Here is a 144,179-nt window from a genome sequence, read left to right as displayed (position 1 = left end):
GAAGTCACGCACATTTTATCTCAGCTATCTCTCTGCCTTCTGGATGGAAAACACGGTATAAATGTATGTAATTATAATCAAATACAACCAGAAAAGAAACAAAACCCCCACAAGATCTACAAATGCATGTTTTGACTGTACTAAAAAAGTAGAGCATTTATAGAATTGTAAATAAATGACCTAGGGAAGTCAGGATCTTTGTTAAGCCAGACATTAGGAAATCATTGCAACACAGGTTATAGCCCTCACAGCGAGTAACAGCCCATGTGGAATGGTTATGGCAGAGCATTCAGTTACACATTAGGGATGTTTTTATTATAACACATGTTTACAGGCTTCATGATCTGTCTTGTAAATACATATTAAGGAAATGTAAGCAGTCAGCTTTGAGTGCTGGGCCTTAAATATTTGCCAGTTTTACCTCAGATAAACAGGGACAGTCTCACAGGATGGAGAGCTTTGTTTGTAGTTGCCACATTAGGAAACACCCAGAAAGGACAGCAGGTATTGAAGCAAGCAGCAAGCTTAAAGGAACCAACTGTCTTAACATTTAGGAGACAGAACTTACAAAAAGACGGATGGTGCAGTGATGATGCCTACTCCATTCTTTGAAATATATTTATACAGACATGGGCATTTTGGTGGGCTGGTGGTCAGGTGCCTGAACCTCCAAGGATTCTTATGTAACACCAGGATACTATTTCTGCTCAGTTTTCCACCCAGGTCTCATGCACGATCTACTGCTGAACCATAGCAAGCATTAATAATTATTACACAGGCAAACAGATGCACACTGCGTGAAGTGCCTTGGCCACAATTTCACTAATGTGCAAGAATACATTCACTGAGAAGAACAAATTCTTTTCCAGATTACAATCTGTATGTGCTGAATATTCCATATGCATTCACCAGCCTAGCAAGCTCCACATGTGTATATTTAAACACAAAACGTACAGATGTTCACTGTAATTAGCCTTGCTGAACATCACGTCTATTTAATCCATTTTGAAGGTCAAATATATTTTAATATTTTGGCAAATGCCTTTGGAACCAACTTAATTAACCACCACAGTTAAATTGGGCAGTAAGTTTTCCTCAAAAATGCTTACAGAAACTAGCCTGAACAATTAGCTGGAGGCTTAGACTGATGCAGCTGGAGAGCTGGAGCTGGGGTGACTGTGCTCTGCCAGACCTGCGCTGGCTGAGCAAGATCAGCATGGGTGCCTGCGCTGCACTCCTGGCAGTGCGCTACACAACCGGTGACAAGGAGCAACAGCAGAAGACCCTGAGGCAAAGCATGGCAAAAGAAGTAAACGCTGGACAATTTAAAAAGTGAATTAGCAAGGAAGCTCAGCAATGCTCTAAACCTAAGGGCAGGTCATCTACAAAATGTCTGAGAAACACTCTCAAGAGCATCACAAAAGTGCTAAGGTGAGTGAACTATTAGTGCTCCCTGGAAAGGAGCCAAGAGCTGGGACTGGTACTCAGTTGTTCTTAGAAGATCCCACCTTCTTGTGAAGTATATACACACAAAAATATATGCTCATCTCATGGTATACATATCTAACAGTGCAGACACGCTGCTTTGCTACATGAGTGCTCAAGCAAGACACCTTTTGCATGTCAGCAGGAGTTTATGCAGGGTCTTCACATGAAATGTACATCTTATTTTCACACGTCAGCTCAACAGCGTGCACGAACACCAGATTGCAGGCACATGTGCACATGCATGTGTTCTTGTGAAATACTCTGGCAAGGACGCAAGCTTTAGGAAAATGTTCTGTCAGACATTATGTTGACAGATGTAGATGCAGTGCCTCTTCCAACTTACAGAAACCAGTCCAGACATCATCATCTTTCCATACACAAGGCCAGAACTGGAGTGTTAAAAATTCAGCATTGACATCGCATCCAATATTTTAATTATTATCACTTGACCCTTTGGTCCATGCTTGTTCGAGGAAGCTTCTTTTTGATTAATATCTCAGCACACTGTGTGACACAACTTGAGTGTGTCCTAATTTAATTTTAATTAGTGCCAACTTTTGCTTTCCTCACTAATGAAACAGTGCTCATTACGCAGTGTAATTGAAGACCCCTAGAGGGAGGGGCGCCTGGAGACCTCATTGTGTTGGTACCCGGCATCCTGCCCAATAAAATTCCCTTCTGAACGAAAGCAGTTTTATCATTAATTCATACTGCAGGGGGGCTAACTAGCTGCCAGCCGCTGAGTTCATACTGCTCTTAGGAAGAGCCCAAAGCCTGTTTGTTTTCTCCAAAGAAACAATTCCAATTTTCTAATGACTAAAATACTTACATCGTAAATCCTTCACTCTCGTTGTTAAAAGAATCTTTGAACATCGGCTGTTATGAAAGTATGCCTCTTCATTAGAAGCAGACTATTCATGAACTTTTTTGTGTGTGTTTAATTGAGCTCAAATGATACAAATATTGAGTTGTGGTTAACTCAAAAAAAAAGAAAAAAAAAAAAAAAAGAGAGAGAAGGAAACTTGCTCTGTTTACAAGCACTCTAAGGTGACCCGGGCAACCGCAGTAAGAAACAAATAAACTCAGAAGAGCAGGCGAGGCAGGTGGTTAAGTGACCATCTTTGGATGTGCACAGGGACTGCCACAAGGCAAGAGGTCTGTATGCCCAGAGCACCCCCAGACTCTCAGTTTCTTTGCTCTATAGGTGTGTAATCATGGTAACTGCAGAGAAAAATTCTTCAGATAACTGCATGTACATTGTTTACGGCAGACTCAGCGCTTTTTGTAATTTTGGCTTCAGAAGTTTCCCCTCAGTTACTGGACAGAACATAGAACTGCCATTGCAGTCTGAGTAATGATAGAGTATTTACAGGCATTTATTCAGAAACAGTTACTGCATTTTAGATTCACCTTCTGCTTCATTCCAAGCCAAGGCTGGAGCATGTCAAGCCTCTAACAACAGGACAGGACAGAGCAAACTGGGACCTCTAAGTTTATCAGAGCTATCATATCACACACTGGAAATGATAGAGTTGTTCTGGCACCAATGAGGGTCTTGAATCTGGGCAGCTGGCACCATGTCTTGCAAGAGCTGAGGGTGCGCATGGCAACACACACACACAAATCTGTCCAAGAAGGGGATACAGATTTACATACAAAACTGATCTAAATTTGCACTAAAACTTTCACTTCACCAGGTTTTAGCTATCATGCACTGGGATTAGAGACACTTATCTAGTGTTAACCCAAGTAGTATTTGTGTGAAAAAGGCACCTCCTGCAAACAGGGTATCTGAAAAATGCACAGCCTTGTTGCCAACACAGATCGTAAGAAACTGCTGATTGTGATTCTCCCCCAAACCAGCAGCAAAAATGCATACATCTTACCTAGAGCAGTGGGGACTCAAAGATCTTTTCCCTCCCTGGTTGTAAACACCACCGCAGCTTGTATTTTAATAAATATCTGAAATGACAGTAAAATTACCTCTTTGGTTTCTAACTCTACAATGCTTCTCAGAGCAAAAGTCTCGTGGTCAAGTCTGGTTACATGCATGCTCATTTCTAACACTCCCTGCCATCCCATTCCAGGGCAACAATTGCCAACAAAGGTGACTGTTTTCCAAATTTGTGCTGCCCGAGTTGTATGCACAAGCATTCTCTAGGCCGAGACACAGCTTAGTGTCACTGAGAACCTGGTCAGAGTATATAGTGTACTCAAAACACGAAAGAAAATGGCATGTTTACACAAATTCAGTCCATCTCCCTAGCCTCAAATGAATGACCCTTCATTAACTTTCCTGAGATGACCCCATATAAAGCAGCAACAGAATAAAAGATCCATGGACAATCGTGCATTCAGATGACTCCATTTCCAGTGTAGTTTGGAAGCTGAACCACAATTTAATTGCATCTCATAACAGAAAAATCTTTGTGTTCATGTGTCCATTATAAGCTTGGGCTTTGGTGATAAGAAAGTTGGGGGGAGACCCAGGGAAGGGATTTTGCCTACTGACTCACAGCACCCATCACCAGCAAAATACCATTAGCGAAACTCGGTCCCTTTAATAATGAAGTGTCTGATAGACACCACTGCTGTGGTTCTGCTATTAATCTTGTCCTGACGCTGTTACATTAGGGGATGTAAACTATCTTTTCTCTCTACTCATTATGGAAACTGTGCAATTCACATCCTCCCAGGAGTGCTCCAATTAGCCAAGCCCGCATCACACTCAGCTTTCCATCAACTTGCTGCGTTATGCTGCACTAGAAAAGCTAACCTCCTACCACAGGCATGCACAGAAACAGCCTCCGGTAGCATATCGCTGCTGACTCTTCAGATACATTCTCTCTAAAGCTGCAGGTTTTGGTCTCATCAGCAATTCCTGAATCTTTATACAAGAAGACCAAATCCAACAATAAAATATTTTTAAGTAGCTGAGACACACATGATTCTTGATCATAGCAGAACTAGGGGGGAAGCAAAGGCTGGGGGTGACCTTAACTAGGCTACTTTCAACTATCAAGCAAGATTTTGTACTCTCTAGCACTACTACTGAAAGACACACTCTACAGTCTGAGTAATCCCCTCTTCCTTTCATGCCACAGTCAATTAGCAAATAGTTAATTCAGTGTTTCGTGCCTCTATGTATTTTGGCAGGTTTTTAGCTCACCCCTTGGGCTTTCCTAACTTGCACTTCAAAACTGGTGTTTTACATGAACAAGTGGGTTCTAAGAAGAGATTAGACTTGCTTTTGCTTTGTTTTGCTTCTTGCAGTTTAAAAGCAAACAATTTCTGCAATGTTTCCATAGTTAATTTCAGTTTGGATAGCAAGCACAAAATTATTGTGGCTGTCTTACGTGAGATCAAGTAGAGGTTACAGATTTGGCTTCACAAGTGAACTATCCTCTCTGTGGGAACTAAAGCCTGCTTCACCAGAGGATGGTTACAATGGCTAGAAATGTCTCTGCTAGTCTCTGGTCACACCTCTTGTTCTGCACACAGCAGCCAAATGATGATGGTAACTCCCTAGCCCAAGCTCTGCCACTGCCCTTCTGATCTGCTAGCATAACTACATTTGCAGTTGCTCCCTAACTCAGTGCTGCTTGTTGAGGAGCTGGCCTGGGGAGGGCAGAGGATTATTGCTGCTTCCTGTGGCTCAACTACAGCTACAGCAGGATATGCAGATCTAACCCACAGCTCCTGGTTGCTCTCGGTTGTTGCCATTGCTTTAGGCCATTTGGGGGACAGCAGAAGGAAGTATACACAGTATTTAAGATTTCAACCTTCAGAAGTTCGTTTCAAGCTCTCCTGAAGGTAGGAAGAAACAACTACTCATGCAAAGTGATGCAGAGCTGTTGATTACAGAGTCTGCACCCTCTAGGCACTGAGGATCCCAGTCTCTTCAATGCACGCTGACTGTGGAGCTGGGTCAGTGTCGGCCACACACCCCGTTTCACCAGCGCACACTATGGCACAGCCAGGGAAGCAGAAAGGATGCTCCAAAGGATGCTGCACAGACTGAGCAGCCCACAGACGTTATTGAACATGCATCCACTGGTGTGTGTACTCCAGAAAGAGAACAAGAAGGTTTTTATTTTTTTTTTTTAAATTTTCTTTTTTAAACAGCCTCTCTGCAACATGTAACTTTTTAACCAAGTTCTACCTATCTATCCTGATACCACTTCCTATATCCCAGCCATGCAGCCTTCCCAAATGGCTGGTGACAGAGCCCAGGTCTGAGATATTTTTTGTAGGGAATAGCTATTACTAGCATTTTCTAAGCCCGCAGCTCTCCTTAGTTTGAAATGCAAAGTATGCATATGTGCATTAGCAAAATGCCACATTCCACTTCGTGGGAGTGAACCACTCTGGAGGTGACATTGGGTAGGGGTTAGATGTGTATGGAGCAGCCAGCTGATGTGTGAATCCATTACTGTTATCAGCAATGCATTCAAATGACCTACTTTTTAACACTGTCACAACTGCCCGACAGAAGAATTCAGTAAACTGCTGGCATGCAATTCTCTATCTAGAGTGATAGAATAATAACCCACGCAGATACATAGCAGGCTAATCCTCTTCAGGTATAGCTACATTTTTCTATGCAAAGCTATCAAAGAAAGGTAGAAGAAGCCAAGAAAGACCTTTTTAATCCCCTAAGAGCTCTTTTCCAGCAGGGAGTCACCAGGTCACCATACAAGATGGTGCTGTAAATGGCAAGTGCCAGAGATCCCAGGTTCTCACACAAGCAGCACCTAAGTGGCACAGACAGTTTATCACTGTTCCCCTCCTTTGCTATTCATTGTGCCTTTACATTTCTATGAATGAACTTTCTGCATAAACAACAACTGTCTTGTTCTCAAGTCAGCACAGCCTGCTGAAAATCATACTACAGAGCTCCATTCTTACAAGGAGACATTATTGTTTGTCCTTATATTCTTTACATGTTCCTATTTGGGACTGAAAGAATGAAGTTGCATTTCACCTGCAGAAATGTATAAATGCAGCCACGTGCTTTTAAGCATATCTTGACATAATGCGTATAATGCAACTCTCCCATTTTAATTAATTTAAAAATATTAAATCATATTTTTTTGTTATCTTAAGAGTAGAACAATTGTACTGGATATAGAAGGATGATAATAAAACAGTAGTTCTATTACAAGTGTCTTGCCAATGCATTAAGAATATGCTGAAAAGACTATAAATCTTCAGCATTTGCCAGAGACAGGTTTAAGTAACGAAGTAACTCAAATGAAACAATCCCATCAACTTCAACAGGGCCAAGTTTGCAATCCAGGTCTTACTGAGATCGGGTCCTGAACACATCACACACAGCTGAGCCAGAGCTACAGACAATCCTGATCATCTTCCAGCCACATCTGAAGAAATATGACTCCTGCCTTCTGTTCTAAAGGTACGAGAAGACAGGCACTTGGGAGACTGTCGCTGAGAGGGGCTGATCCAAGCCACCCTTGGGTTACCAAGGAACTGAGTGCCTTGCAGATAGAGCACCTCTGGACTAAAGTAAAAAAGGGTATGAAAATACAAGAGAAGGAGCTGCCTCAAAAATCTGCTTTTCCTAAGTAATACTGTGCTGGGAAGTATCTCCTCTCCTCTGCTCCCAGCATTTTGAGGAACAGGAGGCTTTTGGAAATCAAAATCAGTCCGTCCACTACTCATTTGGGAGCTGGGGCAGGGACACAGACTGCAGCACTCCGGCTGCAACAATGGTAAAACAACGATTCATCTGCCTCTCCACTCTCCTGAATGCTTCTGCTATGAATAAGACAGATTACAGCCACAGAGGGCTGAGACACCTTTGGCCAATAAGCACTAATCAGAGGGGGAAAAAAACCCCCAACATTTCTTCTTTAGAGAAAAAAAAAAAAAAAAGACGACTGAAACAAGCATTTCATACATAGGATACTGAAAAGTCCTATGTCCACATAGGTCCCTTGAAGGCTGTAGGCACATAAAGGTATCTATGTACTACTTACATCAACAAGCATGTCTAATGTCATGAAGCATGCACAAAAAGCAAGGAGAAAACAAATGTTTAGCTGCAGCATAATAAAGACAAATATTCAAACAGACGTAATGAAGAACTTCAAGCACGTTTGTGCACACATTCATCTTCACTGCCACACACACCCCCCCCCACCCCTCCCGTTAATAGAAAACCCTCTCTTCTCCATTTGTCCTTTTCTTGCTCTTGTTCTTCTTGGGATTGCTAACATGTCTTAGCAAATGGCCATTTCAGGCCTGAGCAACCCCCTACGGTGTGATGTTTTACTCCTTAAAGGTGTTAAAATGTAACACATGCAAGAAGGGGTTCAGCTCACATGGGAACACCGCATTGACACTTGCAAACACTGGTGAAGGAGGAAAAGGGGCTTTCCAGTCCTGCATACCCCTTCAGTTACAAGCAAGAGGCTGGTAGTGTGGGAAAGCTTGTCACTCTCTGTAATTATGCACAGAATATGTTATGTACTGCCAGTATAAGAGCACCAACTTGCTTTTAGTTGGTTATCTGAGTGAAAGACCCCGTTGCTACAACTGCAGTAGAAAAGCAAACCAGCAGAAGTCAGATTACAGATTACTCCAGGTGCAGAAACAGCCCTCCAGATTCTCCATCTATCAGCCATAAGAGCAGCCTTCTTCTATAACCAGAGCATACAAAGCTCTGAACCCTGCAAACCACTTGCACCACATGAAAACTTTGTACACAGCCTGCTGAACACCTCCTCAACGCAGTGAATTTATCAGACTGTAGTGTCCACCATGGGTTTTTTCTGATCTGCACCAGGAGCAGGGATTGCAGGGATTTCCGTGCCTGTTGGTGCTCAGGGTGGGCCAGCCCAGCCCCTGCAGCTGCCAGCCAGAGCCCAGACACCGGCCACTCCTCGCACTGGCTCATGCCAGACCAGAAGCTGCTACTGCAGGAAAACGTGGCAGAGATGCTACGTTACTGACACTGGTGCTTTTGAAGCATGCTGTACTCGATCCCCTGCATATAAAGGGTCTGTTTTGCAAGCTGTTTATCTGCTCCTCCAGACAGCTGTCCATGAACCAAAGTTTGGGAGTCTGTCTTCACTGTGCTGATCGGATCTGAATTAGCAACCTAAGGTTGCGAGGCCAATTACAAAGGGATTTTTCCACAGGATTTCTTAAAATTAAATCACAAGCAAAAAATGCAGCTTAGTTCTTCAAAAGCTGCAATTTGCTAAGGCCCCGAGGGCATTCTGGCAAACTCTGCACAACTTCGCTCAAATATTATGTACCTTTCTGTGCTGCTGAATTTCAAGATAAACCTCTGTCCCACAGATCCCTTAATGTCAGTATGAGCCTGATAGCAAGACTGCAGTCTGCACGCCTAAGTGTGTGAACCAGGTCACACAGCTCAGTTCTTCCCGCCAAGGCCACTGGAACTGCTCAGGTCAGGGGTGGGAAGAAGAGAGGGACTTCTCATGATTTGATGAAGGCTGCAGTGCCGGGGTAAGTAGGTGCCCAGAGTCCAGTGTTCAAATGACATAAAGCTTGCTTGCCTCTCCAAGCTCTGCCATTTCACCATACAGTTCTTGTCCTTGACACTCAGTAATGTTAGTTCCAAATTAAAGAGAACTTATTTGTATTCTGCTTAATGAGGACCTGCCTTTATCAAAAGAGAGATATGCCCTTATGCTTTCACTTAAAACGTTTTCCATACAACCCCATTATTCCTGTGATTTCAGGACTTGTTTTATAGCAGGAACTTTGGTGCTTCCTACACACCTGTCACCCTTCTGGGATCCTGGAAATGCTAAGACCTCAGGAAACTCTGGAAACATAATTCTTTACCGTATAATTCTCATCTTTCACAATATATGTTTTCCCTAAACTTTCTCTTCCCAGAAGCATCACACACTTTCCAGTTCCATGCTACTCTTCCTTAAATTCTATTGTGTAACCTCTAATTTTTGTATGACAGCCTAAGTGAATCAGGATTAGCACAAAATTCATTAACACTTTCACTATTATAAATAGCTGTCATCCAAAGTGGTTTTCTTTTCCTTTCCAAATATAACTCTCATTTCAAAATGGGTCATTTAAATTCAATTTCTGTAAGTTGCATTCCTAACTCTTCATGCCTCTAGTATTATTATCATCTAATGAACCTGCACTGGTTTTGCACCAAATCCAGATAGGAGTATGTTAATAAGCTTCACGTACAAGCATTTCAGTTCTCAAATTCCTCTTTGTGTTCCCTTTTGCTTTTATAGTGACTATAATCACTCCTCATGAAAAACAGAATCACAGAATCATACAATCATTTAGGTTGGAAAAGACCTTTAAGATCATCCAGTCCAACCATAAACCTAACACTACCAAGTCCACCACTAAACTAATTAAGGGTAGAGTGGTAATTTCATGTTTCCTGGCTTGGTGGCTGGATTATTTTTTAATGAAAGTAAAAACTAGGAATCATTAAGGTTGGAAAGGACCTCTAAGATCAACAGACCAAAAGAGACTGAAGTGGCCAGTTCACACAATGGGACTTGCTCTGACATGAGCCAGCTTTGGAGATGATATGAGCACAGACCAAGAGACAGCTTTGAAGAGGACGTAGAACAGTAAGGCTGTATTAGAAGTAGCTGTATCTTCTTATTGGTAAATCCCACTCCTTTTTTCTTGATAAATCACGGCTTCTTCCTTCTATGAAATCAACACTGCACAACAAAACAGTGGCGTAACAGCTATGAAGTTTCCTCTGGTTATGCCCTCTAACTTGTCTAAATGTCTCTTTTAAAGCAAGGAGGGAGGAGATAAACATATCCAGACCTTTATGCATTCCCTAAACATGTGTGTAATGTGCAACCCCAAGACATACACAGGCACCCACCTAGTAGAGCAACATTCAGAGAACGTGTGTTTATTCTCTCCACAACCTATTTTCCAAATGATGGAAGATTTAAAGTTTCTAATTTTTTCCTTTCCCTTGATGAAGGATTTTCACTTTCTCAACCCCCCGGGGAGGCAGAGTTGCAGAAACAGCAGCAGGGCACTGTAAATCTTTGAAACTAATAATTATTAAACACATAAATCTATTTAATGCATAGAGCCCCCAAACATGCTGACTGGATAATATGAGAGAGAGAGAGATCTGCACACAGCAAAAGGGCCTTGCCAGCTTTCCAAACTCGAGGCTGGAACTGTATTTCAGTGACAAGGCTTCATTTGCCAGAACAGTTACCAGGCAGGAGCTTTGGGAAACCCTGGGCTTCCAGCTTTTCATTCTACGCTACTGGCGGCTCAGCTGGAGTCCCTAGCAGGGAGCTGTAAGCAGAAGCTGGGAACCAGACACCCTGAGTTGTTTGAGTGACCACAGCTCTCCATCCATGCCAAGCCCTTAGCAATTTTGGGCCCCTGAATGGGAAACAAGGGAACTGCCATGCCCAAGGCAATAGCAGAGACACCCGACTTGGGGCTCTACACAGACTCCCTGCTGCTAGCTTGGATCAGATGATGCCAATGCCAGTCTCGTGCACAGGTACTCAGAGAGTGCTGGCTGAAGGAAGTCTCCTCCTCCCTCAGCTTCACAGCACCTGGTTCCCTCTCCATCCTTCAGTACCTAAGACAAAGCTGTGCTAACCTGTGCCCCTTCCTAAGGCTTGATTTTCTACCAGGCCAAAGTGGGTACTTCCCTCTCACAAAAAAATGGCCTAGGTGCCAAGTGTGAGATTTAGGACAGGTGGGTTTGAGATATAGAGTTTGCCTCCACCGATACTCTGGGAAAATGGAGAACAAGTGCCACATCCTCTGTCAGGAAGCAGCTTCTGTGCTAGGCACTAAATAATGCTCTGGTAATGCGGCCAAAGAACAAGCACCCAGCAGCAGCCATGGAAGAATTAAAATCTCATTCACTGCTAAACTGAGGCTAGAAGGAAGGGTAACGGACCTTTATGGGTTGCATGTTCCCATTGTGGTTCCTGTTTTCAGTCCCCAAGCCCACTGCTTCTGCACATTTAACTACAGTAGTCTTTTGCCAGGGAATGCAGTTGTTGCGTTTCTAACTTACCTGTCTTCACTAGCATTTATTTGGCCTCCAGCAGGCAGCAACAGATTTCAGCAAGCACCTTTCCCTTGCAGTAGTCAAAATGGTGTCTGGTGTGATGCAGCAACTGTTTTCTATGCCAGAAAGGTTGGAAGTAAGCACCTCTGCAGATCTCCTCTTCCCCCACCCCCCAAAACAAAGGAAAATGCAAAAGCCTGCTTTCAGTAACAACCTTCCTATTAACTTTGCTAGGACATAAATAGATCTGCAAGACTCCAGATGGAGACAGAGAAGAGGTAAGAAAAAGTCTCACATGAGCCAATTCAGTACCTGAACACTGGGGGCATATCCTTCCTGTGACTCATATATTTTGCCGTAAAAAAAAAAAAAAAAAAAAGTATTGAAGTGCGATCAACCTGTGCCTATTCTCAGTTATGAGTAAGGTGCTGCCAGGTTCTCATCGGGTCTGTGACCACCACACTTGCAAAACAACAAATCTCATTACAGACTTTGCTTTTCTCTCCATACATCAGTCCACATCCACCCCATTCATGTTGCGAGGTACACAAGTTCAGAGCAGGGCTGCTGTTAAAAAGACTTTCCTAAAAACCAAATGTCTTTGCTTCATAAGGAAGTTCGGTGTCTACTTGAAATAAGAACTTTGGATTCTGGTTTTACAGTAGGAATTACTGGTGAATTTACAAATATATTTTACGATTTGGCTCACAAAGAAAAATTAAGATTGGGGTGCATTAAGAAATGTGATACCTGTTCTCTGTCATCAGCATGTTCCAAATTACCCTAGTTAAAAAAACCAAAAAAATTCTAATGTGTAAAATCTAGTGTGCCTTAATATCTGTTTAACTTTGACCACAAGCACTATGGCATCTCTATCATAATAACAAATCTGTATCTCTACAAGGTAGAGTTAGGTGGTTTCGGATGGTTTTCCATTCCTTCCTTTATTTAGATTACTTTAAAGTTTTATCTCAATTCTGAATTCCCTGGGCACGTAATGCACACTTCTGGAATGATACATATAACATATCCTTGCAATGTTTTACTCTTAAGGTACTGATAATTTAATCTCAACTTCAGCTCCATTTTAGTACAGACTTTTCCTGCGATTATGATTCTGAATGTAGATCCAAATTTTGCATCTGAGGACTGTCTCTTGCTATTTGCAATGAAGAGAAATATCAAGAAGATAAGATGCTTTAAGCAGAACTGTCAAGAAAGCTACCCATGGGACTTTGGTAAATCTTAAAAAAAAAGTGTAGGAATGTGACAGTGAGGTCTTGGATTTCAAAATCCAAATATGTTTGATGAGGAATTTGAGCAGAAGATTGTACAAGATGACCTTCAGTGGTCTCTTCTAACTCAAAGTATTCTATGATTTATGAGAATACCTTCTGGTTTGGCCATTAGAGAATTTGTTTCCATCTATTTATTTATTTCTCTGCCTATCATTTTTCTCATCTCAGCAGATGGAAACCAGTAAAATGTTCCATGCTGCTCTGAATCCCACCACTGGAGAAGTTCTAGATGGTCTGGACCAGGCACCCCTCCCGTCTGCAATGGAAACGTGCTGACTGCAACTGACTGCACTTTGAACAGGCAGATCAAACGCTGTGAGTGACAGGTTGAGCAAATGAAACAATCATCTCCATATTTTGCAGTAGGATTTTTTTCCAAGAAAATATGAAAGTGAAATGTGGTGGACAGGTCCAAGGAGACTGAATTTAATCTGCTTTTGAAGTTGTTTGTGGATGGCAAGAAAAAATGTGAAAAGGATTTTTGGACAGATCTCCTTCTATTTTGCAAGCTAATGGAATTTGCTGAAACAAGACCACCAGCTGCTTTGCTTATAATAGTTTGCACTAGATTTCAATACCTTCGTTTCATTCTAATAGGTGCCGACTTTATTCCATACTGAAGATAGGCTTCATCCAGTGCTCCAGATGCAAACATTCCTTTACCCTAATGGTACTCAAAATTGGAGGTTACATTTTTCAATATGGAGAGTTTGATGAATCAAACAAACCCCTCAAATCAATGACCTCTACCTTCTGAGTGTGTGCAATGAGATCTTGATTAGAATTCTGTGACCTGGAATCCCAAAAAATAAATCATTAATTTCCTGTGTAGGACTTGGCAAGATAAGAAAGATATTTGATACATTTTTTTCAAAAGCATTTCTAAAGTCTATTTTTAAGCAAACATTTCTTGGAAGTTTGAAAATGTTCAGATCTGTGTTTCCAAACCATCCATTACTTATCGTCTGATTTCCTGAGAAAAAAAGTCTTACACAATCCTGCTCTATGTGTAAGCACATGTTTGTGCAACTCTCTCCAATAATAATTGTGTGATTTATTAATATTTATTATGCTACTATACACTACATATTGTTTATTAGTTATAACTCATTGGCCAATGTCAACTAAATTTGATAGATATAGAGATCTCAAAGATACTCAAATCTGGTTATAGCAAAAACTGTTTTTGCTAATTTTGCATGTAATTACCCTGCTTTTTATACAAATGCCTCTTTTCTGATTCAAGTCAAGACTGTCATGAAAATACCTAGAACTGATGGGACTGTCAGTGTACTACTCTCTGTTGAGCCAGGGAGGCTAGATAAGTTCTTATGCAAACGTAGCTTAACTAACGAAAATTTTGATGCCCATCCTTCTCTACTAATGAGCCCAAAAGAGAGCAGCAGGAAGGATGAGAGCTTAAGCAAACCTGTTTTACAAGCAAAAATTACAGGAACTGAGGTTGTTCAGTTTAGACTCTTGAGGAATAAGAAAACCCTATGGAAAAATATGATAGAAGTACTCAAACACAGAAAAGGATGTGGCAATGGGAGCAGGCAATCTGTTCTTCAAGTCCATGGTGGATGTAATAAAAATGGATGTAAAACAAACCAAGGACAGTCCAGCTAAGACACCAAGAAGCCATTTCTTATGGTAAGGAATAATGAAGTAATAGCACTGGATTGTCTGGGAGGCTGCAGAAGCTCTATCCCTGGAGAGCTCTAAGAACAGGCTGGACATCTCCCAGGAGTGGCACTGGGAAAGCGGAGCCTGCCCTGAGTCAGAAGAATAACTTTCTCTTTTGAGATCCCTTCCAGCTCAATTTGCCTATGCTTCTGTAAGGAGCAGAGTGGGGTGGGAAAAGGAAAGAAAGGGCAGAAAGAAAAAAGTAAAACAGTAAAGGCATTTAGAAAAGGAGAAGCAGGCAGAAGACTAGAAAATGAGATACATTAAATGAGCCTAAGCATCATTTGTTCACTGCTGGAGAGACAACTAAACAAGAGTATTCCCTCATGCCACATGCAGCCACAGTTGCGGGCTGGGAAGCCTGGCCTATCCAGTCGGGGACGTGGAGCACAGAGCAAGTGCACGGCCAGTTCAGAAAACTATCCATCATCCTCTTCGTTGCCCTCCAGCTTTATGTCAAAAGGTTCCAAGGTTCATCTGCCTGTACAGTACAGGAATACCCTGAGAGCCTCTGTCATCCTTCATCTGACGCCTGTCCCTGTGTCCCAACGTCACCCTTCCCAGGCTCAGAGCTCTCCCCGCAAGCTGTGAGCAAACCCCCCGGAGAACATGATCGGAGCCTCCAGCTGTAACACAGGGCGAAAATAAAGACACAGGTTGGGACCTACAGAAACTGAGTTTAGGTTTCAGTTCTGCCACACCTCACTTGCAGCACTGTGCCGTAACTCTGCACTTCGGACCCCCATCGGGAACCTGGGCACGGTACTTCTTGGTGCGAGCAGGTGATGTGAGTCCGAACCCACCAACCTCTGGGAGATGCCTTTAGGACGCCTGGAGCGAAAGGGCTCTCTACATGCTCCAGGAGCACGTTTTGCGCATCAAGATGCTGCCACCTAACGGCAAGAGAGGACGGGCAGCACCTGGGTAAATCGTCGACTGCCATTTGTAAGGCTTGCAGAGGCCTGGGTTTTCTTTGCAGACGTAGAGATGCCTTGAATTTAGCCTAACTCTGCCGGAAACCCCATTCACTCTCCCCCCATTGCTGCAGCTTCTAGTGGGCACACGGATCCCTGAATAGCGCCCTCCCCACACTGTTATTTACTAGTCACACAGTAAGTCATTGTTATTGCCTCCAACTCTGTCCCTTCCACGCATCCTAGCCAGTAAAACTTCCCCTGCCGTGTCACATCCACATTAAATATCCATCCCTGTGATCCACGCATGATCGATCTCCCCATCCCACATTACAGTCATGATTAACCTTCTCCCACTACGTCACATATTCAATACACCTCCTTTGCCTCCTTCACTCAGACAAAATGAATCTCCTTAGTATTGTCAATAATAATTTTCTTTATATCCTGCATAACAACATGAGGCAACCTGACAGAGCACTCAGGCAATAATTCAATCTTAGCTTCCCACCAACGTTCATTAAACTGAATATAACTTCAGCAGAGCTGCCACTGAATTATACCCTCATATCCTTGTGGGAATTGTATATTATTCCCTGGGGAATAGCAGCAATGCAGCTGAAGATGAAATAGGTCGTTTTAAAAACCCCAGGATTGTATCTGATAGCACATTATTTCTTCATCTCATTACTCATTTTGCACATTAGTAATTAGCAGAGGTTATTTCCTCCATTCCCCCCACCTTTTTGTTTCATTTCATGTCTGATAACATTAATCCGTGGGAGATAAGATGCTGCAAGATTTTAATACAGCTGAAATGACTGAGATCTTCACTAGAGGCAGGCAAACCCTAGGAAATTCAAATTCGTTTTGGCAAAACCCAAAAATCACTCCTCACCACTCCTTGCTGTATTTTGGCATCTGTCCCTTCCCCTAGAGAACGAGCCTCCCCTGGCCCTACTGTGCAGCTGGATGGTGCAAGGCTCAGGTGGTCTCTGTGCTGACACTGTGGTGCTGCTCCTACTGCTGCATCTCCAGCCTGAATTTCTCTTGCTCGCTTTTGAAGAGAGTCTTATGATTCACTCAACCCTAACAATAAGCACAAGATTTTTCCCAGTCCAGAGCAGTTTTCTTGTGAGGGCTTTGGAAGCTATTCTGTGACGCTGCTGTGCCAGGAATGGGGAGAATTTGCTATGTGCCACAGGGGCTGCACCTGTACACAATGAAGAGAAATCAAAGAAATGCAACTCGTCTTCCGGCCTTGTGCCACTTCCTCCAGTCTCCCTGGCCTTTGGGGAGTTTCCTTTAGCCAGCACATATGCCCCTACTTCCTACAACGGGACTATGTTGCCTTCACCAAGATGGCCACTGGTGACAATGCAACTGAGAACAACTCTCTAACATGCCGGCATCAGCCCTGATCACAGAACTGTTTCCCAGTCTTCACCAAAGCAAATGGGGCTAAAGAGCCCGTCGACGGCTCTGCTGGGCCGTGAGCAGCAACCGCCAGGCTCTTAGGTTTTTTTTTTTCCATAGTCAGTCTGTTCCTGTGGTGTTCGGGGACAGAACCCAAACATTCCCCCCCATGTCACTCTCCTGCTCCTGCACACATTGCCTGCTGTTAAACCTTATCCTACTGAATACCATGTGTTTGATATTAATTACATGTCCAAGCCCCATGAAAGTCATTGAAATTTAATGAGATGCAGGGATGGAACCACTGAGCCAATGGCATTCATTAAGGGTTGCCATGGAGATCAGTTTGCCAGGCTTGACCCACATTAAGTGCCACTGGTCACCTCCCAAACAGACAAAAACATGAAATTAAAAAAAAAATTTGAGCTAATTCCTGAGGGGTCTGAGCGCTATGAGCTCTGATGGCCTTCAGTCAGTGCAGCTGGGGCTCAGCCGAGTTCAGCGCTTGGCCCGTGGCTCTGTCAGGGAATGGGGCTCTAACAGAAATCAGGAGGTGCTCCTGAGTGGCATCTGCAGAAAGGAGAAAAAAACCCACCAACTCACTGACACAAAGAAGCCAGTGAGCTCTTTGCTCTTCCCTTCCACCCCTTACAAGTGGTGCAGCTGAACAGGGCTGTCACTTGAAACACATTTTGTGTTCTGCTTCCAAAATTATGCTGTTCCTAGCAGATATTGGTATTGTGGCTCTGAGTCCAGAGAGATGGGGTGAGAGAGTGAGAGACCTGGGGGAGGGGAAGAAAAGAGGTTGTAACTCAGCATGGAAATACTAAGATGGACAACTTCTAAAAAGAGAAAGCTTTGGTGGGAACCAAGGATGCCCTGTGATACAGGCCCTGCACAGGGGTTGGGGAAAGCTGACTTGACTTCCTGGCTCAGCCAGAGTCTCTGCGCAGCCTTGGCGAAATCCCTTACTCCCAAACTCCCCCATTCCCCCTCTGCAAAATCAGGGTCCTTCTTCCCTATCCTTGTCCACTGAGACAGAAACCAAATCAAAGCAGAAAGTGCCCTGCCCATGTGCTTTTCTAGTGCCTAGTGAAAGGGGCAGCCTGACCTCACACAGCTCTTCGTAGTGTCTCAGTATGAATAATAGTAATAAAACAATTAATTAACCAGCTCACCAATCCATCTACTTTCCAGCCCACCAGTAATCCGTAAGAATCAGACTAAGATGCAGCTGCAGGAGTGGCTAGGTGGTGGTACACACACAGCTCTGACACCCAAGCAGTGTCTTTATCTCTCAAGTAAATCCAGTGCCACTACAGAGCAACCCTTAGACAGAGCTTGCTGCAGGTGATACAGTACAGCAGCAGCAGAGTTGCCTCTGATTCCCGAACATCTTTCAACATTTTATTTTTCAAACTTAGTCCAAGTGCTTACATACCAGTGACCACACACAACTGTCACATCCCAGGTTCTAGAACGGAACATGCAAGAACATGATCGTTTAAGCCAGGTCTCAATGAAATGAAAAATGCCCTGATCACAAAGGCAAAAATATAAGTTACAATTTATATGGCAACTAACCCCTAAGCGCAGAGGCCATCCTTTGAAGCACAACCCAAAAACCAGAGAGAAATTGCAACAAACTTATCTGAGTACATCTGGTTCACCTAACCCATCTGCAGCCCTGGGAAAGAACCCCATTGCCAAAAATGGCTGAAACCTTATCCTTACAGCCTACGGGGGTTCGGATAATTATATCCGACATGAAAACTTGTAGCACACACAAAAAAACTGGAGGGGGAAGAAAAGGTCAACTGTATAAAGATGCAATCACTGTGGAAGGGGCCAAGTTACAGCATGGTGAGCTCTTTAAACAGCCAAGATAAATAAAATACAATTAGGGTTACATTGGCTCACCCTTTTGAGATCCCATATGTGGGTGTATGAACCTTAAAAAAAAGGGCCAAGTTATCAGGACTTGCTGCTTATTTAACTTGGCCCATTCCAAGGCTCAGCCTGTTTAACTTCATCCCATTTTTGCAGCAAACATCCCATTTCCAATATTTTCGTACTTGTCAAGTGCTTTCTGATCACATCTCTCTTCTTTTTATTGTTTTCATTAGAAAGAGAAAAGTGCTGAGAAAGGGAAGAGAATCTGAACTCAGGGCCTCCTACACTAAAGTCAGCAAACCTTATCCCTTTGTGCCAGCCAGCCTAGGGTCTCTGGTCAAAAATGAAAGCACAAGAATTTCCAGAGTGTTTAATTACCAACCACAGGGTGCCTGGTACAGCCCCACAAATGGAACAACAACATATTGAAACTGGCAAAGGAAAATCAACTGAAAATATTTTGTGGAAGGGCCACAGAGTTGCAGCCCACTTCTGGAAGGATGCAGAATTTCATGGGAAGACGGTGTCGGCATTCAAAGCCTGGCTCCTGCAGAGCTCTTCACACTCACGCCTTGGGATCAGCATTCCCCAGCCTCTGCAGAGGTTCAGAGACAAATCTAGTATTTTTACATAGCTACCACACTGAAAGGGACTTGTGTGCAGTAGTAAGGTTAACACTTCTTATAGCTCTGCCCTCTTCAATGTACTTTACAAACAGTTAGAAACTCTAGTTATATATTTACATAGTTGTTACCAAATGTGGTATTTGAGATGCTTCCAGCTATCTTAGTGTTACCAGCACCACCACTGAAACAGACAGGAGGCTGACTCCATCGCCTACTTTAGCCCCTATATGCCGCTCCACCAATACATTAGGAACCATTTCTGCAAATCTTTGAAGTGTCGTCTTCATTCACGTGTGAAAGAGTACCTGGTTACGCGATGGTGGGAGGACCATGGTGACAACCATTTGGGGCACAGATCACAGAGCAGGAGGGAGGCCATAGTGATACAATGCAAATGTGTGAGCTATACCCTAGCCGCAGGGAGCAGAGGAAAGAATCAGTGGTGCAAATCTTTTGCTCAGCATCTCAGATTTAACAAGTCTGTTAATGTCATGCACATAGCAATGGGAGGAGATTTCCTTGCTACACGCACACAGTTAAGTCTGCCATGAGCAGCCCCACAACTTTAGCAACATGCTACTGCGGAGCCTAGGATAGCTCTCCAACGCTTTCATACACAACAGGACAGACAAACTCACTGGAAAATGTATGCAAGAGTGGTTCATCTTACCGCGGCACAGAGAGCTATGGGACCTGAACCCAGACAACCTCACAGTGTGGCTGGTGGTGAATAAAGCAGCACCGTCAGCTCACCTGTAGTTTTGCAGGGTGGCTATCTAGAACAGGCCAAGAAGGATGCTAAGGGGGGGGGGGTAAAAAAAAAGCCATTAATTCTGCAGAAAAGACATACTGTAAAGGCAGGTTGATCTGTATGGAGCACTGTATGCAGAATCACGCCATAAATGTGCTGGCCCTGTCACTGTCACAGCAGTGCTCTGCAGGACAGCACGGCCCCTCTGCTGGCTGTCAGTTTGGTAACTGCCTGCAAATATTACTGCCAGAATCAGAGCCCCAGAACAACAGCGTTGCTGGATTTTCTGTGCAGGGCTCCAAATCATTAAAACTGGGTGAAAGTACTGCTAAATGCACATTTTGTTCATTGCACACTGTCTTTCAGCAGGGTTCATTAATTTATAAAGATAGCTATGTTTTATGTAAGAGCCAGTCTGCCTCTTTCTTTAGCATTCACTGTCACCTTTTCTGCTCTGTGGAGTCTTGCTCCTTTATCAGGTTTGTGTCTCTGCACCTGATTTCAAGCAGCTGCCTGGTGACTGGGTAAGCACTTTGCGCTGTCTGTAAAAATGTGTTGTTTTAACACACACTGGCTTTCCTTCTGGGTGAAGGGCAAAATTGTCATCCCCTGTGCACCAATGTAACCCCACAGAAGACAAGTGGGAGTTTGTTCTCAGTAAAGCACAGACAGTAAAGACAGGCAAGCTGGGAAAGGATTATGAAGCTCTTTGGAAGAAAAGCGTGACCAAGGCACTAGCTGTCATACTCTCTGTGCTAAGCTCTAAGAGGCCTCAGCCTGGGACTAGAGTTAGATATGCACATCTGTTGAACTCCTCTGTACCCAGCATGTCTTCCTGGACCGCAGGCACACTCAGACAGGCTGTCCTGCAGCACAGGGCCAAACGCTCTCCACTTCCCCTTGCCTTGGGGAGTGGAGCGAACCTGCTCACCCAGTTCACCCCACAGCTCAGCAGGATGAAAATGCCCATGAGTTAATGGCAGTGCCAGGTTCAAGTGGCCCCTGTTACACAAGATATTGGCCATTGAGCTGGGAGGAGAAAAGCAGAGCTAAAAGAGCTGAAAAGGTCCGAGCCAGAGAGCGGCATACAATGAGCCACCCCAGGCTGCTGGAGGCCCTTCAGAGCCATCTGGCCCTAACAGCAGCACCAACCTTCCCCTCCCTCCCGCCACACACTCCCCGCTCCTTCTCTGGCAAAAAAGCTGGCTCCTTCCAGTTGTGGGGAGGGGCAATTGCCATATGGGCTTGTGGCTGGGAGACTGGAGGGACACCCAATACAGCAGACAGATGAAGGCAGAGATAAAGCCAAGCATGCCAGGGAAAAGCATATACCACCTCCGCACCTCCTTGCCTCCTCTGCCAGATATTTCGGAACCAACATCTCTGCCCTGTTTCATTATCAGAGAAGACCTGCCCTATTGACAGCTGTCCCTGCCCCATGCCAGAGAGGCATTTTTGTTGTTATGCTCCCCCCTCCTGCCCAGCACTCCCCAGAGCTGCTGGCACAGGGATGCAGCTCAGACCAACCAGAACAGACGCACCCAGAGGAGGAACCCAGCCATGCAGCCCCTCTTCCCCTCTCCATTCATCACTGTCAAGCTGCAATAATTGAACATTTGCATCCCTGATTTCACACAGCCATCCCCCCAGCTCCCCGCAAATTAGCAGTCCACCTATATTTACAGACCAACATGTCTGCTCGATATCTGTTTGTGGTGAAGGCTGCAGAGGGAGGGGGGAGCAGAAGAGTGTGGTGTTTCTATCCTGCTAGTGCCTGACAAAAAGTTCAGGCCCTGGGGCTGCCAGCAATACTGGGCTTCGTGCTTTATGTTCCCCCATTCCATCCCACAGGGTAATGCAACGCATCCAAGTGGTGCTACTGCTGTTGTTGGGAGTTTGTTCTGTTTGCGTCATTTACACTGCTATCTCCTTCCTCTGTGAGTCCTCATGTAGGTGTCTCCATTTAGTATGCAGGCCTGGTTGGCCAGTTGCCATAGCAATCCATTGCAGTCCTCATAATATTGCAGGAAACAAGATCAAAAAAGCAGGACTGTAATAAAGGCAAAAAAAAAAAAAAAAGAGAGGGAAAGAAGAAGGAGGAAAGGCATCTCTCCCACTGCTTGCCTGCCCCACCACACACACAGGCGCTTTGCAAGAGCACATCGTTTTAGGACTGCAGTGAAAGATGAACACACTTTTGACAGCCACACTGCCAAAAAGCCAGATACCCAGAGGGAAGAAAACAGGCATCACTCATATAGAAGCGCAGCTGCATTCTTGGCGTGCACGCAGCCTCCATTCCCTGGAACTCTTTATACCCCATTTCTTCTCCCTCTGCTAAATTATATACTATTTGCCTAGATACAAGGCTTTACCTAGCACCCCCTTATCCACACAGAGACACAGGTCCTTTGCTCTAAGGACTGCCTAAGCAGTACGTTTATCCATATTGTCCACCTCTGCTCAAGAGGGAGCAGCTCACAAGCTAGAGTTTGCAAAGGCTGATGTCAGCCCTCAGTGACTAGAGGCCAAGTGAAACAATCTTTTCCATTTATTTCACTACAGCAATCTCATTTACTGTTTTTCCTGGATGTGCTTGGGATGCCCATTTGAATCAAGTCTATACTGTTGTACAAATAAGAACTAACCCATCCCTTTACACAGTGGCCTCCGAAGTGGTCCACAGATAAATCAGTCAAATGACTACCACGTACAGCTAAGTCCCAGACAAACAAGCCTTTGCTATGACGGGGTTCAGCAGAGGAATGCAACAAACACACACCAACATCCGATTTGACAACAATTCCAAAACAAAGATTAGCGTGCCTGGCCTTGGGGACGCTGCAGCTGATGCTTATGTCAGCCCAAAAGCTGTGTCAGTGCTGCTTGGTGTCTGCTCCAACATGTGCTGCTAACCACATGCATACTGTGCATTTGTGAGGTTATGAGGTACCTAAATGAAAGGAGAATACAGCCAGTGCTACCTGAAAAACAGACCTGAGCTCATCACCAAGACCAGGCTCTCAGCCCTGCCTCCCCTGAGCCCAAAGCCTTCATCCATGTCTTCCTTCACCTGTCCTTCTCCTCCATTTTTAACATTTTGATTTACCTGCAAAAATATTAAAAGGAGATTTTTTTTTTTTTTTTAATTTCACATTGTATGAGCAGCTTTAGGAAGCAAGTGGATGAAGACTCCATTCCCAGTGGAGAGCACGTGGCTAACGGGTAGATTTAATTTATATGAAGCACACTGCTCTCTTGTAAGCCCTGCTTGGCATATTAAACTGGTGTCTTACATCTCCTTCCAGTGCCAGAAATATTCATTTCCCACATCATAAAGACCCATCCATGAATAATAATATTAATAATTAAGTGCCTGACTCTAGGGCTATACTTTGAGCATCATAACACTCTAATCATTTGCTTATCCCATGATAATTACACTCCTCCATCCTATTTCTATGCTCTGCCTTATTGGTTAACCATTTATTTGCTAGGGTGTTTCTTAAGACTCCACCCAAGTTTTCAGACCCCAAATCTCACCTTCCTAGCAAACTGATGAGGTATGTGCTCCAGATTCAAAATGCCTTCTTTTAAAAATTAAACCTCTTTGTGCCACCAAGAAAAGCAAGGAGAAAGAAGTCTAATTACCTACTACTTTTTAACCGCAGCATAGAAACAGCACTTTGTACTCCTTTCTTAGAGTCTAAGAAGCAGCATTCCCGAAGACAGAAGTCCCAAGGTTCTGCTGACAACCATCATTCTCACCAGGCTCACAATGAGGGGTGGATCAGCAATACAGGGCACTACAGATGTCCCAGCAACCTGTGTTAGTACAGAAAGAGCCACACTCATTTCAGCTCCTTCCCGAACTCAGAAGTAACCAAGGCAGTGGGAGGGAGAAGGATGAATCTCTGCCACACAAAGCCAGGCAGATAATTCCAGCCAAGCTTGCTCAGCACTAGTGAGGAACTAGAAGCAATACAGCTGTGTTAATATGGCATTCTGCCTGGACTAATTAGGTTTTCTGAGAAGCATGGTCTATCTTGCACAGGCTCACCTGAAAAGGCCATTTGTACAGGGGTTGCTCAGTTCAGTGTTGCTTTTTTCCAAGCCCATTCCTGTAAAAATTATGGTCCCAGCTCTGCCATCTTTCCCATGCCATGTATAAGTACACTATCTACTGCACTTATTTCAACTAAAAATACAGTTACATGCAACTCAGGACAAGAAAAGGCTTACTTACTGCTTTCACACATACTCCTTTGCTGTGGTACTTACCTTCCACGTTTTCTCCTCTAAAGCCTGCAACTGCAGCACAGAAATCAAAGATTCTCAACCATCTCCTTATCCATGGCATTCCTGCAAAGCCCAGCCACAAATCTGCCCCATGGAAAAAGTAATGCCTGAACAGGCAAGGATTCCTCATTACATGTAATCTCACAGCATATAAAGCATAATTTCTGAAGGAGCTTCAGAAAGAGAGAAGGTTCATTAAAAGCAAGTGGGCAGCAGTCTGCAAGGCCATCAATAAGAAGAAAACAACAGCAGAGAAGCCAGAACAAAATGGGCAATAAGTACTAGTACTTCAAAAGCAGAATATATCAAAAAGTTTAGCGTCAGCAAAGAGGGCTTAAGAAAATAACATGAAAGCAGCAACCACAAAAACGAAGGTCTGATAAGACAAAAAGGCTGGTGTGCCAGGAAAGATCTCTAATGTTGGAAAAAAATACTTTCGTAATTGTTTCTGACTCCACACAAACACACACAAACACTGACTCCTATGGCTGAATAAAATCAGAGATTGGTGGTATAGCTTGTTTCTTCTCTGTTAAATAAAGTACCAAAAGAAACCTGCTTCTCGCTGATGTTCTCCCAAAACCAGGGAGTAAGAAAACTTACTCCAAAGATGATGGGATTCTACATGCTTACTTGGGTAGAACTTTAATTTATCAAAGAGTTACTAGTTACATATGGATGAAGACAAGTCAGATCCTGCAAACTTCAGTGATATAAATAACCTCTTCTGCAAAGTCTGTTGAAATCAGGAACAGCTGAAAAGACTGGATGCCAATATAGGGTGATGCATTTGAAGAGACCATGTTTTGGCCAGTAATGAAACAAAGGGAGAAAGGGAAGAAAAATTGATTTTCAAGAAGAGATGAAAATAAGAGAGGCCAGTTTTATGAAACTGACCTATCAGACTCCAGCACTGACACTAACAGACAAGTATCAGAGCAACTTCTCACCAGATTTTAGTACCTTGAAGTACCAACATACACAGAGCTACCTCCCAGAAATGATTAACCCTGTTCATTGGTGTCACGTAGAGCACATCAGGTTTTATGAAGGAAGCAAAAGCCTGTACAGCTTGTGGTTCCCCGCATCTCTAAAAGCAAGTCACACAATGCCAAACAGGAACACAATTGCTCCTGTTTGGAGCTTTCCCTGGGGCTCGGCCTGCACTAGAAAGCTGCACCGCTTTGTTATACCAAGATACCTACAAAACTCCCCAGCCAGGCAGACCTTGTCTTAAAGGCATTCTACGCAGATTTCGCTATTCCTATATGGAAAATGGGACAGTCACCTCTCGTAGCGCTGCCCAGAGTGCAGTGATATGCAGAGGCATGTTACCCTTCTTTTTTCCTCCTTTGCAACACCACCATGCTGCCCCTCCCCTCTTCTTTTTAGCCAAACAGCTGCACGCTAAATGCTTGGAAGGATCTCGCATGCTGTTTCACACAGAAGCAAAACACCACCCATCAGCTGCAGGAAGTCGGAGCCCAGGGGCAGGAGCTAAGCGCAGCTGCTCACTGGAAGCAGCGGATGGCTGAATCTTGCCTCCCGGCGAGGCAATCCCTCCTGGCTCCTCCTGAGCTCTGACAGTGTCCTCACCTCCTCCTGCCTGGCTTGGAATATGGCCTACTAATAACCTATATATCACCATACCTGCCTTTGTACTATGACTTTTTACCACTGCAACCATACCAGCAAAAAGTCATATTGCCTAACCACAATTAGCTATTAAAATTTCAAGCCAAGCCTTAGTCAAACTATTTAAAAAAAAAACAAAAACAAAAACAAAACCCAAAAAAACCACCGAACCAGGAGTAGATACTTCCAATCACTGTTTTAACAGTGTAGCACAGCCTTATCTGATGGTTTATGCAAACATACTATACACCAGAATACTTGTAATACTCCCTGGAATACCTTACTTATCTGGAATATTTGCTAACAACTTGCCACAACTGTTGACTTTGAATGTTCTTTGTTGGAGTTTATTATCTGTCCAGTGTGATTAATTGTCTAGATCATGTTTCTGGATTTGCTGCTTGACTAGATACCTCCCAGAATCAAAATCAGCCTTCATAGTAGCTATTGACTATTTCAATGTGAATACTTGCATATGTCCGTAGTTAATGTATCTACAAAAGTCTCCTTTTCCCAACATCTCTATGAACTAAACTACGTTGGTCAGAATACCCAGGCGAAGCCAACAGAATAAGTCACAGATATCATGAAGATGATATTTTGATAACTCATACCAGATTCTGCAATGAAACTGAGACGGGGCAATGAAAACCATTAACTATCCATCAGTGGCTTTTGTCAGCAGCCATTCAGCTCTACCTGGCACAGCACAGTCCCAACAGTTATCTCAGGCTTCTTGTCTCATTCAAGCTATGCACTAAAACAATGTTTTGCATTCTTTAAACACAAAACAAAGTATACACACTTGCATAAATGATACACAAGCAAGGCTGCCCCATTGCATCCAGAAGGCAAACTTGAATGTAACCACAAGAACAGCACCTGACAGCCATGAAGACCTGAGGCTAAAACCCAACTGTTGCTTTATACTTTTAATTGTCTGGTAATACGCGTTCATTGCATCAGTCTGCTGTCTCTCGTTGTGTACTCAAGACTGCAAGAGCTTCAGGGCAGAGGCCATCATCTTTTGTATGTTTACACAGTGTCTACAACAAGAATACAATAGCAACTGGAAATCAAATAATTAAATTTTTATAGTAATAATGACAGAGCTGAGAAGCAGTGATTCTGGCTGCGTCAAAGCTGCATAAATCCATTCAACACTCACACAGATCTTCTAACCTCCCTAGCCTACTGCAGAGTCTAGCTCTTGAGGGCAGAAATTTGTGAGATAAACTAATGCACCGAGGGCTAGCAGTCCTAGTAGGTCAGTACACAGCTTCTAGTCAGGGTGATATGATGGGACAGTCAAGTAAGCAAATGAGTCTGACCGCTTCAAAATTCTTACTCTGAATGCCGTGGGTTAAATCCCTTTAACACACAGAGAGTAGAACCGAGTACAACAAAGATGAATGAGATTTTCTTTTTGTGAATGGGGGAACTGGTAACACAAACTTCTCAGACCTGTAAGCTAACTCAGCCTTAGCACACTCATCACTGCCACTGCACAACAAAACAGCTGCCTCTCAATGAAGTTACAGCCTCCACACTTCCTTCAGAAGATGCTTCTACTCAGACAGCTAATTAAAATCAACAGCACAGGGCTCCATACATTCCAGAAACTGGAATGTAAATGCAGTTTTCAGACCAAAAGGATGAAAAGTCATTGAGGCACATTCAGCCACATGTTCAACTCTGACTCTTTACTACCGGTGCATCAACTCCATTAATAAAAGATCCTTCAGTCTCACTTACCACCACACCGTGACCTCATCGCTTTCAGTGGGACACAGGCCAGAGAGGACAGATCCTGTAATCTATCTATTCATAATTTTTAAGCAGAGCACAGTCCAGATTCATAGATAATGCACAGATGGCTCAACAGGGCCAAGTGCCGGGTCCTGCACTTCGGTCACAACAACCCCATGCAACGCTACAGGCTTTGGGAAGAGTGGCTGGAAAGCTGCCTGGCTGAAAAGGACCTGGGGGTGCTGGTTGACAGCCAGCTGAACATGAGCCAGCAGTGTGACCAGGTAGCCAAGAAGGCCAACAGCATCCTGGCTTGTATCAGGAAGAGTCTGGCCAGCAGGAGCAGGGAAATGATTGTCCCCCTGTACTCGGCGCTGGTGAGGCCGCACCTGGAATACTGTGTCCAGTTTTGGGCCTCTCAGTACAAGAAGGACACTGAGGTGCTGAAGTGTGTCCAGAGAAGGGCAACAAAGCTGGTAAAAGGTCTAGAGCACAAGTCTTAGGAGGAGCGGCTGAGGGAACTGGGATTGTTTAGCCTGGAGAAGAGGAGGCTGAGGGGGGACCTTATCGCTCTCTACAACTACCTGAAAGGAGGTTGTAGTGAGGTGGGTGCTGGTCTCTTCCCCCAAGTAGTTAGTGATAGGACGAGAGGAAATGGCCTCAAGCTGCACCAGGGGAGGTTTAGATTGCATATTAGGAAAAATTTCTTCACAGAAAGGGTAGTCAAGCATTGGACCAGGCTGCCCAGAGAGGTGGTGGAGTCACCATCCCTGGAAGTATTCAAAAAACGGGTAGATGTGGCACTTTGGGACATGGTTTAGTGGGCATGGTGGTGTTGGGTTGATGGTTGGACTGATGATCTTAGAGGTCCTTTCCAACCTTAATGCTTCCTAGTTTTTATTTTCATTAAAAAATAATCCAGCCACCAAGCCAGGAAACATGAGATTATTACTCTACCCTTAATTGGTTTAGTGGTGGACTTGGTAGTCTTATGTTAAGGGTTGGACTGGATGATCTTAAAGGTCTTTTTCAACCTAAACGATTCTATGATTCTATGAGAAGAAAGAGTAAAAGCTTGTTTTTGTTTTTTCTATTAGCTAATGTTTTCTACTACAAAAGTAGTAATGTGTTGTGTATTATGGTAGAAATTCTATGAACATTTATGCCTACTTTTATTTAAGAAACAACTGCTCTGAACTGATTATACTCTCAGTTAATGACAGGCACAACAGGTGGGTGGAACAGAAGAAGGAGACAGAAAAGGAGACATGGCAATGAATAAAATAAGAACATTTTGCATTCTAAGCATTTACCACATTTCTCTACACCCCAAGAGTGAAGGGACCCTTTCTGCAGTGTTCATTCATGGGACCTGTTCATTGTTTGTACGACAATACCTACAGCTACGTTAGAGAACCACCTGCTGCAACACTTGGCACTGCCAGAGATTTGGACTCATACCCAGACAGGCTACGGTGTTTTATAACAAACCAGACCACCAAACACCGATCACATTTGCACCTGGCTTAAAAACTCCAGCCAAAGACTAAAGTCCTGCCTACCTCATTAGATGTCACTCTAACATGCTACAGTCCTTGGCTCTGAAATCTTAAAATTTCACCAGACGGGTGGGGAACAAGGCTGAGGAGGTAAAGGCAACAGAACAGACCAGAAACAGGGCTGGGAGACAGCTTGAGCCTGTTGTGCACTAGCTCAGAGTTTCACCAAGACACCACACTGGCACTGCCTTATCCACGTTTTGTCTTGCAGAGAACAAGGGTAAGACCATACCGTCACTACTTGCCTGCACTCTTTTCCCCCGTGTTTTGTCAATGAGTGCCTCTAGCAAATAGGAAAAGAGGGCAAGTCCTCTCCTGTATGAAGCACCAGGAAAAAATAAGTATCAATTATCAGGTCTGTGACCGTCATTTCGATAGCTGGTCACCTATGCTCTTTCCTCTGTGAGCCCCAGCCTCCCATGCAGTCACCCACACTGCCAGGGATGGCACCCACTTCCAAGGCCAAGAAAGGCACTAGTCCCTGGCTCCTTCCACTTAGGGGGACAAAACAAGGAGCAGAGCTGCAGGGGAACAGTGGGCAAAGGTTGCTTCCCCTTGCACTGGCAGGAGAAATCTGTCTGTCCTGCACCCCTGCCATGAGCCTCCCTGCAACATTTGCCCAGTAAGGGAACCACAAGGTCGGGGGGAGGTGTGAGAACAAAACTGCCGTTCTTCCTTGGAGGAATAAGCATCAAAATCCTGCAGCCTGCCAGGGTGGCTGCAGGTGAAGCTGGCTCACCCCTGCCACTCAGAGCTGTTTTAGCAGCTGTGAACTTAATGAGAGTAGTATTAAAATAACTATGCTTATTTATAAAAGCAGGGAGGCTAAGTGACATTTCTGTTACACAGAGCACACAACACCGGGAGATTCCCTGATGTGGCAGCAAACCAATATAATCTGCATTACGATGCACTACTCTGCAGCACGCATGAGACAGTTGTGCTGTACTGGTGTAACAGCAGGGTTTGATTCTCCCCTCCCTAGAGCTGGGGGAAATTCTGTTACAGGCTTTGATGGTAATGAGATCAAGTGCTAAATCCATGAGTAACCACTAACGTTACTTGCATTCACTTGCCTGTTCATCTTGTATAATCAGCATTATACCTCTTGCGCATCATGCTGTCTCTGCAACATCCAGCAGCACACTCGCTGTTCTTCCTCAGTCTGAAATGAGGGCATTCTCTTTGGAGGACGTTGCATAAAACTGCATTATAACATCATTTCCATTTTACACTGTACAGCTGAGATTTTCAGACACTTAAACATGGGACCACTGAAGTTAATGAAAGGCTCATGTTACAGTTATTTAGACTCCTTCAAAAATCTCAGCAACATATCGGAATCTCTTCTATCGATTCCTCTCCTACCCATTACAAAGACTGCTGCTGTACAGTATTGTATATATTAACAAACATAACAAAACAACGAGGTCAGATGCCCTTAATCACACCAGTTTAAATCCAGAGTTACTCTGATAAAATCAATTGGATTATTGATATTTACAAGGGTATACAGGGGAGCAGAATTTGACCCCTAATCTCTATCACATGGGTTGCTGCCCTGCAGCAAACCGCAGGTCCTAGTAACCTGTTCGGATGCCATCAGTGTAATCTTCAACAACTGTTCTGCATCTAGCAAATTAGTATAAAGATCAAACACTGAGCAGTAAAAGCAATTAATGCTTATATCCAAGGCATGCACTGTCCTCTATAGCAATAAAACATGCACAGAACCTCTGCAGTACATTGCAGAAACTAGCTATCCATGTCAGCAGAAGCATCAAACTCAAGATACCCTCCCTGCAATACACCACCAGCTTTATTCTGCCTGACTCTCAACATTCATTGGGCCAGATTCTGCCCTTTTCATCTCAGGTATGAGCATGATGGTATGCTCGCTTCTTCTCCCTAGCTGAACAATCAGGGTTGTTCCAGATTAAACTGGTACCCATGGCTGCTGAATCAGATCTGCTAATATGAATGGGAGTTGTCGAATGCATTCTTCTACCTTTTGTGCCCCTTCCAGTAATGTTATGTCCTAAGCTTTCTGAAACATTCCTTGAAAGTACATAGGTCTCATATGAACCAAAACACTTTTTTTTTTTTAACAGTGACTATAGATTGTGAAAGATAATGCTTTCTTCCATTTTTCCACAAAAATCAAATTTATCAAAAATTCTAGTCTTTTTTTTTCACTGACTCTGAGGGAAAATTGTAAATCCAAGCCATAAAGAAAAAAAAAAGTACATTCTAATAAAGACACTGAGCTCTACTCTAGATATCTGTGGATTCCGACTGTGCCCATACCAGTACAAAGATGGCAGCAGCGTGCGTTCAGTCAGAACATACTTTAAAGCTATTCTATGCCACGGTCAAAAGGCATGTATGGTGTAAATCATAATCCCAAAGACTGACACTAAAATTGCCTTAAATGTCTCACAACTGGATATAGCTTAGCTTTTACATATTAATTTGGCTTAAAAAGCCCTGCTTTTCTAGTGTTCAAACTGCAAGCAAGATGCAGGGGGATGACTTTTATGCAGGTAGGTGGGCTCTTTCTCCATCCTGGACCACTGCTGAGTTAAAGGTTTATAAACCACAGCAAGCTTGCCTCTACCGCTGTTAGAAAATGATGCCATCTTAAAATAGCACAAAGGCAGGTCTCAAAGTAAATAGCATGGTTTCCTTCCATATACTCACTCACCTGTGTATGTGCCATTCTCATGTTACACAGACGGACAGAACAATACTATTATAGCATCACTGTTTATCTACAGATACAAATGCTGTACCTAAATGCTGATACTACTTGGCTACAGTGCCTCCATTGTAACTGTCTCCTTTTTAGCCTTTGCTCATCATGAATTAATCACTTCCTAAATAAGAATATGTTCATTTAGCTCATATGCGAGAGGCCTGTGCTTTGAAAGAAATCCTGGCTGCTCTGGGCCAGTGCAGATTTGTTGCACTGACTATTGGAGAAGAAAAGCTTCCAGATACTCAAGTATTTATCACAAAACATGACAAATTAACATCAACATTCAAACAAGTTCAGAAAAATAATTTCCCCTTCAAGCACGCTCAGCTTTCCTTCCCATTCCAAATTCAACACAGGCGCGTGCCAGGTGGGATGGCTGCAGACAGGCAGCCAGCACAGCACAGCTCCACCCACATGAACAGCAATGCCTTTGCCCCGCTTCAGAGTGATGGAAATTCTGCTCAACGGCTCAGGATTTCATGCATTCAGGGATTTCAGTGCTTCATAAACTGGAATTTTTTTGCTTGTTTTCCGTTCCGTTAAACTATTCCTTGCAAGGATGTAAATGCGGGGAGCTTCACAGCAGGCAGATTACAGAACAATCTGCCCAGAGGGAAAGCTCCTTCCTAGCGGGCACAAGACAGAGGTTTATGCCTTAACATACGGTGTTCTTGTAACTTTACCGTTTTATTTTACTTTATCCTTTTAAATTCAGCTGTTGAGGAGGGGGTCTCAAGATCATGAATGTACGTTCAGCATTCAGTTAATTTCCACAGGTACTTCGACGCCCAGCTTGTTTTGTCTGCCTTGGAAAATACTCCTCTTCAGTTCTTTGGATCCTGCTGAACTCCTGGCCCACTCCTACCTTTTGGCAATATGTTCTGCAGCATGTGACAGAACATTTTTTTTAGCCGTTTTAAAGATGTTGCCTTTCAAAGTTATCCAACTTCTCCTTCCTCTTCTACTGTAAAATGCAGAAAGGGGAGTTTCCTTACTATCATCGTACTAGTCCTCATTTCACATGCTTCCTAACTCTCCATTATTACCCCCCCTCCAATCTAAATAACATCTCTTTTTGTGTGGAAGTTGCCTCATATTTCTAAGAATAATCACTTCTCCCTGAACACTCTCTATTTTTAGAATGCTTTTTTGAACACAGAATGACTGAGAATGAACCCAGAACCCCAGGTAAAGGCTGGAGAGGAAATGTCCAGATCTTAACCAGGAGCAGCTCTGGCTGCTGAGACTGCTGACAGTCTAAATCAACAGTTATCAACCTTTTTCAGGTTGCAGATCCTAGAAGTTTCCCAGTGGCCGTTCTAGGCTTTGTATAGCAAATCTAAGTACACTGACAACAGGCTCACTTTCCTTTGGCGCTCTCAGAAGAGCCTCCGGGAGCCTCCAGACCGCAGATTATAAATCACTAAATCAATTGCCTTAAAAAGAGGTGCAAGTTTCTCATTCAGCTCAACAAGGTGTTAACACTACAGTGCGGCAACAGCAACGCACGTGTCAGCACTCCTAACCAGCCTGACAGAATGATGACCAACAGAAACATCAGACAATTTAGCAATTGTGAGAGGATTTGGGGAATACAGCTGGTGTCAACATCTGTATTTTTCAGCCCAACCTCTGACACTGGAGTCCTAATTCAGAACGACAAGTTTAGTGAAATTCTGTTTCTCTTCCTCAGGCCTATGGCCCTGATTAGCATTAATACATGTAAATTTTTATGCAAATCCATGACATTTAAAGGTAAAAACTCCAATCTATATAATAATTACACACACTTTTTAAAAAAGGGTTTTTAAAGACCTGTAATTATGAGATAAAAGAGAGAGCATATAACTATTACAGTTAATGTCCTACATAAGTTAAAATGGGTATTGTAGCTAAGATAAGAAAAGGTTTGTCTTTTAAAGTTCTGATTCAGCAAGATGCTTACCCGTGTAAGTTATTTTAAACATATAAAGCTGGCTGAGAAATACCAGTTGCTTTTCTAAAGAAAATTCTGGGGGAGTTATTAATTTCCATTAAAATATTTTATTTCACTAACCATAAACCAGATCTTTAAAAAAGTATTTTCAAAACTAAATAAGTTTATTCCCAGAAAACTAAATTTCTATTTCCATTCTTCCCTTCAAAAGGGAAGAGACAGAGCAGAAAGTTTCAGTGAATAAAAATTCAGTGCAAAAATCCATATTTCCATTTTTTCCCTGCAAGCTCTTCCGTGAGCCTGAAGTTTAACTATGCTTAAATGCTCCGCTGAAACAAAGGCTAGATAGGGTTTACTCAGATAGGCATGTTAGGGCTGGTCCCAGTAGTCTCTGCTCCTGACACTGTAGGCTGGCTACCCGTCTGCAGCGCAGCATCCCCAAGGCACGGGATGATTGCTGAATGCTGCAGCCCAGCCCCTGCACTGGGTCCCAGCTGCTGTTCACCTCCAATTCATTTGTGCCTGACCTAACCCATGCTGCGGCGCGGGGGCTTGCTCTCTGCACTGGTGAGTGCCGTGAGCTAATATCCCATGTTAGATGTCACACAGATGAATAGGAGGCAGACAAGGAGAGCATGCTAGGCCCCAGCCCAGCCGTGAATAATGTACATTTGCCTAGAAGAATGGGTAAACCCATGGGCAAATCATCAAGTAATATCTTAACAAGAAGAGAACGATGATGAGATGTCCTAAAGGAAACGGACTGAGTGACCGGCCTTGCTCCCATTGGCCCTGATGAGCCTCTCTCTTTACCAGGGTACCACAACCGGGGCACCAGGCATTCAGAGCCATCAGACTGAAGCAGCTTCAGCCACGTCGCTCGTCTTCCCTTCCTGGATTCACACCTACCAGGTTGCCTGGCTTTGCTTTGAACTCGAACAGAGAATTAGGCAATCCCCTCCCTCAAGAAGCAGCTAGGGCAGGAATATGAAAAACCCTACACAAAATTAATCCAGGCCAGTGACAACCTGAGGATGGAGGGGGAGGGAGGAGGATTTATTCATTTTCATGACAATAGCCACAGAGAAAAGAAATGCTCTCCTGCCTCTCCCCAGGGACCTGAATTGAATTCCCAGGGCTGCCAATCAGATCAAGAATTTAGCAGCATTTATTCTGTGGGGAGGCTGTCTGGAGCCAGCGCATCAGCATCTGGATGTTGCCCTGAGCTTGCACAAGCAGAGCAGCCAGAATCATGAATCTGCCTGGCTTGCCATGCACTGAGAGATCCTGAAAATATGCACAGAGAAGCAGTTTCTCTCTCATTTATGGCAACATAAACCTGGAGAGTCAGGGAAGCCTGTATTATTTCACTAAAATGGTAGGACACAAGCTTCAGACCAGAAATCATTCCCATCTGGACACACGGTGCTGCTGTAGACTCCACTCCCACAAACCAGGATCTTGACTCAGACTCTATGAGTGGCAACCAGCTGGTTTAAGTGGTTCCCATTTGTAACAGTGTTTTTGCACCAATGGAGGCAGAGACAGAGACCCAGCATGTTATGAGGCTGGCTCTTCTTCTGGGATGGTTTGCAAAGAGTTAAATTGCAGCTTATGGGACTTTTAGCCCACTGCTTGCAAAATTAATTCATGTTTCAGGCTGTAGAGAATGTGAACCATTCAGAGTGCCAGGGGGATGATAAGCTCTTAGGGTCAATTACTGCACAGATGTGTCCCAGTTCAGTTGCCACTGATTTTAGTAATAATTCCACATACGTATTTCTACATATTTAGCCTATACAGGGTAGTTGCAGAGAAGTCTGTCATCTACAGTAGTTTACTCCTAAATATCCCTGAGTTTGTATATTTATTACTACAAAGTTTGCATGGCTCTTTCTACAGAAACAAACAGGACCATACGGGTATTTCTCTCACTAGCAGTTCAATCTTTCCCTCGCTGCAGTTTCATTTCTTCCACTGTTGTTAAATGCTCAACAAGAAAAATCACAGCACAAAGAATGCCAAGTCCCCCTCTGTTCTTTCCTGGAGCATTTCTAGCAGTGGCATTTCAGATGTTGCTTAAAGCATGGCACAGCCAACGCAAGAAACCACATTCTACTGAAAATCCTAGAAAGGTTTCCTGCCAGTGAGAGACTGTTCCCAATTTCCTCAGAAACTGGAGAGCCAAAGGAAAGGATCTCCCACTACAGACACGAGAACTAGTCTCAGACTGCAAAACATTCCAGTAGGATTTCAGGAGACAATTAGCTATCAAGAACTGGCAAGTACAGCATGCAGTGAATTACACAGAGGTATCAGGAAGGTATCATTGGCATTGCCCCATCTTTCCAGTACACCATCACTGAAGCAGAATATAAGAAGACTCCATATTCCATCTGATGCAGGAAAATTTTCAGCTAGTACCAAGGACTCCAATGCAGTAGTACTAGTGATGACAATGGATGCCATAACTTATTATGTTGCATATTTCCCTATTTTAAGCTCAAATTATTTTGGTAACATCTATAAATGGGTGCATGCCATCCACTGGAAATTCCTCATCTTTCTTTTTTAGGGAAAGAATGTTTCTGTATAGAAATGAAGAGTTGGGGGGGCAAGGTTTCATAGAGAGCACCATGGAAAAGGTAATGCAAAAAACTGCCAGAAAGGCGTCTGTATTTTAGTGCAACTTACAGACTGATCCAAACTGAGAACTCTGTATTATTGTTATTCACCCATTTAAGGTCCTGTTTTCACTTCAGTTTCCATAGAAACCTGTTGTCCTAAATCTGCAGCACTTATAGCCTTTTAGTGTCATGGGTTCTTTCTTTACAGCTCTAATTACACCATCATCCACAAGGGGAAATGGCTGGGATGCTTTTCCCACCACAGAAACATTCAGGAAGTGCTGCTCTGTAGACAGAGGGAATATAAAACCTAATCACAAACCTTCAGACATTGTCCTTTTTGGACAATTCCCCTATGTCACAGCTGTATGTTTTATTGTTCAGGTTTTGAACGTGGGCCATGGCAGAAATAAGGATGGAATTTGCAGAGGAGAAAAGAATTTTAAGGTTTGGGTTAGCTTTTGCCTTTCCTCTGTCTTTTCTGGTCTATGGTAAAGAATAATTAAATATGACTGAAGAAACTGGAAAAATACTTGTAAATTAACTACTCTGGTGTCACATGGAACAAGGCTGTCAAGGCATATGGTCCAGAAAGACCTCCCACCGCCAAAGGAATGAAGCTCATGTGCCCTTTTATTCATTTCATTCAGCTCTCAGGTCTGCATACAATTTTCTTCTCAGCATAAGAGGGGTTAAGGTTCCCACCTATGCATTCCAGATATGCTCAATAAGACTTTTTCAGTGTGCTAATACAAAACACACAGAGACCTTTGTCTTCCTACATGCTGGTAAAATGCCCGTTGTGCTATGCAGATTATTATTGTTATTCTTATTTCTGGCACTGTCACTTCTAGCTATGGTGCTTCAAAGCAATGATATTAAAAACATAAAGGCAGGCAGCCCTTTGGAAATGAGGAATTGCAACAGCAACGTCAAGAACTTTTTACAGCATCCCTTATTGAAACATCTGGAGGAAGTATCATCTAATGGTTAGTGAAGATAGCTAAAAAGCCAGGAGTCCTATGTTCTGTTTCTAGGTCTGTCACTACCACTGACTTCACATAACCTTGGGCAGGCACCTTAAAAATTATATAAAAGTGGTACCTACCCTAGTTTGCTTCTTTATGACAGGTAAAGAAGTCATCTAAGATTTGCTGAAACTTTCCTCTGTAAGCAATTACAGAAGGTGTGTCTACATGCAGACAGTTTTCTGCTATCACTCCAGTGGTACAAAGGTGTTTAAGGACAAGGCCAGTCGTCATCACACAGAACCAGTGCTTACCTCACCCAGCTGCTCGCTTACTCCTTCCACCTCTTCTGTCCTCCTTACAGAGGTTGTGTTTCCACCCATTTGCCAAAGGAGCACCTCTTGTGAGCACACCCTAATTTTCCTCAGGGAGAGCCAACACGTTCGCTGTGGCCAACAATTGGAACTGCTTAAGACAGACACTCAGCTTTGCCTGGGGCTCTTCCGGTGATCAGCATAGAGAGTAACATCAGCTGGAGATGGTACCGTCTTTTACTAGCACAGCTGAATCTGGAAGACAGTGTTTGCCTCTAGTCTAACTGTGATGCAAGTGTTTTCTTTAGGGGAAGAGAATAATGTTAATCAATTAACAACTGCATTTGTTAATATGCCCTCATATCTGCATAATTTTATATAGCCTAGAGGCTGTCCCAGTGCTTTTGACAAAGAACCCTACTCCTTACCAATATAATTTATGCAGATACTAAAGTGGCGTACAGACCAAGTTTTGAAGCCAGGTATTCCCCTGTGTTGCTGGTAGACACATGCCTCCTTGCTCCACTCCCAAGAACGCTCAGAGGTCAATTGGACATCCCAGAGACAAGCCTTCTCATGGATTAGTCCATGATGATGGATACAGTGAGTCACAAAGTGGTTACTTAAAGTATTACCAGGTACCTATAGTAAACTTAAAGGCGATGGTGGGGAAGAGGAAGAGTATTTGCCATTTTCTTAGGTAGTCTTAAATCAGATACGAAACTAGAAGAAAATACTTAAACTAAGTTCTCGCCTTTAACTAAGCTTAAAAACCCAAGCCCTCTCCCCCTCTTTGCAAACCCTGAAAAGTCTTCTTGGAAAACCCTGACTCAGTAATAGTGTCTCCAACTCATAGGTTACTGTGCAGATATAGAACCTGTGCCATGGTCTTTCGAACAAGGTCTTTTGACATTATTTACTCTGCATAAAGTGCATCTGATAAAATTGAGAGGCCCATAAAACCAGAGTCTCTTTAGTGGACATCTTTGGCAGAGCAGTCCAAACTGCGGCTAGCGAACAGCACCACACAGGTCCAGAGGACACCATGAGCCATAGCTGCAGCACTGAAGCGCTGCTTTCTTTTTTTGTATTTAGGAGGTGCTCCATGCTCTGAGTGTGCCTGCTTCACGTGAGAAGTGTGCCTTATTAGGAAAGGAGAAAAAAGATGACCTGTGGGTTTCCTGACATCAAAAATAATAGCATGATGTACGGGGCAACTGCAGTGTTGGTCCACAATGATCAGAACAATACCCTGATCTCCAAATCTACTTCATCTGGCATTTCAATTAAAATGATAAAGAAATAATAAATTAAATTGTTGTTGAGACAATGGTAATCCTGGGGTGGTAGGTGGAGAGGACACTGAACACACACACACTGTCTTTTTGCTATATTCACAACACGGTGTGATCCTCACTTAGAGTCTCCCTATCACCACACAGATCTCAAGCCAAAACAGCAGGAACATAAAAACCACAACATCCTGACCATACACACACTTCTCAGAGCAAATGTAGCAAAAGAAACATCATGAATATTTATTTGGATATGGGAATCACTCTTTGTCATTGCTGTGCTCTTGCCATAATTTCTGTGAATAATGAAGCTTCAAAGATGCTTTCCATGATTGTCTGCACCAGGAGAAAGCTACTTGCCTAAGTCTTTACAGAAGCAGAACTACAAAACTAATCCCAGCAAAATCTCCACCATAACTATTTTCAAGGTTAGGTAATGTAAAACATTAGTCATTTAACCACAAACAGTGACCACAGTTACCAAATGCAGGCAGCTGTTTAAAAGGTAGCCTATGACAACCCAAAAAGCCCATTCCCCACCCTCCAAAATGGCACAGAAATACAACAACTTTTGAATAACGAGCAAATTCAGGAAGAAAATTCCATAAAGACTAGGGCTACATTTGTCAGGTAAATTATCTTTTTGTTTGGTATCCTACATCCTGACACTCTCCAGAAGCAAGGAGCTGCTGTGATTTACCAACATTTCCTGAGTACAATGTGCTTCCAAGCCAAACCAGAGGTCGTGCTAACCCCACCAGCTAAGGCTTTTTATCCCCAAGAGCCATGTGCAGTCCAATACAACTTTGCCCTCATCAAACTGTTACCTGTTCCAAGTGTTTGCAGATGTTTTCCAACTGTGTCAGAGGCTGCCATTATGACTTTGTTGTTATCGACACTTGAAAGGTTTCCTTTAAAAATAGTTCAGGCCCACTTAAGTTACAAGCATTGGGGGTGAGGTAGAATGCAGGCTCAGCGTTCACAGCCTGCTCTGCCAGTTGTCACCATGCAAAACAAGAGCAGCTCTCACATATGATGAGCAGGATGTGGGAACCAAATCACTGCTTGAGCACTGGCAGCCCTTGCAAAGCTATTTCCAAACTATGCCTCAGGAGAAAAAGAGGTCACCAAATTGCTTTTTTCCAACTAGCATATGCTTCAACATTCAAGCAGCCTGTGCCATGGGGTACATGCGGGTACATTACACAGGGACATGGCACTGGCTGGAAACTACTCAGGAACAAAAGGAGAAAACATGCATGTTCTCAGTGTTGGGAAAAGCTGGAATGCGGCCGTAACCGTTCATGCAGGAGAGGTTATACACAAACCAGCCACTACAGACACAGGCTTTAGCTCATCCTACAGGGAAAGGAAGATGGGGGGAATCCCTTGTTTCTTGTTGCTGGGGTGACCAGTAACAACACCACTGCCCTCCTCGGGCCAATAAGCCCCTTTTTCACCCATGCTGGGTAGGGAGGTTAATTCCAGAATTAGCATAAGCACGGGAGACTCCTCTCTGCTTCCTCAGTCAACACCTCATCAGATTGAGCCTGTGCTCTGCACTGGCAGGAACGCTCAGCCTCACAGATCTTTGTACTGCATTCATTGCCTATGTCCACAAAGGTTCACTCATCCTTTTATTTGGTCCCATTTCCCAGTATGACACACTGTGGAGAATGCAACTGTGGATGGGTGTTAGGGCATACGGGAGGGGCTGTGCTGTGCGTTAGGAGTGCATGTGAAAACATTTGAGCCCACAAGAAAAACTCAGCAGCTCCAAGATGGAGTTTTTCCTTCAGCGTTCTAGTTAATTATGGCTTACCTCACTTCTCCCCATCAGAAATCCCCTTTGTCCTTTCCACTACCATGCTATTAAGTGTATCGCACTCAGCACTGACAGGTGACAAATGACGCGTAAGTTGGTTCACCACACTGACCCTTCTTGGCAGGGTTTACCGGGCTGGGCCTGACCTTTGCTTGCAGGCTAAGCAAATTTCCCTTCTCTGATACTCTGCTCACGGGGTGCTGCTTTGTGGCGAAGCACCAGAGTAGAAGCTTCTCACTTCCCACTGTGGGGTTAGAAGGAGTCCTCTCCTGGCACCTCAGTCAAAATCATCAGGAAAGAACAGATACAGCAGAACATGAGGAATACTCTTTTGATAAGTGAACTATAACGATAAGATTTTTTTCTAGACACAGGAGAAAGGGGCTGAGGGGAAATCAGAGCATCGCTGCAATCCCACCCTGCAATACCACCCATCCCCTCCAAGCGAAGGCACTGTCCCTTTCATGAAATAGTGAATTTTCTGTACAGCTTTCAGCAAACGCAAATTTTCCAAAAGGGCTGGTCAGCAATAGCCTGCTTTCACGACAACTTGCAAAGAAGGGAGCAGGAGGGGCGATTCCTGCCTAGTACAAAAACAAACCACAAGGACATCCCATGTAGCAGACACACACAAAGCTGAGCTCTGCATATCAGAATGCTCCCCAGAGGAGGAGTCAAAGAATCAAAGCAAAGGAGCAGTGATACAAATAGCCTGACTTTTCAAACACATCAAAGGCCAGAAAACAAGTCCCTCTCAACCCCAGGGACCAAGATAGAAAAGATCTAATAAAGAATTCAAATGCCATAATCACATAATCCAATAAGCTACAGTTAAACCAAAACACCTCTTTAGCAAACATCCGTGAGCGGGAGAGGAAACCGCTCCAAAGTGCTAGGCATGGATGGCTCCCTTCACTTCTCCTGTTAACACATCACCTCCTGCTGGTGGGACAGATCCGAAGGTTTGTTCTTGATATCAAATTCCCACATGGGAAAGTGGAAAAGGGAGAAGAGCATCTCAACAATAAGAAACAGCACAGATCGACTAGTCACTGAGAGCTGAGCAGTACAGAATGCATGCTGATTTGCTATGGGGGAAGCAGGTTAAGATATCTATGTGGGGAAAGGGAGAAAGGATAGAGGTTGGGAACAAAAAAGGGAAGAGAAGAAAAACATCCTCTCCAGAATGCTGCCAAGGTAAGTCTCTGCCTGTATCCTCCCACAGTACTCCATCGCTTATTTTCATTTTATTCTGAATACCTTCCTTCCTCTCTTTCAGTCCCATATGATCTCTTCTCCCTCGTCATCTCTGAACTTCTCCCTCTTGCACTATCTGGGTCTCCCTCAGTCATTCTGCCCAAGTACCTGCTCCCCCAGGTGCGTCTCTTCCATCATCTCCCTGCCAAGTCTGCCAAACGGGGAAATGACCTTTACTTTGCCATTGTACAGCAGTGGCAGCTGCACCAAGTATCACAAGTCTGAGGCAGGATGACCCCAAAGCTCATGTACAGGTATCTGCTTGGTTATACATGCCACAGAAGGAAGATCTCCCTCCGACATTGGTATTGGTATCAGCGAGGAACACTGCCTCTCCTTTGACACGCTAGGTAGGACTATCCCATCCTCCTCCTTCCAAGCTCAGACATATGGACAGGAGCAGACTTAGGGGGAAATTCTGACCTTGCCCGAGGAAGACAGATCCAGACTTACAATATTTCCTTTGACAGAAAGCCCATCCCTGGCTTAACTTGAGGAATCAGGGAGAACAAGTTTTGCTGACATATGCATCCCTTAGGTATTTGCTTTTACACCAGCTCCCGAGTACAGTCAGTGAGCAGAGAGCAGTAAATCTCTCTGAAACACAGCAGGGGATGGCAGCACCAGAAAGGGTCATTTCCTCTTGCAGAGACTAGAGCAGGGAAGTACCGTTCAATGGGTACAAGGCAAAGGAAGAGGGGCCCTCAGCTCCTCTGATACGTTTGTATATCCAGATGCTTCTGCAGGATCCTAATATTGTCCAGTGAATCTGTACATAAGTAGTAGAATTAACATTCGTAAATACATCAACCTTGTGCTGGCAGAATCCCACCCTTATGACTTTCCTTCCCTGTGCAGTGTCCTGTTGCTAGCCCCTCTTCTACTGTACTATGTGCTAATCCTCATTTTCTCTGAGAGTACGATACTCCCATGAGATACCTTATAAAGTGCTTTGCTGAAATCTAGCTAGATGACGTCTGCTGATGATCCAAGACAGTTAAGTTTTCTTATTAAAGAAATACATTAAATTAGATGTAGACACAAGGACAGTATAGAACTGGTTGACTCAAATGTTGCTGCAGAGCCTTAGAACGTGACATGTATGCTCACGCCAGCAGCAGTTTCAGACCTGATGCCTCAGTTTTTACAGCAAGTGAAAGGTAAAGGCACCTGCACAAAATGCTGGCAAGGCGTGAGGAGGAATGATGGAGTCCAGTGAAAAAGCACTTTTTCTTTTCTGTAAGTAATCATTACGGAGGGGAGCACAGCTCAATGCAGCCATTACAATTCTAAGAGGGGGAATTAACTTATTGGAAAAGGTTGGGCAGTAACCTAGACACATGACCCCCATCTGGAATAAAGCCAGAAAGGGTCATCAACTCTTTTAAACTCCTTGCTTTATGCAATATGAAATCACTTACTGTTGATGCAAAACATGACAGTACTTGCATAGGTTATTCAAGAAAAATCCATTACCTTGATGTGCCACATACATATCTCTGCAACAGAGCAGTGTGCGTGAGCACATTCACACCAATTGTACAGTGAATTTCAGAGAGAGGGATATAGCAGAAATGGGAAGGAAATGGTGAATTGTTGTATATGATCTTTTACATGGTGAGTTATCAGTTGATTTACGCAGCAAGAGTCCCACAGAGTTAGTTCATGACAAATTCATGAGGCATTTGCTTTTGATCACACAGTGCTCTTCTCATGTCTTGCCATTTCCAGCTCCTCTTTATCCACCTTCTGGAGACAGTGTTCTACCTCACATGGTAAATTCACAGACAATAAGGACTAGTCCACATTGGTTGCCTCTTCTGACATGCCACATTCTGGAAGGGAAGAGATGCCTTAAGAAGTCAGAAGTCTGGGAGATAGCAGAGCAAGCAGGCTGACTGGAGGGACTGTCTCTCCTAAAATACTCAAGCACGTGTAGCTATATGTGAAAGAAAAGGCTGACAGGGACCAGTTCTCAATCAGTTGGCCTAAGACAAAGATGCTCTGTACTGTACGTGCGCAACTAAAGCACTCCCAGGTTCACAAGTTGCTTAGTGGACAGATGTCTTTCCCTGCTAAATTGGGTGAGATGAAAACTCTTTCAGGGAAAAGACAGTACGAGAGAAACAGTCTATAGATTCAAAAGGTGCATCAATCCCTGCTTTAGGCCTCAGATGTCATAAATTCTGCAGTCTGAACTAATCCCCAGTTTTTAGCTATACTGCATGAGCATGGCTACACCTAAGGAGTAACTGGAGACATTGCAACCAGCATGGAGCCCAGCACAGGTTAACCACCAGATACCTAACCAGCCTTCTGGAAAGGTTGTGCAGCCCACACACTGGTACTATATTGCTTTGAACAGGCACCTTTCAGATCAGCATTAAGGATGACTTGGAGCACATTGTGGCATTCCCCAGTTCTCAGCCTCAGTTCTGCTCTCACTGGAGCCAGCAGTAGTCTTGGTGAGCATGGTGTGTGAGCTTGTGGAAGCAGGGAAAATAACCTTTGTCAACCCTCATACTGCTTTACAGTTTGCAACTGCTCAGTACCCAGAAACAATGTTCCAAAGCTAGTTTTAGGGCACAAAGGCATCCCTAGGTTATCTTTACTGGGAGACCTACATAGTAGGAAGAGCCAGGATGGCATTACTACAGTGGCATGACAGTAACAAATGATCACATGACAAAGTGATGCAACTTAGATAGCAGCCCAAACTGGCATATCTACAAGCAGAATCTGCTTCTGCACCTTGGCACATAGTGACCTATGGGAAGATTGCTGCTTTTCAGCACAGACAGAGCATGACGGGAAGAACAGTCTTGGGAAGATCTTCGGCATTTCAACCAACTGCCAAAGTCTGAGGGCATGCTCCAGAGTCACAAGGCTGTGTCCACCACAGGGTAGGGAGCACTGGCTTGGAGAAAGCAACCATACTGGAGCATGCATGCTCTAGAGAGAGAGTAACCAGACCAGATGTATCACAGAATGATCTATGTCTCATTTTCCCCATCTGTAAGACTTTATAGCTGAGACACGCACAGACAAGAGAGGACCTGCATGAGCTAAGGGCTGTGTGCTAAGCTTGGACATTCTTGCTGGTAGGGATATGCCAACAAGGAGACATTTCCTTACATCAAACACACAGTGCACCACCATTTGATAAAGAGAGGTCCTTTGGTGTCCAGATACTCAGCTCTGATTTAGTGTGTGATACAAGAACCGCTGTCCTTTTAAACATCCTCAGTAACTGTGGCACTTTGGGAGACACAATAATTAGCATAATTGCCAATTCAGCCTCTAATAATGTACAATGCGCTCATTAACCCAATTAACCCCACACAGCACAACAACCATCACAAACAACGCAACTGATGTGGTGGAGAGGAATGGCCGCTTGACAGCTCTGCCACATCCCAGCATGCTGACATGACACTTGCAAGCGCTGAAGGCAACTCCCAGCGGCAGGACCCCCACTCAGCTTGGAGATGGGGCACGATGCTACCTGAGCTGATGTGTTAGCCATGTGCTCATCTTTCTTCAGCCCTGTCTCAGGGCAATAGAGGAGTTTCTCCTCCCACAAGGTTTTGCCTGGAATAGGCTGGTACATTTAATTAAGCACTATGTATCAACACCCCCCCCACGCACGCCCCACTTCTCCACCCCCCTCTCCCTGGAACAGTCTCAGGTGGGATTCACTCGCTTGCTTTCGCTGCTGCTTAATTCAGTCAGGCTGGTAAATAATTCAGCAGGCACTCAGCCAACAAACAAACAGGCAGGCAGCACAAATGGCCAGACAGGGAGATGGAAGAATGAAAGAGAGAAAGAAAAACCAAATGGGAGAGTGACAGCCTTTGCTGGAGCTCCTTTTCTACAGGCAGGACTTCAAGCAAGAAGCGTGCCTACTTCTTCATTTCCTCCAGTTACGCTCTCATCCCCTAAAGAAGCAGGGTGTCTGTCTGTCTGACACTGCCATGACCTACTGACAACTCACTGGTTGGCTCCCCAGCCTTTTGCTTCACTTTTAGGGAGAGCTTCAGTGCCCTGTTTAAGCTCTTCATCTTTGAAATCTCTCTATGATGGGCACCAGCAGCTCTTGGGCTAGAGCTGGGCACGTGGGATTCTGCATCATTGACTCAAGTCTGTTTAGGCCTCTGTTTTCCCAGCTGTAAAAGAGAAGATGAAAATCCTTCCCCACTGAGATCTCAGCAGGCCCAACAAACATGAGCAATGCTAGGAGCCCGACAGATCTTCTGATGAAATGCCAAGCCTTGTGCTTCCAGTCCAGGGGTCACAGCAATTTCAACATGAGGCTCTTCACATCACCCTGTGTTACAGACAGGCAAACAGACCCAGGCTGTTTTGCTGACCTTCCCAACATAATGCAGGCCATCAAGTGACACGGCTGAGAAGAGCTGCTCATTTTGGCAGCTCTGTGCACCACTCACACCATTTAGGTTATCTGCATGAGCAACCTGTGGGACTCTCGCATCCATGTGGGAAGCTAACTTTGCAGAAGCTGGTTGGAGAGCGGATGCAGTATGGTATTAAAACAGCACCAGTGAAATGTGGCTAACAAAGATGACACTAACTCCTGATTTTAGCTGGAGGACCCAGCGCAAGGCCAAGCTGTTACCCACTTTGCTGTCCTGCATGTAGATGTGGGAACAAATGATCAAGCACAGGCAGCAGAACAGAAGGACCATCACGTTGATTCTCACAAGTGTCTCCCCTCTTCTCCAAACTACAACAGTTCTCTGACTCTCCATCAGGTTCCTGGGTTGCTTCTCTACCACATCAGCATGCAGAACGTGAGCAGACAGCAAGCACTAACTTGCAGTGCATCATTTCTCAGGCAAGAGATTCCCTACCCCCAGCCAAACAGAAAGCTACAGGCATTATAGGAATCTGCACCAAAGAGGCTTGCTGCAGTGACATTTTATCCTGTTAAACAGTCCCATTCTGCCTCCCAGATATTCTGCAGGAGAGTCAGCTTTTCAGAAGGTGTTCAGGCTCCTAAGTAAAAGTCAGTCACAGAATAAATCAGAAATCCACATTTACAAGCACTGATGATGTTTCAGTAACATTGCTGTTTCCTGCAAGGCATAAGGTTCTTCACAGGTCAAGGTGTACACTGCTCCCAGCATAGAGGTTTGGAGTTTCCTCACTCCAGTGTCTGTGCTGGAGGCTGTCAATCCTCGACCACTGGGGAAAGCTACCTTGAATACTGTTAAGTCTAGCAGATCAGGGGTGGGGGCCTAAGAGATAGAGGAATTATTCTTTTGCCTGTCCATACTCTGCATGTGGCAGCGGAGGAAGAAAGGTTAAGGGTTAGAAGGAACACCTACAGAATGGTCTCAACATTCACAGAGACCACGGCCCATTAATTCTGGAGCAGTCAGAGCTGCACAGAGCCCTGGAGGGTGCTTGCGGCAGCTCCACTCAGCTCCCTCACACATCTGCTCCAGAGGTACTTTGCAGGTAAAGGAAAGAACTTGTGCCTGTAGTATATTGGCCCTTTGGAACAACAGAAGCTCACACAGGACTTCAGGAAAACATTAAGAGTAGCATAAGTTTAGAAAACATAGTGCTGAGTGCTGGATATAGCTGTATCTTATGTCTTTGGACACAGCAAGAAATCTCTGCAGTACAACATGCTGCTCGGAAAGTAGTAATTTTCTTTAAGTGATAAAGGCTTTCAATGCAAAAAAATTTTGCAATGAATTTTGGAAGGCTTATCGGGGATGAAAGTTACCAGACACTGCCAGAAGTATCACATGAGGCTGACTGAGCTCCTACTTTCTTTTGCTTGTGATAATGCAGAGAACATACCCAAATACCACTCCTGCTGTTCCAGATTTGGACAGGAACAAGCTGATACAGACAACATATCCATGCTACAACTGGCATTCTAGGCCACAAGTACCCATTTGTTTTACTTCTATTACCTACCCATATCTGTTGCCTCCCCTGATCTGTCCCGGTGCCAGTTTCACACAACACTTGTGGGGGAGTATGTTGGGCTGAACTACCACAGTTTGCCTCTTATTTCTCCTGCCTAGAGTCTTGCCCCTCCCACCAAACAATGCCTAATCATGTGAAGGGTCATAAGAATGAAGTGTCTAAACTGTGAATAAGAACAGGCAGTGTCTCATTAAAATCAGCTACAGTGTTGCAGCCTTGCAAGGTAACAAGTGTACCTCTATTTCAAAAAGTCCCTCAGGGTTTTCTGGAGAGTTATAGACTCAAATACTGTATGCTAGTAAATCAATTTAGATGTTAATTAAAAATAGGAATAGTGATACTGCTGTTCCATCATGGGCTATGAACAGATTTTTTGTAAAACTAATACTTTAGAATTCTCTGACTGCATCAGTGAATATGGCAAAAGACATAGTATCGTCAAGCACTAGAAATATAAATTCCAGCCTTAAATAAAAGCTGACTTCCACAAAAACATATTCCAACCAGAGCAAAGCTTTGGGATCATTCAAGGTAAACTCTCCACTATTTTGTCTACAAAACCAAAGAATAAACTAAAACATTTGTAGTGGTTTTTTTTGTGATGCAATAGTAATGAAGCTTTTATGAATGTTATTTTGAAAGAGTTTCCTACACACATAACAACAAATTAGCATAAGATAACCATATTAATACAGCTAGTTTGTTTCAGCTAGCCATCTGAGCATCCTATGAAAATATCAGTATATGAAGTTACTAACTCGGGAAACTCCCATGTACTACAAGTTTACCAAAATAAAATCCAAATCTCCAAGCACTATTGGGAGTCATAGTGTTACCAGAAAGACCTGTCTCTCAAACTGCTGTAATTCCTCTAGGCCATGACTAGTGTGGGACACAAGTACAGCAGGTGTCTGGGGGTAGCATACACAGAATGTGCTCATTAGGTGAATGTCCTTGCTCTGTGCTGACTCCTTGCTACAAGACATTTAACCAGTTTGCATGTGCTGAGATGGTAGTGGAAAGACACGAATTTCAAAGGAGGTGACAGAGCGTTGTACAAACATCTCTTAGATTATCAATTCCCTGAATCTATCCTTGGAGCCACATAATTACATGATAGTTGCCAAACTTTGGGATGCAGAAATACCCTTTGCAAAAGTCAAAGACATGCAGGTTGGTTTATTAACATGCTTCACGTGAGCATCTTCTGAGTCTCATTGAAAGGTACAAAAAAAGCAATGGAAGGGTGACTTGAGTAGGTGTACATACACAGTAATTACAGGAGAAAGAAACTGTTCCAGGCCAGGGAATAACTAAGGATTTCCCCAGACAAAAAAGAGAAAGAAGTAGCAAGCAACAGCCACTGCTTGATGAACAGTTGCAGAGCTGTACCTGCTAGACCCTGTGCAATTTAAAGAGCGAGAGCCCAGAAAGACACTCCAGGAGAAACAGATACCTTCTGCTGGTGGGTAACACGTCAGTCAGTTGATCAGAAAGCAAAGTGCTCCTGGAGATGAGGCTGCCCCTGTAGTGGCTCAGCCACCATCACACTATGGTGAGCTGTTAAGCCAGGTGTGGTGGCAGCCTGGCAAGGTGAGCTCGCTCACTCCCTGTCAAGTGTTTAGTTACCTACCACCCACAGTGACCATGGGTTAAAAGGGAAGCAGGGCTACCACTGACCACATCTGGATACTGCTTTTGGTTTTGTGCCTGGACGCACCTCAGGTGAGCAATGAAGTCACGTGAAACCTTCCTACAGCAGGTCACAGCAGGGTCGTGCAAACCCCTTCTGGTTTTGGCTCAGACAGGCTCATATTCCCTGAACCTCGGCCTGAGATTTTGTTTCAAATACACACAGGCCCTCCAAGCGTAACCACAGCCAAGATCAGCCTGGTTGCAAGTCAAACGTTCAGATGGTTTCCACCCCAAATCGTAAATCCCACCCTGTCACCTGGAACTGAGCCCATTTTGTTCAAACCTCAGCCTGCATTTGGGGGAAACTTGACCCCAGTTCACTGAAAGGTTTTCAAATCCAGCCCGTGTTCTGGGTTTGTAACAAACCCTCCAAGACAGGCAAAATGCCCTTGGCTTTAGGGTTCATCTGGACCTTGTCAGAGTCATGGTGTCATCTAGCGGCGACCGCTTGCACGGGCATACACGCGGTACACACCTCCACTTCCCAAACATCCCCTCAGAGTGTAGCGCAATTGCAGGTCCAATGAATAACTCTGTCCCAAAGCACAACGTTTTGAGAGGCAGAACAGCCCCACCATTTCGGCAAAAGCCATTCACACCATGAGGAGAGCTTTTTGCAAAGGCTCCCTAGCAAAGTGAAGGGCAAGCTTTGCTTTTCCTATGACTTCTAACAATTAGTAGATGCAATCTCCTGGGAAGAGGGCAAACCACAATAACTTTAAGGGATAGCAATCAGCAGCAGGCTCAGTTGTAAAAAAGTTTTAAATTTGATAGTCATTCTCAGAGTAAAAGTTGCATCTGCTGAAACGTCACTTTTACCTACACTGTTACCAATACTACTCAAAAATCCTAGTAATAGATACTAGAGGAAAAAGGACTCCTATTTCAATTTGTACTTTGAGAGCTCCCTTGCACAGGCACACAGATGTGCTCACTTCTCAAAAAGTGGCAGCTGATTTTTGGATTCCCAATTTACATCCTATGGGGTTCAAGCTCTCTAAGAATTGAGCCACCAAAGCAGCTCCCAAATTCAGAGCATATCTTTTGCAAGAAATCAAGCTCCCTACGTCTCATTTCAAGCATTTCTAAAGGGATTTGGCCCACCATATATCCCATGTGACAGCGTTATGGCAACATGAATTACTGCTCCTTGGTGAAGCTGGGAACTAGTGTACCTGCTCTTAAGCCTGCTCTGATTTTAAAGAACCTTCAGTGAGATTTAAGCTTAGGAGTTTTACCTTTCAGCTGAGACAAAGCAGGAACACAAACATGATTGGTTTTCCAGACCCCGCTGATGGGTAAGAACTCAGTTATCATCAGCCCTGTTCTCATAGCCTCAGGCACTGCTCTGAGTCACTTGTCCCACAAGCTGATAAGAGCTACATCTCAAAGGAAAGAAAACTCTCTTCAAATTGGAAGAAGGATCACAGTGTCAGCAGGGAGGTAGGGAAAAAAAATAATTTCAGCACTGTCCTGGAAACCAACTGGGTTTTCAGGTTCCTGAGGTTTCATCACAGATCCAGCTCAGGTGTTTCCTTGGCAGGTTTGTCATCTTACCTACAGCTTAATCCCTCCCTCTGATCTAGTCAGCCTGTCTGCACGCTAATGAGCTTGAAATTACTGTATATTTGTTTGCCCCTCTGTTTGAGCTCTGATCTGTGATACAACCACAGCTGTAGCTGGACTTGCTTCTTTCTTTATTGTCTGGGGTTGCAGCCTAAAGGCCAGGCTTGATACTGAAAACGTTGAAATTCAAATCCCAGTTTACACATGGGGTAAGAGAGAAAGCACTTTTCAGAGCCCAGGTTTCTGTTGGGATCCATCCCTAGACAGTGCTTTTTAAGCCTGGTAACAGCACAGACCAGGGCTATCTTCATGGCAGAGGATTCCAAACACCTGATCCCACCTTTGTCACAGAGAGCATGGGGAAGACTATTAACTACTAGTTGCCTGGACTCAAAATGACCACAGGAATTATTCATGATCAGTGAGCTCTTTATAGCTGCACCGATTCAAAGTGTTTTCTTCTCTTGGACCTGTTTTTTTCCCCCATCCTATGTTCTGCAGAACCCTGTGTTCTGCTTATTCTGTGAGGCTTAAAGACTTCACAGTACCATCTACCCACTATGTGTGCTGTGAAGCCCAAGGTGAATTGCTCAAAGGTAAGAGAGAATGTTAAACTACCGTTATGTGGGGAGGTTTATTATTTTTTAGTAAGGACTCATGAACCTTAAAATAATGGACAACTTACATCTGAGCCTGCATATAGAGTACCCTTCATCCCAAAGAAGCTTTCAAAAAATGTACATGTGCAGAACCATAGAAATGTAGCCACCTCTGGAGCTGAACACAGCTGCTGCTCATCCAACACAGCAGGATAATAACAAGCAGAACTCCTGCACTGTCCACGACAAACCTCTGGGTTTTTTTGGTAAATGCACTATGGATTTCTGCATGCTTGCTATACCAGAGGAGACTCATATATTTAAAGGCTTCACCTGACACAACAATGCAGAGTCAGCAAAACACATTTCCTTTATGTCCCTTGGAAGGTCAAACACCTCCCCAGCAGAACATACAGGAATACAAACTGCCAGGCTCTTGAGCAATTTCATATCTGATATTCAGGTACTCGCTAGCTCTACCACTCAGTGCCTGCCGTGACAGATATGTCACAACTAAAGGTCACGGCAAGGTTTTCCCTGCCAGACTTGCTCGCCTTACAGGAAAGGCAGATTTGTTTCTCCTCAATTGCTCGGTCCGTGCGTCCCAGGCACCATCGCTTGTTTCGGAGTGCCCTCTGCCGCCCAGCCCGCAGAGCTGCGAGGCTGCAGTTAATGAGGCCGAGACAATTAGAGGAACGTCGGTTAAGGACAGACAGCACCATGCAGCCTCACATGCAGCTTAGAGGCCCCGTGCTGGAAGCGAGACTTGAGCTCAGGGTCTGGCTCTACCAGAGCTCTAAAGGTTTGGAATGCACTGCCACCTACCAGGGCTGCACAGACAAACTGATTTTTCAGGTCTGTTCTCTGGGGTAACTACCTCAGCTCACCTCCCACATCTCATAAAGCTCTTGCCCAGTTCTTCTCATCTGGGATCCAGGGCACAAAAGGCAGCAGATGCCCCTTGCACTGGCACTGCTGGGATCCCTCCCTTTGCAACCTTTTACCCTTCATTTCCACCCAGCCCAAGTCATCTGAGTGAAGAGCAACTTCTCTCTCCAAAGAAATAGGAAAGCTGACTTTCATCCTGCCCTAGCCCGAGACATGGAGCCAGGAATCCCTTTGGGGCTCAGGAGGCCTCTGAAAACAGCATAGAAACAGTTTCTATCTAGGTGGTAAGAGATCAGATATTCTAGAAGGTTCTACTAACTTACAACCTCTAATATTTGGCAAAATTGTTCAGTCAGTTGGTTATCCTCACAGCTCCAAGAACCCTTACCCTACCCTTACCAATAATCTTTCTGTTCAAGCTGGTGCGGGCAGCCAGGCCTGACACTAGGATTCAAGTTTCTGACTCGCAATGCCAGAACATAATGTGTTACTGCAATTTGTTAATTACTTAAGTTAATAAAGTTCTTTTAAGCACAACACCCATAAGTAGCTTTATTAGATCACTCGTGTACAATCAGCTACCACACAGGCGCAGCACTGTCCTGCACAAGAAACAACTTTGCAATACATACAGGATTCTCTGTGCAACGAGGTCGGGTACTGCAAAGCTCCTAGATCTGCACTCCAAAGAGTAATGTGAAGTTCTCAGCAAGAAAATGGTTTGCATGTGTGCATGCAAAGATGCACACGTACCATCTTCATCTGTATGCTAACAGCAAACACCTTAAGAAAGCTTAGATGCGGCAGTCAAAATACAGCTCACCAAGACTTGCACTGGGGAAGAGAACTACATGATAGCAATACATGGTTTTACCTCTCATCTTTTTGTTATCCAGAGGCATGTTCCTCTCTATGAGGTATCACTCCTATACCTCTACAAGGATGGAATTCCATGACTTCCCCCTTCTTAAATCGTGATCAAAGTTACTACTCCACATGTTCCTAATCAATACATGCAGCTGGGACTGTCTCCTAGATTTGCTACAGTTCAGACATTTTTTCCCCTCCCACAGCAAAACACAATTTGTTTTGCCAGGCTTATCACTGCAAAGCTGAAACAACTTGCTTAGGAAGAGACCAAGACACATTCCTAGCTCTGTATCGGTCACCAAAGAGGGGCTTTTAATTCCCAAATGTGTGTGTGTATGTGGGGGGGGTGTTGTCAGGGCGTATAACATAGTCTTCGTGTGGGGACTTACACCCACACTCCCAACAATCACTCCCAGTTCCCTTCCGCTTCTGGCTGCCGGGCTTCCCTTGGGAAGAGATACCTGAATGCAGTCAGGTAGGTAACTTCTCCCTTCAGTGAACTGCCAGCCATTGTTGTCTGCCCGTGTGATTACTGCGATTGCTTATCTACGTCACTGTGTCATCCTCCCTGTTCTGCTCTCCCCTGGCAGGCAGCAGAGCCACACATAATGTTCATAAGCCTTAACACAAACATGTTTGCAGTTTGTTGCTGCTACAGTAAGCACTGAGGCTAACCATGGCCATGGTGATCCTGGAGGGGGACGTGTTAGAATAACAAGACTCACAGAAACACTATCACTGCTATTAGGCAACTGACATTGTACCAGAAATAAGCACAAAGGCATCACCTAGAACTGCAAAGCTCTAGTAACAGGGCTGCTGCAGTTGCAATGGCCCATCGGAAAAACAGTCCTTTTGGGGAAGTTGTGCTATTTAATAAGCCAGCTGATGCCAGGACTGTGCGTTATCAGAGTTCATCTGCTTTTGCCAGCTAAGTAGCTTATCTAACAAATACACTACGTCACCTTACAAATCTTGCTCCTTCAGGATTGTAACTCCTGTGACCTCCCAAATGCAGAATCCTTACAAAAGCAGATGGGGCACAAAAAATGTCAAACCAGCCAACCCACTACTGACACATTGTAGGCAACAGCCTAGGGTAGGCATCCTTGGCACCGGGCCTGGAAACTACGACAGCACCTCCAAACATTTCAACGTGCCTTCAGTAACAAGGTTCTGTCAGAAAGCCTTTATCTAGAAATAACCCCTGTGTGTGCTGTCTTTCAGTGTGCCACATGCTTCCCAGCACATTTTAGTCCTTCTTAAATGGGACAAGCAAAAATGCCATGTCTTAACACCAAACAGCACAGGCACAATATTTTTCATAAGGTCAAACAATTACTAATCATGCTTTTAAGCTGTATCTACACTCAGGACAAATTCTTTTGTTTACTGCTCTTTTTTTGACAGCATTCATGTGGAAGCAAGGGGAAAGGATGGACACATTTATGGTGAAAAGGAAAGAAAAAAGCCTAATCTAAACTGTTCTGTTGGCCACAATCCTTTTCCCCCTCTCCAGCATTTTCCAAAGAGGACTCAAGCTCTTCTTCCCATGTTTGCTCATTTCATTGGCTCCTCCACCAAGTTCCCATTGCCTGTACCAACCCTGACACTATGCAGCATGTGCTGGGTGTCCGCAGGGGGTACCATGACCCTGCGCACCAGCCAGAACATCACACAGGCACATTGCGCTAATGGAGGTGGATTGCTGCGCTTCAGTCTCTAACACACATAATGAGATTAGCATTTGAATAGTGCTGATCAAGTTACCAGTAGCACTGAACCCTGGGTCCATCAGATGCAAATGAATCACTATAAATTTTGCTCCTTTCTTAGGGGCTCTTTATATGCACACCAACACAGACAGAACTGCAGTGGGGACAGCCAGGGAAATCTATCTCTCACTGAGATGGGATTTCTGAGAGTGGAGAAACCATGGGAGCATCTTTGCTTAGATAATTTTTTTTTTTTTAAAGAGCATTTTTCTCCCCTCTTTTTGATGCCTCTTTTCTCCCAGGGCTGCGGAGGCATCAGGACACATTCTGGCATAAGGTTCAGGGACAAAAACCTGCAGAATATCTTCATGTAGGTCTTAATTCTATCTGTTCTTAATTACCTGAGTGACTTCTGAAAGCCCTGCCAGCCTCCTTGCATAAATGACGTATCCTTCCCTGGTGGGAGGATGAAGGTGAAATAAGTCTATGCTGCGTTGATTCAGTATCTCCAAAGTGCTTGCAAAATACTGGAGCATCTTCGTGTTCTCACCTCCTCAGTGTCCCTGGAGAAAGATACAGAACACATCCCATTTAGGAAGAATCTGCTTTAGAGTACTGCTTTGCATGATTAAATGTAAACTACCTAATCCCCTCTGTATCTCAATGGATGTTCAGTTATAGGGGATTTTTCTCCCACCTCTGAGCTGTGGGCAGGAACCCTGAGGGGAGGGGAAGGAGGCACAGTCAACGTGTGAAAATGAAATCTGCAGCTGTCAGCAGGTGAGCTTTGGCACAGAAACCACAGCGAGAAAAGAAGTTGCAAGAGCTCGTCTTTCCTACTAACATGGAGTTTAACACATTCACAACATTTCTGCAAGCTTCGCAGCAGAAAAAATTATAACAACCAAGAGACCTCAGCTGCAATCATCTTAGAGTTTTTAAGAGCATACCACAAACCAGCTTGCCCTTGTGATAACTCCAGTTGACCTCTACATGCAATTGGCTCCAGCTGCTTTCATTTCTCTGGACAAACTTGACAGAAGAAACTAAGATCATGTCAGCTCTCCAGGCAGCCTGACTGAAGTACATAAAATAAGCGAGCACTGTGAAGAACACTAAAACTCACTCATTTTCTGGTACAAAACCCTGGACAGCTTTAATTGCATTCTAGCAAATTCTATGCATCCTATGCTAGAACACACAGAAATTGCTACATGGGTTGATATTTGCAGCTGGGAGTGACTTTCTGAAGTCCAGCATTAGCAGAGCTCCATTTATTATTCCTAATATTATTATTCACCAGCTGATAGTCACTTCTAGCCCCAGATATTTCTAACAATACTCCTACAAGCTTTTGTTAGGAAGTTTACACCTATTAGCATTCATTTATCCTGTACTCATTCAAGAGAGCAACTTCTCATGCCATCTCCATTTATACTAGCTCTTAATTGATCTTCTTATCATAAGGCTGCTTGAGACACTCATTTAGGTTTTCATTTTAGACAGTGCATTTATTTTGAGGTGCAGGAAAATAAAAGACATGCACATAAGCATTAACTGGTATTAGCGAAATATCAGAATTCCTCACGACCTCCCCTGAGAAGAGAAGCAGTCTTCGCATCTCATCACTCCACCCACTCCCCGTTACAGAAAAGGTGTAAGTATATCACATTTGTAGTGTCAATCAGCTCCTTTTCTTATGGAGCCTGACTAGGTACTAGCCACAGGCACAGAGCACAAAAATTACTCCATGTCCCAGTTGCTTGTATAATAAAGCTGAAATAAATCAGTAATTACAGCCGTTCTCACATACTACTTCTCCCCAGTGAACCTCCAAGCGTTTTTAGAAAGCCAGCGGCACATCCCCATTTTGCTGATGAGAAAAGGGGCTCAGAGCCCACCTTGCTACGAGCCACCCACCGCACAGGCAACAGACATTGGCACAAGACCCATTTCAACAGCTGTAGCAAAAGCCCGAGCCATTTTTGAATGAAACGGGCAGGCTGCAGCCCCTCTGTACTGGGAAAGGACCTGTCCCTCCATCTCACAGGCAGAGCGCATCTCCCTGCCACTGCCTCAGCTGCCTTCTCTGGCAGGGCCTTCTCGGCCAGCCCGGCTTCGGGCCCGCTGCCCCCCTAAGCAGCTTCAGCTGCCCCGGGCCAAGCGGACACGCTGGGAGCTGCCTCAGCAAAGCAGAAGCTCACCCAGGGAGATTCAGGTGCCGACTGGCAGGTGCTCAGCAGGGCACAGCGCTAAGGGGAAGACGTGTGTGCGGCCACGCCACCGGCCCTGCAGGGCAGGCACCCAACCGCCCCCTCGCACACAGAGGCCTCCCGGCACCCTGCGAGGCTCGGCCGGCTGCCACCGCCCAGCCGCCGGGCAGGCCTAGAGCCCGGGCTGGGCATCTCCCGGGGCCGGGGCCGGGGCTGGGCCGTCGTGTGACCGACGGCAACCCGCTATTCCGGGCGAGCGCCTCCCACGACACGCACACCCCTTCAGGGCGGAACCCACCTGACGGCGCAGCCCCGCCTCAGGGCTGGGTCTCCCTCACGACACCTGCGCTCCTCAGCGCTGAGCCCGCCTCAGGGCGCGACTTCTCCTCAGAGCCGGACCCCGGCTTTATCGCGGCCCCGCCGCGGGGCTGGGCCCCCCTGCGCTGCGCCACTGCGGGCGGGCCCGCTCCGGTGCTGCCGAGGGCCTCGTCAGCCGCGGCGGGCCCGGGCGGCCCTGCCCCGCCGCTCCCCGCCGCCCCGGGCAGGCCGCGGGGGAGGCAGGCGGCGCCGCGCCCGGGGGAGCCCCGCAAGGCCCCTGTGCCCGGGCGCCAGCCCCGCCGGCCCGGCCCAGCTCCCGGCAGCCCCTGCCCACAGCGGGCATGGACTGGACATTAGGGAAAAAAACCCCAAAACTAAAGATGGGCCTGTCTAAATTTTCAAGAGCACGTTCCAGAATGACAAGCCTGTAGAAAGGGACAAACGGTTTCCCGAGGACTTGTGTCCCAGCCCAGGGTGGGGCTACTTTGTAAGCAGCACGGGGGGAGCTTTAGCTTGGGCCTGCGTTTCAGCTCTATATGAGAGTCGTGCGCAAAACATTTATGAATAAAAAATTTCATTTAAGATGGATGAGAAGCTGAAGAAGAAATCTTATTTCTCCAGTAGAAAGGTCACAATATAACGAACAGTATGCAAACACGCAGAATGATGTAGTATATACTAAAACTCGGCACGTGGCAAAAGATTTGCAACAGACACAAAGTCTAAGGTCTTTTATTACGTTTTATAGATTAAATATATCTTCAGTAGAGTCTCTTTTTTAAAACACACAAGAGGAAAAAAATACATTCTTCATGTACATATGAAATACTGACCACATAGCAGGGACCATGTACAGTGCAAAGTATGAACACACCTACACAGACATCACCACCTTGGATGATTATCAGGCTTTTTCTACGGTAAACGCAAGTCCAAAGAGAAATCCATACCCTTCCCTTCCATGGCATTTTGTGGGATTGTGCAGGAAAGCGCTATTTTTTTTTCTTTTTTTGTTTTTTGTTTTTTTACTTTTTAAAGGCATTATAAAATCCTTGCATTGCATGAAAAATTATCAAACTCCACAAGCTTGACCTCTTTCACACATTCATAATCATTGTACAATTTTTACTGTGATTGCAGCCCAACTCCAAAAATCCAGGGAAAACCAGAAATATATATAACCTGGTAAAGAGAAAGGAATGAATCTGATTGTTGCGATGTCCAGGAAACATGTACCCACATGTACACACACATGCACAAAAGATAGAAGATAGGAAGGTGTGATTGAGCATCTCCTATTTATTACAAGTTTGGAGTGAGGGCACGGGGTTGCATGTTTCACTTCGGCAGTAAATCTCCAGTGTCTCTCAGTATGGGATGTCATTCTGGTAGTACTGGATCATGTCATATGTCCTGCTCCTAGAGAAGGAAAGCAAAAGCCAGCAGTAAGTAAAGTTTAAAAAAACACTGCACCCATTGTCACAGAAACAAACATCAAGATCTCACAGAAACAAAACATGGGTGAAGGAAATTAGCTGCTAATCTAAACTAGCCCTACATGCTTTGAAGGCATTGTGAAGGCCCAGTTACTGTTATGAACAGCACAAAACATCCTGCTCTTGTTTAAACTAGGTGAAGAAAGTATTTCCATACTTCTCAGTGTGGCAACAGCAACAGCAGCTTGGATCCTGTGTTTGGATAAGCCAGAAGCACCTCACATTGCATTGGCAGTTTGTTTTAGGAGAAGGAAATACATAATGAATGAAGCAAGATCATCAGGGCTGCACAGAGACAGGATTATGTGGAAATAAAAGTAATCTTAATTAAGGAGAATGCCAATAATGAAAATAAAACTGCAGGGGAAATAACAGCATTAATAGCAGCATCTCTGATGAGTGACTGAACAAATAAATCTAAGCCTTGTTACAGATAACTCAATTATCCGTGGGCAGAGCTTATTCAGGTCACAGACTAACCATGCCACAGGCAGAGAAGCTCAAGCTTGTCAGAACTAAGCTGGCTCTGGGCATTCACACAGTAGTGTGACTGCCTTCATAACCCCCAATATTAATCTAAGATTCTGAGCAGATGCACCAGCAGGCACTAGAAAATCCAATTCAGTTCTAGCAGGGCTGTATCTCAGCCAGTAAGCCCTACTGGTCTCAAGCTGACCCTATATGGAACTACACAAGAGCTTGTATTAGACTCTCCAATATATCCCACAAAGTCTGTATTATCTGGGATAATAATAAAACATGCACTTAAGATGTTTAAGTATTAAATGTATTGTATTTAAAGTATTGAATGTATTGAAGTTATATTTTACATGTCATTTCCTTTCAACAGTTTTGCACAAGATACCAAACTATTTGTATACCTGAAGGGAAAAAACCTACAGTTGATTGGCTAGCTGGTGATTAAGTTGATTTTTAAATGCTAAGAACTGATTATTCCATTCAGCATACCGAATAGCAGATGACAAATAAACATGGCCAAGCTACAAAGACATTCAAAAACCACATTGCCAGTTTTCTCTACCTGAGGCATTTTCCCTAGCCAATATTATACAGTAAGTAACATATGGCCTAGCAAAATGATTAGTATGTTAATGTAAAATCAAGTCATAAAGAAAAAATTAGTAGAAAGATTAGAACTCATTTCTAGAGAAGAGTCAAACACACTTTTGCACAGAATAGCAGCTTTGACTTTCAGGAGGATATTCAGGCAACTTAATGCCTACAAGCAATTATAAAAAAGATTTTGACAAGTCACTGTAGTCCTGCTTCAGCTTCATTCTTACTCAGACCAATGGACCATGCATATTGTTTTCTAAGAAGCCTTCTCCTTACAAAATAGAAGGGAACAAGCTTCAAGATCAATCTCTCTTCATTCTGACCAGAAGGCATGCTATTCCTGTTGCTGTTCAATACCATTCTTTACTATTTATCCCTTTATTCGTAGAGGTGACCCTACCCTATATAAAAGGGATATCACAACTAGACATATAACCCTAATAGTACAGTTGGGCATACCCTAACGTAGGAGCCAAAATGCTTAACTTTCGGGCCAAAGATTACTCTGGCAGAAAATCTTCTATTCTTTAGACTAGCCAGCCTTGCTCTTTGACCAGCCTGGGCTTAAGCCTTCCTTCCCAGCATAAAAGGGAGAAGATGCAGCATGTTCAGAAGGAAAGCTGCTATCCTGCACTAGCTAAATATCAACAACTCAAAAATGTTTGGTATCTGACTGATAAAACTCTACTTTTTAGTTCTGCTCAAATCTTGATGACCTTCCTTTAGCCATAGGGAGAAGACATGCATAGATGCCAAACCTGTTGCTGAGGAAACAATTCTGGATGATCTTGATGATGAAAGTTGCAGCTTCCCGTTCGGTCATGTTCGGGCTGAACCTGTGTCTATATGCAGAAAATCACAAAAAGCAAGAGTAAAATTAGTGAGGTTTCCTTTGAGCATGATAGAAATGTGTCTTTGTACAAGCTCAGCTGGGTGCTAATTTCACTTGCTGCAAGTACCTACTTCTTGTGAGACTACCTCATACAAATTAGGTAATGTTTTAATAAGCACTGGCTGTTAGTCTTACGGTGGAGACCGAGGCTGTGAACTTTTCATCAGTCTAGTGGTAACTCTAGGAACAGCAGATCCCTCTTTCTAGGCAGCTGCTGCTTTTAAAATATCTTTGTACCTGGTGGGGCCCTTGAGCTCCAGCCCATCATACTTTACGAATCTGTGCTTATCTTCAGGAAATCGTGGGAAGTTATATGCAGGAAATGCTGAGCTAACTCTGCTCACTCTGGAGCTAACTCTGGAGGCATAAGCCTGAAGGGCTGTTTAAAGTGTTACATTAGAATTTGTATTTGCCTAAGCTGTTGGATGTTACAACATAGTCCCTTTCAGCTTGCATTATCTGTAGAACAAATTTCAAAATGCTGTTCTTCAGAGTCCCTTTCAGAGGGCATCAGACTCTGCAACACATTACCTCTCAATTAAAGCAGATCTTTCCTCTAGAGAGTCTCATTTTGCTAGTCCTATGAACTTAAAAGATAATCCACGTACTTGCACAGTCATTGAACAGCTTGAACTTAATTCTATGAAAAGGCCTCTGGAATTCCTACTTTCTGAGATATTCTATAAACAAAAGTTACCATTTTTACAATGTTAAGACATTTAAGATATTTGAGAAGCATGACACCTATACTCACTGCACAAGTTGTGACAGTGAGTGATACATTCTGTGAAGAACATACGAATATTTTCCAGTTCACACATATGCTGACTTACTTCAACAGCTTGATTGTCTGCCCTCGGAAACAGGGCAGCCCTGTATCCAACATTAATGTAACCAGTGAGACGACAGCATCCATGTAAGGCCTAGAGAAAAAGAGGACAAAAAGGTTACAGTGCTCAAACTTCTGCAGCCTTAGTAGGTAAAGCAGGCAAGCTGAGAAGTTCAACAAGCTGGATCACACCTTTTTCTGTAATTAAATCAACACATGTAATCCTCTTACATTTGCTGGTGGAGCTACACTACTGCTTGCAATCTGTCACTTTAAATAAATTTCACCCCTTTATGTTGGACTACCAGATACTCAGAATGCTGCAAGATGAACAGTCTCAAGGAGGATTATACAATGCAATGCTTTAGTAAACAACATTTCTTTGTCATCAGAAAGGTGAATCAGTGCATCAAAACAGTACAAAAGGCTGAAACCAGCACTACCACAGTAACAGATTATCTTCTAATTCCTAATTACTCTGTGTAATTCTTTGCTACATCAGTCCAGCTTCCCTTCTCCTTCCTCTCCTCCCACTCAGAACATTTATTACCTACCAAGCTGTTACTCTACTACTTGGGTCACATTTTTGCCTTGACACAAAACTTTCTCCAGACTGCTCCCCCTCCAAGGAACCAAACCGATCTTGACTCCAAGACAGCCCCTTCTGGGGCTACTAGCTGAAGAAACTTTGATTCTGTAAGATAACATCAATAATACTTTATACTTGTGATTGAATGAGCTTTTATCTGGACTCTACTGTACTGTCCTCCTCCTACCCACATGCAACATCCTCTTCATATAGATTTATTAGTGCTCCTGCATGTTAAAGCAAACCCTGTTTGCTTCGTGTGGAGCAAGGTAAAGTTGCAAATCTTTACTGTGACAGGCTGGCAATCACAGCTGAAGAGCTGAGCTACCAAAACCCTGCGTATTTTACATCAGAAAATTGTAGCACTTTTCACTTCTCCTACTTAATTAACTCTAGCTGAAATAGTGATCAATGTGATTGTCCTATTTGCAAAAACAAGAATGATTTTGATTCTCCTGTAGTTTCTTACTGGAAAGTTTTAACAGCATACTAAATCGTGTGTGGAAATGTGTGTAACATCACATTTATAAATTGAGTATAATATATAAAATTATCAAATATAACATAAGAACAGGAAAAACCCTACAAAGTTAGGCTGTAAAATTGCAGGATTATTAAGTTGCTTCAAAGTTTGCAAGATGTACCAGAACAGTCTGACAGACTCAGACCCCCTAGAGACAAATGTGTATTATTATTTATCTTCTCATCTGGTTTTAGGCATGCAAGCACTTCCACTTTTGAGCAGTTAAGAACACCTTACCTGACTGCCAGATAGCCTCTGACACACATCTCCATAAACCATTTGAATGGAGTTGCCTCCATTTTTCCTCCCATTATCATCACCATCTCATCAGTCAGCTTAATGTCAGGCTCCCAGCCCAGATTTCCACCAGGTGAGCTTTCAAACATGAATCCAAAATCTGTGCACAAAAGATAAGCTCCCTCATAAACTTTGTTGGTTAATTGTGTGCTGCCAAAGCTGACAGAAGAAAGGAGAGGTGGATTTAATGAATTAATACCTGCATTTTCTACCAACATTTCAACTCCAACTGGAAAAAACCTTTGGTGAAGTATAAGAACAGCAACAAAAGAATCATCACCATGACATTAGACTAGACGTAAGAATGATGACATCAGATAAACTCCTTGCTGAAACAGCTGTGCAGTTCCGGAAAAGCAAAGCTAAAGCAGAGGTTACAGCCTCGCACAATTATATAAATTTACTTGTAAAATTTAATTCATACCCATACAGTGATGAAAGGAACCTGAAGATACATTTATATATTTATACATATATATACACACACATATATGTCTGTATGAATGCATTAGTACATATACATGCATAATCCATACATATGTGTGTACATACTTTCCTGAAGCTGGTAAAACTTTGCAAAGCTAAATTTACACAGAAGCAGCCAACACAAATATACATACAATACTGAACAGGCATGAAAAAATCCCAGGTATATTTACAAACTATGAAATCAGTATATAGATTGATCTCAAAAGGGAAATGGCTTACTGTCTTCTATGAGCAATACTTTACAGCAGAAGAAAAAGGTTAATTACTGAAATTCGAATGTGGATATGACTGACCAATATGAATGATGTGCCCCTTTTTGTCCAGCATGATGTTGCCGTTATGCCTGTCTTTAATCTGGAGCAGAAACAGGAGAAGACTATACGCAGCCATACTGCGGATGAAATTGTAACGAGCCTGTACAAACAAGAAGTTAAAACAAATCAGAAGAACACAGATAATTTAATAACTCTCCATCCCAAGAGCAGATACAGATGAACAAAGTTGTTTTCTTTTTTTCCATTCATGATTAGTTTGAAGCAATGTTCAATGATATTCTCCATACATCTACAGCTGCAGTAACTTCTTTAGCTAACTCACTCATAGCTAAAAATGGATTATCAGCATCAGAAACCAGATACAGCACTATGGTAGTCATTATCCAATTATTTATCATTATTTCTTATAGCTAGAACGTTTCTCAGTTGAGATTTTGCTGTGCTTGCCAACTGATATTTTACCTTCTGGAATGCAAGGGTAGACTCATCTCCATATTGCCTTGTAAAGTAATCATACATCCCGAAGTCTGTCTGCCTGCCCAGCTGGTCACGGGATGTGCAGTCAGGAATGCATTCAATAACACCGCACTGAAGGGGAAGAAGAGAAACAGGTCTGTAAAGCACGCTCCCAACATATATTTTGTTCATGGCTCTTGGCAGTCATACAGGTCCCCTGGGAAATGTGGGGAAGCCTACAGATCACTGAATACAGAATTTCTAGTTTATTCATTTAAAAAAAAAAGTATATAAATTTTTTTTAGGATTTCCATGCCACATAAGACAAGCTCTGTGACTTTCCACTGACTTGCACAATGCAGTCCGAAAAATCAAACAACAAACATGAATAACCACAGAGAGCAAAATTTCAGAGCCAAAAGCTTTAGAAAAGCAGGAAACAGGAGAGGAAAGACTCTTTTTGTTGCTGGTACGCCAAATATTTGGCATAAGTGATGTGGGCAGCATTTCCTTGCAGTATGAAATTTTTATGTGTGCTGGAAGAGAAAGTCTTTTTAAATTAGGAACTACGTTCTACAGCGGTACAGTTAATTGCCCGCTTACCCCAGGAGCTGTGGCCACCACTCTGTATGGAAACACGAAGAGGTCCAGGCCTACCAGCTGAAATATGTTCTTGAAGAGATCGATGATTTGTAAAGCTAACATGTCCTGTTATACAAGAAAAAAATTGCACAAGCATTACAGGGGTTACGGATCATAAGTTAGATTGCAAAAATGCTCTGAAGAACTCCGAAGTGAACATTAAGCTACCCCAGCAGGTCTGCAGATGTGTGCTTGTGCATGCACTGTGGCTCTGGGTGAAATCAAAAAGGGACAGGATAAATGCTGCTTAAGTGGGTAGCAAGCAACACTGAAGATTTAACTGCTGACCTATGAAGAACAAACTTTTCCATTGCTCTTTGGTAAGAAGGCAACTGATAACTCCAGGGATAATAGCTAGCATTCCCTCTTAATCAAAACCAATCAAACTTCAATGTACAAGAGATCACATTGGAAACTACTCCTATGTTACCAATAGTTCAATTGAAAAATAAACTCTGAAAATGTTAAGTCATGGTAAAGTGTCTTGAAAGAATGGCCTTTGTTTCCAAACCAGAATTTCTCTACTGGCACAGCACAGTTCTCTCCCTCAGTCCATAAGTAGTGGAGATTCTCAAAATCCCAAAGAAAAATATTTCTATACTAGAATTATTTTGTTCTTACATACTGTCACCTACAAATCTGTCTTCTGTAACTGCAAAGCCTGATAGCTTTGTACCTGTCTGCAGTCGTCGCCCACTTTAAAGATAGCTGCCTGCCAACAGATTTTCTTACTGTCCACCCCTTCTTCTGCACTTTCATCTATGGAATCAGAACGACAACGCAGACCTGCCAGAAGAGGACAAAGCAAAACCCAGACATGGACTTTAATTAGTAACTTTCTATCATGACAAGCCCTCTGCACTCAAAAATACAATGTTTCACAGCAGATGCACTACAGGTATTTCTGCCTTGCAAGGTGAATGCCGTAAGATAGTTCCCTTTGTCTACTGGAACATATCAAAATAGTGTTCATGATTTACCTAATAAATGCCTGAATTCCATTAAGCTAGTCAGGTAGAGCATCCCACAAAACTTATTATGAGAAAAAACTGCCAAAACCTGGAGTTTGCTACAGTCTAAAAACCAGGGAAAGGCAATCAATTTATATGTTAGTCTAAAGTAACGGTTAACATTTCTTCAAGATACCTATGTGGCTTGCTTCCTGGGACTTAAAAAAAAAAAGAAAAAAGCAAGCAAAAAATGGATTTAAGTTTCCAAAATTTTATTTTCTATTCCTTTGATCCAGTTTCATTTCCAAGTTAAACCACTGCAGAGTTCAACATGGAAATAATTTTACTGCAGCAGTACAGGTCACTAAAACCAGGTGATTTTAAAGGAATTGCTGACTCTTAATTAGTAGCGTCAGTGATGAATATGCAGTTACTAACCTTCTTTCTCAAGCTCACTAACTCCACATCGTTTCACTTTAAATTTGGCCAGGTAGGGCGCTTTTGCTGCACTAAATTGCAATAAAAACAAAGATGATGAGTGCAAGTTAGCCAAACAAAAATTTCTAGAAAAATACCTAAATATCATGAATTAACTTAATGGAAGAATACAACAAGAGTATGGTACCTCTGCATAGGAGTTCCTGATTTGTAATCAATGTCCAGAACAATAGCTTCAGGGTTGCTGGGCAAGTAACAGCCTGCAAAATGGAGCAGACAGCTGACAACAAATCCATTGGCTAGTGTGACAATGCAAGTTGGAGAATAACCGATGTTGGTGTCTGTAACTTTAGTACGCAGTTGTGAATTAAATAAAATGTCAGAGATAAACCAGAGATTACAATCTGTGAGCCACAAAGGATGCAATACCCTTTGCATTAGTGAGTGATTGACAGAAACTAATAGAATACAGTTTTGAACTAATACTGTAGAATCTGTACCACAAAAATATACAGACAGGACTTCTCTTGCAATAGTCCCTAATAAGATGTGGCAGTATGTCCCAGTGTACTAGGGAGGACCCTTACCTACCAACACATGGTAGGAGAATTGAGACCTGTTAGACAGAGATCAGGAAAAGCTTTCACCAAACTCCATTTTAAAGAGAAGATTAAGATTGGAAAAACATATGTTCAAGATTTGTAAGAACCTTCAGACAGTGATGTTTCAAGGGAATGCCTGATGGGAGAAAAAGGAGAATAAAAGGAACCGGACACGCTTCATTCTTGAGATAACATAGCTTCTCAAAAGCACCTCATCTTTTTAAAACAGAAGGTGGTCCAAAGAAAAAGAGCTTATTTATCTTCCCTCTTCAGACATACGTTTCTATTTTTATCCATGATGCGTGTTATCTAACTTGCTCTTGGGCAAGTTTTGATGCACCATATAGAAATTATCAGGTGGGTAAAAAGATTTGAATTGTTTCAAGAGATAAACAGTCCAACTGTAACAGAAGAACAGCCACCAGCACCAAAAATGAGAGCTGTCACTTGCAGAGGTTTCAAGATTTGCTTGCAGAAAACACAGTATTCATGTTGAATGCAAAAAGCCCACTGTATTATACGATTAAACCACTTCTTACCAGGCTGCACTTTCACCTCAGATAGAGCACTCAAACAAGCTTTTTTTCTTTCATCTCCTTTAGGGAATGGCCTAGAAAGATGAATGGTATTTTATTCATCTGCATGCTGGATATTATTCTATGTAATAGCCTCAAATTTGTTTCAAATTTATACAAACTTAACTAAAAATGTTTCTTCTGGTAATGACAACAATCTCTTACTGCACCACTTCTAGAGAACTTAACAGGCTCAATACCTAACCAGAACATTTTCTCTTAATGAAGGTTATAGTCTTTGCTTTGTAGATTTAACATTGATTTGACATACAGGTTGTTGACAAACCCAGACAGCATATGAGATGTGAATGAAATATATGAAGTCTCTTCCTTATACAGAAATTTGAGCATAATTATACCTTTATAAGCATCGCTATAGTTATACCCATATAATTTTCCCTTGTGGAACTTATTCTAGAGTAAGAACATTGCTAACTGGAAAAGGACAAGCCAGCAAAATGCCTATGCAATTACACGCCTAATTTGTTCACGTACTTAGCACAACTGCAGGTGTCAACTGGATAATTGGTAACATGGTTAACGATTAGTACACACAATTACCCAATTTGCACAGGCACTTATGTTAACCATCTATTGAAGTCAGTTACACAATTGCATGCTCACCTGGTGTAGCAGCATGCAGCTGAAAGTTATTACTTATGCTCTAGTTTTAAGCAGTACAGCAGATTACTGAAGCAGCAACATAACACTTAAGATAATGAAATCATCACAGATGAGACATTTATTCATTTATGCCATCTACAAAGCAAAAGGCATCTCCTCGATGTTGTCTTTACATTGGAGATGCACAAAAACCAGATTAATTTTAAGGCTCGGGTGCAAAATGCAATGCTTGCAAAGCAGTTATTATCAGTTGCTTAATTATGACTTCATACTAACAAAGGGTGGATTGATTTAATTCTAAATATCAAGATATTCAGATCCTAACCCTGCTTTTAACTCATCCTGCTGGGTGAAAACATCTTAACATGCACACAGAAGGCACCTAATATTTGATTGTTTCTGTGATGTAAGTGTCCTTCAGCCTGATACCCTTTTACTGGTGGTTTGCAAAGCTTCTTTTTAAAGGAGGTATGTTCCAGGAAATACATTTTATATGACTTTCAAACACTTTCATACACCAGAGAGTGCTTTAAAAATATGCAATGAAACCACACTTACAGACTTGGAGCTTGTGTGCTGAGCTGCTGCCATCCACTGGCAAGCTTTATAAAAGTTAAATTACGTATCTTACTGCAGTCTTCAGAGTCAACAGTGAGAATCTCTCTATGAGCAGGACTTTCAGTTTTAAGAGGTCAACAATCCAATGTTTACAACACCAAATCTTTCTCCATAACCACAATTTAGGAATGAAGGAAAAAAGACTTACATATGCAAAAAGAACAACTGTCTTTGAATTACACTGCACAATGAAATCTCTTTGAGAAGAGGAAAAGACAATTTCATGGCATTTTAGCAGAAGGTAAACCCTTTACTTATGCTTGAGGTTTTTTTGGTTTTGTGGTGTTCTTTTGGTTGGTTGGTTGGTTGGTTTGTTTTTAAGCTCCATGCAAAATGTTGATTACAAATTATAATATGCAAAAAAATGACAGTCAGTCTGGTAGACCTAAACAGAGAAGCGCTGTTTTTCCTGCCTGAATCAAGCTCTGCTTACTGTTCCGAAGAACATTGGCAGCATATCCAAAAAGCCACATTAATGATGCAGGTGACAACTAGACTGATGGGATTTCAACTAGGACAAGAGCACCAATTGCTTTACCAATTCCATTCCTGTATCAGTGCACTTTTCTATGGAACCTCATTGCACTATTGACAACCACAATGTATTTCATAAAATCAGATTAAAAACTGAAGTTCAAGTTTAGAATCATCTGCTTCTGAAGTAAAAATTTAAAGCTGTTTCAGATGGACTGCTAGCTCAAAGCACGAGCACTCAGATCAGGGCAGATATGAATTATCCCTAGAAGTCAAACTAGAACGAGCCTTTGCATTCTACTACAAGTCTGAAGTTACATTTAAGAAAAAAATCCTTTTCTTATCATATAAGTAATTAATTTTTTTTCCCTGAAAACACTATCCCAATACCCCTAAAAGCAACTTAGCCTCTTAATCAGGACACTGGTAATTAACAGAACAGTGAGCTCCAAAAGAGCACAATTTCTGAAGTACAATACTTACTTGATAATGGCTGAAACATTGGTGATTTTATTAAAGAAATCAAATTCCCGTTGGTAGAACTCCTTAGCTGGGCCAGATAATGAGCCAGTTATCTCCTCTACTAGCTGCTCCAGAAGTTCCCCAATGTCAGCTGCATATGAAAAAGAAAGCATTTATGTCAGAAGCTTATTTCAGAAAGCTAAATGATATGGGTGATGGCAATAGCCACCTTCAGATAGCATTCAAAAAAAGGTACTGATAAAAACATTGCTCCATCTCTTTTGATGCATTCAGTCAGGTAGAACACTTCTACAGAATGGGCCCTACCTCTACAAATGAAAGAGAAATTCCTACCTAAAAGGATTCCTCCTGCCAAGAGAGAAGCAGGAAGGAGATTTAGTCTGAACTGAGACAAGGAAAGGAGTCAAGCTAGATTATATTTTAAAGCACTCACGATCTTTTTGGTGTCCTTCTTCATCCAGGTAGATATTAGTTTTCATGTTCCAGATGAATTGGTGAGCCAAGAGCTGGGATTTGGCAGCTGCCCACAGGATGTATTCTCTAACATAACCCATCTGCAACCATATCCAGTCCAGTAAGGATCAAAGATCATTACCACTCTAGCAGACTTGATATTATTGTTTCTAACAGCTATTCTTCAAACTCAAAAATATTTAATGGATGGAAAGAAGACCTCTGCATTCTCATTCACGTTGCTAAAAAGACCTTTGAAGAATGACAGTGTATTTTAACAGGTAGTGAATTGACCTAGACTGTTTTCAGCTTTATTACCGACCTATTCCATTATTCTAACCAACCTTCTTCCCACTTCGGCGCCATTTTCTATCTGTTCTATTTGGATTTCAAATCTGTTTGAGCTTAGGGCATCTCCTAGTATGTGTACAAGGCACAATGCAATAGAGACATTGGTCTTGCTTGGCATCACTAAATGCCCCTGTAATACCAGAAACCTAGACAGTGTCACATGGACCGCACATTCTGGTGGCAAGAACTGCATGTGCTGGCACAGTTTCACAGAAATTCTAGAAAATAAGAACAAACTTACAGAAGAAGTTGAAGTGTACCAGGGAATCCTACTCAGTCCAGAAGTTGCATTCCCTTTCCTCTACTTGCAGCCACTTCTGTAGTCTGTAGATGTTCCTATGTTTGACTGATACTAATAGACAAGATGTCTGATGTTCATGCTCTGCATTGCAGAGGATACTTGTCTATGCAAAGTTCTCAAAGAATAGCTATATACCTACACTACCAGCTGCGGATGTCTTCACCTGAAAATAATGCACTGACCAGACTTCACATACCTTGTGGGCAGATAACAATGATCTCACCTTAATGAAATCTGAACTTGGTCATCAAGCTTTACTTTTGGCTTCTGCAGATGGAGCACAAGATACCCCCTAGGTGTATTCTCTGGTTAACTCCACAGCAAAATGATTAAGGATAGTGATTTCATTTCATTACTGCTTGTCTCATGCAGACCTTCAAAAGCTTTACTGAGACAGAGTCCTCATCTGGGGTTTCCCATAACAAAATCTTTTGCCTGACAGATGAGCTACATAGCCTCTGGTTTCTCAAGTTTACCTGCTCATAAAAGAGGTCTATCCAAAGCAAGCCAGCCTCTAGAGACAATAATTTTTCTCCTATGTATTAGATATAGGACAATAATAAACAGCATTAGGTTAAGCTTAAATTTTGTCTGATTTGCAGTTTTAAGTCTAAAAGCTGCTTTAAAAATCTGTTTTGTTCATATGCAGCTGTTTCATATCCTCACCTTGTCATACCGAAGTGCCTGCACAATCTGTGGAATGTAGAATAAAATGGCATCCTGAAAAAAGAAAAGATGGTAGGGTTTTTATTGTTATTGTTTTAGTAGTCAGAAGGGAAGACAGGTCACATGCATAGAGAAAAGCTCCCTTCAGTTAGGTGATGAACAAAGTACCACTGCCTCTTTATTTTAAACTCTATATATGCCACCTCCTCAAATCAAAGTATTTTTCTGTCCAGTTACTCCCTTCAAAAATATCATTAATAATCATGTATTTTACAGTCCTAATACAAGTCTGACAAGTGTTAAAAATCCAGCTTTCTGCTGCTTTAGAAGAAACACCTTTCCACTGAGAGAAGATTCGAAGGAACAATTTAAGAAGAGCAGTCTGAAGAATTCAGCTTAGTGTGATTTACAACAAAAAATTTGCAAGTACAAGAGCCAGTATTATGTGGGACAATCAACTTTAACTTTTCATCCCAATCTATTCACATTCTGCAACATGGTGTGCCCATTTAGCATGCATGTCTCTCCATGGTATTAAAATGAAGCCTGTAGCCACAACTAAGGTCATAACATTACTTGGAGTGTTAAGGCTCTCTTGGAACTCGTCTTACCGGAGGAAAAGATCGCAGGACTTTAACCCCATACTGAGCTGTTAGAGGATGAGGTGGATACATGCTTGAAAAATAGGAAAGGCCCGTTGGTGGATCTGTTGGTGCCCAGCACAGAACATGGCTGAGCTCAGGTGCATCAGCATCAATTGTATGCCAGGTAACCAGGTACTGAAAAAGCAGGTCAGACACGTTAGGAGTTTATAGCACCCAATAATGTCTGGGTAATACACATCAGACAGTAATGCTATAATCTAGCTAGGGGAAGTGAAACATGGTACATAATCTTTTACAAAACCACAACTATTTTATCTAAAGCATTTTTTTTTCCATGGAAACCTAACTATTAGAATCACCTCACCTCCCAGATCACCAGATGAAGTTACTAAAGTCAAGTTACCAAAAGCACAATACAGGAGTTCTAGCATAGGGAGAAAGAAGAAAGGATGAGCCCTTTTATAAGAGGCAAAGAAGGTTCAGTTTTCCTGTCATCTATTTTACAGGTAACGTACAGAATGCAGCTCTGACAAGACTGTCCCTCACATGACTAGAGTGCTTCACGGCAAATCAGCATGATGAGTCTCCTCCATTTCAAGAGGCCTGGCCTCTTGACACACAGAATGGGTTAAGCTTGAAATAATTTCAGCAACAGCACTCACCATGACTTGGTCCAGTGGTCTGAAATGGTGGCTGTACTGCAAGTGATGAGTTTTGAGACATTTTGTGTACGGTAAGAATATACACAGGAGCAAGATGTACCATTAGCTAACTAGTCACCTACTCCTATTACTGTGATTCTTGCCTCAGCACCCTATTTCCACAGCTGTTCTGTCATTCTCTCCTACAGAGCTATGGTTAGCACTAGAATATACACTGTGTTAAATAAAGACTGTATTTTCCAACACATCTGAATGAAACGGGCATACTGGGGCCCTGTAACAGTATAAATATTCACAAGTACCTTTATTGCTTCAGGAACATCACTAACAGCTCCTGGGTCCAACCGGACCAGACGGGTCACTTCTGTTCCAATAGCTTCAGTGTTCTTAAATCTAAATATAACCAGGAATACAATAACATTATCAGACAATTTTGACAGCCTCTTCTATTTATGTGAGGATGAGGACAGCAAAGGCAGAAAAGTATATGCTTAATAAACAAATAGTCCAACTATGAAATAATGCACACTGAGGGACCAATATGCTGTCAAAAGAGGATTCAGGAACAACTGGTCCTGATCCAATGCTTTTGTATAAACCACTAGTATTTTAGCCCACTACTGGATTCTTGGCTGAAATATACTGTCTGGGATTCTACAGAAACCAGTGTGCAGAACTCTACTTGGCAAAAAGTATGACTGTTGTAAGGGGGAAAGAATTTCCTTCCCCTTCCAGAGCCAACTATGCTAATTCTCCTATAATACTTATTAAAGTGCAAGCCAATATATAGCTAGAACACTTCATTCAACAATACTTTTAGCACTGTTTAAATGCTATGCCTGCTAATGAGTTAAATGCTATTAAAAACCAAACATGATTTCTTCTGAACAAAACACTGTCTAAGTGTTAGCAAAGAATGGGTGGCAGGAAAGCAAGCTGGACTCCACTGGAGCCTGAGCCAAATGAGTATGTTAAGTAATCCAGTTCTTTTCATTTCAAAGGTCTCAACCAGCTGTGAAAGTATGCAAGGGGGCTGTAAACAGAAGCAAGTGCCATCAGTACTTACAGTGTAAGTACTCACTCAACTTCTAAAGCAGCAGGAATGACATCAGTTCTTTCTTCTGAAACATCTCACCTGGTAGGCAGCTGTACAGCAAGATGAGGTGAAATGCTCCAAGCCAGATTTACATTATCCTTCCATTGCTTCTCACTAAGACTGATATACTTAGACCTCCAGTTTGCTACACTGCTCTCTCCAGTTTGATCCAACTCTAGCTCAGGGGAAGACAGCGGATTGTACCATGTAATTAAGCGTTCAATCTCAGTAGCCTGAGGGAAACAGGAAAAAAAAAAAGTGTTTTCTAGAAGAAGAAAAAATACTCCCAATTTCATACTTTAGTTTACGTATCCTGCAACAACAACAGGGTCTTAGAAATTCATGCAGTTTCCCCATTCTTCTGATGACCCACCAGCAACGAGAGCAGTAATGTTCTTCGCTTCATGTAGTACTTGTGTAGCTGCGTACCTCTGTTAGTCTTCTTAGACATTCCTTGAGGAAAGGATAAAAAAGTTTTCAGTGGCTTTTGTTCAGTATGTTAAATGCTGCTTTCAAACTGTCCACACCAGGCACCATTAACACATAAGAACTGAATAACCATAGAACACTTGTAAATTTAGATCAGAGTGACTTCAGAAATTCAGCACGGCAGCTGCTCATCGTACAGTTGTTCTCTGAATATATGGAGGGCAACAGGCTACCGGGGTATCAATTTAGCCAGTATTGCATTCACTTTAGAAACACGACAGCCTACTAAAAAGAAAGAGCACAGCTTACAACTGTACAAAAACACAGCCCACAATCTAACATCACTCTGCTGCCCAGAAAAAAGCACTAGGGGCATATTTGCACAAGCAAAGCAATTTCCTTACAGCATTTAAATATGTCTTGACCTCCAGTCTTATTTCTTCTGTAGTGCAGAAGAAATAAGTAGAATACTACTTATTTCTTCACCCCTCCCAAATCAATGGACCAAAAGATGGGGACCAGGGGGGTAAAGCCCCTCCCACTGTAAGGGAAGCTCAGGTTCGAGACCACCTGAAGAACCTCAATGTACACAAGTCTATGGGACCTGATGAGATGCATCCCAGAGTCCTGAGGGAATTGGCTGATGTAATTGCCAAGCCACTCTCCATGATATTGGAAAAGTCATGGCAGTCAGGTGAAGTCCCTGCTGACTGGAAAAAGGGGAATGTTGTGCCCATTTTTAAAAAGGGAAGAAAGGAGGACCCTGGGAACTATCGACCTGTCAGCCTCACCTCTGTGCCTGGCAAGATCATGGAACAGATCCTCCTAGAAGATATGCTCAAGCACATGGAGGACAGGGAGGTGATTCAAGACAGCCAGCATGGATTCACCAAGGGCAAGTCCTGCCTGACCAACCTAGTGGCATTCTATGAAGGAGTAACTGCATCAGTGGACAAGGGAAAAGCAATGGATGTCATCTACTTGGATTTCTGTAAAGCGTTCGACACAGTCCCCCACAACATCCTTCTCTCTAAATTGGAGAGATATGGGTTTGATGGGTGGACTGTTCGATGGATAAGGAATTGGTTGGATGGTCACATCCAGAGGGTTGTGGTCAATGGCTCGATGTCCAAATGGAGACCAGTGACAAGTGGGGTCCCTCAGGGGTCCGTATTGGGACCGGTGCTATTTAACATCTATCTTCATCAATGACATAGACAGTGGGATCGAGTGCACCCTCAGCAAGTTTGCAGATGACACCAAGCTGAGTGGTGCGGTTGACACACCAGGAGGACGAGATGTCATCCAGAGGGACCTGGATAAGCTGGAGAGGTGGGCCTGTGTGAACCTCATGAGGTTCAACAAGGCCAAGTGCAAGGTCCTGCACCTGGGATGGGGCAACCCCTGGTATCAATACAGGTTGGGGGATGAAAAGATTGAGAGCAGCCCTGCTGAGAAGGACTTGGGGGTACCGGTAGATGAAAAGCTGGACATGAGCCGGCAATGTGTGCTTGCAGCCCAGAAAGCCAACCGTATCCTGGGCTGCATCAACAGAAGCGTGGCCAGCAGGTCGAGGGAGGTGATTCTGCCCCTCTACTCTGCTCTGGTGAGACCTCATCTGGAGTACTGCGTCCAGCTCTGGGGCCCTCAGCACAAGAAGGACATGAACCTGCTGGAGTGGGTCCAGAAGAGGGCCACCAAAATGATCCGAGGGCTGGAACACCTCTCCTATGAGGCCAGGCTGAGGGAGTTGGGATTGTTCAGCCTAGAGAAGAGAAGGCTGCGAGGAGACCTTATTGCGACCTTCCAGTACTTAAAGGTGGCCTACAGGAAAGATGGGGAGAATCTTTTTAACAAGGCCTGTTGTGACAGGACAAGGAATAACGGATTTAAACTGAAGAAGAATAGATTTAGACTAGACATTAGAAAGAAATTTTTTACAATGAGGGTGGTGAAGCACTGGAACAGGTTGCCCAGAGAGGTGGTAGAGGCCCCATCCCTGGCAACATTCAAGGTCAGCTTGGATGGGGCTCTGAGCAACCTCATCTAGTTAAAGCTGTCCCTGCTCACTGCAGGGGGGTTGGGCTAGATGACCTCTAAAGGTCCCTTCCAACCCAAAGCATTCTATGATTCTATGATACAGAATTGAACATTCTAACAAACAAAACAGGTAATTTCAAACTTTGCTGCTTGCTACCAGTGAGACTTTTTCTGCCCCCTCTCCAAAGTTTGGCACCAGTAATACCCTGCCAGAAGAACAAGAGCCCAATATTAAAGGTAAATATTGACTTTAAGCAACATCTGTATATAAAATATGCTGTAAAGTTGACTGCAATGAGCTGGTTTCAATCAAAAAAGATACCTGATTTTTTAGATATGGTTGACATGCCACTGGACAAAGGGTAGGTATTTATCCATCCTTGTGTAGCCTGTTGCCGAGATCCAACATTGATATCCAGGTTGCTCCTGGTGTCTTGATTATCTAACAGCAGAACACAGATCTGGTGTAGAATCCAATCAAAGAAACAACAGGCTTTTGAAACGGCACATAAAGGAACTCACCAGGTGGCACAAGTTGGCTGGCTGTCAGATACTTCTTATCTGAAAACATTGCTGTCCAAAACTTGATCAATATGCTGATATCCTCACGAAGCCTCTTTTCTCCTTGTGTAGGGAACTTTGAGGGACAACTTGAAGAAATCAAGTTGAATGTATTAGAAGAAACCAAAACCCACACAAATCTAATTAAGTCATATTTCTTATTCTGACCAGAATCTACAAGGATGAGACTACACATCACTACATTTTATCCTCATTACTCTGTTCTGTCTGACTGAAGAGTATAAACTTCCTGTTGTAACTGAAAATCAAGCAGCAGTCTGTCAGCATCTGGGATTAATTTCAAATTTAATATTATGACTGACTGACCCCTCACATTCAGACATTCCTATCAATTATTTTTTGTTGTGCCCGTGTCAAACATTGAAATCACCAGATTCAGTGTGGGTGTATTTTCAAAACAGTGAAACTATATTTCAGCCCCACACTCCGTAACAGCAATTCTTTAAATCTTATAAATCTAGGTACAGTTCTGAGTACTGAATAAATTCCAAAATAAGGAAGGAAAGAAAAGACAAGAAACATTCCTGAAGGTACTACTTTATAAACCACACATAAAAACTGGAACTTATACCTAAGCCTCTTTAAGATGGTTTATGAACTACACAAAAGCACAAGGAAAAGTTTCTGTTAAAATAGGCAAAAAAGGAAAGGAAGAGGTTAAATCACTAAAAGAGAAAGACAGCTGCTGCTTTGAAGTATCACGGAAGGTTCAGGAAATCACACACACACTTTCAGTGAGTAGTTGCAAATAAAAAAGTACCTGAAATAATCAAAGGCAGTTGAATAAATCTTTTCTCTCAAAACATTTCGAATAGTTGCATTTGGAACCACATCAGCATGCAGCAAAGACAACCCCAAAGTCAGCAACCTAATAAACAAAATAGTCAGAGAATGAAAATTTTGGCATTCCCAAAATGGTGACCAATGCAACACCATACAAACCACAACTACAGCTGTAACTCCATTCAACTGACTGAAAAGTGTCTGTTTCAGAGCTCTTGGCAAACTATTTTCATCATCATCAGTCTGTTCCTAAAGCTGTGACTACTGAACCACAGAAAGTTGAAGCCTTCAAGTCACAAAAAGTGAAAACAATTGATGGAGCAAAATTATCCCCAACTGATACATTGACTGGATCCATGATGCGGGTAATTTACTATATGAAATTATCCCATGAAGTTTTCTGAAGCACTGAAAAATGACTTTCAAGCTAAAGGTAGCTACTTCTACTTTGAAAACAGAGCTTAGACTCTACATCATTCCAGGTTTTTAAAGGAATTTTCACCACTTGCAGCCAAGGACAAGTTATATATTTAGTGTTTAGGTTTTTTCTCCCACCCCTCTATAACCTTATTTCTTCCACCAAGGAAAAAAACCAAAACTACTCACTTAAATCGGGGTCCAATTGCTGCCACATGCCTATTCAAACTGCCTTTTGCCCCTCCAATGTTCAATGAAAGAGACCGCTGGAGCAGGCTGGAGAAGATCTCTATTTGGTCAGAACTGCAGTACTTGGCTATTTCAAATCTCTGCACCAAAAACTGAGAAAGACAGACAGACATGCCATGCTTCCTTTGACCTTTTTTCATCTCAAAAAAACCCCAGTCTTTTCTGTTTCAAACACCTTTCTCCCCCTCAATTATTATGCTCTTCTAAAAAGAGTGTCTCCTGACTTTGAGGCAGAGGGACTACCATCATGCCTCCACTCCCCTCTTGAATCATGAGAACAAATAGCGCAGCGTAGCTTAATCACAGCGTCACTGCAACACTGCCATATGTGGGACGTTCAGAAGAAATACACACCTCTATCCAGATGTAATGTGGAGTCACTTCTGGTGGACAAGGCCTTGGCTGGCTCTCTTCTGAGGCTGCTAACGGATCTGCTTCTTTCTGCTCAGCAGAAAACAGGCCAACCTTCTGCTCCACTGTCATTTGCCAGGCTCCTGCCATTTCCCGCATGAACTGAAAAAAGGAAGATAACAGTATTTCCTGTTTCAAGAGCATCTTCTTATATGGAAAGCACAATCTTTCTCTGTAGGGCACAAAAGAATCTAATACATCAATTAAAATTCACTGGAATATAAATGGAGAGGCAGAGACAGGTCTGTACACCCCACCTGAAACAAAATGTTTCTTTCACATCCTAAATTATGATGGGAAGAAAGACTCCCACCTGAGAAGTTCAGCTACTAATAGAAAGACTAAGGGCAACAGCAGCCAAGTGCTGTATTTTGCTGAGGAGACTGAACTGCTAGATAAGCTGGTGCCATCCGTCCTCCTGCTCTACTAAAGGTTACTGCCTCCAACACCAGGACAGCAGACACAAGCGTACACCAGGTTCTCACGTACAGCAGGACACAGTCTGGCTCATGAGCACACACAACAGATGAAGTGCAGAACATTAAGATGGCACTTTTGCTGAACCTGCTCAAGGGAGCAGCATCCTCTGGTAGAAAGGAGGCCCAGCAACCAAGGGTGCTTATCTGATCTCCTCAACAAGATACAAAGAAATTTCCCAGAAGCCTAAAGAGAAAAAACGAAACCGATGCTTAAGAAGTTAAACACTGAAATGTGCATGTAAATTGACCTAAGTAAATTTAGATTGATGATTACCTCCAGCAAGTGAAACACCTGGTGCTCACTAACTGGAGCAATTACCAGAGGCAGCTTTCTCAGCTATGTGTGGACTTTCACTACACCATGCTCAGTTGCTTTATTACTATTAGATTCATCCCCACTTCACAAAATACAGCTTGTCTAGCCTGTTACAGGGTTAGGACACTTGCAAGCCTATTCTTTGTGCAAGGGTGCAATGACAGATACCAGAGGCTCTGACTGATGAGCAGGGACATAAATTTCTACTTGTTTTAAAACACCATTCTATAAATTGTGGTAGTTCAGAACCTGATTCACAAGCAGCTCAGGCATCTCAGCAGCAAAGTAAATTGTACAGCTGAGATCCTAACAGACTTCCTTTGCTGTAACACTGTTGCTGAGAAAGATCCATTTCCCATAGTCCACTTTGTGAAGGTGCTCAGACTTCCAACAATACATGAGCAGAGATTTCCTGGCAGGCTTAAGTGATTAACAATGCATTTAACATCCTTACTTGACACAGATTCACAATAGCTGTGAATCTCTCAAAATTTTCTTCTTCTCCCCTTGCAGGGCCAGAGAAAGAGTTGTTAAATAGCTTCCTACCGGCACTTCTATTCCATTCTTGGCAGCAAGCAGCCACTCCCAGCAAGCAATTGCTGTTTCCATGCCATGTTCATTGAACATTCGCAGGGGTCCCCAACACAGATGATGAAGGAGCTGGGGATCACAGTCTGAAAACAAACATTCACTCAGATTTCTCCAACAGAATAACTAAATGCTTTTCACATCAGCATGAAATTGGTGTGCACAGCATGTAATAATCAATTCCTAATAGTTTCTAGTTTAAGAAGGCTTTTCTCCAATACAAGCCTAATTGAAAAAACTCAAAACACAGTTTTGCTTCAAGTTGATGCGTACTGGGTTTGTATATGGATAGTTTTTGTAGTTTATTACTCTTAGCAGTCACAGCCAGAAAGCAGAACTCCATTTGTTTTTCATTACCTTTGCTGCTTATTAGCAGTGCAGTCAACTTAAACATGGCCTGGGTGTAGAATTCAGTGTGGCCTGATTCAAGAGCATCATTCAGCTCTTTGACCATCAGTTTATTCAGGTCAGATGTTCGTCCTGTAGCATTTGAGAACTGAATCATTCCAGAAACCTGTAAAATATAATGGGTTTTTCAGCACAGAACAGTATTTTTAGGAATCTAGTTTGGTATCGGTCATGTGCTGATTAAGGAACTCCACGGAGACATCTTTTTTTACTACCTTGCTAAATCTTTAGCTTTTTCTGCAATCTAAGAACCTCTCAAGACCAACAGTAAAATGATCTGCTTTATAACCGAGGAAAACTATACCCTTTTATCTTGAAGGAATTCAACTTTAGAGTCCATGCTTAAAATAACATAGAACCATACAATAGTTTAGGTTGGAAAAGCCTTTCCAGCCATGGCTGAAAAGCCATGCTAGAGCTCGTGGACACTCCACACTCACGAGAAATCCTGTACTTACCTCTCCTGCATAGCGGTTGCGCAAGTTAAGAGAAGCCATGAAGTTGGAGTAGTCCTTCTTTACACAAGTTGGTCTTTCAGTTAGCTGGGTTGCCTATGACCAGACCACATACAGATGTTTATACTGTTCATATCCAACCACTTGTCTTTTTTTCTATTTATACTTTCACATATGTTTTAAGTTTAGTTTTCTTTATGGTAATAAACAGAATAGTATCAGGACTATTAGGTATACTACTACCTGGACTGATAAAAATGAAATAAGGAACATGTGCATTAATTCCATGTATACAGTTTGAAATATATATGTATTTGTATATGCTTTTTGAAGGACCAAAAAAGCAGAAAAAGGGTAGAATCTCTTGGACTACTGCTCCCTTTTCATGAACAGTTAAGTGTCCTGGTTTTGACTGGGACAGAGTTAATTTTCTTCCTAGTAGCTGGTATAGTGCTGTGTTCTGGTTTTAGTAGGAGAAGAATGTAGATAACACACTAATGTTTTAGTTGTTGCTAAGTACTGCTTATGCTAGTCAAGGACTTTTCAGCTTCCCATGCTCTGCCAGGTGCACAAGAAGCTGGGAGGGGGCACAGCCAGGACAGCTGATCCAAACTGACCAAAGGGCTACTCCATACCATATGATGTCTTGCTCAGTATATAAACTGGGGGGGGGGGGGGGGGGGTTGGCTGGGGGGCAGCAATTGCTGCTCGGGGACTGGCTGGATATCGGTCAGCGGGTGGTGAGCAATTGCACTGTGCATCACTTGTTTTGTATATTCTTTTATCAATTATTATTATTACTGTCTCTTCCTCTGCTGTCCTATTAAACTGCCTTTATCTCAACCCATGGGTTTTACTTTTTTTTTCCCCCCGATTCTCTCCCCATCCTACCAGGGCAGGGGGAGGGTGAGCAAGCGGCTGTGTCTTGCTTAGCTGCCGACTGGGGTTAAACCATGACAGTAAGGAAGAAAGCAGAAGAGCAGATGTGGTCTTGGTTCTGCCCTCTCCATGCAACAGCTTGCTGAACTGACAGTAATGCAGAGAGAGTATTTTATTCCTGTCTTTAAAAAGTACACTAGTAACCCATGTTTCCCTTTGCAGAAGTATTCAGGAATTTGTGACTCAGAAGTTTCACCTCAAAAACAAACAAAAGAGAATGATTCTTTATACTGCAAAATGAATTTTTTGTATTGAGGATTTAATACTAAAATACAAGGTCAGGAAAACCACCAAAAATTCAGCATTCCTGCAATGCTTTACTTCAGTATTGCTAATGGCTAGCTTGGCTCAGCAATGGATAAGCTTCTGAGAACTATTCTTATTACATGTCTTGGATATAAAATTTGTGTACTATCACCTTTGCATTAGCAATGTCCAGTCCATGGGAATAAAGCAAGAGGAAGAACAAACTGGTAGCAATCCGAAAGCTTTCTGAAAGAGCTTTTGTCGCTTGGTTGACATGCAGGAGGGCCCCAATCAAACAGAAAATGAGAAAGTTGTTTCTCTATTTCTTTTCCAGCTATAAAGTTTCTAGGTTCTTCCAGCATAGTCTTTATTCTATCAAGTTTTTTCACCTAGCCCCTTTAGGGAACTACATGACTGCACTCCTGAGTCCTGGGAGTTTTTCAGCCTATTTACATTTAGTGACTAGCACTGTCTAGAAGGACTACGGTAACAGAGAACCAAAAGGAAATCCTGCTAAAGCTGGGCATGGAGGCAGTTTCAGAGCTGCTGCTAGAAAACAAGCTGGCTGATGATACAAGAGATTCTACTGGATGTTTCTCCAGGAGATCAGAAGTTACAACCACAAATGAGAAAAAATGAACTATAAAAAATTGCTTATAATTGCATGAAATGTTCAACACAAAAGCATGTTTTGAGTGAACCTATGTAAAACTCAGAGCAAATGGTTGTCACCCGACACTCACCTACGTTACTATTCTAGAAAGCAGCTCATTTCAGCCTTACACAAAGATACTACTTTCAAATCATTAAAAATCATCTACAGAAAACTCTTAAACAGCACTAGATATAGTTTTCTTGCTTGTTACCATCTTACTTCTCAGTATTTTACATAACAACATGATTGAAAGATACTTTGATTTGATATGGAAAGAAATAAGGTATCCTTCTGAGTAATATTTAAGTGCTATGACAAATGTGATTTAGAAAACCTGTATTATGTGGCTATACTGAATGTTACAAAATTAACATGATAGCTATACAGCTGCACAAACAAACAAACAAGAATTCTGTCCAATACTCACGCCCAGTGTGGTGTTCTGTCTGTTGTAGCCTGCGAAGTGCAAAACGCTTTCTGTAGCCATAGCCAGCCCTGTGTGCTGGGACAAACCTGATACCCAGTTCTGATGTTTGTTTAGGTACTCCTGACAGGAAAAACAAAAACAAAAAAACCCAAACACAAACAAAAAAAAGTGTTTGTTGGAAAACTACTGTGTTTTTCAAAACAAGGCAGCTCATAAGCAAGTGTTGCATTAATTGCAAACTACCAGAAAACTTAATTACACACACACCTGACAACAAATAGACTGTCTCTACTCATCCCTTTTAGGCATTGCTCCCTTGGCAATAAGAAACTCTGAATGTCCTCTTAAATATGTATAGAGTAAGACTCGTTCTGTTTCGTAAAAGGATAAAGTGATCTAGATATATACTTGAAGGCTGAGTTCTTTAAAAAGAATCACCTTTCACAAAAAGAACCTTACAAAAGGAAATGCTTTGGACTCCTTTGAAAAAGGGACTATGACTAGTTACCCTTTTACGTAAGGATAGAATTCCTTCAGGTTTTTTTAGGGAAAGAAATATAAACTTCAGGTAGATTCGCAGTGTCCAAGATCTTGAGCCTCCCCAGAAATTCTGTTACCAGCACTAGGCTGGGCACCTCTAAACAGAATACTAGTCTAACCTGGACTACTCTTCAACTAGTCAGCAAAGGATTAACAGAGACCTGCATTTTACTATACTGAGACTTTTTGTTTACATAAAAGGTATTTTATTTATTTTATTAGTACATCATAATCTTTTGTAGTCTTTGCTTGTGGTCTTGTGACAGCTTTCTACTGAACTCTGCCACATGTGAGTGCTTACTACACCCATACTTAAAGTCTGTAGTTTACAGTGTTCTCATGTATTAGCAGTGTTTCTCCATATTTAAAAAAAAAAGAACAATAAAGACAGAAAAAACCCACCCTGCAAAGAGGGAAACGAGAAACAAGTTTTACACCCTAATCATACATTTCAGTCCAGCTGGTATTTTCAGCTAATCCATCAGCATTAAAACAAACTTTGCGAGGCAGAGCATTCTATTATACCAAATTCTGATTGCTGAAGTAAATTGGGGATGATCAACTGTTTACAAACCTGTTATTTTCAAGATACACAGGTATGGACTACATCAAAAGTCACATCAAATCAAAAATTCTAATTATTCTCTGCGAATGCTATAAAGGAAATCTTAGACCAACGGAAAAATTTAAAATGATGCTTGGATAGCCTGAAAAATCAAAAACATCACATAATTTGATTCTCATTTTGAAGATCTGCAAAGATCAAATTCTTTCACAGAAGCAGGCTCATTACCTGCAGATGAGATTTGGTAACTGAGGGAGCCCATTTCATTGCTTCTTGCAGAATCATCCCACAGCGTGCAGCAAAATCCTTGACTATACTCTAGAATTAGAGAATACAATCAGTAAAATACAGGACATTTAACAAGAGGCACTGGTTTTAATTGTGTAATAAGTAACATAGGGAGTACGACAGGTTGCAGCCACATGGTAAGGTTAAAATCTTCTCTAACAATTAAACGAACCCTTGGTAAGCAATGAACTATCACACTTCAAGTCAAGTAAAACAGTAAGAGTCAGAAAAATGTAAATACCAAGTGTCATATTGTATTTGAAAAAACCTACCTAGAAAAGTATTTTTAAAAAGAAGGACCATTTAGAGTAGCTCACTAATTTATCTCCCAGACATAAAAAAAATCAGGTATTATTTTGTTGTTTGATAAATCAAGGAGGACCACCTACCTCTCTGGCTTCATGTGTGTCAGGGACAGTTATTCTATATGGAGCATCAGGAATGTCATAATATGGTTGGTCCTTGTGAATGTCCTAAATAAAACCAATTCTCAAATAAGATAAAATTCACCATCACTTAACTTGAACACTACAGGTAGCACTCTCCCCAAACAAGAAATCTGATATACCAAAACTTTTTGCTAGTATTTGCTCTCAAAGTCAATCTGAATAGCTCTAAGAAACAGTTCGTATTCCAGTTTGGTTCTCAGTATAAATAATTTTAAAGATCCAATGCCCTCTCCTCAACATTTTGTACAAAAATAAAACTCTATAAAGCATTTCCATCTTCAAAAATACTAGTATGTAATAAATCCAAGGAATATGGACACACATACACAGACTGGAAGGAATATAACCTGACAACTATAATTCATAAAAAAACCAAAAACCAAAAACATACCGCCAAACTTTTATTTCAAATGAGACAGTTCAACCGTTACAACCCAGAATTGGTAATCCAGTGTTTTATTCTTGATGCTAAATTTGACTTCCTGAACCACATTTGACAACAACTTCTAGCACTAGTTTTACTACCTAAGAAATAGGGGTGCAAATGCACTCCTTACTTCACAGAACTTAAAATTAAGATTTTATCAATCTTAGTGATGAAAGCAAAAACTTGAGAAATTAAGAACTCAAGTAAGTATCAAATAAATGCAAAACAAAGCAAAAAAAAAAATCAGTTCTACAAAAGGAAAAACAAAAATGGAAACTTACATTTTATTTCCCTAATAGCATTACTAAAAAAGGAACTTACTGCACTAAGAGACAGTGACAGCGTCTGCAGAATATCTAGCATAGTCTTCAGTACAGTTCCACTCCACAGCAAGTGAGGAAATCTAGAACAAGTCAGGATTCAGAAACACAATAACCATGGAGAGCTGAGGAAGGAAATTATTTTATCAAGAAATGGAGCTGCTCAAAGAGCTAGCTATATACATCACTAGGTAAGCTCATACTCAACAGAAGTCACAAAGCTTGCCACGGCTCACAACAGCCTAGCTCAATACAGAGTCAAAAGCTCTCTAAGAGCAAGCTAAGCAGAGCTATTTCATAGGAGTTGAGTTTGCATTTATTTCATGGGCACTTTGCTTTGCTCCATCCATGGGAATACTAAGCAGACACAGGCATTTTAAGCAGGGGTTTCAGAGCACAGGTTAATACTATTGAATGTTATTTTTCAAGGAGATGTTTCAGCAGAAGTACCAGCCAAAAAATCCACTTGACCGTCACCATCAATTGCATAAGTCATCACTAAGCAGTCAGTGTGAAAAGGTAACAGGAAAATGAAAGCTATACTCACTTGTCTACCAGACCAGATAAGTATTTGTCTGCAACTCTCCTGATCCTTTTGTGAATGTGGTTAAAATTCACCAGCAAGAACTGAGCATGTCTCTCCAGCTCTTCTTCGTTCTCCTTAGTTTTAGGCTAAAAAGCATGCCAAAGAGAAGTATGAAGCTCTTAAGGAAAATGACAAGCACATTTTCATAAACTGAAATGAGAACATTTATACAAATTTAAAATTTTAGTCTCCACGTAACTTACTTTATCAGCCATCATTGTCAGGAAAGCTTCAAACACCTTATCAGCAACAGCTATCACACACTGCATCATGCCTGAGGAATTGAGAAAAGTGACAGGTTTGATTATCAGAATTACATTTGCTTTATAAATCTTGTTTAACAGGTAAAAAGTGTTTGTTTACTCAGCCAACACTGAACCAAGCTGTTTCAAAACAAAACCAGCATTCTTCACAAGAATAAAGCAACAGCAATCTAGTGAACATGATTAATTTTGTTATATAGTTGCTTGATTTGTTTTTGTTTTGCATGCCTGGAGATACCTTCCTAGTACCTCAAGTTGCAAGATAACCTAGACAGGTAATCTTACCAGATTTGTCTTTTTGAATTGCTTTATCCTCAAAATAGCAAAACATAACTTGGAAGCGATCTTGGTCAGTTGAACGCAACACCCTAGGAAAAGAAGAATTTTGTGGGTTAGGTTGTTTTGGTTTGGTTGTTTTTTCTTTTCCTTTCTTTTCTTTTCTTTTCTTTTCTTTTCAACATCTTCAACACAAATCTATGTACTTTAATGCCACAGTACACACCACACACATACACTCATTGTTCATTTCATGATAATGTTAAGTCTCTAGTAAATGTGATACTGCTATTTGTTTCGACATTCAACTAACAGGGCTCAGATCATAAAATGCTGGTTTGTCACCAAGAGAATAACTTTCACACAGGAGTGGGAAACCTGATGATGATGATGATGCACTTATGCAATCACCACAAATATATAAACACAGTACAATCTTTGGCGTTTCTATAGGCTTTGCATCTGTTGAATTTGCATTAGATGGAAATATCACGTATTAGAAAATTGTTTCTAAAATACAGCCACGACGTTTCTGGAAATGGTTGTCCCTGTTGTCAGTTATTGTCAAAGTAAAAACACAATGGAGAATTTTCTTCCTGCCTTCCTCATGGCTAGACCTCCACCTCAGCTTTCAGCTACACACTTCTTTGAATAGCAATAATAAATACACTTTTAAAGAAAAAAATAAATAGTCTCTGAATTCAGTATGTTTGATGAGTACAACCTAGCAGACACTACTGAAGGGAAAAAAAAAAGTACACTACAAAAAAACTTCTCAGCTCTGACACTACACTAATCTTGTAGAATAGGGAAGTGTCTACACTACTCTTCAGAGGTGTGTCCTGGTTTCGACTGGGATAGAGTTAATTTTCTTCCTAGTAGCAGGCATAGTGCTGTGTTTTGGATTTAGTAGGAGAAGAATGTTGATAACACACTGATGTTTTAGTTGTTGCTAAGTGCTGCTTATGCTAGTCAAGGACTTTTCAGCTTCCCATGCTCTGCCAGGTGCACAAGAAACTGGGAGGGGGCACAGCCAGAATAGTTGATCCAAACTGACCAAGGGCTATTCCATACCATATGACATCATGCTCAGTATAGAAGCTGGGGAGGGTTGGCTGGGGAGTGGTGATCGCTGCTCGGGAACTGTCTGGGTATCAGTCAGTGGGTGGTGAGCAATTGCATTGTGCATCACTTGCTTTGTATACTATTATTATTATTATTATTACTATTATTGTTACTATTATTATTATTATGTTGTTGTTGTTGTTGTTATCATTACTATCTTACTTTATTTCAATTATTAAACTGTTCTTATCTCAACCCAGGAGTGTTTCTCACTCTTACTCCTCCAATTCTCTCTCCCATCCCATTGGGGTAGGGGGAGCGAGCGAGCAGCTGCGTGGTGCTTAGTTGCTGGCTGGGGCTAAACCACAACAGGTGCAAGCACAAGACTCTGTGCAGAGGATACATTACACTTGCAAGACATTCTTTTGAAGAACTCTTTTGTCGATCTTCTATTAGTTCCTATACAGAGGAGATCCCATTTTTCAAGTCCTACTATACTATTCCATCCTTTTTATCTACTCTAAAGGCATTTTTGCACAGATGAATTCCCAGTCTCAGAATCTTCAATAGAGCTAATAATTCTCATTTATCTTAGTGTCTGGCAAGTCTGACTTGAACATACACAGTTTTTAATTTTTTTTTTTTTAAATTCATCAGTGAAAAAAGTATATATACCTCATATACTCTAGGCGGTAAACAGAAAGGAGATAGGTAGACATGGCAAAGTCCAACTTATTGATCAACGCTGACACTTCTGGAGGAGGATCCAAGAGATTTATTATGGTACTCCGCAATTCATTTAATTCAGCCTAGAGATGAATACATGAGGTTATCTGAAGTGGGAGTACTATATTACTTTGTGTTCTGAAAACATTTGCTTTCAGCTATTACTCTCTTTACTTCTTAAGCTTTGCAAACAATATGCCAGGATGCCTCTGTCTGCAGACTAAGACCAACACACTCTGACTCAGCAAGTCATGATTCTTCAAATACAGAATTAAACAGAATTAAATACTGGAGTCAAGCTCCCTGCTGGAATAACTGCTAGTTTCCATGCAGTTATACCAATGAAGAAATACAATTCCTACACTAAATTCATATAGTTTTGATCAACATCAACCTTGTCCAGCTTATGAAACTTCAAGAGTCTGTTGTGCCATTCTTTGATGTCACAGAACTAAGTATCAAGGCACAATGCAGATTTCTGTATTATTTGGGACCCAAAGACATTTCATAAGGTGCAACTCTTCAATCCACTTTACACTGCTACCACCAGTAGTCCTCAGGTAAAACCTGTCCTGCAAACACTAGGGAGAGAGAAGTATACCAGTACCAAGCCAGAGGATAAAAAGGAAAAAAGCTCATTTAACATTTCTTTGAAATACTTTCTTTCCTTCCAAAGTTCGTTGTGTTTTTTTTTTTTTAAACAGTGCAATTTTTGCCTGTCTGATACAAAACGGATGAAAAATTATTAAAAGGCTTCCATCTCCACAAAGACTTGGTTTCTACACCTAATCAAAATAGTGTAGCTACCACCCTAAATACTTGTATTAACACTCAATAAAAGTAAACCCAAGTCATTTCCATACACTGCTGTCATAAGAGTACTGTCAAAAAGATGTTTTTCACTAATAAGAAGCAGGCTGAATGGGTATTGTGCTATTTCAATACATCATGCTTACTGTATCATTTAACTCTGATGGACATTATGGAAGGAGATAATGGAAGAAATTAATTCTTACAGAAGTCACAGTATCATTCTTCATGGCAGAATTGTACTGAAGAACAGATCGAAGTGGCTCTTTGCTGGGAAACGTGAGCAATGGAGACTTGGTGGCAATTTCACATACACCTTCATACCATTCTTCTGGCCAGAGACCTGAAGCACGAGTATAAAGAGGAAAGTGGGGTGAGGGACAAAAATGGTATTAAGATTCACAAAGTTAACTAGCATTACCAAGCTTTGTACTACTTCCCAGGGCCAATTTTTCATGCACTTAAGCACAAACACTCAACACAAGTGATCCATGTTCTAAACACAATAAACATGTTTCACTAATTCCAAGTGAAGTTCCTCACTGGATTAGAAGTTTCTACTTGATTACCATTGTACCCCATGTGTCTGATCTTCCATTTTAGGAACTTAGCTATCAAAGCTCAACTAAGGCTAACTGCTGTATTAGCTTAGTAAAATACCCTAAGTACAAGAACAAATTTTACTACGCTAAATCTCATAGCAAAACAGAGCACAGATGTAAAGAAATCCTACCAGAGAACTGTCATGTAAAGCTGTTTGCTTTGTAGTGCCTTTATGCCTGTAAATTTTCTTCAGCCTACTGTGAGTGGTTTACATACAGTTACACTTACATTCATCAAGAGTTTATATGCGAGCAGCAATGTTGCTGTCTTAGAATTTACGCTACCTGATCCTTCCACAGCAAATCCCATCAGCACTGAATACAACCAGAAGTCACGGAACAGCTTTTGCAACCTGGGCTTGGCCTCCTTGATGGGTGGCAAGCGTCTAGTGAGCTACCAAAGAAATAAAAATTAACATCAGAAAATGATGGGAGTTACAATAACTTAATTCCATGGTGTGGGATCAATTCATGTACCTTCTTTACTATGATTTACAAAGGTAATATTCTTTGTCATCTATGAAAACTAGTATTACATAGATATTGTTATACTGAAGAAAATTAGATCTTGGTTAGAATATCTTAAATGCTAACATTTGAGATGTCTGAAGTAACAATTTCCTTTGTTTTACACAGGAGTAATACCATGCTGATACAGTAACCTCTGAAGAGAATACATAATATTAGTATACTATCAACTGCAGAGAGGAAGAGACCACATGGTCCTTTAAACTGTGTTGAAGACAATGCCATGCAGCTTTGCTTCAGTGCAAAGGAACTCAAAACCAAATAAATATTAGTCAAAACATACTTCTGGTTGCTATTGTTTATTAGCTTTGTGGAAATACATTGAGGCACCAATTGGGGATCTTTCATTGTTTGCACCCACGCACACAATGACATCAGTTCTGGAGAATTTACTATCTAAACAAGCAAGTAAAAGAGCATTATTTTCAACACATTTATTAAAATTCTCTGATACTTTCTGCACAAACAGCTGCTACCACTGGAGCAGCACAGTTTATACTCCCAGCCAACATGATACGCAATGTTAGATAAATTTATGTAACAAAGCTCATAGTGTGTTATCCTTAAAGTGTCAGAAGCACAGGCAGTGTTTAAAAAGTGAAAGAAATGGCCCAGTAAATTGTGAGCTTTATTGAATATGACTGTATATTATTACTGTAAACTGTATTAAGAAAATGTTAAGATTCTAATCTAGCTTGAAGGAATTTTCTCTAACTGTACAATAATTCCCTTGAGAAATAAAAGCCAGCAGTATTTCAGTGAAACCTCATATAAAGCCAACTTTGTATATATTTTAAAATCGTGAGGCAGATTGTTCATTAAAAAAAACCCCACATTAAAAAATCCCTGTATTACAGTAAAATTAATCTGAGTTCAAGCTGGTGAATGGCACTATGGTAAAAAGCTGCTTGTGCGACACAAATGTTTGCACCAACAGAACACTGACTGAAGAAGCCTGACCATCACAACCACAGAGGCCTCAACCACATCTGCAGTAAGATGCCCCCCCCCAATTTGGCACAAAATAGCAGCAACATGGCTTTTACTAGTCATTAACAGTCAAGTTTATGTGCATGCTTGACTTTGAAACTTTACATACACACCAATTTTTGCTCAAAGATCTTCCTCAAAAGTGAACAAGTACCTGCAAAGCCATAAAAGTAGTTCAACAAATAACATACAATTCAGCAAAGATCACTAAGCAAGGGAGGGATTTTGGCTGACGAAGTAAGTTTAGCAGTGTTTGGTTTAGAGAATGTTTACTTTGGGAGATACACAAAAAACTAGCGTCAAAGTTCAGATTTAAACCCTGCCATTCCCCTTACTCGAGCTATTCAACACATCCCTTCTGTACAGTGGCTTAAAGGTAAGCTTCATTTACATCTTCTGTATTTTAGGTAGATCTGACCAAAGACGTATGTATTGCAGAGTGGGGGAATGTTTTGCCTGTGTAAGTACAGCTAAGCAATAACTGAACTTTGGTGAAGACGAGAATGTAAAGTTGGGAACTAGAGACAGCAAATTCTTCTCTGCCAAAAGCAGAAAACATTCATCAATGGTTACTGGACAGAGTATCTCAGCTGTAAGGGCCTGACTTCTGGGGGCGGGGAAAAAAGGTGATGAATTTATGAAGAAACAATAAAAAAAAAGACTGAGTCTAGTCCTTCAGTCACAGTGTAAAATCATTTAAAAAGCACTTTATATGGATCCTTCACTGTTGCAAAACAATTCATTTTTTATATGGGATAATCACCTTAAATGGTTTTAGGATTTCAAGCTAATTAGTTTGGGGGGAGAGTTTTGAAAATTAAACTGTTAGTTCAGTTACTTCAGTCCTGCTACAACATGTTTGAAAATATTTTCCTTCAAGCACTGGTTTTATTCACAGATGTGCAGGTATGTATACCTATGTATTTTACTTCTACAGAACAGTTCTTTAGACTATTTTCTAACTTAAAAAAACGTTTAAATCAACATATTAGTAAGATTTTTGTTTTAACTGTATTCAGTGTTTTGTCCTAGATTATATTGCAAGTATTTGCCATTTTACTCAAAAAAGTACTATCAATAGAAATTAACTTTAAAAAGTCACCAAGTAACTTTCTAAAGAAGTCTGAGCAAAATCCAAGACCCTGGCATTCAAACACCCCTTTCACAGTTTCAGTTCATACAGAGTTATTGAACACTTATATTTTGGTCTTTCTTTGACTGTCACAGGAAGGAATTACACTTTTTCATATCTTTTTAAAATTGCTGTAATTATTGCAACCCAGTATTATGGTGAAAAGTCTCTCAGACCCACTTCTTGGTACAGTGTTTGACAGCTGAGTAAGGCTGATGGATTCTCTTCAAATAATACATATCTAAGATAGTTCTTGATTTTAAAAATAATTTAAAAAATGCAACGGTCCAATACTCAGTAGATGAAGAAGAGATTAAGTTCCCCTTTATAAAAATGCAGGTTCTACTTAAATATATCCTCGCACAAAAGAAGTGAGGTTAGAAATCCAGCATCGGGGTAACACTAACACTAGGGAAACAAAGTTCCGTATAGGAACTTACAGAGACTTCACATGATGAAGAAAATGGAGAGCACATGTTGTGCAGTGCTACACAAAAGTAAACCAATACGAAACGTAACTAAATAAAAAGCAGAATCAGGCCAATCCTTCACAGAAGCAGCAGACGAGGACACACAGCTGCAAAACGTGTGCACAGACGTGTCGTAACACACCTGAGTAAGACCATGAGCAGGCCAGGACGTATGTTTATGCCTAATGTTTCCCACAGCGCAGTCCCACTTAACAGTACTTAGTGTAATACACTCCTTTCTACAGGTTTCTTGCTACATCCCTAGATCTCCTTTATTCCGTCAAATTCCAGCCTCGTTCTTCCAAAAACACTCTCATAAAACTCCCATTTTTGTTGTAGCTACAGGATGTCTGTTTTTCATATTCTTCAGTTCATCTCATCCTTCTGGTATGCTCCTGTAGTGGATGCCTAGTCCCTCCCTCCTACCAAGCTCCAATCTTCAAACTTACCTTCACATCATATTTTTAGCATACACTAGTAACAGTTAGTGCCCATTTTAAGTGTTACAGGTTTATAAATAAAGAATCCCACATATTTTAGGTAATGAATTTGTTACTGCTAAAACATGCCAATAATGACAACTTCTATGGGAGGAGGTCAACCAATTTTTTGGCAGGCTGGAGGCATTATGTAAGCAAGATTACCAGTAGGACAGATTTATCCATCTAATTAAGCTCTGTTCCACTAAAAAAAAAAATGCTGTCAAATAAGGTAACTATGGACCTTCTGCTGTGACAGAATTCAGCATGGACCTAAAATTAGGGAATAGATAACTAAAATTCAATTACCCTATGCTCTTTCAACTGTGTTATGTTGTCTTCCAGGTTTTGACCTGTCAGAATGAAGTTCCTATTTCATTTGCTTGCCTTTGCTCTCATCATAACCTCCACATTTTGTGGAGTCAAGGACTTCACTGAGCACTTTGAAAACGTTAAAGATGCACAGCCACATGAAAATGGGACCTATGATATGCCAAACTTACCACCCGAGTTCCACAGAGAAAATACTATCACTAATGACTTGATTCCTGAAGAGGAGGAGGAAGAAGACTATCTAGATCTTGACAAGATACTGGGTGAAGATGACTACAGTGACATTATTGATGCTGCCCCATACATAGTTTCTGAAATTCGGCAGGGAAATATTCTTGAACTATTCCAAGGCAAAACCAGAATCCAGCGCCTCAATATCCTCAATGCAAACTTTGGCTTCAACCTTTACCGCAGTGTGGCAGACAAAGCCAACTCTTCAGATAATATTCTCATGGCTCCTGTTGGCATTTCTACTGCAATGGCTATGATTTCTCTGGGTTTGAAGGGTCAGACTCATCAGGAAGTGTTATCTGTTCTTGGCTTTCAAGACTTCATTAACGCCAGCACCAAATATGAGCTCATGACTGTTCATAATCTCTTCCGCAAACTCACTCATCGGTTATTCAGGCGCAATTTTGGTTACACACTGAGGTCTGTCAATGACCTTTATATTCAGAAGGACTTTTCTATTCTGAATGATTTCAGAAACAATATGAAAACATACTACTTTGCTGATGCGCAACCAGCTGATTTTTCGGATCCTGACTTCATAACTAAAACCAATGAACGCATCTCAAAGCTGACCAAAGGATTAATAAAGGAAGCTCTTGTGAATGTAAACCCTACAACACTGATGATGATTCTTAACTGTCTTTACTTTAAAGGTAAGAATCTGTTATTTCAATCTTAGCAATGGATTTTCTCAGTTTGCAATTCACTGCATACTTTGTTAGAAACCTCAGACTGAACTTAAATCTAGTCTACAGTTCAAAAAAGCCTATCAGCTCCCTCATTAAGAAGCATCTCTATTATTAGCCCATTTTTTGCATGTTTCTGTAGCACACTGATGTTCCAGTCATGCCCTGAAGTTAGTGGGTATTGTACAAATACAGCAAATGCTTATTACATCCAAAATCTTATAATCTAAAAGTGAGACTAAAAAACATGTGAATGCAGAATAGCCTCAGAAAGCATAAACTTTGTAGGAGTCTTAGATTGTGAGGTATTACTTCATGTGCAATTTATTAGTCACATTCAGTCCTGCTTCAAGTTATTGGATTCACTGAAATGGTACAGGTTGATTTCAGTTAAAACACCTAATACTTCTGAAGTATTCAGGATTCATAGGGATGACCATAGAATTTCAGCTTGAAGTATGTATTTTTTATACGATCAGAGCATGATCCTTGTCAACAAGCCTATACAGGGGACTGAAGAGAAGAATCGAAACGGTATTCTCCTAAAGTAAAAACTAAACACATTCACTACTGGGAATACTTCAGTTAATTCAGCATGAACTGTCTGCTGATATGGGCAGATTTTTCAACAAACTTTTAAAATGGTATTAAACAAGCAAAAGGTGGGAAGTGCCAATGAAAGAGGAAATAAGGTAAAAAAGGAGATCTGTTACTGACTGTAACGGGTAGATGTGGCACTTTGGGACATGGTTTAGTCTAGTCTACCCTTGATTGGTTTAGTGTGGACTTGGTAGTGTAGGTTAATGGTTGGACTGGATGATCTTAAAGGCCTTTTCCAACCTAAATGATTCTATGATGCTATGACTGACTAAGATGAAAATCAGATGGAAGTGACTTAAAACACTGGTAAGGAAAGACAGATGAGCGCAAAAAGATAACAATGTTTGCAAGTAAAACATACTCCTTTCCATAACTTACAAAGGAGTTTCTTTTTTCCAATTATGTCCCTGCTTCCAGGAAACAAATGCTCAAGGGCTCTCTTACACCTGCCTTCTCAGCTTTTGATATAGGAACACCATTCCTATAAGTTTATGAAACATACCTTTTCCCACTCACTTGCAAGGAATTACTTCCTTGAATAATGCCACTTGTCTCTTTAAAAGATCTGAAGCAGTCATTAGCGTAAGATCCAAATAATCCCCTATTCCAAAGTACCATCCAGCAGGGACTTATTTGTATCCTTAAGTAGATCTCTGATGATCATATCATATATTAAATACATAGCTTTACTGCCCATCAGACCATCCTAAGAAAAGGATTATGCAAAGCAAAACAGATATATTATTTTTTCACAACTGGGTCAAATTTAAAATACCTTTTTGTTTTACTCTGAAGTTATTAAATACTTGTGCTTTCTCAAAATAACAAAAGCATCACCAAAAATTACACAGCTGTACTGGATCTCTTGGGTCATCAAGACGAAAAAGACTTTTAGCTTTTTCTTCTCCCCATGGCGTCCTGTTAGACTAAATTGCCTTGGTGCTGTCTGCTGAAGGCTGTAATTTCTAACCCTCAAAACCAAAAAGATCAATTCTATATAAGACGAAAGAATGGGAAACAGCAATAGTGACAGTCTTCTGGTAATTCTATTTCGAGTGGAACTGAACTTTTTAAAGAAAGTTCTGCTCCTGGGTTTCCTAGTTTCCCCACTAGTGCTTCTAGACATGCTAATTTTTTGTCCACATCTTTCCATTTATAGTATTTACACTGTCTGTATTGTTGCAGACAAGCTCTGTTAAGACCTCAGAGCTAAGAAACCTATGAGTATTCTCAGGTACACAGAGATTCTCCGTACAAGTGATACTGAGTAATGGGATACTTGCCAAACACCATGAAGTCTCAAGCTCCTTTTATATTAAACACCATCAAGAAAATATTGGAAACTATTCATGTTGGTAAAAAGCAAGTTTTATCTTGTATAGGTGTCCAGTCTACCTCTAACTGAGATCTACCCTCCATTCTGCAGAAGTCTGAACAATCATTTATGAGCTTCCTATCAAGTAGGAGCTGCTTATTTTAGCCATGGTAGATCATGGCAGCTTTTGATAACTGACAAATTTTGACAGATCCAAAATTGCTTCTATGAGATTCTAGTCACAAATGCAAGAGATAAGTCAATCAGTGGAGACAACATCTGCCACCACAGATGGATGCAAAAGACATCTTGGTGGGAAGATTCAAAACAGGGAGTCACAAAAATCAGTAAAGTGCCAACTGGTTTCAGCCGACCCGAGAAGACCACATGCCTCCTGCTGGAGAACAGCACTTTATCCCAAGACAAACACATCTGCAAAACTGAATTAAAGAAAAAAAGTTCCCCAGCTCCTCTCTTCTACTAGGAAGAGCTGATAAATGCCACCCATTCCTTAGGTGACAACAGTGCTCCCGCAACTCCCCCAATCCACAGCAGCTTCGTGTCTTTAGCTAGCTAGAGTCCTACACCTGTGAATTCTGCTCCCTGAAGAACAGCCAGATGCTGTTTTTTCCTAAGTGAGACAATTTGTTTGGGAATAGCATAATCCATTTTATATCCCACTCCCTTCAGAATATTAATCACAGTCTGATCACTTCTCAAACTGCTGCCCATCAGCCCAACATATGAAGAAATAATGAAAGTTGGACTTAAGTTGTTTCGCTAGGTACAAACCCTGACAAATATTTTGCATGTTTAAACTTTGTAATTCCTAGGTTCCTTGTAAAAAAACCTCGCACATACCAAGCCCTTTCAGATCTCCAGTTTGTGTTTACTTGCTTTTGTAATTCCGAACATTCAAATCAGACAAATGTTAAGTTAGAAAGAAAGGCAGGAATTTTAGAGTCACTTTAAAACTTGTCTCCTTAGTCAGGCTTAATTGAGCTCAACAATCTCCTACAGTAATTCCCAATTCACATGAATTAAAACATGATGTGAATTGTTATTCTGGGAATATTTTATTAAACAAGGATCTTGGGGTTTTTTGTTTATCTGTCTTCCGCATTGTATTAACAGGAACTTGGGAGAATAAGTTTCCAGTGGAAATGACAACGAAGAGAAGTTTCCGACTGAATGAGAAGCAAACAATAAAGGTTCCTATGATGCAGACTAAAGGGAGCTTCCTAGCTGCTGCAGACCCTGAGCTAGATTGTGGTGTGATCCAGCTCCCATTCGTGGGGAACATCAGTATGCTGATTGTACTTCCACACAAACTCTCTGGCATGAAAGCCCTAGAAAAGCAGATAGCACCTCAAGTGGTGGAAAAATGGCAGAAGAGCATGACAAACAGGTACCTGCCGAAAAGTGCATCTTGTTAAAGTCTTACTGTGTTTTCTTGATGAGATTGACAAGAGTAAGTAAAGAGCACAGAAGATAACATATGATATTTTAATTAAAAACATTAAACCTAAACAAAAACCCCAAAAAGATGGATTTAGTGAATTAAAAATCAGGACCAGTGATCTCTCAAAATTTAAATGCCATCAAGAAATCAAAGACGATTGAGGTGGAAAATTCTAAGGAGTTCCAAAATTCTTTCTATTAAGTATTTAATGTTACAGATTTAAAGAAAAAGTTCTTTGATAAAGTTTACAATGAGGAGGAAAAACAGGAGTATGATAATAACAAGTTATTTGTGCAGCATAATCTTGATCATGTGGAAAGCAGCCTATGTTCATTTCAGCACTATGCATTTCAACGTATCTGTTGTGTAAAGGCACACATTCAGTAATCAACAATGGACATCACAATTATGGGAGAGTATAGAGTCTCTCTTGTGCAAGATGACAGACTAGGTGGTATCTATCTTCACACTTGATAAAAAGAGCTAATTTGATGTGCTATTCAGAAGCCAACCTATTTCTATTGTATACAGTAAGTGACAAATCTCCAATTTAGTACTCCAGAAAATCTGATAGTTCAACATTTATTACAAGCATATCCAACCATGTACTGAACTGCTCAAAGCCATATATCTTATACACATAAATAACGTAAATCATCATAAGGGAAATACTAAATTGAGAAACTAACAGTTTTGGGAAGGGAAATAATTTTTTAAAACACAGCTTAAAAGTAATGATGCCCACGTTTTGAAAGTAAAAGTACAGTAAACAATCCTGTATATTTCTATGTCCTACTTGCTGAAGACAGCAAAAAAACCAAACCACAACAGATATGTAAAGCAAAGGAGTCATGCAAATATGTATCTCCTCAATGATTTTTCATTTTTGTTTTTATTTTTACTAGAACAAGAGAAGTGGTTCTGCCTAAATTTAAGCTGGAGAAGAGTTATAACTTGATTGGTTATCTGAGATCCATGGGAATAGAAGAACCGTTCAATGAAAAAGGCGACTACTCTGGTGTATCAGATGAGAAAGTCACCATTGACAGGGTATTTGCTTCTCTTTTCATTTCCTTTCCGATTAAACTATGTCACCTGAAAACATGGCAACACAGTAAAAATAATTCACAGTAAGCTAAAATAATATTTTTTCTCATCTTTCCTGGAGGACATAGGAGGGAAGTGGGTTTCTCTGCATGTCCTTGTTTATTCATATAATGAGGAACATGTTTAATCAGATGTCAAAGGCACTAAAAGTGTTGCAGTCAGTCAGGAGCAGGCTTATTCACAAACCAAAACCAAAGGATTGCTGCCGCATAGGAGTTACCAGCAAGACTGTCACAAGGGAATACGTGCGGGACATGGAGGGGGGAAGGCTGTGAGCACATCATTTGAGTATACTTACAAGATCCTCAATTTCTTTTTTGTTTGTTTAAACAGTTCAACCATCAAGGCACAATAACTGTAAATGAGGAAGGCACAGAGGCTGGAGCAACAACCAATGTCGGGTTCATGCCTCTTTCTACTCAGATTCGCTTTATTGTCGACCGCCCCTTTTTGTTTTTGATCTATGAACATCGTACCAGTTGCCTTCTGTTCATGGGCAGAGTTGTCAACCCAGCCAAGTCTTAAAAGCAGAGACGACCTCCAACATGCTGTTATACATGGGCTGTATAATTACACGTTAATATACCAGTATCATAAAGGAAATTTTACTGTCATATTAGCTAATACAAAAGCCACTGGTATCAAAAGAAAATATATTATCTACAGGTAGTTTCACATGAATGGACCCATAGCAGTAGGTAATTTGACTGCAATTTAAAATGGTTAGCGCTATGTATTGATACAAGCGTATTAAAAAAAAAAAAAAATCCACAACGTAACTTACACTTTGTGTTCTACTTCAGTGTATAAAATGTAATCAATAAAATATTTAGACTATCTGGATTCTTGAAGTTTAGCTCTAAGTTTGTGCTAGGATGCCTAGGATTCCTAAATAGGAATAAGGAAATCCTGAACACCTGACCAGTCTTAGAAACCTAAGTCTCTTCTGGGTATTTTACATAATCTAACTTGAAAAAGAGTAGGTGTCTACATTCTTTCTTTTGCTTGCATCATTTAACATTCAGTAGCCTGAAACACACAATGAATCTTACGGACCAGCGTACCAAATAAGAGATAAAAGTGTCTTGGGGGAATGAAACACTAAGGGATCCACTAGTTTTCCCCAGCCTAACTTCTATCATTTCAATACAATTCTCTGATCGGTACAAGTGGTATCAGAATTAGGCCAAGCAGGTAAATTATATAAAGATCCTTAGAATACCTTTTATACTGAAAGCAGCTAGCAAAATGCTCTTTTCACCGGCTCAGTATCACCTAATCCTCCTCTCTGCAAAAAAGAGTGATTTATAGCAATCACATTTCTTCAGAATTCAAATACACTCTCCATACTGATTCAATGGACAAAACCTTTGAAGTCTCAAACTAAGCCTGTAAACTTGCTGAATCATTCTGGTACCAACATGAATGCTGTACAAAGCCTGTTTCATATTTGAAGAAGAGAAAATTTACCTGCGCTCTGTAGCATATTACTACCTACGCAGTACAAGGAACAGTTGCACCTTGCATTAAATCATTAAAGCCAATGAACACACACACCTTTGCATACCTTCCTTTGCATCATGCCTTTTAAAAAAATGTGCCTCACAATGCAGTGAGCATATTTTTATTATTATTTGCAGTATCAAATATTGTATCCATCTAAATATATTCCTCTTATAAATTTGTTTAATGTTAGCAAAAATATGCAAATTAAGCTATACACCAACAGTTATTTTAATGGTTAGGAACTCTCTTTGGGTTTTCCAAAGTGTTTTCCAATATTAAGTTTAATTTATTAATTTTGCTTTTATATACTACCATTTGTAATTTTGCATCTGCTACAATTATTTGCCCCATACACAAAGCTTTTTAACATGACAGGCAGTGAAATACCAGTATTAGATGATGAAGGATGATGAAGAGCTGATATCGAATAGGAAGCTTAGATGCTTCTCTCTATTCCTGTCTCACATTGTGCTTACTTATAAAGCCCACCACGTAGGGGACAATTTTCAGTATTGAAGGTTCACAACAGAAATCATTAACATTCATATACACATTTTATTGTTTTATCTATATTAAACAAGAAAAGCATATTCAAAAAGAAAAACATATGCAAAATGAAATATTCATGCCCCAGATTTAATTAGTTTATCTATGATTAAATGAGCTGGAGCATCTGAAACATGGGGGTTTTGAGACCTAAGTAACAGGAATTATTCAAGGGAAAGAGGTCAAGCAGAAAAGCAAATCAGCTACTGCTCAAAACTCATGATCTTCATACATTGTGCAAGAAAGTCAAATATTTGCTTCAACAACCCTAATGTAACCATTAACTCTTGCTTCAGATCCTGGCACTATCTGACTACATTTAAAGGTCACATTGGTTAAGAAAAATGCAGTTATCACCAGCTATTCAGAACAAATATATCATCAATAAAAATTTGAACAGAAAAGTACTTCTGTAACTTTTACATTAAGTTGCTAACAAGCACTGATCTTTTCTCAGTATGCAAGGAATGATCCTGCTTTTACTCAAATCAGTGCTGGCATTACTGACAGCTGAAAAATACTACCCACTAGAACATATCTCTCAACACAGGACCAGCTAGTTCATGCAAAAACTGAGCAGCTATTGAATAACAGCCATCCAAGACTTTTATAAACACATTTCTGTAAAGCTAGGATCTGGCCCTTGTGATTGCTGGTGAATTCAGGAAGAGCTTATGTTGGAAACTGGTAGAAGATACAGGGGAAGGAAAGGAACAGTTCTTTGATCTTTAACCAGTGCTAATTTTAGGCTCTTCTCTTTGAAAAGCTTCAGTAAAGAGGTTTGTGAGGGCAGAGTATGAAATTAATTATTTTTTTCTGCTTGTTAATGCATGTGCAGCATGAGCAAGTTACAAGTAGGCATGCCTACTGCAAATATGTAATATATTTTCCCATTTTGTCCCACTAGCTGTGCAGGAAAAGTTCCACAGAAGAATTCAGCTTCAGGAGGGGAGAAAGTGACATGATGCTTTTTGTCCTCCAGTAAGTTGCAGTTTGTCTATGGATCTTTTAGACATGATGTTTTTTGTAAAAGCTACAGCAGTTAAGCAACTAGTCCTACTGACTTGGAAACCCAGCTTAGACGTATCAAATTTTCTGTTGGAGATCCAGAATGGTTGCACACCAATTTTTGGCTGAATTAGTAGTTATACTTTGTTAAAAAAAAAATGTTTTTCCCTCAGGAAAAGTGTTATCCAAGACCAAAACCAGATGCACATCAAAATAAATGAGTCTGGAATGGACATCAGTGTCCTTGCACATTTCCTAAAATGCTTTCAGCATGACAGCCAATTCTAGTTTCAGAAGACACAGGACACCTCCTTCCTCCTTTCTCAATGATTCCTGCCCCCCCACTCCCCTTTTAAGAAGCAGAATTCACTGTGCTGCCAAACTAAAATTTATTTTTACCTGTGTTTCTATTAACTTTTGTTTTTCACTTTTCTGCTCGGGCCACAGATACATGCTGTTTATTACATTGCATGCCGAACACTATTCAAAGAAATATCTTCTGTGGTATTATTTAGCTCATGATTCTCTTGAATTTATGACTAGCAACAATCTAACCCTGAATAACAAAAGATTAATTATTTCAAGAGATATGTCATTACTAAATAAATGTTTCCCCCCCCTCTTAGAGCAAGAAATATTATGTTACAATACTACTGTATTTCTCTTGGATGCTTACTTCTGCACTAGTTGTTAATCAAACCATTTGACCATGAAATAGTACTGGTATTTGATATATGTAAGAAAAGTTATTCTGTTTGCAACAGCCCAACCATTGGATACTCACCACAGCGATAACAGGAATAAGCACACCCAGATTCCCTGCGCTACTGGAGGCCTGGAAAAGAAAAAGGAAATTATCAAAACATCTACAAAAGCATTTCTAAAATACCTGCTACAAGACATATTTCAAGCATCAAACATTCCTACTGTCTATGCAAATGAAAACATACATTGCCAATTACAACTCTGTATCTTGCAAATAGATGTGCATGAGGTGGCCAAGAGAGCACCCCAAAAATCCACAGGACTGGGCACACCCTGGAGTCTTTCACCAGAACTTTTCAGGTGTCTCCTCATAGAGTAATGAAGGGATTTTCCTCCCCTTCCAGCACAGTCTTCGATGTTTGGAAGTCAGATATTATGCCTTGAGCTAGAGGTGGGGGGAATATTCAATGACACCATGTCTACTCTGACATCCAACTACTGCAAGAGAAATGCTCACATTAAATGGGTGGCCACAGACAAGTGACAAATGTTTACTGAAAGTCTCATTTTACTACTAAAATGAAGCCAAAAATAACAAGTCTGTAAAAAGACACCATTTTCAAGAATTTATTTAAGCAGGGGGAGCAGCCTTTTCCACTGAAATGTAAGAAGCATAAGGAAAATACACATTTCCTTTGACTTATTAGGACTTTTAAAATTGTACTGTATGCAAGTGTGTTTGCTCTTGGCCAAATACAGTGTTTAAAAACTGAAAACATTCACCGCACACAGCACATTGTCTCTCACCTTCTGTGATAAGGCAAACAGTGATAGCACAGATACCATGCTCAGAGACATCTCCTTTCTGAAGTCCTTCCCTACCTCCCACACCCTTCCACATTGGATGTAGGAGGGGGAGAACTCTCCAGCTTCCTCCTTACAACAGACCAGGTACAGAGACCGCTGGTCCCACAGGGAGGAGGCAAGACAGACATGCTAACAGGGTACAGCTTTGCATCAAGTGGGATAAACCAAAAGGAAACAATTTAAAGAAAAAAAAAAGAAGAAAAGAGAGAGGGAGATAAACAAAGCCAAATAGTCTTCAGATGAAACAATAATGATACAACCCAACTAAAACACATTTTTAGTTATCTTTTCTGTAGTGTCCAAGATAAAGCAAAACAAAAGATGGACCCTTAAATATTTTTGAAGGAAATAAAAGAACAGCACTCAAGTCACTCTAAGGGGTAGGAACAACTGGAAAAAGTCACTGTATTTTTTTTGCTAACATCAGGATGGGTCTACTGCACATGACAAATTGCTGCATAGTCAGAGTAGACATACAAGCTAACTGAGATAGCCAGAACCCAGCACATGACACCAGACAGACAGACCTGTAAAAACCCCACCCTTCTACCAGCATTTTTGTTAAAATAATTGGAATATCAGCCTCTTTATGATAATATATGGCACTGCAGATGAAGAAGATCCAATGACTTCCATCCCTGGACATACTTAGTGGACATTCATGTTAACTATCAGCAATAAAAAAAAAAGTTATTTTTCTTCCCCTCACAGAAGCCACTTTTGCACGGTTGAAAAATCTGGTTTAAAACAGAACAAGTAGGCCACTGAAGCATTTTAATGTTTAGTGAGCAAATTTAAGTCCATAAAAAGGTATGCTGAGAAGCAGAGAACATTGGTAAACTATCAAAGAAAAAAATTGCTTTTGTTTGGGAGCACAGCATGTGCGGTATTTTACCTACTTTCTCTCTTCTTGAAAATGAAGTAACTCAGTCATCAGAACACCTTTCATAACTTTTACTCTACGTTGAGTAAAGAGTGTTCTAGTGAAAACTGATATCATCTTCATAATAAAGAAACACTGCCTCCTAGCTCAAATCCATGTTAAATCAATCACATATTTTTCTGTTTGCAGGTGGCTTTAAGTCAGTGCAGCAGTTTGCCTCCCATAGTGATTCCAAAACTGAAACAGTGGAAAAATATCCCTGAAAGGATGAGGGTGGAAACTAATTTAGAAGTGTCATTTTAGAGCAATGTTTACAAAATGCGTTTCACCATTTCAGCTCACTTATCTGTGGTTAAAAGAATCTATGAAACCCATGGAGAGAAATTTTCCACCATAGACTTCACGAAAAGCAGATTCTAGACATGTCCTAGTTCCCTTTTAAGAGAAAAGTTAGCATCCATGATTAAATGTAGTCTATCTTCAAAGCAAACATTCATTTCAGAGGGATTTACCAAGAGTTCACCCATCCAATAAAAGGATAAAGAAAGAACTTTGTACTATTAAAATGTAGCATGCACAGGAGGGGAGAAAAAAGGAGGTTAAAAAGAAAAACACATTGTTCCCCTCAGTACTAGAAAATGTGTCTGTTTCAAAAGAAAGTGTTACCTATGTGCCCTAAAAAGCAGGGAACAGCTCTCAAACCACATCTCCAAGAAAAACTTAACTTTCCAGTATGAACACGTTTGAATTACTAAAACATACAAGTGTATTTTTTGTATATAAAATCACTATCAAAAACTGTGAGTTTTTACAAGTTATCCTAAGGCAGTGCATGAATGCCAAGAGGTTACAGCATTTGAACACTAGGGAGGAACATAACCAGAGGAAGGCTCTGATTTTTTTTGAGTAGGAAGCAACCACATTTTGCTTTTCAAATGATAATATATATCTCAAGAGCAAAAGTCAAGGTTAACAACTTGTTTATGAGTATATTTTAGAGCAAAGATGAAAGGAAGGTATTGTGGGAAAGGCTGAGGTTTTTGTTTGCTTCTTAAATAGAACAGGTACATCAAGTACTCTGGATACTTTATTGAAATGGGAAGAAAAGCTAATACAAAGTGAGGTGAAAAAGTCTTCACATAAGAAAAAAAAGCAGAGAGTTCTGAGTGAATAAAGTAACTGCATATAAACTGCTCCTGCAGAAATTCAGTTAGCATTTGAAGACATTCCTCTTCCAAACCTTCTCATAGACTTTTAAAGGCCAGGATGTGTTAAATTTCACAAACCACAATTGAAAATTGCATTTTAAAAGAATGTTATTTTAAAGCGAAACCACTCAAATAAACTCTTCTGCAAAGTATTCCTACCATACAAATTAATCTAATAGATGTCTCATCTTTCTTACACAAGCTTTTCAAATAAACTTGCTCTCTAAATAAAGCACCCCTAAAAATCATCAGAGATTTTTACTAAATCTGTAATTTTCACTTCACTGCACTGTTTCCATTATAAGCCTAGACAGATAGGCCTGCATTAGCTTGGATCTTGGGCAGGGGGGAATCAGATACACCCATTCATAGCAGCAATTCAGGATTAATCAGGATAACATAAGCTGACCACTTCAAGCTGGAGATGGGACTAGATGACATCCTGAGGTCCCTTCCAAACTGAGTTTTCCTATGATCTCATGACACCACTAAAATTAGAATTCTGCCACATCTAAAAGAAACTTTAAGAATTAGTAAAAGGCATTCAGTAGTCAGCATTCTGTACTTCTCTTTGCAGCTCTGCCTCTAACAGCTCAACACTCCAGACAGTTTACTCAGCCTCACACAAAATCAGGCTCGGCTGAACAGGTATACCTCTGCTTTATCTCAGACACTATACACAGATTAGTTAGGTGTTTGAAAGGCATTACAGACCTGCAGTCATATTCCATGAGCAGAACACATTCTGAGGTTTAACGAAGCATGATTTTTTTCTGTGTGCGTAAGGGTGTGGTTTTGGTTAAAAAAACATACAGAAGACTATGTTTAGTATATAAATGCACAGTTCCATACAATTAAAAATCAGTAAATATCCGACCTTCAGTGCCGGTCCTTTTTCACTTGCTCTCTCACTAGCTCTCTTTCCTTCTAGCCCAAGCTGAACAAACAGTTCCAGCAAGTTCATCAGTAGTTCGTCCACAAGGTGTTCTCCTTGAATGTTAGCAGCGATGTTAGCTAGGGCATTAATGACTGCTAAGGAACAGTGTCTGAGAAGAAAAAACAGTTATGAACAAGCAATTCCTCAAAGTTTTATATTTTCAGTGCTTTCTTCATAATGCTGATAGTAACTCTTTCAAAAAGAGGGTTTTTTTTACTCAGAGGGTTTTTTTTGGGGGGGGGGGGGGTTATGAATAGCACATCACTTCACTAATAATTGAAATGCAATCAGTATTTAAGTGAAAAACTATTTGTAAGCTTTGCCTCTGGAGGATGTTTCGTTTATGATGCTGTCATGGCCAAAAGGAAATTACTTCCTGTAGCAGATACAGCTACAGACAAGAAGCAGCAAAAGGCTGTGCTTCTTGATTGGGAAAGCTCTTGAGCAGAATCAGAACTAGTATCAGTTATTGTTAAAGCTGAGATTGCATTGGGTCAGACAGTATGCTAAAACATACTGACAGGAATAGTCCTCTCAGCTACTGACATACTGCATTAAAAGATATCCAGCCTACCCCAACTACAGCAAAGTTGGTGATAATCTTTAATTATAACAGGGACCAAAATGCATACTTACATACTAAGAATTGAGTTGTTCACAGTTTGCATTTAATCCCTAACAAGTACTGGGACCACATTTAAAAAAAAAAAAAAAACAAACCAAAACAACAAACAAACAACATGCACAAAAAACGCCAATGGAACTTCATTAGCTTTTCTAGGCTAAGAGATTAATTACTCCCGTTACAGATAACATAAGTCATCAATGCCAATTATCATTTACAAACATTAACTCCTTAACGGGGGGGAGGGGCAGAAATCAGTACTACTTTTTGTAGTGAAAAACATTTTTAGGAATCCCTACATTATGAAATGCTACTATTTTTAAACTAATATATTACTTTTTAACATCAAAGAAAAAGAAACAGGACTATTTATAACATCGTTCTAAAACTTATACTGGGAAAAAGTTAAAATCCCTGATTGAATAAAGGATATTCAATACAGTATTCACACATTTAAGGGACATACAGCTGTGTTACCTGTATCCATGATCCTTATAATCTTTTGTGGCAGAGTAAACAACTGAGCTTGCTTTAACACTGATTTGCTGAAACAGATTCCACACCTCCTGGTAAATATATTGCTGTAAAAAAAACCCAAACAGATCACTAAGTAGAGCTTATTGAACACAATCTGTCTGAAAAACAACCCTGTAAAATACATTAAGTATTACAAAGTTCTTCAGACAGGTATCTAGTCATAGCCTGAGCAATAGTTTCAGCTTCCATAAAGCACACAGTGGAAGCGGTTTTATTAGACTTTTTAATTGCTGAAATTTTACAAAATTTATTAAGTTCTTTAACTCTGCCCTCCTTATGGAAAACCTTATTTCATGCTTCTGAGTTCTGGCAATTAATTGCTCACTCAGAGGCACAAATTAGATTCAGAAAAGGTAAGCAATTAATCCTTGTATGGCTGAAAAAGGCAATCTACACTTTTAAATGCACGGACCTACAAGACTTTGAAAGTTAATTACTGATATGAAAAAAGATGATGGGCATCTATTCGGGACATAGGCCAAGATTACAAACTTCTTAGTAACTTTTGAAAACACTGAGTTTTTAAAATATTTATTTTTTTAAACTTTTATTATTTTCTATGGGGATTAATCTTCTTTACAGGGACAGCATTTTACACATTTATTAGCTTTTCTTTTCAGATGTCACAGAGACATGAGGATTGTACAAGCCCATACCTGTGGCGAAGAAAAGAAAAACCTTAAAAAACTTCTGCAAATGCAGTTTCTAAAATACATTTCCTTTAACTAAAGGAAAGGGATCATGAACTGGGACTCTCTTGACCAGTTCTTTCCTTACATTTCCAGTGATGACCAAGCAGCCCAGCTGATCAATGATGAGTACATCAAGATGAGAAGGTGGCTGGCAAAACTTCTGCTGCAAGATCTGTAGGATGGGTTCCATCATTTTTGGGGTGTCCCTCAGTGCCACTGCAATGTGCCCTAGAGCACGAATTGTGTGGTCAGGAATCAAATGAGCTTCCCTGTTAGAAATAACAAACAAAAAAACCCCAAACATGTAACTTTTCAACAGTTATCAAGACCTCCAAGCATGGTTACAATTGATGTAAGAAACAGTTCATATACTAAATTTAAACTTCACTAACATCTTTAATATTGCCACTCTACATACCCATCTACTCCCAACATTAACATTAGAGATATACTTGCACAAGTTTTGGACTGATGATCTCAGAGATCCTTTCCAACCTTAATGATTCCTAGTTTTTACTTTCATTAAAAAATAATCCAGCCACCAAGCCAGGAAACGTGAAATTATTACTCTACCCTTAATTGGTTTAGTGGTGGACTTGGTAGCGTTAGGCTAATGGTTGGACTGAATGATCTTAAAGGTCGTTTCCAACCTAAATGATTCTATGATTCTATTCTAAGTTGGTTTTCAAAAAAAAAAACAAACCCAACCCAAACAAACAAACAAAAAACAAAAAAAAACCCACCAAAACCAAACACCCCCCAAAAAACCCAACACCTGCAAGCACACTATCCAAGAAACCCACACTAATCCATGAACAAACTGTTCTAGAAACAACCGTGAAAAGAGGTAAAAGTGATCTGCAAAACATTAAGACATGACAGTCAGACCAGCTACTACAGGACCTCTCCTTGGAGGTTTTGTGCTTGGCGAGTCTCTTAAAGTGAAGCAAGTCAAATGCCACAAGTGACAAGCTGTGTCAAGCTATAGAAGGTAGCCAAAGCCTAAAGGATACAGCAGAGAGAGTATCACTCAATCTAGGACTCAAAATTGGCTAATACTCACAAAAGATTTCCTGATTCAATCAGATAAAAATGAATCCATGCCACTCAAGAGCCCATACAAGGGATCAGCTCTGCAAAGATTTGCATGGGAAGATCTTGACCCCACATACAAGCTCACTTTCTCAGAGACACTTAATTCTAAAATAATGCTGTCCATACTTAACATCTTAGAATAAGTTTCAGGTTCATTGAATGAAAGAAAAACTGGTTTGATGACTAACAACTTACTTATCACTCTCTTGAGAGATGTACAGACGGTTAGATAAACTGGCAAGAAAGGCCTCAACAATCACCGAATCTATAGTCAAGCCAGCTTTCAAGCATCTGGAATAACAATGAATAGAAAATTCGCTAGAACAGCCAGAGGAAAAAAAAATGCATTAATTAAACATTTCACTTTTTACTACCATAAATGCACACCAGGTATAAGGGAAAAAAGTTTATACTGAAGTATGAGAACTCATTGCCTAGGAACACTGTAGATGTGTTTTAAAAAATGAGTGAAGTTTCTACTGCTGCCTTCTCCAGCAACAATAAAGATGGGGATATGCAATAAGGCAAGTTCAGAATCCACTGCTTTAGAAACTTTAATCTCTTGTCTCTAGTCACCAACTGTTTGTCTTTCCTCCAGCTCTCTGTAGCTGTCTAGAAGTGAAGAATAATCATTACACTGCCCACATTTGAGTGCGTAACAATCCTTCCGTTACAGGAGGCTCACTCAAAGTGATAATCTAAGAAGAAAACAAAAACCCCACTGAGTATCAAAATGGTGACTAGCATGAATTACGTATGTGGGAAGCAAAACAATGAGACTGAATTATTATTTACAATTAGGACATAAACAGAACCAAGAGGTGTCTGAAGGAAAATAAAGTCATGATTAAAAAAGGCAGAAAGCCTTTATAGCAGCACAGAGCAGCACCTTCTGAACGGTCACAATACCCTTCTGCTAGGGAAATAGAACACCTGTTCCAACATGGTGCAAGTCTCTCTCTTACCTGCAGATGTTGTCTATGGCAATGTCACGCAGCTGCTCATACATGGATGGTTGACTTTTCTTGCCAGGCATTACGTTTAGAGTGGACTCTGAATGCTCGTTGGTTACACTAATCTTGATATCATTACCGCCTACTAAGAACACAGAGTACAGAAATCAACACGATTTGAAATACCTTTTTTCCCAACATGAGAGCACACAGGCAGAACAGTATCTGGTAAGCGAGTGAAAACAGCCTACTTTACAGCTCAGAGAGGTGAGCTGAAGAACTTTGGAAGTGCATCTGTTGTCACTAGCTATGCAAGATATTACTACATTTAACTATTCCTAAACAATTATTCCTAAATTTAGTCACCTTCAGTTCTCATTTTACCTGTTCTGCTTTAGAATTACGACACTGCATTAGCAAGTGATTTAAATTGAACATTTTCTTTTTGGAAATCATAAGTTGATTTTACAATTTAAAAAGAACAACAAAAAACCTGCCAAACGCCATCAAGATGGTCATGAGGCTGGAGCACAGGACCTGTATGGAGAGTCTGAGGAACACAGCCTTGTTCAGCCTGGAGAAGAGGCAGCTTTGGATAGACCTAATGGCTGCCTTCCAAAGTGTAAAGTAGGTTACTGAGAAGACAGAAGAAGGCTTCATGGGAGAATGAGACACAACAGCCATAGCTTGAAACAAGGGAGGTTACAACTGGATATGTGATTTCCACCCCTTTCCCCCCGTGAGGATAATTATGCACTGGCTCAGGTTGTAGAACCTCTGTCCTTGGGGGTTTTTGAAGGCCCATGTGGACAAAGCCCTAAGCAAACTGCTCTGAATTGAATGCAGGAGGCTGACACACCTAATACAACCTTCGATACTGCAGCATCACACTACTGCTGCTGGTGATCTCACCCAGGACAAAAGTGCTTGAGATAACACTATCTCAGTTTCAGCAGAATAGGCACAGCAGTATTGCTACTAGGATAAAATGTAGTTCTACAAATAGTGCTTGTCCTTAGATACACTTCTAACAGATTCTGATCGGCATTCCTCCTCTCCACCTTCAAAAAAAAAAAAAAAAAGCAAATGCACCTCCATTTCCCCCTACAGCTAGATAACCACAAAATATCCAAAAGCATCAGAAAGCCATACAAGTTGGAAAACAATCACTAGCATACCCTTTGGAATATGGCCTTTCTTCCTTTACCTGTGTGATACTGGCTATGATACTTGTAAAGTTTCACAAGTACTGGGGAAGGTATCACAAGAAAGTCTCTCAAGGATGGATTGACAGAATGAACCACAACAGGGAACCTCTCACACAAACGACCTAGACCCTAAAAAAAAAAGAAAAAACCCACAACAAAAAAACATAGCTTTAGAATATCACAGCACAATTTCTATTTCAACTGCAAGCTTGTAACTTCAGCTCAATACAAAAAAACCCGAACCATAACAAACCAGATATATAGTTCTGAGAGATTCAATTTCTAGCGGAAGATTTAGACATTTCAAGCCTCTAATTCTTTTAGGTTATCCTAGAGTGCGTCATGCCAGTCAAGCCTTGCTGCTCTCTTCCTGTGTGATTTCACAGGAGTTACATGAAATGAACTGCACTCTCTAAAAATAAAGTTACTGGGTAAGTTCCAACATTTAGAGAATCCTGATAATTTACTATTTACTATGTGGTGGAAAACACCACATTTGTAAGACTATGAATAAGTGCCCAGTAAGAATACAGAAAAATCAGAATAACCAAGTCTCAGTCTTAAAACTCAGTGATCTGCCAGTCTCAATATTTTAGCTGTTTATGTAATGGACTAAACAGATAAATATTTCACAAATGAAATACTGGTTAAAAAAACCTCTTAAGTATCATTCTTCAAGAAGTAGTTGAGCTAAGAAAATTCTGAAAGCACTACTCTACTCAGTTCTAGTTTCCACACCAGACCTCTCAAATCCAAAGATAGAACACATTGATGCAAAGTAATACAAATAGCAGATAAAAAGTGTTATTCTAGCAACCTGTAAGACTCCCCAAACTCTCACTAACTGATGTAGTAACGTCAAATACTGTAAAGACAGACCTGCAAACAGCAAATTAGCAGTGGCAAGTGAGCAATGATGACTTTGCTTGAGGTTTTCGACTGCAGCTTCTCTGATAACTTGATGCATAGGTTTTCTGCACCTTAAGCAAAAAATCCAACAGAAAAATTTATGCATATCAGATTTGTTATTGGGCCACACACAACCCAATACTTACTGGAATTTTTAAAACAACACAGAAAATTTATCAGCTTCACTCTCCTCATACTACAATTCCTCAAAGAGATTTAGGGCTGCTTCTGCAAAAACAGTTTTGGAAACTTAGTATCTGCACCAAACAACTCTGTCAAACACCATGACTGAAAGAATGACAGTACTTAAAGTTGATTTTGAGCATACTTCACATATGACGGAAATTAAGTATTGCAAGGTCCAAAGGAAAAAATCCTTCACATATTCAGAGGATGTGTAAGAATTATACAACAAGAAAAATATTGAGAAAAAGTGAGAAAGTGCTTGCCAGTCCTGTTAGCAATGAAGAAAAACATTTTCTTTAGAAGACTGAAAAACACTTAAGACACTAAGAGCAATAACTAAACCCAGAAAATAAACTCGAAAATAAGCAGCTGCATGTAATGCAGCAATTATACCATCTCTTGTAGATAAGCCAATAGGATGTTTCTGTTTCCATTTCTATGAAGAGATGTCTAACTACTTAGGTAACTAATTTGACAACTTTCTGATGGAAGTTTTACTGTTGTATTCTAATAGCAAAAAGTATTCCACTGAAATTTATTTTATATTTTTCTGAGCACCATCTACTCTCAGAGACCTTGTAAGTATTTCTACGACTTAAAAAAAAAACAACCACAAGCAGATATTCCAGGGACCAAAGAGTATTTTCTACCTTGCTCATCTTTCACAGCCCACACCATGAGATCCACACAGGCAGCATTAGCCTGACAACGCAGTTTTAAAGGACTCAGTTCGTTGTGCAATCGATCCACATCATGAAGGATTTTCTGAAGTTCTGATTGACTGCTGTTGAATTGCTCTAGCACAAAATCATGTATTTCCTTCACAAATGAGTTGGGAAGGTCTAAAGAAATAAAAGGAAGTAGCATTACACTAGAAGGATGGGAGTCAGTGTATCAGAATGATGTCATATATAAAATCCATTGCTACGTTATAAATGAAATTATTTCATAAAGTTTTATCCCCTACCTAAAAGATAAATTTCATAGCAAAGTCCACCAGTAAGCAGACAATTGAAATGCCATCTATTAATCCTTTTAGTGGTGCTCAAAATATTTTTTTCTATTCCCATAGCACCCTTTTTATATGGAACCATTTCAAAATACAAATTTTAGAGCATACATGGAGTTCACAGGAAATGCAAACCCTCATGTTCAAACACTCAATACAATACAGACAACACTCTGGATCCTAAACATAATGAAGGATAAATTAAAAAAAATTACAAATACTATACCTTTCATATAGTATAATGTGTCTCTGAGCATTTTAAATTGAGCAAGATAAAGAGGATCACTGAATGTTTTATAATAGAGATCTGTATTAGCACCCGTCTGAAAGAGAAAAGAAGCAATGTGCTAGATTCCAAACTATTTCCCACGTACAGGTAAATAAATTTTCTTGTTCCAGTCACATAATTGTTTTCCTCCATAACGTAAACAAGCATTTAAAACAGGTACCAAAAGTAACCTCACAGCCTTCCCCCCTGCTTTTATCAAAAGGAAAAGTACAGCTATTCCATGCATTAAGAAAGATTCAGTCACTCTTTCAATTTGGAGATCACGTATATGTTCTCTCTAACAGTGTTGTTAAAAAAAAAAAAAAAAGAAAAGGAAAAAAAAAGAGGAGGATTCAAACCTATCCTTTTACTGTGACAGCAAAAAGAGAAACCGAAGCTGTCTCCACTTAGGCCTACATTTCAAATACAGAAGTACTTGAAGAAAGGCTGGAGAGAACAGCAAAGTAATTTTCCCACACAATTGAACACATAGTCTTTTCAACACAGCTTTATGTTCCTGAGGAGATGAGGCTAACCCCATAAAACGTGGTGGAGGCTGTTACAGAACTGCACCCAGGGACGGGGAGAACAAGGACTCACAGACCTACAGAAACAAGTATGCTACCTCTGAAAGTAAAGGTCCACAAACTGTAACACTATTAAACTTGTAGAAATGACACCTAAAAGAACAGCAGTCATTTCCAAGCTAGAAAAAGAAAGCAACCAACACATTTTGTCTACAAGAAAAAGACAATGTTACTGTAATATGCAATAAAGACCTTAGTCTACAGTAAACCAGTTTTGGGCAACCAATGATGTAATTTAGTACGGTAACAGAGCTAAAGTAAGAAAATGGTTCATTTTTTAAGAGAATAACTATTTCCTTCTAAGTCAGTGAAAAATATTCCCTGCTCACCCCCCCCCCCTTTTTTTTTTTTTTTTTTTACACAGTCCAAGGCTAGATTTAAACCGCTGAAAGAACAGTTCAAACAGGAAATTGCTATCGTTTTGCAAAGAGAAGGCACACCTTAACGTAAGTAAAAGACTAATTTTCCAAGTATTAAGACAAAAAATAAAGTATTCAAGTCATTAGAAAAGGAATTTAAAAACATACCTCTGCAACTTCAGCTACAACTGCATCTAAGGTCTTTAGCAGAGAACCCCCAACAATCTGTTTTACCTACGGAGGGAAAAAAAAACCAAAAACAACCAAAAAAAGGATGTTTCCTGTTGATGGCTCTAGATAGGAGACAATACAGTTTTGCCCATGCACAGAAAACACAAGTCACTTGACTGCAAAGTGTCAGATGAAATTAAGGCTACAAGAGTTTCTGGCTGCAACAAGGATAATTATATTTTTTAGCCTCTGTGCGCTGTTCCAAAACAGCTGGTGCAGGAAACAGACCGTGCCAGTAGTTTCTGTCACTAGTGTGAATTCCCAGCAACTAAACACTTCTAGAAAAGGGTCTCATTCTCACAGCAAATCCCAATCTTCTATTTCAGCAACTAGCAGTACATAAGTTACCTCAGATCAAGTGGTCTGCACGACTCAAACAGGAAGAAGTTAACATAAACTTACTTGATTTTCCAAATTCTTCATGGTTCATATGAGAGCTATTGAAGCATGATGTTAAACGCCATAAAAATAACATTACACAAAGCTTGAGAGACAAAACTGTCTTTTTATTTGCAATTCTAAAAGCTTAAACTTAAACTATATCTATTTCTAGCACAAATATCTAGAATGCAATCTCACTGCAGCCTTCATAAGAACCCATCACATACCATGTTCAACAGCTGACGGAGCATTTCCAGTGGGATGTTAAACTCTTTATTGTTAATGCCATTGAAGAGAGGCGAAACTGAAAAGCTGGAGCTGATTGTAGAGAAGTAATAATCAGGATCCAGTGCACTCCCATCAGGAAGATATGAACCTGATCAGGAAAAAAATAATAGAAATAAAAGTTTTGGGAGAGAGGATATAGAAACTTTGTTTAATGGTGATGTTTAGTCACTACTAAAGAGTTATTTCCAACACAGGTACAGTCTTTAACTTGCAAGCTATCAAGAGGCACATTTCAGCTAATCTGCTGGTAAATCAAGACAGAAAACTATGATGAAAAAATACATTTGTTCATTAGAAGTTTACAAGAAGAATTAATTTCCATGACTTGAGTCCATGTCAGAGACACTGCTGACAAAAAGTCTTCCCATACTACTGATGTACATTTACCTGAAAACATTTGTAAAAGCCGTTTTGTTCAAAAGCATAGAGGTGCAAAGAACAGGTTAAGTCAAAACTATCTTACAAGGTCCCTATATTAGATCAAATGAACATGTGGCACAGCCTTCATCTTAGAAGAGGCACCTATTCACTACTGCAATTTGAAGGCAAAAGAGAAATCAAATTATTTTCCAGATTCAAGTACTCTATTAAGCAAACAACTTGCTAAGCATACTGCTTTTGGCACTGTTTCCACTTCAGAAATTACATCTCCGCCTTCTTAAACTACTCGGCTGTCTGTGCTAAAGTAACATTCTTGCAATTAATAGGCTTTTAAGCAACACTATTTATTGACAACAACAATAAAAAATGTTTTCAGTCCTTCCTTCGAATCCTTGGCCAGAATAAAAGCAAGGTCATTACTCAACTTCTTCGGAAAGTAAGACTATCACAAACTATATTATTGGAAACAATACAAGGGCTACCTGTATCTGAAATATCTGGTAGAAGTTAGTATTGAAAATAAAATCCTGATTAGAATAATCATAACTCTGCTAGAGACAAAATTAAAATTATTCTGAAATTTTTACAAAGTTGTCCATTATCCACCTACAGCAAATTAAGATTATGTTTGTTCTACTACTATAGTCTCTCTAACCTGCAGCTTTTTTTTTTTAATTGAAAACATGAAGACCATAAAATTGAAGAAGTATAGGTTGGTTCAACAGGGTAGAGAGAAGACAAACAGGTCTCTTCCTATTTGGCAATTTAAGAATGATATTTGAATTACCCTGCAATCCCATGATATGATTGAGGAAGACAACTGCCTCTACAAATAGTAACGTGAAGGAAAAAGAAAAGTAATGTGGAAGAAACTAATTTAAACCAGGACTTGAGAGGAGAATGACCCAGAAACAGAGAATGCCCAAACTGTTAAAAACCCCAAAGGACCAGACAAAGCCAGAGACACCAAAACACCTCAGATGCAGAGCTAATCCTCCACTTGATTTATGAAAGACAGTTTATTTTTATGCCCTGCTTTGACATAGAACTCACAGCTAGAGCTCTACTAAAACTCATGAAAATTTTTCACATTTGTGCCTTTTATGATACAATAATTAATACACATTAGCAAGCACTTGACTTCAGTGTCTCCTTTATTATTTCTCACTTCAGCAAATTACTTGGTCTTACACAATGACCCATACTGTGTTTGCTTCAAATGGAGCAGTTGTTTTAGGTTTATATAACGTGCCACAAAGGTCTCAAAATTCCAGACCCTAGTCCAAAAATTTAGTCGTCTAGTGATGCACAGTATTAACACTTGTTTCTCAAAGTTACTCAGCCTAATCTCCTGAAATATTTTTGGCCTAGTTGAATTAAGCTCTTCAGTACAAGGCACAGCCTAGCAGTAAGGAAATCATGTCTTTCTCAGAAGCCTGCCAGAAACAACTGAGCCTGGAAGCCACTGGTGTTAGTAACAACTTCCTACTGTCTTTACACCCCCAAATTTTTCAGAATTCTAGCAGGCATGTGCCAGGAAATTACTGTAAGAATTCTAGAGGGCAGAGAAAGGGGTCAAAATTATTTTGGTTTTCAATTTTCTATAAATAGCAACAAACCCCCCAAAATCACACACTGTTTCTTTGCAAAATAAGTTACCTTCAAAGTAATGAATTGCAGATCCTCCAGGAGAGCTGGGAGGGGGAATTCCACGTTCAGGACTAACCTGAAACATCAACAAAAGCCATAATTTGAAAACAATTTATAAAACATTGAAAAAGCTTCCAGAGAATGGTTCATACACTTTATAATGAAACAGCTTCAAGCAAAACTAACAGGAACTACATATTGCTGGGCCTAATGGCTCAATTCCAACCAAAAAAGGGAAGTTAAAAAAAGCTAGTTCAGTGCTAAAGGGAAGAGATCAGCACTAAAGGGAAGAGATCAGCACTAAAGGGAAGAGATCAGAACGATGACTCCTGTACTGTATGAAACTATGCTAACAACAACCTGCAGTTTCAAAACCATCATCTGAATCCATTCTTCCCCTAAGACAACGAACATCCACAGCTCCTAGTGAAACCAGTGAAAATTCATGTATCCTCAGCACTTCTGAAAACTTTAGCCATTAAGTGCCAGCGTCCCAAATTTGCAGATACACATGACAATGCTTTTTCATGAGAATAACACAAAGAATAGGAATTGCCAGTCGTTCCATGTGAAGACTCATTAGTACAGTTGTTAGTTTAACTGTCACTGATTATTCTGTAGCTCAGAAACTACAAAATTATTTTGAAACTCAGCTGCAGAACCAAAATAAAGATCTCTGTATCAGGTCAAATAATGTGTTAAGAGACTGTGTGCATATCCAGGCTTAATGCAGTCTTAACTCCACCAAGACCACGAAATCATCTAAGCACTGACTCTAACACAGAGCAAGTCATACAAACCTGTGAGATGCTAGATACGCTGCTAGCCTTTCTCTTTAGTGTTCCTTCCTGGCAAACAGTGAGTAGAGAACTGGGAAGAATTGATCTGAAATCATTAAAGGATCGTCGGCGAATTCCTTCAAGCTCTTCTGGAACCCTTAGGGAATGCGGGGGAATTTTTGGAAAAAGCTTTGAAAGGAGAGCCTCCTCTGAATTGCTGTAGCGACCAAAGGCTCGAGAAATTCCTATCAGGCAGGGTACTGCATACTTGCATAAATATTCTGGAAAAGGCAAACACATATAACAGTAACTTAGAACTTCCTCTTCATCGTTTTGCTACCACTTTACTAAACTGTTTCAGCCTAATGTGTTTTGCAAAGACTTATTTGTGCAAGTAGAGGAAAAACCATGAAGGTATCGCAAATTAACACACTTCTCTTGCTTCCATATTTACCAGTCAGCAATAAACAGAATAAATATGTGCTAAGAGAAGTCAAAAGAAAAAGCTGCTCACTTTTCAGGAGTGATCCTGATAATTGGAAAACACAAGAGAAGTTCAGAGCACAGGAGTTACCACTATAGCAACAATATAAAGAGTTATTTTAGCAGTACCTTTATCATGCATTTGCGGGGTCTGGCACATTCCCAACAGGAACTGCATTACTTGTAGAATTGCATCTAAAATCTAAAGTAATAAAGACACATATAAAAACCACACCTTTTGGTAAAGACATATTGTTATCTTATACTAGATCACTACAACACAAATGAAACTTGCAAATATTACCATAAGCACCTCTGTAAATAAGATTTTGTTAATGCTATATGACTAAAAATGTATATCGCGCTCACTCAGCTTGCAGAGCTTCTTTTGTGAAGTCTGCAGTTAGCTGGTATGCACCAGCAGAATAAAATTGCCGCAGCCCTAATTTCAGTATCAAAACCTGAATTCTAAAACTCTGGGCTCAGCAAGTAACATCCTTTGACACCTGGAGGTTAACAGCAGACTTACAAATACCTTCTAGGTACCTGACTTAATTAACACAAGAAAAACAACGCAACAGTACACATGTTAAAGCAAACAATCCCTTTGCAAGAAAGCAAGCAGCTGTGGTGTAACCCTTCTCTAGACATTTGTCAGTACTGCAGCATTGGAGAACTGGGTACCACATCAGCACAGACTTAAAATGAACTCTACCTGCTCTCGGAGAGATGCATCCCTGTAAGCAACGTCTGATAACAAAGTCACCAAGCAGAAGCTGAAGTTTTCCGCAACTGGAAGCAAACCTGCTAAGTAACAGACAGAAAATAAGCCACTTAGGCATTGTTAGAGAGAATCGACATAGAAAGAGCAAATAGTAATAAAGCAAGAAGACATAAGTGATTCCCATATCATACAGTTCTGAGATACACTGTTGAAAAATATAGTATTACATACAAAATTTAGAAGTACACTCTAATCATCCTAATTTCAGCATGAAATGTTAAAAGAACAATTTTAATAATTAAAACTTTTCCAGGCTTTCAAGTAATTGAAAAAAAAAATTATAATGCCCCTTGTGAAAAAGTATTCTTATATTAAAAGATATTAAGGGAGCAAGAAATGCAGTAGTTTAAATAGCAACTAAGCATCAAAGCTAGAAGTAGAGGGTACCTATCTTGGGTTCCACTCTCCTGCTCCAACTACTACACAATCTTCTCCAATTTAGTAACAAAATATATTGAGCATGGAATTATTTGGAAAGAGCAATTTATCACAAAGCAGTCAAGCAAGAAAGCTATGAGCTATTCAACTTCCTATTTGCTTCTAAAGGAAACCAATATTAAAGGCTGTTGAGTCGGGAGCTAAGAACCTAGCAGAACCTATCACCTCCCTTTGTATCATGTCCTGAATAACCTATGCTATGTCTATTTCCTGGCTGGCATTCCATGACAATGATCAAAAAAAACCAAACATCACCTCTGCCTTTCCGTGCATTGCTTTCTTCTATCCACTGGACTTTGGGAAGACCCTTCAGAAGTCGGAGGAGGTAAGGAACCACATTATCTTTGTGCTAAAGAGGAAAATACTCTATTTAAAATGGACAAGAAAAGCTGAACCATACCATCTCAAGATATTTTAGAGATATGGAAAGACAACATTAACCACACACAGAACTCGCTTCTAATGATTACTGCACAGGCTTCTTGAATATTGCAAAATTGATTTCAACACAGGCAAATGAAAGTAAACCAATTTAGTGCTATAAATCCAATCCTTTCATTCTAGGCAACAGTTCATTCTCTGTAAAAGTTGGAGAAAAAAGTTCCAGGAAAGTAATTAACCCCAAACAATTTATTAGTTTACAGCAAGGTCACAAAATAATTTTAAGGCAGCTAGAAATTCAGAGTGCCAGTCCCAATTCAGTACATGTAATCCATCCCACGGCCCTATGCAAGTCACTTAACACATCTGTGCAACACTTCAGCTTCCTAATCTGCAAACCAAAGGATAGCACTTCGAGTTGGATTAATTAACGCTAACTGCTGGCTTTGAAAACATCATAACAATGCTACCAAATATGAATACAGCTCCCTTATTTAAACTTCATACTACAAAAAACACAAAAAGAACAACATTAATAATATGCATGCAAGCTGTATCATAGTAAATAGATACTAAATAGGAGGAAATTCAGGCCTAGCAACATAAAATGACTTAAAGTGAGGTCTAATGACTTTGGACCTAGGACTCTGCATATCGTCCCTTTCCTCTGCATGAAACAATACCACGCCCAGAGTTGGAAGGGAAGAGAACCAGCTTGTCACTAACAGGCGGACAGACACAAAAGTGATGTTCGTATACAATGCAGCCTATGTGCACTGTTTGTCTTTTTATCCTGGCTAGTGCCAGGCATGAAAAGGCCTATTACAAACCTGACATTCAAGGAGTGTGGCAGAACATACCTGTCATTTAGAAGCATGCGGGGAAGAACATGCAATTACACATATGATTTGAGCAAATCTTCCCGAATAGCCTTTCCTTTCTCTCCTTAAGCTATGATGACCAAAAAACATGACAGCAGTTTGGCTGTGGCAGTGCCACGATTACTGTCTATCACACTCATACTGTCCTTGTTTCCTTGTGCTCTCCTGCCTGCATCCATCTGTTATCTCTGATCTTTTTTGGATAGTAAATACCAACTTTTCATTCACTGAACAACTACATTTGAATTAATCCAAAATCCTTCAAGTTAAATACAGTTAGCCTAAGTGGGAAAAATACCTGAAGGTCAGATTCAATTAGAAAGATTCCTAGAGCAATAACAGCATCTCTGCGACGTTCATCTAACTGGAAAATCCCATGGAAATCCACTGGACACATACAGAGCAGTTTCTGTACCTGAAAAACAGCAGAGGGAAAGAACAGTGGAACAAGTTTCAAAAGTTTCAAAACAATCCAAGGGAACACCAGTATATGTGTTAAAACTGTCTTTCAGAAATCCACCAGCAGACCTCAGGAAAGCAATGCAAATAGCTCCCAGCTTCTCTTTTATGGAGGAGAGCTAGCAGTCATGTCCATGCCCTAGAGCATGCCGAGGAACAGGCCTGGGTAGCACTAATACAATTGTAAATATTTTCACAGCAGAGAAACGAGCTGACAGGCTGTGGTTTTCAAGACTCGTTCACACCTCAGATGGCCACATTACTCTCCTTTAGTCAGCAATCTTAATGAGAGCATCTAAGGGCTAGGTAAGAGTGATGAATGACAGAAACTACAAAAAGAAAAATCTCAAGTAGATGTCAAACACTTTTACCACAACACGGGTCGATTTAAAAATTTTTTTCAACACTTGATCGAGCTGTTTGTTTGTTTTCACATCCCAAGAGAATTTCTGAAACTTTTCAGAGCATCACATTTACAGACCTCATTCCTGCATCCCTGGTACAACAAAGCCTTCCTTCCACTTATACATTAGGCATTTTGGATGTGCAAGAAATACGCAGCAGGCACATATATCATATTTCATCAATTTTGTTACAGCTGCAGCAAGCCTTCTTCATATACAGCACTGAACAATAAACTGTTACCTACCCGAGTATGACTCTTGCTCAAATCCTTTTAACATAACAGATTAAGTTTGCGGAACTATTACTTTCTCGCTACTTACCTATTACTTCACTCCATACTCAGCAAACACACAACTAAAGAATATATCAAATCTCCCAAATACTTTGTTTTCCTATGGAACTGTTAAGAAAGGGAAAATGCAACAAACGTATTGTCTTTTTATAAATCTCCTTGATGTTAATAAGTATTATCTAAAAAAGACTGTCATAATACATCCCTGTGTTTGAATGAGCTATGTTTAAATGTCAAGTTACTTCCTAAATGGTAACTCTTTAAACACCCCACCTTGAAACTTCTAAACCAAGAAACTATTTCCTTAGAGGATTAGAAGAATTTACTGGATACTCAATGGAATTTAAGATTCTGGTCCTTCAACTGCCAGAATTCATAATTACGAGATCTGTAACACAACACAAATAATCCTCTTGCTCAAGATAAAATACAGCAGAGGAAATACAAACTTTGGAAAATAACTTCTGATGCATGTGTCCCACATCAGGTTAATATTTGCAATAACATGAGTGAATAACTTTAGCTAGATATGAACTGCTAATACCATTTAAGTCTTACTGTAGTCTAAAAAAACAAAACAAAACAAATCCCTGGATATTAGTGAACCAACAGCAAGGCTTAAAAAAAAATATTCACAGTTGGCTGTCAGACCAGCGGTAGATTTGCAGAACAAGAACTAAGAAGCCTGCAACAGCTGGCCAAGAACAAGCACTATAGTTTTCATCAGCACAGAGCACAGAGCTGTGCTTTTCAACAATTTAGTCATCTTTCATTATTGCACGAGGCAATTTAGAAGTTCAACCCCTTCGTGCTCAGAGAAGCCAACTCCTGGGAAACACCAGGCTGCCCATCTCTCCCCCCCAGCAGCAGCACAACACTTGCCCAAGCCAGCTGCTCCCTGCCAGCAGTGGAGACCCACGAGGGGAGCTGCCCAGACGGAGATCCCCCCCGTCCGCTTTTGCATTCAGCGGAGCTTTATCTCAACCAGGCAGATTTTACCTTAGGCTGACTGCGTCGCTTGGATTTAACCAGATATGTGGATTAAAGCAACCAGCCTGTCCTGGTTTCGGCTGGGATAGAGTTAATTTTCTTCCTAGCAGCAGGCATAGTGCTGTCTTTTGGATTTAGTAGGAGAAGAATGTTGATAACACACTGATGTTTTTAGTTGTTGCTAAGTACTGCTTATGCTAGTCAAGGACTTTTCAGCTTCCCATGCTCTGCCAGGTGCACAAGAAACTGGGAGGGGGCACGGCCAGAATAGTTGATCCAAACTGACCAAAGGGCTATTCCATACCATATGGCGTCATGCTCAGTATAGAAACTGGGGGGGGTTGGCCGGGGAGCTGCGACCTCGCTGCTCGGGGACTGGCTGGGTATCGGTCGGTGGGTGGTGAGCAATTGCATTGTGCATCACTTGCTTTGTATATTATTATTACTATTATTTTTATATTGTTAGTATTATTATTATTTTACTTTATTTTATTTCAATTATTAAGCTGTTCTTATCTCAGCCCAGGAGTGTTTCTCACTCTTACTCCTCCGATTCTCTCCCCCATCCCACCAGGGCAGGGGGAGCGAGCGAGCGGCTGCGTGGTGCTGAGCTGCTGGCTGAGGCTAACCCACGACAGAGCCCTAAGCAGGCTGAGACCAGCCGCGCCTACAAGACCGTGTTCCACAGATTTCAGGGACGCGCGGCCGCTGTGAGGACCCACGTTCCTGGCGAGGACACGGGGGGGCTCCTCAGAGGGCGCCGGCCGCGGCTGCTGTGCCGGCGCCTCCCGCCGCGGCGGTATTTTTGGGTGAAGATGGGCCACGCCAGCGTCCCGCCGGCCCGGCAGCTCCCACGCACGCAGCTGGCGCGCCGGAGCCCGCTCCCACGGCCCCAGGGCAGCCCCCACCCGAGGAGGGCAGCGTCCTCCCGGGCGCAGGCGGACACGCCAGGCCCGGCCCCCCACGGGCACGGCCACAGCCGCTGCGGGGCCAGGTGGGCTTATGCACCCACCCGCGAGCAGGCAAGCTGGCTCTGACCCACCTCCCACGCGCGTCACAGGTCCCCACGCACGACAGGGCCACACGAGGCGGCCCGGACCCCCCCCCCCCCACCTCACAGACGGCCCTGACCCGCCACCCTCCCCACCCCCGCGGCACAAATATTCTCCACAGGGAAGCCCCACGGCCCCTGCCACGGCACCCATCATGCCGACCCTTCCACGCAGACTCCACTCGCGTGACGTGTACACACACGCGACCGCCGCTCGCATGAGGCCCCCCCACACGCGTCTACCACGCGTGACACCCCCACAGGCGCAGCCCGCCGCGCGTGACGGCCTCTCCACACCCACGCAGCCGCGCGGGACGCCCCTCACCTTCTCCAGCGGCGCCGGGCTCTGCACCGCCAGCGACCGCGCCAGCGACAGCACCGTATTGAAGTAGAAGCCCCGCGCAGTGCCCGCGCCGCTCCCCCGCCCCGCGCCCGCGGAGGGCGCCGCGGCCGCGGCCGCCGCGGTGGTCGCCGCGGCCGCCGCCGCCGCCGTCGCAGCGGCCGCCGCTGCCGCCGCCACTGCCGCGGCCGCCATGTTGCCGGGGGAGGCAGGGAGCCGCCCGCCCCCCGGCCAGCCCGCCCCGCCCCCTCTCGCGAGACCTCCGCTTCCCACGGGGTCGCGAAACGCCAAACGCACCGCAAACATGGCAGCGCCCGCAGCGGCTTCACTGCCGGCGGGTTCCCCGCCCCGCCACCCCTCCCTCCCTGCCGCGCCGCCCGCCCCTAGGCTCTGCTCTACAAATGGGCGCTCCCAGCCCAGCCACTCCCCCCCCGCCGCCGCGGTGGTCCCACCCAGCAGCCGCCTTCCCTCCGTGGCGCTCAGCCGTGCTTGTCCCGCCCTGGCGGCGGGGGGGGGCCCGTAGTGGTTCCGCCCGGCGCGCGGCGGCGGCCTGTGGGCGGAAGGAGCGGAGTGGAGCGGGCCGCGGCCTGAGGTGGAGGCTCGGCGGCGAGCAGCGGGGCAGGCCCGGCCCGGCCACTGTGAGGAGCGAGAGCTGAGGGCGCCGCCTCCCTGAGGCGCTCACCGCGGGCGCTTCCTCAGTGACCCGCTGTGGCCGGTACCATGTCGGCGCTCCCGAGGAGCTACAACCCTTTCGCCGAGGAGGAGGAGGAGGAGGAGGCGGCGGCGTGGCCGTCGAGGGGCAGCGGGGAGGCGGGCGGCGCCGAGCGGCAGCGGTACCTGCAGCAGGAGGTGCTGCGTCGCTCCGCCGCCACCGCCGACAGCACCACCCGCTCCCTCTCGCTCCTCTACGAGTCCGAGCGGATCGGCGTGGCCGCCTCCGAGGTGGGTCGCGGCCCCGCGGGGCGGGGCAGCTCGGGGGGCGGTGAGCCGAGAACGGAGCCTTTCCCCCCGCGGCGGTTGCGAGGTACCGGCCGCCGGCGCCGAGGGGCTGCCCTGCGCCTGCCGGCCCCGCCAGGCCTGTCGGCTTAAACCTCCCCAGAGGGGGCTTGCTTTCCTTCTTTTTCCCCCGAAAGTCTCCCGAAACATCTCTTTTTAGAGTTACTTAGTGCTTTAGAGGCAGCATATCCCTCTGTGTTACTGCTGACTGCTCTTCTGGGTGGAGGCAGTTTGGTTTTTTGAAGAAAAACATCCCAGTTAGACCCTCTCTCTGTACAATACTGAGACTCGGACTCGGCTGTGCGTTTTATTTGCTTTTAACAATTCTCACTAAGTCTTATTAATGGCATTTGTATATATCGTTATCTGTCTAAAAGGTTTTCAGCTCTTTTCTTGATCAAATGAAAAGCCTGCTCGGTTACTTGCTTGTGATGTGCTCACTTCATCCCAATTAATCATTTCCTTCATTCTTCTGCACTTGTTTCAGAATAGAATTTATACTCAGAGACATTGCTCATAAAGGTCTTGCCTGTTGTGTCACCTGCTAATGGGCTCTTTCCTTGAATGTTAGTAACGTGATTGCCTAAATTAACCGTAGTGTCCACAAGCTGCAGTAGGTGCTTACGCTGAAGAGGGTTCTCTGTGGCACTTCTGCAAACTTGCAGCCTCATGATTTGTTTTTCCAGAAAAGCACAGATGAGGAATCAAGAATTTAGGCTTGACACAGGGTTCATGGTAAAACTTGAATTGTATGTGTTTGCTGCTTTATTGGGGTGGTGGTGGGGGAGCATGTTCAACTAGAATTCCCCAAAGTTTAGAGAGAATATGAACAGAAGTTCTTTGTTTTGTGCTAATGTTAGCTGCAGACAACTTTCTTACCAGAATTGCTGTGGAATAGTGTTTGTGCTGCTGAATTAGAAAATAACATAACTGTATATATCAGAATATCTAAATCCTGTACTGTTAGTATTGGCTAAAAGATTATTGCTGCAGTATGGGAAAATTCTATTTGTGATTATTTCCTTTGGTTATTCTCTTTCTGAATTACCAGGAAAGCCCCATTAATGTGAAAATAGTACACCTTCTCAATGAAGGTGTCACTCGCAACTCAAAATAGTTCTGCTTACTCATTTGCCTGCCATAAACCTTTGCATTTTCACTGCATGACCCATCTGGTGCCATGCTTGTTCCATCAAGAAGAGATACAAATGTCAACCTGACAAAAGGCCAATAGAGAAAATTTATGGATGCTGTTTGTAGTAGGTGTCAGGAACTTGGCATTGCATAGTAATGAGGATTTTGTAGCTGGTTAATGCTATGGCTGGCTAGCAAATCTTGATCGAAATGCCCTGGAGGAAGAGGAGTGAGGAAGAAACTGTACACCTTTAGAAATAATCCACACAGATGAAGGAACTCTGTTATTGTTCTTTAAAATATCTGTCAAAAATGTTTGATGTTTCAGTTTATCTTGGCTTTACTAGCTTCTCTTTTTCTGTCAATATCTGTTAGGAGCTTGTACGTCAAGGAGAGGCACTGAAGCGCACAGAACAGATGGTAGATAAAATGGACCAGGACTTGAAGACTAGTCAAAGGCACATAAATAGCATTAAGAGTGTTTGGGGGGGCTTGGTAAACTACTTCAAAGGCAAACCTCCAGAGAGCAAGCCAGAGCAGAATGGAACACCTGAATATAATGCTAACAGTAGGTAAGTAAAATAAACGTTATATTTGGGACTTATCTGCCACAGCATCTATGATGTCACCAGAAAATCAGAACTTAAAAGATCTATTAATTCTGTCAAGTCAACTCCCGAGACGGTGTCTAGCTCCCTTTTTTCTTTAACTCTGAGAAAAGTATTTTTACTTTTATTTATATTTGTAGTGGTAAGAATAACTTTGTATTTGTGGGAAATTAATTCAGTTACACAAAATTACACAAGTAGTTCTTCAGAGTCTTCTGAATTATCATGCTTCAGTCTTATCAGGAAATCATGATTTGTAGCATCAACATACTTCTAGTTAAATATTATGTCTATTTCTCTGGCTTCTGTTAAAAGCTGTTAAATAAAAATTAATTGCTGTGAAATTACTGTGTTTTACAGTACTTGTCTCTCTTCAGCTGACAAGTTTATGTAAAGCCTGGTAGTGCTGCATGGATTGATTTCCTCCTTCCCTTCCCCCTCCATCCTCCACTAGAGGAAAGGAATAGGTTGCCTCCAAGATGGAAGATACAGCTTTGGTTTTGCTATCAAAGTTTCCATATGCTATTTTCAGCACTGAAGTGACCAAGTTCTGCTTTCACTGAAGACAAATGCTAATAGTTCATTTAAAGGAACATTTTGGATCAGGTCTAACAAATTTGCTCGTCTTGTATAAATATGACACCTGTTCTTGTTTAACAGATTCAGAATGAGGCCTGTGGTCCATAGGAATGTTTTCTTTTTATTTTCTTTATTACTAGATTAAAAGAAGCAATGATGTCTAGTAAAGAACAAGAGTCAAAATACCAGGAAAGTCATCCAAATTTAAGGAAGCTAGATGATTCAGGTTTGTTAATGTTATTTTACACTGAATGTCTATCATCAACGTGGGGCAAACTTGCACAGTGGTGAAGGCAGAGACCCTTCAGCCTGCCCAACTGCTGACTTGTGTTGCTGCCTAACAACAGCATCTAACATCTGGAGATTTGTATCCCAGCCTTCATGGCTTTGAGTTCTAGGGAATTATTTCCCTGGAAACTCTTCATATCCATACTGAAGACACGAAACTTTTCACTTGGATACAGATTTTATTTAGCCCTTCCTGTGAGGGATTTGTGCTATATCCACTAAAGACTTTAAACACATCCAGTGCTTATATCCTCCTGCACAGAGGAGACTATAGCCAAGAATCCACACAGTGTGCAGGCAGCCTTGTCCTGTGTTTGCCAGAATGTTAACTTCCATGTTCAGAGGTTCTCCTTTTTAACCATCATTTGCTATAGTTTTCAGATTTGTTTTCCTTGTTATGTCAAACATGGACTACAACCCTTCATACTGAAGCCATTACTTGATTCGCACAGGGAAGCGTACAGGGTCTTGTTCCCCATTCTCACAGTGCATTAACTCCTGTGATGACTTCTATGTACAAAGTAACTGTTCCTTTTTAAAGTAAGGTTCAATTATTTAGTTTAGTAAGAGTGAGAAAGTAGCAGGTTATCTTTATAGTTGTAGTCCTGTAAGTAAAGAAATGATTTTTGGTAACATGGATCTCCATTCCATTCCACATAATATTAAAAGTCTGTCCAATAGAGGGCAGAAATAACTTTCTGGTGGCTTGACCTGCGGGAATGCTAACTGCTGGTAGAAGTTACCAACCTGCTTGCTTTGTTGGTTGGGGGGGCTGGTTTTTTTTCTTTTTTGTCTCAACTACCTAGTAGAACTACAAAAGGCAGCCCAAAAGAGAATAATTGTAGCTTAACTGTTTATCTGAGGGGTGCCCTATATATAGTGGTGTTGGACTACTTTTGATACTCCTGCTCCCGTGATTATATGGCAGCTGTGGTCAGACTAATTTTTAATAGTCCTTCTAAAACTTTAAAGCCTCTTCTTGCTAGCTTTTTTTATTATATAATATTCTGTATTTTATACTCTTGACAGACAATGATTTCAGCAAAGCAGATTTAGTTTCTTCACTACAAAGGGATTCCTATCCGAAGAACCAACACTTGCGAGCTTACCACCAGAAAATTGATAACAACTTAGGTGAGTGAGAAAATTGAAGCTATTTGATGTAATACAATTTTCAATTTTTGGCTCTTAAGCCAGAGAAAATTACTAAGTGATATATTGCCAACAAACACTTTTGTTTAGTTCACATGTGAAATTTGATAATTTAAAAAAAAAAATCATATGCTTGTATTCTGCATTTCAAAGCTATCTACATGGCAGAATCCAAAGTTTGATTGAAACATACATTATTTGAATGGTAGAATGCTGTGGGTTGTCTGTTGGTCAGGTACTTGCAAATATTAATAACAAATCTGAGTTAGAAATGCATTTCAAGTGAAACCAGCTAGAAACAAACTGGCTGGGATGCCTGGAATAGTATAAATCTACTGTGGAAACTGATACACTATTGGCATCGGTACTTCAGTTCTTCTGCAATGTGCTTGTGCTTTAGAAAGAGTTAGATTTTGAACTGTCCCTGAGCAAACAGACCAGGGGAAAAAAACCCACACCAAAAGCATGAGTCCCCTTAGACCATATATTGACAACAAGGAAGACACTCCTATGAAATGTGAATATGCTACAAAATCTCTACCATTTGAATGAGGAAATGATGCTGAAGTATCCCATAACACTTGCATTCAGGATATGAAAATGTTTCTTTGAATCATCTGTAAGGTGACCGGAATATCACTGGGACAAGTAGGCTTATCCATCCATTCTGAAAAATCTTATTAAGTAGGTACTAGTAATATTAATAAGGAAATACTGCTTCAAATCAACATCCAGATTATGCCAGTATGGATACTTACTACCTCTTTTTCTAAAGGTTACCACTTAAATTGAAAGATGCATTCAACTTACCTGTCAGTTAAACTCGGATATTAAATGGTACATCAGTTTGGACCCAAAGAATTTATAACTATGCGCAGCTTTTGAAGTAAACACATTTTGCAGAAAATGGAAGAATCGAAAGGCACTAAATATTTAATTTGTCTATGTGCTGCATTTATTTTATTACTTCCCAAAAACATTCAGCTGACTTTCTCTTCCTTTGTTCTGTAGCATGTATACAAAGTGCCTCTTTGCTTACATGTGTCACTGTTTAGCTGACCTAGAAAGAAGAGATTGGAAAAAAATCAGAAGAGAATAGATCAAAGAGAAATAGTCAAGCATAAGAGTTAGTGGAAGCACATTTGTTCTGCTCCCAAGCTGTGCAAAACTTCCTAGCCTCGGAAGCATTTATACCAATCAATCATGCAATAAAATAGTTTACTTGTAGCCAAATTAGAAAATCTGGAAATAGGATTTTTCCATCTATGTTATATAACTAACTGCTTGAATCTTCAGTGTATTGACGATATCTCTGCATGAAGTTTAAAGAAAAACAATTGAGGTAGTGAGCATATTGTGTATACTGAGCTGACAAAAGATGTACCCAATTTTCTATAAAATACATTTCTAAAAAGAAGTAAAAACTGCATTACAGGGTGTGTCATTTTATAAAGCTTCAATTTGGTTTTAAGCATTTGTAGTTAACTTGTAATGGAAAAAAGAAGGAAGTGATTATTCCTGGTAGTAATGCAGTAGAAGTGTTAAAATATCAGTGCTTCTACTGTTCGAGAAGAACGCTCAGACTTGAGCAGCTGTAACTAACATTTTCTAACCCAGGGTTCTGGACAAGAGGGAATCCTGATAGTGTCTGTTTAAATGGTATACTTTATACTGCTTTCATTCCTTATGGTCCCTCTCTTCGTTGACAGATGAGATGTCTTCTGGGTTGAGTCGTCTGAAAAACCTAGCTCTTGGTCTGCAGACAGAAATAGATGAGCAAGATGATATGCTGGATCGGCTAACAAAAAAAGTAGAGACACTGGATGTCAATATTAAAAGCACTGATAAAAAAGTCCGACAACTTTAAGGGATTTTTTAGAAATTTTTTTGTCCAGCGCCAGTTCTTCTTGGATGTCTTATCTCAACTGATCTCTTGAAAAATCTTGGACAGTATCTGTTTCTCTCTTTTTCTGATGTTATTGATTTTGTTGTCATTAAAATTGCATAATCTTAAGTGCAGCATAATACCTTAAATTTCTTTTTAATGTACATAGGAAAAGTGCATGTTGAGTAAAATCTCTCAGCACTTGGTAAATGCTTTTGTACTGGCTACCCTGCTTAATTGTATAACTGTGTGTCATGTGCATGGAGGAATTTGCAATCTACAAAGCTTCAGTGCCCTTGGCCTGGGAGCTGTGATGGGAAAAGTAACTGCATTTTGCCTCTGTTTTGGGGAGGGGGCAGGGGGAACAGAATGCTTATTTGTTCATAACAAATGTTGCTAATTCTGTTTACCTACAGCTATTTTAAATTCTGAAAAAATGCTGTTTTCCAGCTGTAAAAATAATTTGAAGTGACTGTTCTCTGGCATTTCTGGGGCTTAAGGAACGAACTGTTCCGTGGAAGTTGTCAAGCGTGTTGTGCAGTAATGATAATATCCTGTGCGTGTTCCCTTTCCTAAGATGACTTTGGCCAAATGGTGGATCCACAAGCTGTGGGTTTATGTTTGGGTCATTAAATGCTATCACCTTTACAGTATTTTTGGTAAAGATCTCTAAGGGTATCATCTTATGGTCTGCCAGAAATGTTGATTGACAGTGACCCAAAAAGTTTGGGTAACAAAACTGGGACTTAAACATATGTTTAAATGTAAAGATTCTTTTGTAAAAATTGTCACCATCTGCTTTTTTATTTTCTGCTCTTTCTCAGCTTATTTGGTTAGGTCGTTATTTGAAAAATAGCTTCCATTTTAGAAATGGAGAGTTGGTCTGATATTGCACAAACAGGTCATAGGAGATTGTTCTTTAATTTAATGTTTAATTCAAACGTGATTAGGGATTGTGCAGATGCTGTTTTCCTAGGTAATGTGACTGTTTTTAAGAAACTCAGCTATGGTTCACATACTTCTGCATTGGCTTAGCAGGTGTGAAAAGTTCCTGCAAATGAAGAAAAGCTCAAAAATGGTTTTGAGTCTTCCAGATACAAGTTGGGCCTTCCAGTTTGTTTTCTTCTTTTGTAAGTATCACTGTAGAACAAAATAATTAAGATTCTGCTCCAGCCTGAACACATGACAACGAGAACTTGCTGTCTGTCTTGAAAACAAGTTATTTTGGTTTGGAGAGGCTGAGGGACCTGTATCAGTATTGCAACACTTGCTATCACAAATAGTGAGTGGCTAAGAAGAGAGAGAGTTACTTTCTTGAGCTGGTGCCACATTATCTTATGAATTAAAGGAAGACCTTGGTATTTAGGGCTGTCAAGCTTGTATCCTTCATGAACATCATTCACACCCTCCCTTTTCTTTTTTTTTAAGGTATTTGTTACATTGAGCTCACTTGCTACAAAGTGCACCCAATTGTTAAGGAGATAAAAGAAAACTTGAGCCTGTCTTGTCTTACTGTGTCTCCTGGAAGTTCACTTGTAGAAAAATAAATTACTAAAAAAGCTACACTTCTTGGACATAGTATTAGAGGAAAAAATACTATTCTTGGGATTACTAGCAAAGTAGAGTTGTGAATTAGATTTAAGGTGAGCCTCTGTTTCCCCTTATGTTACTGATGTCACTGATTTCAGTCCCTAAAAAACATGTGTTTTGCAGGGACATAAAACTTCAAGAGCTATTGAGTACCTTTAATTGCTTTTTAATTTTCACTTTGTGTCATGTATGCTCATTTGGAACCATAAAAAACCTTATTAATATCAGCATATCATCTAACTTTTTTGATGTATACCATGATTAATTCTCTCTTACTCTGTTAGAATATTTATGAAAGATATGATTTGATGTCTCAAGATGGTTGATATATTTATTTAGTAAATGATACAATCATTAGTTTTCAAAATTAAGTACCTCAGTGAAGGAAGATTGAAATTTTGATTATACCTGTTTTTATTTCTTATTTTACTCTCTCCTTTTAATAAAAAGGGTGAAAAGACTTGTATTTTTTCTTATCCCAATGCTGGTTAACAGAAACACTTGCATCTTAGAAAGGATGTATAAATTCTCTCCAGAACAGAGAATACCAAAAAATTGCACAGTAATTAGTAACACTCCTTCTAGTCCAAAACCTCTCTTCACCTGTATGTAACTATTTCACATCTAAACTTTTTCGAAAGTAAGACTTTGGTAACTAGGATGTACACTGAGACTTTTTCCACTAAGTTACAGTTAATGGAGGAAAAATGTAGCTGGAGGATCTTGTGTTATATGTAATAACAAATGTGGAGCTTGAATCCAAGCAAAAGTTTTTGTTGATTTAGGAATGAAGTGTGTTCCCTTTCTGATGTAACCTATTCCATTTTTTTAGTCTAAATTATTTCACAAAACAAACTCAAGTTTTTGGTCAACTGTTTAGTTGTATTAGCCTTATGAAACGTTTACTGCAGCCTGGGTATCTTTGATGCCTTTAAAAACACAGGCAGGGAAGGGGAAGAAAAAAAAATTCCTATTTCTGCTTTGAGAGCCTTGTGATCCAAGCAGACTAGAAAACCAGGATCTCAGCCATGTGGAGGTTATACAGAGGTCTACCTTCTCATCTTTTCTAACAATCCTATTCACTGTCTCAGTAATGTATGTCTTTGCTTAGGCTTTCCTGCTCTATTTATTATTTGTTTTGTTTTTTTAATGGCCTTGTTTTAAAGGGTTATTTCCCACATTGGATTTCTTTTGTGGGGAAAAAAAGATTGTGCATGGATATAAATGAATTTCTGCTACAAACTGAATTCCCTTTCTCAGCTTTCATACAGATGCTTTATGCTGATAAAGAACTTAAGTCTAACTGACATGAGGAGACAACACTATTTCGTAATAGTGATGAACTCTTTTTGCTTGTTAGAATAACTTTCCATTCTTCAGAAAGGGGAAATGTAAAGGAAAAAAACCACATGATTTTTACCTTCCCAGAAATGTCATTTTGCATGTGTTATGAAGGACTTATTTCAGTAGCTTTTCTTACTATTCCCTGGGAGAGTTTTATTTCTTCTTGGATACTATTGAAAAACATACCTTGTGTAGGATATAGGACTTTCAGAAGAAATTTCATTTACACTTAAGTGCTAACTTGGTAAGTTAAATGATTTTGCCTAAATACCCATGCTGTCACAGAAATTGTTGTCCTTGCAGCGAAATAGCTCTGGTTAATTTTACTGTTATTGGCTTGAGGAGAAGTTTAATAGTAAGGTCAGAAGAAGATAGCAAAAAAAAAAAAATTTAAGTCGTCTTTTATAAAAGGCAATTTTCTTGCACCTCAAAGTTTGCTAATAAATTTTGAAGAGGTTTTCAATACTGGGAAGTAGCATACCCTTCATAACATAGATAGAAGACGACCTACTCTAAAAACAGCAAGGAAAAAAAGGTTGGAATAACTAGTATCTGACTACTAGATTCCTAGGTGTATTCAATTTTTAAATTTCCTGAGCATTGAATTAAATATTGTAACAAATGATGTGTAACTGAATTGTTGTCTGTACTATGAAGATTTGCTCTGCTGCACTCTGTTGGCCAACTGAAATCGTTGGGACACTGTATGGTGTCAGGTTTTTTTAATGTGTGAAATTTATCAGAAATATTTTGCTGCATAATAGTTTTTGTGAAGTGATGTCATTTGTTAAATGGAGAAATAGAAAATACTTTCCCACCACTCTGCCTTCTGAACAAACAGATTTTTGTAGGCATTTTTACAAGCATAACATCATATGGAGGATATGTGTTAATTTTGACTTTGAAATATATGGGGCTTAATTTTCAAAATCAAAGGTAGTGATTATTTGTGTCTGTGGCTTTTTTAAATTGTACTTTTATTCTATGCCACCCACTTTTTATACAAGTCAAACCAGAAATATCTCTTTCTTTTATTTAAATGCTAAACTGGACTGTAGTTGAACAATTTAAGAGATTGAATGAAATGAGTGTTGAATGGTAAGACGGTCAATAAAGGTGCTTATTGTAATGGAGAGTGTTTGCATTTATTTCCTCAAATTCTTCGATTACAACTTCATTGACACTTCTTTCCTGTAATAAGATCTGTTAAAATGCTGGACCTGCTCTGTTAAGTTTGTGCCAGAATGGAAATAATTTTGCAGCTGGTGGGTTTTGTTTTCTGAGAATAAAAAGAGGGTACTGCATTTCTACTTGATTTGAGTAGATTCTTTTAGATCCTGAAAGAGGAATGCAAACAGGCATTTATTTTTGCAAAACTTTTAACTTGTGATGGTAAAATAATTTAAGATGTTGCTTGAAAAGTGACCTTGCCATAGTGCTTAGTATTATCAGGAATGTCATAAACTGGATGTATGCATGAACAAGGCAGGCAGAACAGGAGTCAGGCAAAAAAAAATACATACCATCTTGAAAACTTAAAACCAACATGTATGTGATATTCTTGTGTGGTCCCAAATTTGGTGATGGCAGAAAACTTCAGAATGTCCTGACCTTCAGTTAGATTCTTATCTGTGTATGAAGGGAGGAAACTGGCTTCTGAATTTTTTTTTGTAGTGGAGTTCAATTTTGTTTGATACCATAAAGCAGCAGTGCGATTATGAAAAGCTCTGAAAGGGAAAATCAATATGCTAGAGAGATTGACAGGTTTTTTTAAATTTGGATAACTTTGTTTTGCTGCCTTTGTGCTAAGATTTCTTCAACAAATGGGAATTGAAAGTTCTTCCATCTCTGCACTTTGTTGTGTGTAAAAAAAGCACAGTGGAAGATGGTAGAGCATGGAGCAGTGCAGTGGATTCTGGATCTCTGCTAGGAATATTACTAGCTTGCTCTGTTTGTATGGAGAATCAGTTTCTGAGTCTTGGAGAGTATTTCACAAAAATCTGTTTGTTTATGGCTGGTCAGGCATTTCAATCTCTTTTGTGTTTTCTCAAGGACTTCCTTGCTTACAACACAGTCCCTGCCTTTCTGGGAAATGAGAGAGGGAAGGGGAGGTAAAAATGCTCATGCAAGTGAATAAAACCAGGCAGAGCAGGTGCTCTTGGAATGAAGGACCCCCATGTTCCTGCCTGCCTCTTTCCCTTTTCGCTGCTTGTGAAAAGAGGTTTGGTTTTAGGAGGGAGTAGTACAATTTTCACTTCATTTTGGTAGGTGGTTGGTTGGTTTGCTTCCAAATAAATATATTACATATTCTTGAAATGGGAAAATATGAAGAACAACTGCAATGGGGCCAGAACTGAAGGTTTGGTAAGGCTCACTTGAAGGAAAGCAGGGAGGTGCCCCCAGAATAAACAGGCTGCCAAATCAGGAAGATCCCTGAATGCCAGGCAGGGTTTTCTAAATACAGTGACTTTGGAGCCCTGCCTCAGCTATAAAAAGTCTAGATGGATTGTGACTTTGCCATTGGTGAGACAGAACCTTCTAGAAAATGGGCTTCCAGCTCTAGCTGTGGATATTTTGGGGAAAACAATGGACCTCCTTGGCATCTTCATTCTAGATGATCCTTCTTTTTCCTCCACATTAATTGTAAACCTGTTCTTTGTGTTAATGGATAGCATTCATTTGCCAAAGGTGAGCTCTGCCTGCAGATCAGCACGCTGAAAAGCTGCTAAATTTCTGTCGCTTGGAAGAAGAAAGCTTTGCCCAGCTCCAGTGTGTCTCACAGCCTTCCAGGGTCAGCTAGGGCAGCAGGAGTATGAGGTGTGCCACCAAGGCTATGCTGTATCTATTAACCCTTCAGTGCAGAAAGAAAACGATACAGTTTGGAATGTGTGTCAGGTGCTGACAGCCCTAGAGAGTGGGAGACACTGGACAAAAAAGTTTATAATTTAAGAACAGGCATGTTAGGGCTGTTGGGAAAAATTATACAGTTATAATTATTTTCCTTTGGTTTTACTCAACAAAACTTCTTACATTATGCATTTTGTAAAATAGGTAAAGTTTAGGCTCTTTATTCCTGACTTTCGGTCTCTCCCTACATTCAATCATGTTATTAATCAGTTTGCTTTGTCTCACTGAACATTTCCTAGTTTTTCCCAATTTCTTCCTTGCTCTTTCATCCTTTAAATTCACCCACTCTCCATCCTATGGAAAAGAAATAGCTAATGGAGAAGAGCTTTTCTTCAATATGGTCTCATCGGTGTATTAATCTTGTCAGTCCTAACAGTTCAAATTATGTAGATACTAAAATCTGACTTGCTTGCCCCTAAGATTTGAGCCCCAGATTTCTTTTAGAATTTCTGTGCAATCCTGGTGTTTGTTTGCATCTAATATTTGTTGGCTAGATGGTGTTTACTGGCTAGTATGTTTGGCTGCCTTTGAAGAAAAATTCCTGCAGGAATTCCTTTGTGTGAAGCAACCAAAAAGGGTGGTGATGCAGTCTGCTCTTAGCTTCCAGTAAGATCCACAGAAATGTTGGTGCTAAGTTACTGCATACCAACACTCATAACGTCAGGTCTTGATAGTCTTAGCTTTATTACCCTGGTTTCACCATTGCCTTGTGTCTGGATTGGCCAATCTGTTTACATCTCTGCCCACTGGTCGACTTGGATGATGATGACAGGATGTTACTTCCCTCTTTGAGTGAAGTCTAGGCAGAGAGGCAGCCAAGAAATCCGACAGTACGATATAAATAGTAAGGTTACAAAATTGTCCTGTAAGAAAGCGAAGGTTAAAACCTGATTGCATCCACCTGCCCATGGAGAAAGCTTTGTGAGGGAGGGACAGCATCTGCCTGTATTTTTTCTCCTGGAATAATGCATGCAGGATGACCAGGACTGAATGTCCAAGGACTTGTTACTTGTAATTTGACTTTTCTGGAAAGCCAAGAACTCTTAAAAGGCAGGAATCTGATGGAGACTGAGACAATTCCAGATTCAAAGTTCTGTAGCCTTCTGCTGTGAAAATATTTAGGCTGCTAACAACACTGCAGAGGATATCTGTGAGTCATTTTATCTGCTTCGTTGTACATTGTGTTATAGGCTGTTGACATTTCTGGCATTTATTTTTATTCCCAAAGCTGTATGCAGTAATATAGTACAGATAGGAGCTAGCAGCATTTGTGGGTGCTAATCCTCAGTCCCTGCCTTTGGGATTCTCCCCACCTCACCACGTGTGCTCAGAATGGTAACACAAGCCCAGTCAGTGACAATGCAGCTTTGCTATGGCCAGCCTGCCGGCTGCCATCTCTCACCTCTCCTCCACACGCTCTATGTTCAGTTGTGACTGAGTCAGATAGAAAATATTAGTTAGAACATACTGTATCTGATATGGAGAGAAGGATGTTCTTTCCTAAACGACATAGTTGCAATAATTCAGTGATGGGTTAATTTTTGTTGATATGTGCTTAGCAAGATCTAATGAACTAAAACTGAACTGCAATGTTAAGCAAAGTGCCGGTGAGAAAACTGGCTTGTCAGGGTCCTGTTATCAATGCACCAACCTTATTCAGCCACAGAACAACTCTAGCGTGCTACAAACTGGCATTTGTGGGACAGCAAAAGTAGCCTTGTTCTCAAAAGACATAAAAATGGCCTTCTAGATACACAAGTGCTTTAGTGGGTTCGCTTTCTCCCTTTCCTAATTAGGTGGCAGAGTCTTCCCAGTTGAGCAAAAATATCGCAGGGAACCTTTGAGCTGAATTACAGCAGAAAATAGTAAACAGAGATTCCTCTGCTTTTTATGCACATGCTTCCTGTTAACGCTCACTTGTACCAATCAGGGAAATATCCTCCCATACTAGTCCTGTTTTCAGAAGTCTATGTAAGTTGTAGTCTAGCTCCTCGATCTGATCTTTCATCGCTACTGCCTTTGAAAAGTTTTTATTTTCCTTAGCCATATCCCTCAGCAATTTCATGTGCCATCCAAGCAATGCATTCGTTATTGAAATCTGTGTGATTTAATAATTTCCTGGCACAAGATTCCAAAACATGTGGGAGGAAAAATAGAGAAGGATTTTTCCATCTCCAAGTGTTTATTTTATTGCCTGAATCCTTGCACTTGACCCTTTTGAATGGCTTTTTGTTGAGCTGCATTTCAGCTGCTTGTCCAGCGCAGTGTCCGAGAAAGACAGCGCAGTCGGAATGTCACCCTTGCAGCTGAAGGTGGTGGGAAGGAAGCTCGTTTTTAGGAATCTGATGCACCTGGCTGCTCTAGCATTTGTAGCTTCAAATTTCTGGAGCTGTTTTCCTTTCTGCAATCTCCATAAGCTAAATAAACACTTTTTTTCAATTGCCTGCTTTACTAATCAGTGTTTGAAATGCAATATTGAGGCCTTATTCCCCAGTCAAGCTAACCTGCACTGGGCTGGGTTTACAGTGGCAGCCTGCCAGAAGCCTCATGGCTTCACCTGCACCCAGGTGAGGTGAGATGAAGAGCACAACCGAAGCAGCTCTTCACTGTGGGATGCAGCAGCGCGCTGCTGGTTTCCATGTATCATTGGACACCAGCAGCTAGTGGCAATGGCAGAGAAGTGGGGTTTGGGTGCATTAGAAGGCAAGAAGCTAGAGCCTTAATTCAAGAATGTACTTAAGAAATAGGTGCGTATTTACATTGAGTGTCACATTAAAACCATTAAGCTTCCTTATATATTCGCAGTTAGGCACATGTAGATGTATTGCTGAGTCTGTCTGGCTGTGTTACTGATCTGTGTGAATCTCCAGGGAATGTCTCTGCTTCCCCAGGTGTCTCAAGTGTCAGGGTTATGAAGCCAATTCCTATAAGAACAATTTTAATTTGGTATTTGAAAGAATCATTAATTCTGACTTACCCTTCCTTGGAGTAGTGATAAATAATGGAATTAGATAACATTTGAAGAGATGTTTGTTGAGCCTCTACAACCTTGCTACATACCTGCCCAAAAGTTCTTAAAATGAACCGTCCTAAGAAAAGGAAGAGAACTTCTGATGACAGTCTTGGATGCTCTGTTGTTTAATTGTTCAGTCATCTGTAGGCCATGCAGTATAACATAATGTTAGCTTTATTTTGACTCTCATCAACTGCTCTGCTGTTTTAGTACCTCTGTCTGTAGTATGGAGTGACTGGAAGATTGCCAAGTAAAGGAAAGTCTGTGTGTGAACAGCCGGGAGGGATAATATGTAAATCTGGTGGAAAGAGGCAATTAAAGGCAGTGTTGAGATATAATGGAAAATAGACAATATTGAGCCTCATCAGAAATATCAACATAAACAGCAGCTACTGCACAATGTCTCTGAAGTGAACTTTGTTGCTTTAAATAACTGCATTCTACAGAAAACAGATGGATTATGAAATCTGTGAGCAGACTTCGAGAAAACAGTTTGGTCTTCAGGAACATGTCCATGTTGATGTTCAGCATATCCTCCTGGCACAAGGGAACAAAAGGCTGCTTCTCCCTGCTGTTGTATTTACATAATATAGAGAGGAGCTGGAGAGTTGGATTACACACAAGCCAAATATAGCTGAAAATAATACTGCATGTCGTATGTAACTATGAATGGAGATGAATAGAGAGGAAGTGATATCTGAGATAAGCAGTATAATAAATGTTGCCTTGTTGCTTCATAACCCAACAGCTGAGGAGGTAACACAGCAGTGAAACAAATCAGGAAGCCCTGACTAACCAGAGGGACCATGCCGGTAGCTTACCAGAATCTTGGTATCGCCAGCAAATCCAACTGCATCATTTTCTGACAAGAGTGGGTGGACTGGGAAGGGACAGACCATTCCAAAATGTTTAACTTTATATTACAAATGTGGGCAGATTCGGGCTGTGTTTTAATCCTATGGCCTGTATTTGACTGTCCTTGTTTTGGAATAATTGATCAAAAAGCTCAACACAGTTTTCTGTATTCTACCAGACATTTATACAGTCGTTTGTTCACTTGCTTTGTGAATGAGTATGATCAGTCACAGCCCAGACATAGCAAATCAAGCTCCTGTTTGCAGACACAAACTTGGCAATATGCATTAACTGAACATAGTTCTTGCATCAGGCAACACATCATGTGCTGTCTCAGTCACATTCTGAGCTAGAAGAGAAATATGCAGATATTTAAGGATCTTTGGGAGGGCCCAGGAAAGTGGTCATTTCTTAACACTAAACTTGTTTCTTTCAATTCTTTAGTTGTCCTCTCCCAGCATAACCAAAGAAGCAAAAGAAGAACTGCTTATTGTTCTCAACAGTTATGTTTCAGTCTTCATGAAATGGAAATGGATAGAAACACACAAAGACGACTCACTTCTGATGTGCTCTGGCTACAGAGCCTTACTCAATCCAGAATTTTAAACGTGTTCACACTAGACTCTGGATGAGTCGGTTGTGGACAGCTAGGATGGAAGAGGGAAAACTCTGACACTGGGACTAGAAATCATTCCTTTGCTTCCTGGATGCAGTATTGCGTGGCACAGAAAGAGGGAGGCAACTAAAAGCTACAGCATAACTGGACCTCCACACATTCTTTTTGAAATTAGTACTTTATTAGATCACATTTTTCCATGATGAGGACCAAAGATCTGCAAAGAAATGCGACCACAATATGCTAAATAAATGGTTTAACTAGCACTTCGTATTCTTCCCCTTTCATTTTTGTGTTTGCTAAGCTCTGCATGTCTGGAACAGCACAGTTTGCCAAAAACTGATGTCACTTTTTTATGTTGCAGGGCACTTCTCAGGCCTTTAGAAAAGCAGGAATTACCAAATACTCTTTAAATTCAGGAAGATAGGTATTGCTAAAAAGATAGGTATTTCTAAAAAGATTAACTAAACTCTAAAAAGCTAGAATTGTGAATTCCCTCTGGTGCTTGTTAAGGCTGCCTCTGCACAAGAGTTTTTTCTCCCTTTAACATCCCTCATGCAAGTAGTATCAGTTACACCAAGGGCACTGGCATAAAGGAGC

At 41.2% G+C, this 144,179-nt stretch overlaps 3 protein-coding genes across 7 annotated transcripts; 2 read left to right on the top strand and 1 right to left on the bottom strand.

Annotated features, from left to right (window-relative positions):
* Positions 1-59,452: 59,452 nt before the first annotated feature.
* Positions 59,453-126,807, bottom strand: PI4KA (phosphatidylinositol 4-kinase alpha). Of its 3 annotated transcripts, none has more exons than XM_075718997.1 (55): positions 126,598-126,807; positions 123,374-123,490; positions 122,069-122,162; positions 121,307-121,395; positions 120,721-120,793; positions 120,130-120,389; positions 119,339-119,405; positions 117,238-117,386; positions 116,567-116,632; positions 115,411-115,507; positions 114,826-115,017; positions 113,960-114,060; positions 113,080-113,209; positions 111,885-112,017; positions 111,115-111,210; positions 109,910-110,093; positions 109,073-109,176; positions 107,911-108,079; positions 104,155-104,205; positions 91,263-91,371; positions 90,582-90,718; positions 89,515-89,648; positions 87,784-87,866; positions 87,439-87,509; positions 87,197-87,321; positions 86,651-86,732; positions 85,843-85,926; positions 85,394-85,483; positions 84,061-84,180; positions 81,797-81,889; positions 81,288-81,444; positions 80,889-81,016; positions 79,491-79,649; positions 79,077-79,228; positions 78,448-78,555; positions 77,628-77,755; positions 77,428-77,547; positions 75,010-75,089; positions 74,676-74,869; positions 73,843-73,933; positions 72,885-73,052; positions 72,274-72,327; positions 70,936-71,056; positions 70,503-70,632; positions 68,268-68,338; positions 67,314-67,386; positions 67,127-67,197; positions 66,415-66,524; positions 65,700-65,804; positions 65,103-65,228; positions 64,659-64,779; positions 63,817-63,976; positions 62,472-62,561; positions 61,505-61,588; positions 59,453-59,592 (listed from the first exon to the last, which is right to left on the bottom strand). In XM_075718997.1, the coding sequence occupies exons 1-55, from the start codon at positions 126,805-126,807 to the stop codon at positions 59,541-59,543; spliced, it is 6,363 nt and encodes a 2,120-aa protein (XP_075575112.1). In that variant the 3' UTR covers positions 59,453-59,540. The 3 variants fall into 3 exon arrangements, with proteins under 3 accessions (XP_075575112.1, XP_075575113.1, XP_075575114.1); XM_075718998.1 differs by having other exon boundaries at positions 111,885-112,014; positions 126,598-126,689; XM_075718999.1 differs by lacking the exons at positions 120,130-120,389; positions 121,307-121,395; positions 122,069-122,162; positions 123,374-123,490; positions 126,598-126,807 and having other exon boundaries at positions 120,721-120,748.
* On the top strand, positions 94,938-100,866 carry SERPIND1 (serpin family D member 1). Its single transcript, XM_009492027.2, has 4 exons — positions 94,938-95,793; positions 98,876-99,149; positions 100,109-100,253; positions 100,644-100,866. Exons 1-4 carry the CDS (start codon positions 94,938-94,940, stop codon positions 100,833-100,835), a joined length of 1,467 nt encoding a protein of 488 aa, XP_009490302.1. The 3' UTR covers positions 100,836-100,866.
* A 525-nt stretch (positions 126,808-127,332) lies between the features above and the next one.
* SNAP29 (synaptosome associated protein 29) lies at positions 127,333-137,298 on the top strand. Of its 3 annotated transcripts, XM_075718814.1 has the most exons (6): positions 127,333-127,554; positions 129,118-129,314; positions 130,070-130,155; positions 130,799-130,801; positions 131,247-131,351; positions 133,079-137,298. In XM_075718814.1, exons 1-6 carry the CDS (start codon positions 127,333-127,335, stop codon positions 133,234-133,236), a joined length of 771 nt encoding a protein of 256 aa, XP_075574929.1. In that variant the 3' UTR covers positions 133,237-137,298. The 3 variants fall into 3 exon arrangements, with proteins under 3 accessions (XP_075574929.1, XP_075574930.1, XP_075574928.1); XM_075718815.1 differs by lacking the exon at positions 130,799-130,801 and having other exon boundaries at positions 131,268-131,351; XM_075718813.1 differs by lacking the exon at positions 130,799-130,801.
* Positions 137,299-144,179: the final 6,881 nt, after the last annotated feature.

This window comes from Pelecanus crispus, chromosome 11 (genome assembly GCF_030463565.1).
Source record: "Pelecanus crispus isolate bPelCri1 chromosome 11, bPelCri1.pri, whole genome shotgun sequence".
NCBI classification, from domain to species: domain Eukaryota; kingdom Metazoa; phylum Chordata; class Aves; order Pelecaniformes; family Pelecanidae; genus Pelecanus; species Pelecanus crispus.
Note: the sequence above shows the minus strand (reverse complement) of the source record. Positions and strands in the feature narration are given on the sequence as shown.

What these genes read in the sequence shown, in the direction of transcription:
- PI4KA (XM_075718997.1), bottom strand. Translation starts at nt 126,807, where the DNA reads ATGGCGGCCGCGGCAGTGGCGGCGGCAGCGGCGGCCGCTGCGACGGCG. An exon ending in TCCGTCAGCTGTTGAACATG is followed by an intron (nt 116,633 to 117,237) that starts GTATGTGATGGG and finishes TTCCCTCCGTAG; the next exon opens with GTAAAACAGATTGTTGGGGG. An exon ending in GCTGTACAGCTGCCTACCAG is followed by an intron (nt 73,934 to 74,675) that starts GTGAGATGTTTC and finishes GGTTATATTTAG; the next exon opens with ATTTAAGAACACTGAAGCTA.
- SNAP29 (XM_075718814.1), top strand. Translation starts at nt 127,333, where the DNA reads ATGTCGGCGCTCCCGAGGAGCTACAACCCTTTCGCCGAGGAGGAGGAG. An exon ending in TCGGCGTGGCCGCCTCCGAG is followed by an intron (nt 127,555 to 129,117) that starts GTGGGTCGCGGC and finishes AATATCTGTTAG; the next exon opens with GAGCTTGTACGTCAAGGAGA. An exon ending in GAAAATTGATAACAACTTAG is followed by an intron (nt 131,352 to 133,078) that starts GTGAGTGAGAAA and finishes CTTCGTTGACAG; the next exon opens with ATGAGATGTCTTCTGGGTTG.
- SERPIND1 (XM_009492027.2), top strand. Translation starts at nt 94,938, where the DNA reads ATGAAGTTCCTATTTCATTTGCTTGCCTTTGCTCTCATCATAACCTCC. An exon ending in CAGAAGAGCATGACAAACAG is followed by an intron (nt 99,150 to 100,108) that starts GTACCTGCCGAA and finishes TATTTTTACTAG; the next exon opens with AACAAGAGAAGTGGTTCTGC. An exon ending in AGAAAGTCACCATTGACAGG is followed by an intron (nt 100,254 to 100,643) that starts GTATTTGCTTCT and finishes TTGTTTAAACAG; the next exon opens with TTCAACCATCAAGGCACAAT.